Source organism: Balaenoptera musculus, chromosome 9, assembly GCF_009873245.2.
Source record: "Balaenoptera musculus isolate JJ_BM4_2016_0621 chromosome 9, mBalMus1.pri.v3, whole genome shotgun sequence".
NCBI classification, from domain to species: domain Eukaryota; kingdom Metazoa; phylum Chordata; class Mammalia; order Artiodactyla; family Balaenopteridae; genus Balaenoptera; species Balaenoptera musculus.
In genome coordinates this window covers 37,340,663-37,484,841 of record NC_045793.1, presented here as the reverse complement: position 1 = coordinate 37,484,841, position 144,179 = coordinate 37,340,663, and the positions used below count along the sequence as shown (strand labels likewise).

The 144,179-nt window shown below is 35.8% G+C and overlaps 2 protein-coding genes and 1 pseudogene across 2 annotated transcripts in view; 1 reads left to right on the top strand and 2 right to left on the bottom strand.

Annotated features, from left to right (window-relative positions):
* TMEM168 (transmembrane protein 168) overlaps positions 1–9,166 on the bottom strand; it is a 61,351-nt gene extending 52,185 nt beyond the window's left edge. Inside the window, exons 1-2 of the mRNA XM_036863752.1 lie at positions 8,927–9,166; positions 3,137–4,390 (exon numbers count right to left, since the gene is read on the bottom strand). Coding sequence (XP_036719647.1) covers positions 3,137–4,264 — 1,128 coding nt within the window. The 5' untranslated portion in view covers positions 4,265–4,390; positions 8,927–9,166. The remainder of the gene's footprint in view (positions 1–3,136; positions 4,391–8,926) is intronic.
* Positions 9,167–28,533: 19,367 nt separating this feature from the next.
* BMT2 (base methyltransferase of 25S rRNA 2 homolog) lies at positions 28,534–117,977 on the bottom strand. The gene is made up of 5 exons (XM_036863689.1): positions 117,312–117,977; positions 99,654–99,795; positions 82,919–83,089; positions 47,134–47,248; positions 28,534–31,713 (listed from the first exon to the last, which is right to left on the bottom strand). The coding sequence occupies exons 1-5, from the start codon at positions 117,910–117,912 to the stop codon at positions 31,084–31,086; spliced, it is 1,659 nt and encodes a 552-aa protein (XP_036719584.1). The 5' UTR covers positions 117,913–117,977; the 3' UTR covers positions 28,534–31,083.
* Positions 32,260–33,745, top strand: LOC118900866 (annotated as a pseudogene).
* Positions 117,978–144,179: the final 26,202 nt, after the last annotated feature.

Sequence of the window (144,179 nt, the reverse complement as noted above, 5' to 3'; positions counted from 1 at the left end):
CTGGCACAAAAACAGAAATATAGATCAATGGAACAAGATAGAAAGCCCAGAGATAAACTCACGCACATATGGTCACCTTATCTTTGATAAAGGAGGCAAGAATATACAATGAAGAAAAGACAGCCTCTTCAATAAGTGGTGCGGGGAAAACTGGACAGCTACATGTAAAACAATGAAATTAGAACACTCCCTGACACCATACACAAAAATAAACTCAAAATGGATTAAACACCTAAATGTAAGGCCAGACACTATAAAACTCTTGGAGGAAAACATAGGCAGAACACTCTATGACATCAATCACAGCAAGATCCTTTTTGACCCACCTCCTAGACAAATGGAAATAAAAACAAAAACAAATGGGATCTAATGAAACTTAAAAGCTTTTGCACAGCAAAGTAAAACATAAACAAGACGCAAAGACAACCCTCAGAATGGGAGAAAATATTTGCAAACAAAGCAACTGACAAAGGATTAACCTCCAAAATGTACAAGCAGCTCATGCAGCTCAATATCAAAAAAACAGACAACCCAATCCAAAAATGGGCACAAGATCTAAATAGACATTTCTCCAAAGAAGATATACAGATTGCCAACAAACACATGAAAGGATGCTCAACATCACTAATCATTAGAGAAATGCAAATCAAAACTACAATGAGGTATCACCTCACACCAGTCAGAATGGCCATCATTAAAAAATCTACAAACAACAAATGCTGGAGAGGGTGTGGAGAAATGGGAACCCTCTTGCACTGTTGGTGGAATGTAAATTGATACAGCCACTATGGAGAACAGTATTGAGGTTCCTTAAAAAACTAAAAATAGGACTACCATACGACCCACTACTGGGCATATACCCTGAGAAAAGCATAATTCAGGAAGAGTCATGTACCACAATGTTCATTGCAACTCTATTTACAATAGCCAGGACATGGAAGCAACCTAAGTGTCCATCGACAGATGAATGGATAAAGAAGATGTGGCACATAAATACAATGGAATATTACTCAGCCATAAAAAGAAATGAAATTGAGTTATTTGTAGTGAGGTGGATGGACCTAGAGTCTGTCACACAGAGTGAAGTAAGTCAGAAAGAGAAAAGCAAATACTGTATGTTAACACATATATATGGAATCTAAGAAAAAAAAAAAAGGTTCTGATGAACGTAGGAACAGGACAGGAATAAAGACGCAGGCGTAGAGAATGGACTTGAGGACACAGGGAGGGGGAAGAGTAAGCTGAGGCGAAGTGAGAGAGTAGCACTGACATATATACACTACCAAATGTAAAATAGATAGTGGGAAGCAGCTGCATTGCACGGGGAGATCAGCTGGGTGCTTTGTGACCACCTAGAGGGGTGGGATAGGCAGGGTGGGAGGGAGACGCAAGAGGGAGGAGATATGGGGCTATATGTATATGTATAGCTGATTCACTTCGTTATACAGCAGAAACTAAGACACCATTGTAAAGCAGTTATACTCCAATAAAGATGTTAAAAAAAAATTCAATCATAAGAAGACAACCCAATGTAGATCAAAAAAAGATATGAATAGATACTTCAGCAAAGGTAAGTGAATGACTAATGCACACATTAAAACATGCTCAACATCATTAGTCATTAGAGACACGCAAATTAAAATCACAATAAGATACCACTCCACACCTACATTAAGGGCCATTCTCAAGTAGATAAACTTTAAGAGTTGACTGGAAGGTGAGAATCTGGAAACTGTCTTAAAATTATCTTTGTTGACAGACTCATTGGAAAGCTTCTGTGTATCTCCAGTAGTACACACACCATGTTTAAGACCACTTGTATGAGAAAACAAAAATTTGGTGACTTACAAAATATTTGGCTTCAGGATTTGATGATCAGAAAGGTGTCAAGCATGAATGAGGCTGATTTGGAAATGAAAAAAAGTCAGGCTGGGAAAGGAGCTAACAGGAAGGAGAGAAGAGAGGAAGAGGAAGTAGAACTCTTGGTAGAGTTCTCATCCATCATCATCGTTCTGATAGTCCCTAGCACTGGCAAATAGAGTAAGATATCCTCAGGCAACACCCATGATGTTTTTTTTTTAAATCATCTTGTTGACTCCCACACAGGCTCCATGCCCTAGCCCACAATGACTAAAATGTACCATTCCCAGGCAAGTCTCCACATCTCCTCTTCAGACACTCACATCGACAAATCACTCTGCTGCAACTGGTGCAAAGCAGAGAACTGCACCAAGCAAAATTCACCTTCATTTTTGCCCTACATCACAACCTGATGTACCCAAATTATAGTGTTTGTCACACTGTAATAATAATTATTGGTTTACGTGCCTTGCCTCTTCCGCCTCCCATTAGAGATTGTGCCTTCTTTAATGACAGAGACGTTTTTTACTCATCTCGAGATCTTCAGCACCAGTACAGTACCTGATATACAGTACAGTCAATAAATGTTCAGAGAATGGAAGACTGATATAAACTACAGATATAAACTCTAGCCATATAGTTTGAATGTCTTTGTCTACAAAAGACCTTTTTTTAAAAAAAAAAAAAAATATTGTGGGCAGCAAATGTATTGTAAAACTAGTTTTTTCTTTCTTAGGAGAGGCTCTAATCTGTAATTAAGAATCTGATATGTTATTATATAACTAATCACCTTTTACATAAAATCTTAGGGAAATGACTATATAAAAGAAATGTAGTGAGGAGACCAATGTACTAGACAGAAGCTAGGTAACCTAGTTCTGGCTAGTACCAGTGACTCTGGATATGTTTTCTGGCTTTCAGTTTCCTCATGTGTAAAGTGAAAAAATTAAAGAACAATCTCTAAGCACCCTTCAAATGTTAATATTCTAAGGATCTTTAATCCATGAGTGTTTCATTAATGAACAATCAGAAGGTAGGAGGCATGTCACATGCTGAGTATTCCTAATATTTTGGTTCCTCTTGCTAGAAAGCAAATGAAATTATCCTGTCAATATTCATTCAGTACTTCAATTCCAGGAACAAAATTAAGTAAGTGCCCCGCCATCTACTTCTGAAATCAGGAACTTGATCTTTCAATTCTAATAATTCAACTCTTGAAGCAAGCATTTAATCACATATCGTAGGCACTGACGTAATAAACAAACTGTAAGCTTACCTGCCAGGAAACTGCTCCCAAAATTGCTGTTGCAAGAAGACTAAAAAAAACTAACTGCTCTGAAATTAAACAAAAGTGGCGCATCCCTTTGGATGCCATGATTCTATCTAGGTTATTGTTATCTACCCTGTGAGTAAAATATACTTTATGGCAGTCATTTAATTTGGAATGGAATCCCCAAAGAGTTAAAAGAAAAATAATATGGCAAATCATCCAGAATATTCCAAAAATGGAAAAGCCTGGTATTACAAAATACCAGAGATGAGTGTCTCTAAGTTTAAATGCTGAAAGAATGAAAAATGTAAGCTCAATCATCCCAGTGAAAACAACAGAAAGTCTTCTGCAAATTCTTCCACGGTACAAATAGGGTTTCCACCTTTCAGTCACTGAAAGTCCACTAAAATAAATGTCAAGGAAAGGATCAGTTATCAGGCAAATAAAAAAACATGCAAAAGCAACTGGATTTTGGGGAGTTTCCAATGCGGAGAAAAACAGCAAGACTGCAAAAATAACTAAGTTTGGAATAGCTAGAAAAGACTTCATTCTCAAGTCAATAATCAGCATGGCCAAAGCTACAACAAGTAAAATGACACTCAGAGACTTTTCTACCAACATAGTTGTGCTGGCAATGGCAAATCCAACAAGTTCCAGAAATTCAACTGTGGTTAGTAAGGTGGGTCGATGACGGACATAACCAGAAATTCTCTCCACCAAAGAGCATAGTATCCTTAATACTATGGAAGTCAGAAGCAAATATTTGGTTGATTCTTCTTTCACATCATTTTTAAAGGATGAATTATCAAGAAAACACAGGAGGCCAAGCAAGAATCCAAACCAAAGATTGGATAGACTTAAACTTGCTGCTTCCATTGAAAAATAATAATAGAGTATGCTGGCAATTCCAAGAACAAAAAGACCAAGAATAAAAATTACCAAAATTAAGGAATTTGCTGTTTTTTCCCATCTTACATAAAGACCTAAGCATATAGCAACCAGTAGATTAATTCTGGCTAAATAGCCAAGATAACGCACTGAAGAATGCATGTTCACTTCTCTGTTTACTTCTTCCAGTCTTGTCATTGCTAAATAGAGACAATGACTAAAGCAATAACGCAGTGATTTACACATTAATCTGTCAATCTGGGCTTTCTCCCCACGTTACAAAAATTAACTGCTTGTATTTCATCCAGCAAATCCAATGTTTCTGTAACTCCTATTTCAGCATTTTCTCTGGTAGAATTTGTTTGTAGTGATCTAAAAAGAAGAAAAAATATTTCGTTGTTAATTTTATGTAATTTGCCTTTCACATGTATCTTCCTTATACAAAATAACAAATAAGTGAGAAATAAAGTTTGTTCTGAAACCCAGCTTAAAATGTGACTTGCATGTATCTTAATGGTAATTGTCTCTGGCTAAAAACCTCTGCAGTTTATCCAAACAAAAATGGAGATTTTTTTCTACTCATCCTATGCTAGGATTGTATGACTAAGTCACCATCAATGAAACTGTTTTCCAGAGGTGGTGAGGAATTCACCTAATTCATTTTTACTCCGATATCTGGTTTTTCAACAACATGCAAAGATGAGATATTCAACTTAGATGTAGCAGATGCGTCTGGCACAATGGAAAGCTACTCAACTCTTAAATGAAACAAGGGACCTCATCATTACCTCTAACTTGAAAAGCATCAGTATCCAATAATAGCAACCATTACTACCTGCCTAAAATCATCTACATCTTTTTACCAGTCACCTCTAAAATGAGATGAAATCTTAGTTTAATAGTGTTTAACTAATAAACTTATTAGAAGTTTAACTGTATTAAAGTTACTCAGTCACTAAAGTTGATCCATAATTCTCCCTGTACTTTTTCCTCTACTAAATTACTTTGATTATCAAACCTACAATCTTTGTAGCAAACCAATTCTGGACTTTCTAGTCAAAACTGTAAAGTTGGAATGCTAACCAATATTTATTGTAAGGTAAATTTTAAAAACTATAATTTTACTTTTAAAAAGTTACCACAACAATTATTTGTTAAAGGACCCAGATAATTATTTCAATCTTAAGTGCCCCTTCAAGTTGCACTTCAAACATGATGTAGTCAAAAAATGATTTAACTATCTACTACATAATTCTTCAAATTTTCTAGTATGCTATTTCAGAAGAAATGATCCATGCAATGGCTCATGGTCACACTGAATATCCATAGAGAACTCAATCAATAAAAACTCAAAAAGTAACTAGTTTGTGATAAGCTTATTTATACTTTCTAATAGCAGGACACTAAAAGAAAGACCCAAGAGAAATATGATAACTTGGAATTAACTCTTAATTACCCATTTGGCTGGAAAAGAATGTCACCGGGTGACAGCTTTAGGGTCTCTGGGAGGTTCCAAGTATTATTACTAATTTACATGTTCAACATGTATATTTTTTACAGCTAAGTTTATTTAATTAACTAAGAATGCTTATTTTTCCTCAATTACATTTTCATTCAATCATTTCTTAAGAAACCACACACCACTAAAGAAAATATCTTCCTTGGTATATTTAGGTTTTATCTTTTTACTTAAGAAACTGATGGTATCTAGAGTGCATTGCATTTTTTAAAACATTACTTCTATGTGTTATATAATCATTCAACAAATATGTTGGAAGATATGTCCTTTTTCAAAAGGTCGATGGTACAGTCTGGGCTCAGATGACGGAACACTGTTGGAGGAAAAAAAAAATCACACACCAGACTAAAGGGTTGCCACTCAACTCATGAGACATACTTCTGTGTTTCTCTGGTCAACACACTCTCATTCTCTGTGATTATGCAAACCTCTTTTCCCTATCCTCAAATCTCTGACATCCACTTCCTGCCAAATTCTCACCAGATGCCTTTGCCTCCAATGAAGTCATCAGAAGGGAGCTCACTTGAGTTTCCAACACCACAAACTCACCTCTATCTACATTTCCTGATTCAAGAAAAGAAGGCTGTCCCTTCCCTATCTAAGGCTACATCTTTTAGCCACACACGTATCTCTTCCCCTCTGCCTCTTCCAGAACTTCACACTCTCTCCTCTCTCGTTAAACTCCAACTCTTCTCTTATCCATTGGCATTTAACCATTTGCAAAGCTCTTTTTAAAAAATGATACCAAAAAAAAAAAATACAGAAACAGAAACAACAAACAAAACTAAAACAATCCTCACTAATCCTCATCTCTTCTTCCAAGTCCAATCTTTGGTCCTCTTGACAGCCAATATTTGACTGCTTTACTTCTCACACCAACTAAACCGTGGTTTCCACCACACAACACCAAACTGATCTGCCAAGTTCTAATATAACCTGCAAATTCCTAAATCCCATAGGTACTTTTCACTCATTATCTTGCACATTCTTCAAACAACCTTTGACGTTTTTGACTCCTTTCACCTTCTGAAACCTGCCCTTCCTTTAGCTTCCAAAGACCAGTCTCCAGATTTTCTTCCTAACTCATTGATCTCTCCTCTCTGTCTCCTTCTTGCAGGGTCTTCATTCTGAATCTATCCTTTGGATGTTCAATCCCAAGCCTAGGCTCTTCTCTCACTATACAATTAAACACATATATATTAACCTACCTGACAGAAATAAAAGCACTAGCTCGGTTCTGCACTGAGGTAAAAGCTTAGAAAAAGGTAAAGGAAAACACGTAAATAATGAAGTACAGCACACTCATAGCATGGAATATATGCAGCCACCCTGTTATACGCCAAAACCAACATGACAGAATATTATCTTTAAATAGCTAATTTACAAAAGTCTTTCCCCATTCCGACCTTCTTCAAAAGACAAACAGCCTGAATCAGAGTAAAACAACAAAGCACTGCAATCCTTTCAGTGGGGCTGCCATCACTAATGATTCAGTGGGAAATTACTTGAGAGGCAGATAAAAAAGGAGCACAGGGGGCTTCCCTGGTGGCGCAGTGGTTGAGAATCTGCCTGCTAATGCAGGGGACACGGGTTCGAGCCCTGGCCTGGGAAGATCCCACATGCCATGGAGCAACTAGGCCCATGAGCCACAACTACTGAGCCTGTGCATCTGGAGCCTGTGCTCCGCAACAAGAGAGGCCACGATAGTGAGAGGCCCGGGCAACGCGATGAAGAGTGGCCCCCGCTTGCTGCAACTAGAGAAAGCTCTCGCACAGAAACGAAGACCCAACACAGCCAAAAATAAATTAATTAATTAATTTTTTTAAAAAAATTAACATATGCCAAAAAAAAAAAAAAAGAGCACAGAAGAGTCAATCTGAATACTAGAAAAGTTAACTAACAACTGCCAGAGTCTGTTTTATAAAATCCTATATACTACTCTAAACCCTCTTCTCCTTCACCACCTGTATGTAATCGTCACCAAGTCTTCTCCACTCTTTTTCCTGCACACCTCTTAGATGTTTCTACTTCTTTTCATCCTCAAGGTTACAATCCCAATTCTGGCCATCATCTCATGGTTGAATGTCTTCTTGCATCCACTCTTGCCCTTCTCCAAGAAGTATCTTCTTTAAAGCCAAAATTTGTCACATCATTCTGTTAAGTAAAGGCCCCCAGCGGCTTCCCATCACTCTAAGCAACAAAGTCTAAACTCCTTAAAATGCCTTATAACACTCTCTTCACTGGATGTGCATAACTCTCCTGCCTCATCTCTTACCATTCTTCCTCTTGAACTTGTATTCTAGCCATGCGGACCTTTCAGTTCTGAACTGTACTAATGCTATTCCCTCTGCAGGTGCACTCCTTTCCCTCCTCTTGGCCCCATCCCAGTCCTCACACCTGGCTCACTCCTATTCTTTACTCTTTACGCCTCAGCTTAAATGATTTTCTTAGGGCAATCACCTTGACTCATTTATATGATCCATGTACTTCCTCTGTAACAGCAAAATATTGATCATCAACTGTTTAAAATCTGCATTCCCCATTAGATCACAAGGTCTCTGAAAGTTTGTCTTCAATACTGTACACCAGTATTGAAGACAATACTGTTTCGCAGAAAGTACTTTCTGTTTAGCAGAAAGTTCGGCACCAAGTAGGTATTCAACACATACTTGTTGAAGAAATAAAGACTGATGCAGAAATAACTATATTTAACAACAATGCCAATCAGTCATAGGACACGTATTAATATACAAAGAGTAAACAAGTTGTCTAATTGGTTTGCTTCTCTCTCGGCTTTATGCCAACCTTCACTTAATTCATCCAAATTCCTCCAAATCAACAAGTTCTTTTTCATGTCCTACCTCTAGGGAATCCAAGACACACTATATCACGTGCAACGTCTTTTGACTCAGAAGCTATTTCCGTCCCATCTAGGGGAAGTGTCAAAAGCTGAAAGTACATACTGAGCACCCAGGGTCGGGGAATTCCAGTGCTTCGGTTCTGTGAATTCATGATAATAACTCTTTGGACCCATCTCATACAAGGAGAATGGCACCTCGAATACTAAATCCCTCAGCAATAGGGCAGCAATAACAATTTTTCTTCCATTCTGCCTCCTCCTGGCAAGATGTGGGAGGCCCAAGAAGAAGCCTCGCTGTTGTCGACCATAACCGGGCACCCAGCTGAGTGGGGGAACTGCTGGGGGATACGGAGAGGCGCCCCGCCTTCCATCCTTCACCCCACACCATCAACTTCTCTCCGGGCAGGTATCCCTACCCCCGCCCCGGGAGGCCGGCTGGGCGGAGCTTGGGGCCCGCACCACTCTGAGCCCTGGGTGGTGACTGTGCCCACGTCTCACCGCCTCGCCAGTGACCCCCTGGCCCACCTACCTGACTCGGCCGCTGCCACCAACGCTCTCTCAACCCTCGGAGTCGGCTCTGGGGCCAGCACGGTAAAGGGAGGGCCCTTGCGGCTGAGCCTGCGACTCGGAGCGGGGAAGCGGGACGCCAGGGGAGTCGAGGGCCAGAGGCCGCACGCTCTAGCACAGGCCAGTCTCGTCGGAAACTTTCTCCGTTACTAGCGCGGCCACGGCCGCCATATTCCCGCCGCCGGATCCGCGACGGTACGGAACGCCGCCGGGGTCAAGCCGCACGACGCGCTTCCTCCCTGAGAGCCGGCCCAGGCCCTGCCCCCCTCCCCGCCCAAACCCTCCGAGCCGCCGCGGACCCAGGTGCGATCGGCGCTGCGCGAGCGCAAACGGCCCCACCTGGGGCACAAGCTGTCGCCTTCCTGGACCTGGAATGGGCGGCGAACAGGGAGCTGGAAGACCACGAAGGATCAGGCCGACCGTGACCATTAAGCCTCTAGGCCGCCACCTCGGGCTTGACCGAGACTGGGGCAAAGCGGCCGGGCCGGCCGGCCATACAAGAACAGTAAATACTGCAGGAGGCGTTGCTGCTCCTTAATACCTATCGCATAATATATAGCTTTGTGTCCACTGACCAGCTAAAAGCTCAAGCTCCTTAGGCTCGCCTTCAAAGCCCTTCTCGCCTCCTTTTCTAATTAAGACTCCCTTTCATAAACCGCCTGGGTCTTTACTCCGCTGACAACGCTAAGCTCCCCCAGTCCTGACCCATTCCATTACCCCTCTCCCCCGGTCCCTTACACGTTCACCGGCCCCGCATCCTGAGGGTCCTTCACATTCCAGGGCTAATTCTTCTTTGTATCTGAACGCACTGGATAAACATAAGGGGATATTACTCGGCAGTGTTTCACAACAGCTGTGGAGCTGATGATTTTGGGGTTTGAATTCTGGTTTCTCCCCTTCCTATGTGCCACCTAGGTTTCTCCATCTAAGAAATGGTAACAAAACCTTCCTTGCAAAGGAAGGAAACTTTGCTTCCATGTTGTGAATATTCAGTAAAACATTTTTTTTTTTCTGGCATCATAAGGTAGGCCCTCAAAAAGTATGAATCCCCCCTCCCTCTCCAAGAAGCCCTTCCTGCCTGCCAGCCTTCTGTCCCTACCATCATTTTCTACTGTTCATAGCACTTAGCGAGGTCAGTCTCTATGAACCCCAGTTCCCTCATATGTAAGTAGAATGCTAATAATACCTACCTTACAGGGTTGCTATAGGGATTAAATGAGATGATGTATGTAAAAATTACCTTAAAACCTTTACATGGTTTATCCCCTTTGGGATAAAGTGCAACAACAGACTATACAGCAGCTTGACCTCCAACTGAAACAGTAGGAAAGGGGGGCAGGGCACAACCTTTAAAAGAATGACATAGCCATAGGACATGACAAAAACTGGTTAGAACCAACTAGGTCCAAGATGGCGGAAGATTTGACTTCCAGTGGACCTTGAGCCTCATTATATGCTCATTGTAATACATTAGCGGGCTAAATGACACACCCACAGGTGCCATGACAGTTCTAAGGTCAACCATAAAAGGTCAAAAAGTGGGCCATGGCCCAATTCCTGGAAATCTCCACCCCTTCCCCAAAATAACTGGAATAATTCTCCCACTAATTAGCCTTTGAAATTACCCAGCCCATAAAAACTAACCACCGCATATTTCGGAGCCTCTCGCCTTCTGAGATGGCACACACTATGTCTGTGGAGAGTGTTTCTCTCTAAATAAATCCACTTCTTACCTATCACTTTGTCTCTCACTGAATTCTTTCTGCAAGGAGACATCAAGAACCTGAGCTTCTTTAAGTCCTGAGACCAGGTGTGTGATCTCAATTAAAAGACCATAGGTTCAAGTCCCAATCTGAGTTGCACGATTTCACCACCACACTCCCCCAACTCTGCACCCTAGCCTGCTTCCATTTCCTCAAATGCAGGGACATGTCCAGTTTTGCTCACCATTAAATAGGCCTACATGGTGCCTGATATATAGTTGGTACTTAAATATTTGTTAAATGAAATAATAGAACAGAGTAGGTCCTCTCCTCCCACTTATTTTCTATTAGTGTCTTCTATATTCTTGTCCTATTTCCCCTAAGAGAGTATGAATTTCTTCATTTTCATTTCATAGATGGTGAGGGGTTGGAGTGGACAGCACTTCTATAAGTGATGAAGCACCCTCAGACTCAGATTCCTCATTTGTAAATGAAAATTTTGTGTTTGATTCTCTCCAGACTCCTGTCTAACTCTAAATTCAATCAGTACCCAGCTCCCAAATCTGTAACTCTGTCTCTCTGGGGAATACAGTGTCACATTTCCAACTACCTGCTAGATGTTTCTACGTGAATATATTGTCCTCACTTCTAATTCAACTTGCCTTTAATGGATTCCTACCACCTGAACCCTGTTTCCGTGTGTGGGGAATTCTCCCCTGTTGACTGAAAAAAATGCACAACCTAAAAGTTGATAATTATGTTTTATTTGGCAGACAAAACAGAGGACTTAAGCCCAGGACACAGTCTCAGATTGCTCTGAGAGACTGCTCCAAAGAGGTAAGGGAGGAGCCTTGATATATAGGAGTTTTCGCAACAAAGACCAAGTAATCGGAATTTCAAAAGATTAGTGTTAATTACAGAAAACCAGACATCTCAAGTTAATGAATTTAACACTTTCCTATGTATGGGAAGATGCAATAGTCTGGGCTTACTGAAATCATTTCTTTGGTATGTACATCAGCTACCTTGGGCCAGTATCCTGTGTTTTCCCATCCTGAGTCTCCTCAGGGCTCACCTTCGGAGGGTGGGGAGGGACCTGTAATTTGATGGCTGCAACATTCTTTGTTTACTAACATGGCAGCCAACATTTTTCACTCACACCCCCCAACTTTACGAGTCTAGTAGCTGAAACTGAAATGCCAAGTACTTATTCAACCAATCATGAGCACCAGCTGGAAGCTATTGACTCAAAAAAGCAGGCACAGAAAGCTGTGCTCCCTGGATAACTGCAGGAATGCAGCAAGGTAAGCTCCTGGCGCAGTAGTGAGAGTGGTTCTAGTCGTGACATCCAGTATTAGCAGTGTCATTGATTCAAGGTGCCTGTGCATGGTGACGGCAACTCCAGAGCTTTCTCTCATCAGTTCTGTGGTCTTTTATTATTGATTGTAGTCTCTGGCCATGCAAGTTCAAGCCTCGCGCTCCAGCAATTCTCTGAGCTACCCAATATCCTCTAATAAATTTCTTTCCTGTATAAATCAGCCACAGCTATTTTCTGTTCCTTAGGACTAAGACCCCTCATTAAAACAGAGCTTTTCATCTTCCTCAAACATGATCCTTTGCCTTGTGACCTTGCAACCATTTTTGATGCTTGTTATCTTTGTCAATATACTTTAGAATATTTCAGTGAGCCGTGTATGTGTTTGAGAGTTAACTTCAATCTGCACGCTCCAGGGTAGGTAATTAGCATTTGAAAGCCTAGTCAGGAACCTTCACTACAAAGTTGGATGCACAAGTGCTTCCAATATCACTATGTAAATCTGCACTAGAGGTATATTAATTAGCATAAAAGATTAGAATTTTTCATTGTGGAAATAACTGGTGGTCAGGATATGTGGCTGGTTAGAATATTGTACAGGCACTTCTGTCCTTGCATAAATGTGGTATGTCTGCTGAGTCTAGCAGACTGACACTCATCAGAGTGGCTCCCTAGAGTCTAGACCTCTGTTTCATACTTTGTCACAAAATATTTTTTGTGTACTGTTTTTTCGTGTGTGCCTGCTGTTGATGAATATTCATGTAGTACTATTATGTCCGAGACTTGCTTTCACTGTAGGACACTACCTAGTACCAAGGGAGGAGATGGGTAGCTCTCATCAGTCTTTAGTTGTTGAAGGCTGCCAGCATTTACTAAAAGGACCTGACAATTGTGAAGGTCAAGTGTTGCTTATTTTCATCCACCATATTTTTTGCATTTATCATTTCCTATCAACTTCCATTGCCACTACCCTAGTTGAGGTCCTGACCCTGAATTACTTCAGTAACTTCTATGCTGGTCATCTTGATGTCAGCCTCACCTCAGCCTAACCTACTCTACAGTCCCCCTGACTGATATACCCAGGGTACCACTCTGTGTCAGTCTTGGATTAAAACCAATGATTTATACGAATTTGAGAATAAAGTCCAAACTCCTTAATCTGGCACCTGAGGCCTCTGGTGTTTGATCTACCCATACGCCCCCTTGCCTGGTGCCATTTATCTTGAAATTAGAAGTATCAAGGTCAGTTCTTGGAGATCTGGCACATCAATAGCCAAACACCTAGATATAAAACAGCCGCCTGGGAACCATTTCAGTGACAGATTTCAAGCTGCAGTTATTGATGGCAGTGTAATGATCCTAATAGCTGGACCATCCATTCTTCAACACTTGCTTCTCTGCAGGCAAGGTCTGTGTGCTCCAGGCCAGGAATTTCACCAGAGGAGTTACTTCAGACTAAGAACACCTGTTGAAAATAGAATCATGATTTTTTAAAAAATCAAGGAAAGGAGGAGGGGACAGCACCCATGGCAGGAGAAATGGATGATCCTATCATCCATTTCAATCCTCTGTGGCAAGAGTTCACAGATGACTCCTACATTATTTCTAAGTTCTCTCTTATTTTCCTCCTACTTCTTTCAATCCTTCAATCCTGTTCTAGAGCTAAACCAACTCAGGTTCTCCATAAATGATTTTCTTGGCCTGATTCCTTGTTATTTCTATGTAATACTTTGAGATTACAGACTTATTTCACCTCTATCATGTAATCTAATCTTTACAAAAACATGGTGATATAAATATTTTCATCACCATTTTTTAGATAAAATAACCAAGCTCCAGAGAAACTACACTGTCCCATAGCAGGGACTTAAACCTCGATCTTTGGACTTCAAGTCCTAGGCCACAAGTGCAACTTTCTATCATTTCCCTGTACATGAAACAAAGGTATTTCAGTCTCATTTCTTCTGTTCACAGTAAGTAGGGAAAGGATTAGTGTTAAGTCTTGGTACACTTCTTGTTAATCATCTGGAAGATCTTTAACCTACACACCCATACCCAGGCCCAGCCTAGATTAGTTAAATTAGTTTCCTCTGGAGTGAGTCCCAGGTAGATTGTGTGCTTTTTAAAATGCCCTCCCTTCCCCCTCCCTAGTGATTTTAATGTGGAGCAAGGGTTGAGAACCACTGAGTTATTACTTCCATTAGTGTAGTGATTCTGCAAATGTTAGAAATGCAGATTATCAGGCCCTACCCCCAGATCTACTGAATCAGATACTCAAAGCATAAAGTCCAGATTTTAGGATTATGTTCAGATGCATGTGTCAGAAAACTCAGTAACTGTGGCTTAATAGCAGTTTATTTCTAGAAGAAGGTGTTCCAGAGCATATGTGGTGCTCCTCAGTGTTAAAGATCCTGATTCCTTCTGACTTTTGGTCCTCCACTCAGGGCATGGCTTCCTCCTCATAGTCCAGAATGGCTGCTTAATTTCCAGCTGTCACTTCTGAATTCTAGTCAACAAAAAGGAGGAAGTACAAGAGGCAAAGTTATTCCCCTCACCCCTACTTTAATGACACTTCTTGGAAGCTGTATAAGACACTTCAGCTTATGTCACATTGACCAGTATTTAGCATTTATAGAGTCTGGGAAATGTGCCATGTTTTTGAGTGGCCAAATGCATTACTGTCTTCTTGAAATCTAAAGATGCCAATGAAAAGTTGGATAACAATTTGATTCCCATTCCCTTGAAGGTAATCTGTCTTCTCTCTTACCTTTTAGAAAATTGTCTTTATCCTAAATCTTCTGAAATTTCATTATGTTTAAATTCAGGAAAATGCTATATTTTTATTTAGTAATCTTTTTTTTTTTATTGCAGGATTCTGATCATTCTTAAATTCTGGAAAAATATTCGCCATATTATTTTTTCCAGTATTTCCTTCCTTCCATTTTCTCTATTCTCTTATCTGGAATTCCTGTTTCTAATATATGTTAGAACTGTATCTAGACTTCACGTTTCCTTCATATTTTTTATCTTTTTTTTCTTTGTGCTGTTTTATGGAAGAATTCCTCAGTTTGATCTTACAGGTAGTAATATACTACTCAAGCTATTAAATTTTTTTTTCTAGGCCTCTTTGTTTTCTTTTTTTCTGTGAAATATCTATTATCTTTTTATAATTTATTTCTCATTTTATGGCATTTCCCTCCTTGGAGGATATCGAACATACATGTTTTAAGTCCTGTGCTGAATGCTCATTTTACTGTATTTTATCATCTCTTCTTCCATTTGTTGGATTTGTCATCTATCTTTCATGGCTTTGACTTTCTTCACGTGTTAGGAATTTTTGCTTTTCCACAGTAGCTTTCCTGCTGGGATCCCTGAGCCTTCCTGTTTTAGTCTTTCAGTCTGATAGGGTTTTTTCTTGCTTTCCTTACTTTGAGTGCTCACAGTTCCCTGTTGAGAGTTACCTTCCAGTTTTCAATGTAGCTATATTTATACTATATTATTTAGAACATATTATTATTTTTCTGGACTTGGTGTCGGAAAGGGGTATTTTTGCCTTTGCTGATTTTGCCTTCTTGAATTTTGTTTTATACCTTCTAACTGAGTATTACTTTATTAAAAATATATTGCATTTTAAAAATGTGGCCATCTCACTTAATTTTTTAATATTATATATAGCAATTTTTTTCTAAAAATAATGAACATTTATTTTCTCTCTACTTGTTATACCTCTTATTCTTCAATCAAAATTTAAAGCATTGTTTAATAATTTTGGTTGAACTTTAAATATGTAGTAAAAATAGGCCTTCTTGTCATGTTCCTGACATTATTGGAAAAGCTTTTAGTATTTTCACCATTGAGCATATTCTTGATGGATAATTTAAGTAGAATGTTTAAAGAATATGTTCTTTCATTCTCAGTTAACTCCAAGAAATTTTTCATTGTATGTTTTATCTTAGAAATTGGTTTTGAAGTCAATCAAGTTCTTTTTAAGGATCTTTTGAGGTGTTTATATGATTTTCCCTCATTGACAAACTGATATATCAGTCTACCATATTAAGTACAAATATTAATCTATCCTTGCAATTCTGGAATAAATCCTCATTGGTCTTTTAACTAACTATTGAATTCAATACCCAATATTTTATTTTTGATATAATTTTAAGTTAGATTTGTACATGATTTTATTTTCTTAGTATTATCTTTTTAGGTTTTGGTATAGTGGTATATTTGTTCTATTTAAAAAATTGGGTAGGCTTCCTTATTTTTTTCTATTTGTGCATCAGATTATTTGGTATGGAAATCATCTTTGAAGTTTGAAGGAACTCAATCCTCAAGCATTCAGAACTAGAGGTTTTTTTTTTTTTTTTGGAGTTTTGTGGGGTTTTTGTGTTTTTTTCTTTTTGAGAGGTAATTCCTTATTAAAACATATTCTATGCTCATTGGTCTTTCAAGTTTTTACTCCTCTTTGAGTTTATTTTAGTAACTAATATGTTTTCATAATACTGACCACTTAATCAAGATTTTCTAATTTTTGAGATAGTTTAAAAAGTGTGTCCTATCACTTTATATTTTAAAATTTAATTTCTGAGAACTAACTTGATATCTTCTATTTACTTGTTCCCCATATACTCTCCAAAATATCTGTGTTCCACTAGTTTATTTTCCTCTCTACCTCATTCCTTGACTCGGCCGCTTGCTATTTATTTTGAGAAGCAGTATAGGGTAGTGGTTAAGATGCAGAGATCTGGAGTGAGACTGACTTTGAATTCTATCTGGAATATTTATTAGCTCTGAGTTTCCCCATGTGTAAAATGGAAATAGTATTTATTCATATGGTTGTTAGAATTAAATGAATTAACATAGGTAAAGTATTTAAAATAGTACCCGACACTTAGTAAGTTCTCAATTGTTAGCCATTTTCATTTTTATATAGATCAGTATAGCGTCTCAGGGCTTCTTTCCATTTTTTCCTTCCCTCATTTTTCAGATCAGCTCCTTAATACCCAGAGCTCAGCAAGAAGGCCAGAAACCTTTTTAGGAAACAGGGGGAGGGGTGAAGGCTACAAATACTCTTAATATCCTTTTATCTTTGTCACATCTAATTATAAAATAGACAAAACAATAACCTTTGACTTTCACATGTAGAGGGATTCAACCCAACTTTGCTTCATCTTTATCCTCTCACATATCCATTTATTACTTTACCATATATCCTAAGAAATTAATAGCTTTCTTTCAACTTTGCAACAATTTTTATGAAAGTTATTTATGTTTTATTTATATGTGTTTATTTGATTTCAGTGTTCACTACCTTTCCTTTCATACTATGCCTCAAATTATATCTGGCTTAGTGGCCCCCAAACTGTAAGGAAACTATTGGAATACACAGATTTAGAAGCTCCACATAAAACCTACTGAATTATAAGTTCTAGGGTTGCTGCCTCCATACCTATAATCTTTAAAATCCTCATTCCCAGGTGATTCCAATTAAATGCCATGTTTGGGAACCACTGTTGTAGCCAATAGAGAAATGAAATTAAAAACTCAAGATGGGTGAGAGTAGTGGGGGAGAGGTGGTGGTTTGGTTGACCAAGATCCCTTCTCCATTAGCTTGGAAGGCCAATATTCTCCTTGTTCTCATCCTACAGCTCTGACTACTTTTTCTTTGCTTTATTTGTTTGAATTGCTTCAAACACTGGTCCCACTTCCTCCTGAATAGATTTTTTCCTAAAGTCCAGTTTGGTTCTCTTTTCCTTTTTTGCTCCCTTAGCTAGATATTGATGTTAATTTCACTTCTGTACAGCTGATTCCCAAGCCCATATACCTCAAGCTCTCCACACCATGTTGTAAACTTGCCCAAATGCTATTTCTCCCAAACTGAGCTCTTCCCCTCGTCTCTTTCTTTATATGTTTTCTACTCATAGCCCTGGCTCTATGTTCCTCTGTATCTACTGTCTCTACCATAATTCATGCTCATTTTTTTGGAAAGGACTGTGGCCCCCCACTTCTAGCTTCTGCTTCTTCAATGCATCCTGGTATCCAATTAACCTTCTTAAAATATCATTCTACTCTTACAAGATTTTTTTTTTAAGTCTTTATTGAATTTGTTATAATATTGCTTCTGTTTTATGTTTTGGTTGTTTGGCTGTGAGTCATGTGGGACCCTAGCTCCCCGACCAGGGATCGAACCTGCACCCTCTGCATTGGAAGACAACGTCTCAACCACTGGACCACCAGGGAAGTCCCTACTCGTGCAAGATTCTTAAGTTCGATATCTTTCAATTGTTTTACATTTTCACTGTTTATAGTGTTCAAATACTTTAGCCCGATAACCAAGACCCTCCAAAAATATTGCCTTAACTATTATTATCTCTTAATTCCAAATAATTTCTCTTCAGTGTCATTAGCTCTATCAAATGGCAATATTCCCTAATTGAGAGCCCTCATTTCCCCCCTCTGTGCTCTCATCTCATTCCTCTACCTAGGATACTTTTTTTCTCAGTTTTACTTGTCCTAACCTTAGCTTTTCCTTCAAAGCTCATTTCAAATGTGACTTCCTCTAGGAAGTTTTCCCTGATTGCCCCAGATGAAAATATTTTCTTCCTTTGATTTCTCATAGATTTTTCTGTTAGGTGACTGAAGACACTTCATCTTTTTTGTATTTTCCTTCTCTGTTGTTGCTTAATTGCTTTTAAAATGTACAAACTACACTAATTCACACAATTCAAACAAGTTAAACTACACAGAGTAAAAAGTGGAAGTTCCTCTTCAGCACTTTGCCAAAGCCACTCGCATACATAGAGGAAAACAGTATTACTCTCAACATGTTGGCTGGAGACTCTACTTCAAATCATGGCAGGTGGGGAGTTGGGGGGAGGGTTGTTACAGATCCTGACCTCCTGAATCAGAGTGGCATGGAAGTGGGACCTAGGAAGTTGCACTTTGATGATTCTTAATCATACTAAAATTTTGTGAGTCATTGATCTTATCCTCTTTCCATGTGTTAATAAGAATTCTTTTTTTTTTAATTAATAGCTACTCTATTTATTTATTTATTTATTTATTTTTAGCTGTGTTGTGTCTTCGTTTCGTGCGAGGGCTTTCTCTAGTTGCGGCAAGCGGGGGCCACTCTTCATCGTGGTGCGGGGGCCACTCTTTATTGCGGTGCGCGGGCCTCTCACTATCGCGGCCCCTCCCGTTGCGGGGCACAGGCTCCAGACGCGCAAGCTCAGCAGCCGTGGCTCACGGGCCCAGCTGCTCCGCGGCATGTGGGATCTTCCCAGACCAGGGCTCGAACCCGTGTCCCCTGCATTAGCAGGCAGATTCTCAACCACTGCGCCACCAGGGAAGCCCCAATAAGAATTCTTATACAAACATATAATTCTGTTCTTTGGTTGTTATATTCCTACTACTGTTGTTTGACTTGCTTTTTTTAAAAATTTATGTATTTTTAATTTATTTTTGGCTGCATTGGGTCTTCGTTGCGGTGCACGGGCTTCTCATTGCAGTGGCTTACTCTTGTTGCAGAGCACGGCTCTAGGCATGCAGGCTTCAGTAGTTGTGGCGCACGGGCTCAGTTGCTCTGCGGCATGTGGGATCTTCCTGGACCAGGGATTGAACCCGTGTCCCCTGCTATTGGTAGGTGGATTCTTAACCACTGTGCCACGAGGGAAGTCCTTGACTTGCTTTTTTATTTTTAGCAATTTATCTTGGAGATGTTCTCAAGATAGCACACAGAGATCCCTTAGGGGTTTTGGTTTTTTAAAAAATTTTTAGACAACTGTATAAGATGATTGTACTATGATTCAGATTAACTATTTTTCTATTGATGGACATTTAGACTTCCCATTTTTTTTGTTGTTAAGAACTGTGCTTCAGTGAATATATGAAATTTGCAGACACAGTGACATGTTTATGAATTAGAAATTGCTGGATTAAGTGCATATTCAATTGTTCACCAAAAATCCTTTTTGAATTTATACTAAATTTCTACCAATAAGGAAAGGTAATATTCTTATTCCCCCCACACCCATATCAGTAGTGCAAATTCTCATTTTTCATTTCTGTCTGGCTGATGGGTGAAATACAGTATCTCTCTGTTGTTTTAATTTGCTCTTTTTCTCTTTACTAGTGAGTTGAGCCCTTTGTCATTTTTTTTTCTATTTGTATTTTTCTTGTGTGAACTGTCAGTTCCTAGTTTTCGTTCATATTTATTACGATTTATTCAGTTGTCTACCACCAACACTATTGTCTATATTTTTTCTACTGATTTAGGATGTCATGTTGTCTTATACTAAATTCCTATATGTACATTGGACACTTTCTGGACTTTTTATTCTGTTCTATTAATCCTTTTGCACCTATACCTTACAATTTATATTATTAAAGCTTGTATGTTTTATACCAGCATCTTCTTTATTCTTTTAAAAATATTTTCTTGGTTTTCCTTGCCCATTTTCTTTTTCATATGAAATTTTAATCTGGTAATAAAATTGATACAAAAATATTATTTGGATTTTGCTTGAGATGGGAAGATCTGACATTTTCCAAATCTTGATATCTCCCCAAATCACAGACTTATCTCTGATATTTAGTCTTCCCATGAGGAACTTGACAGTGTCTGCAGCTATTCACACTTATGTTCTTTGGTAAAGTGGTAGTATTTTCTTTACATAAGTCTCAATACTCTTTATTTTATTCTATTTTATTTATTTATTTATTTATTTATTTATTTATTTATTTATGGCTGTGTTGGGTCTTCATTGCTGGGCGTGGGCTTTCTCTACTTGTGGTGAGCAGGGGCTACTCTCTTCATTGTGGTGTGCGGGCTTCTCATTGCGGTGGCTTCTCTTGTTGTGGAGCACAGGCTCTAGGTGTGCGGACCTCAGTAGTCGTGGCACGTGGGCTCAGTAGTTGTGGCTTATGGGCTTAGTTGCTCTGCAGCATGTGGGATCTTCCCAGACCATGGCTCGAACCTGTGTCCCCTGCATTGGCAGGTGGATTCTTAACAACTGCACCACCAGGGAAGTCCAACTTTTTAATATTTAGTTTATTGCTAAGTATTTTTATAGTTTTTGTTCTTTATTTTTGCAATCATGAATGGGATATTTTTCTACTATATTTGATAATTGGTTTTTGATGATATATAGGAAAGCTAACCTACTAAACTTTCTTATTAATTCTAATAGTTTTTTGGTCATTTCTCTTATACATTTTAGTCAATGATATCACCTATAATGAGCTTTATCTCTTCCTTTCCACTATTGTACCTCATTAATTTATCTCATTTTAGAGCTTTATCTCTTCCTTTCTACTATTGTACCTCATTAATTTATCTCATTTTACTAAATTAAGTCTGTTTGTACATTGAATAGACCTGGCGCAATTGAGCATCACTGTTCATCAAATCTTCTAGTGTTTGTTCATTAATTATGAGGTTTGTCTATAGGTTTCTGGTAGATACTTTTTGTCATGTTATGGAGGCTTTCTTCTATTAATCTGACTAAGAGCTTATTCATGAATGGGTGTTGGATTTAATAAATGCTTTTCTCAGCATCCAGATGAGTATATGGTTTTTCTCTTTAAATTGGTGCATATAGTGACTTACATTATTATTTACCTGGATTAGAGCTTGGAAGAAAAAGAACCCTTGATGGTGATAATGAATTGTGTCGATATATTACTTTTACTTTATTTTTATAGTATTTTATTTATTAGTTTTGCATTAATATTTATAAGTAAAATTGTCTGTGAGGTAGGCAGAATAATAGTATTCCAATGATGTCCTAATTCATGGAACCTGTGAATAGACTGCTTTACTTGGTAAAAGGGACTTTGCACATGTGATTTAGGTTAAAGACATTTTGCTAAAGTGATTTTCCTGAATTATTCTCATTGGCCTAATCTAATCACGAGTCCTGAAAAGGGGAAAACCTTTACTAGCTGCAATTAGAGAGAGATGGAGAGAGATGCAAAGATAAGGAGGTTCAAAGTTGTGATGGGAGACGGACTTGATCTGCATGGTTGGTTCTAAAGATGGAATAAGAGAGCTATGTGCCAAGGACTGCAGGTGGTTTCCAGCTGGAAAAGGCAAGGAAATGGATTCTTCCCTAGAGTTTCCAGAAAGGAATGCAACTTTGTCCAACACCTTGATTTTAGCTTAGTGAGACCCATGTTGGACATCTGACCTACAGAACTGTAACATGATAAATATGTATTTTTTATTTATTTTATTTACTTTTTTTTAAACTTTTTTATTATTTTTATTTATTTATTTTTGGCTACCTTGGGTCTTTGTTGCTGCGCGCAGGCTTTCTCTAGTTGCGACGAGTGGGGGCTACTCTTCATTGCGGTGCGCAGGGTGTGCGGGCTTCTGACTGTGGTGGCTTCTCTTGAGAAGCATGGGCTCTAGACGTGCGGGGTCAGTAGTTGTGGCTCGTGGGCTCTAGAGTGCAGGCTCAGTAGTTGTGGCACACGGGCTTTGTTGTTCCGCGGCATGTGGAATCTTCCCAGACCAGGGCTCAAACTCGTGTCCCCTGCATTGGCAGGCGGATTCTTAATCATTGCGCCACCAGGGAAGCCCAAAATATGTAGTTTTTAAAGCCACTAATTTTATAGCAATTTGTTACAGCAGCAATAGACAATTAATACAGCTTGTAATTGTATCTGTGTGCTCTCCAAGTTTGAATTAACTATAACTGAAAGTTTCCTCTTTCTTTTTGAACTCTTGAGTTCTTTTTGAATGCTTTGGAACAGATTTTAGAAAAAATCATTCATAGATGTTTGATAAAACTCACCTGTAAAACTGCCTGGTTTAAAGGTTTCTCCTTTTTAAAGGAGAAAATATTTGACTCAGTTTTCAATTTCTTTTGTGGCATCCCATTTTCTACCTTGTATTATAATTTTCATGTACATATTTTGTCTTTCCTACTAGACTGGAAGTTTCTTGAAGGCATAATCTGTCTGATTTATCTTGGTATCAGAACTCAGAATGTAAAAGAATGCTTTGCACAATGTAATGCAAACACTTTATGCATATCTTATTCAACTTTGCATCCTCACAGCACCATATACAGTGCCCAATCCTTATGAAACTAGTTTCAAAAATATATAGTCAGTCAGACAACCACATTTATTAAGCACCTCAGGTAATGTGATGAATGAACATAAGATATGAAGTTAGGCAGACCCAAGTTACATTCTGGCTGAGCCGCTTTTCTATCTATGTAACTTGAGACAATTGCTTAATATTTCAAAGATTATTTCCTCACTAGTACAATAATAATAATAATAGTACTTTGTAGGCTTGTTGAGAGGATGAAAGGCTTGTTGAGGCAATGTTTGTTTGTGGAATGCTTACTTAGCATAATACCCGATATGCAGTAGTTTCAATCATACTTGTTATTGTTATAATGACTATTGAAAGGATTTTATTTAGAACTGAATGGTATTTTTTAAAAATGTGTCTTTTTTGTTGCTCCTGTTGTAATTTTCTAGGCTGTTGTCATGTCAAAAGTGGGTACCAAGTCTCCAATTTGTTCTTGTGTACAAGGCCTTTGCGGTTCCAGAGCTTTAGTTGGTTTTCAGACAAGTACTCTCCATGGATGAGGTTACACTCATAACTTGGGATGTGATAGAAGCAACAGTAGGTGTGCTTTTGTAGAGCTAGAGAAGTCGGTACTTTAGCAACTGAACTATGTTTCAAAGGTTTTTTTCCCATTTAATGCTGTAATATCCCTAATCCCTTCCTACTCTTAAATAAATTGGTGATTCTCCTAGTTCATATTAACTGCCATCGTTTATATTTATGGAAACTCCTTCGTGCTTAATGATTAGACAGTTGAATCAAACATACTGAAGTGGTTACCCATCTTTATGAAATCATATTTTAAAAAGACAAGACAATCTTGTGTTGAGATTTGTTTTGTGGTTTCCATTGAAACCTTGCAGGGTAGGTGTAACGAACTGGGTATCTTCTATGTCATTTGCTGGGAATTCATAGGGGAGAAAATCCAAGATGAAATTAACACTATTTAACTTGCTCAGTTGGTTCTAAGGAGTGGATATCAAGATCTTGAATCGAGTGGTGATGGTGGCTGTGAAATGGTTAATGTGTGTGGAAGGCACAGAACAGGCAAGACTAAGAGAAAGTAACAGGGCTATTAAAGCCTATTTGCGGGCTTCCCTGGTGGCACAGTGGTTGAGAATCTGCCTGCCAATGCAGGGGACACGGGTTCGAGCCCTGGTCTGGGAGGATCCCACATGCCGCAGAGCAATTGGGCCCATGAGCCACAACTACTGAGCCTGCGCGTCTGGAGCCTGTGCTCCGCAGCAGGAGAGGCCCCGATAGTGAGAGGCCCGCGCACCGCGATGAAGAGTGGCCCCCGCTCACCGCAACTGTAGAAAGCCCTCGCACAGAAACGAAGACCCAACACAGCCAAAAATAAATAAATAAATAAATAAATTTATTAAAAAAAAAAAAAGCCTATTTGCTAAAACAAATAATACTCACTATGTGTTATATCCCTACTATGTGACAAGATTGTGTTACTTGCTTTATATAAATTGTTTTTAAACCTATCTTCAACACAGCAAAATGTGTGGATTAAGAAATAAGTCCTGAGGAAATTTGCCCAAGATGTCATAGTATTTAATGGTGGAAACCTATCTGGATATAAAGTCATTGGGCAGTAGTTGGAATAATGTATCCCTTACACAAATTAAGAAACTGCTGGAGTACCACTTCTCTTGTGGAGTTGAAGACATCAATTAGCTAAATCTTCCTTTTTAGTATGTAGTAAAGGTAATGATGGCTTACAAACTTAAATTATTTTATTGGCAATGAGAGAGAGGTGGGGATTGGATGTCACAGAGACATGGTGAGAAAGGATCTGAGATTAAGAAACAAGAAATCTAAATAGGTAGGAGTAAGCAAGCGGGGTGAGGGGAGAAATTACTTAGTATTGATCTAAGCTACATTTTATACAAACCAATTCAGACTTTTCTGAAATATAAATTGAGCTATATCCTGATTCTGAGAATACATTAAGTAATAAACAATATAAAACAGACCTAGACCTTCTCCCCTCCCCCGAAAAAAAATTCATAAACTAAGTATTGGTAGTGAAGCTGTGTCATCGCTTGCATTCTATAAAGTAAAATGAATTCATCTGCAAATATTTACTGATCACCTGTTTGTGCAAGGCACTTTTCTCAGCTGAAGATACAGAATAGGATGGAAGAGGGCCTTGCCCATATATATAGACGAAAAAGGAAAAGGATAAACCAGGTGAGTGATGCAGAGACTACTTTAGATTATGTGGACTAGGGAGGTCCTCCTGAGGAGGTGACATGCAAGCTAAGATCTGATTAGCAAAAATCAACTAGCCATGCAAATCCAATATAAGAGGGAGAAATTCTAGGCAGAGGGACTAGCTGTTGCAAAGGTGAGCACAGGCTTGGTTCTCCCCTGCCCCCACCCCCAGGAGGTTAACATAGAAGGTGAAGGAGAGAGTGTAGGAGGTTGAGTTGGGAGAGGCAGGGAGGGGCATCATTTATATCTGGTACTTCCATGATGAGAGATACCCATATTTAATTGCATCTAGATTGGTTATGGACAGTGTGCCATAATCACATGAACAGATTTCACTGATATGTATCAACAAATGCAGCAGTGCCAGAATATACTATTCTTCAATTTTAAAGTTTTTCTTGCTTCATATTAATGCAAATGTATTTCTCTTTTTTTTCTTAAGTTACATTGTTAGCTCTGAAGAGCACAACAGACACCTATTCCTTACAGTACCTAGTCTAGTGTAATAGTGTAGTAATGAAGCCTCAAATGATGAATCAAGCAGGACTAAGGAGATGGTTTGTGACATTCTAACTCCCATTCTATAGCTCATTCCAATTGGCATCATTCTCCAGGCCACTGGGGTCTCTCCTACCTTGATAATACTTCTGGTCACACAAGATCCAGACCTTTTCCTCTCTATCAAAATATTATCTTACCTTTTAAATTCCCAGGTCTCTATTTTTCCACAGTAACCTGCACTCTGGTACTTTAATCTGTGCTAATATTTCAATGGGGTTGAAAAACATAAAAGCTCCTTTTTACAGTCAAGCTATTACACCCTCTTTCTGTCTCAGGTCTGTTTCCTAAGCATCTTTCTACTTGCAGGCAGGCTCCAGGGATTTAGCCTGCTTACCTCTCTTCTTTCCAGTAATCATGCATCTACTTTACTTCTAGGCCTGGCTTTGGGAATGTTATCTCTTAGATTCCTAGTGAAAAGGCCTGTGGCGATTTAAAAACTATAATTGTTTCTGGATGACTTTATCTTTCCTACATATTTTAGCCTGTCTCAGCACTCTCCAAACAGGGGATGTGTTACAGGACAAGAATTTGAGGGAGAACTAAATTAATACTGGCCATGGCCATGTTTGTATTCTTTTTTCCTTGGTAGAAGGCAATGGGAATAGCTAGTGGCATTAGTTAACTCTAGGAAAGATTTGTAGGTCTAGGGAATAAATGTAAATGACTTACATGTGGTTTCCATAATAGCCTCATATAGACTGTATCTGTGACAAGTCATATTCTTCTAGATATCTGATTCCCCCACCAGCTCAAAGGTATGTGGAAAGAATGTTGTCATTAGGAGATTACTGATTTACTTGGTTGTGTCTGCCTTCAATAGATAAGACATACAAGCAATAAAAATGCATGTACATTCTCCTGGCTATTTTCTGTAAAGAGGTGCAAATAGGCCCAGTGCCAGAAAATGCTACCAGGCATTGTTTTGTCTTTTGAGTAATGCTTCCTACTACTTTTATTGTTTACATGGGTATTCCAATCCAACAATATTAACAAATTTGTTTTACAGTCTTATTATTGATGACAAATTCAAGAAACAATCCTGCAGTCAACGCCTATTACCTAATTTTTTGTATCTTCCTGTAAGTTAAAAAACATAGGTACCATCTTTGGTACTACAGATGGGCCCAATCTTAGAAATTGTTAAAATCTATAGTGTAAAAGAGCTATCAATATATTCAATTACTAAAGACAAGCAGTGACATGAATAACAAGTGCTTTATATTATTGCAAAAAGTGGAATAGCTTTCTATTAATTGAGCAAAGGTGTTCTGTTTAAAAATAAAATTCACAGTTGAACACTGCTTATGTAGACTCAAAGTTACCACTTAGTAGTGCCATCTGTAACAAATTCTTATCTGAAAAATACACACTAAACTACCGAGCTCATTCTGAAACAAATTTGGGATAAAACATACATTCAAACTTGAGTTTAAAATAAATTAAGAGATTCCAATTGTTAAGGTTTGAATATCTCTAAGACAAATAGGGTTTAGAAAACCTAATACTTCTCTCCTTTTATAACATTTAGAGGTCTTGATTTGTTAGCTATTGTAGCATGCTTGTTTATTGGGTATTATGTAATATAGGCCACCATTAATAATTTTGGGGAGTTTTGTGTTCAATTGATCATGGACATGAATTTTTTATTGTGAACTATCATGCAAGTTACTGCAAATCAAGTTTTTGGAACGAATAAAATAATTATAATACAAACATTCTTTGTAATAAACGTTTGTATTATGTTTTTTGGGACTAGTAATTTAGAGGTATTTGTTTTTCGCCTTTGCTGTCTAACAATTTCCAACACCAAGAAGGAGCCAGATCTTAAGTCTACATTCTACTTACCTAGTATGTGGACTCTTGAAGAGGAACACCATTGCAGCACTGTGCTCAGAAAGTGTGGGAAAATGGAGCAAAAGCTTAATTCCATTTTTTCCCTGCCTTTAACAATCAGAATTTATTTTCAGTTTGCACTTTTCTGGAGGGATGAACAATACATCCCTCTTATCTACAATGTGTATGTGATTTGCTAAACAGTTTTTGTTGTGTTTTTTGCCTCCTGTTCTATTTAGGAAACAAATTAAGGAAGTTAAGCAGGAGCAAATGTGTAGGATCAGTAGACAATCATTCCTAGATACAGATGTTAACTCCATGTAGAATGCTTGTCATCTTCATTAGATCCTAAGTTCCAATGAAAGCAGGGGACTGTGAACACACCAAGCCCTGCTGTTTCCGCAGCATATTGCACTTGGTAGAATTCAAATATCTGTTTAATGAATAAAGAACTCTTTCACATCATGAGAAAGCCATCTGCTGCCCTAAAATAACTGATATACTTAGGTAAATTATCTTGGATGTAATTAACTTTCAAGGAAAGCAGGGTATGATATAGTTGACATATAATGAACTAGAATTTGTTGTTTGTTGTCCTTGTTCGTCAGTAAATAGCATGATAATGGGGAAATCACTTGAGCTCTCTGGATCTCAGTGAATGAATTTATGAAATTAAGGGACTAGACTAGATGAAACCAGATAGAAAATTCTAAGTCATTTAAGTTTTAAATTGCTTCCCAATTCTGAAATCACTTAGTGAGATTAGGTCAAGACCACAAAACTTTCAGTTCGTAAATAATAGACAAGGAATATTAGAAAATTTAAAATTTTTAATAAATGTGCTTTGTTCACAAAATGTGAAAAAATACAACACAAACATACATTTTCAGATAAGCCACCTCCCACCACTTGGCAACTATCATATAAACCACTTGATCTAGTCATAATCCTGAAGAAACCAAGCAAATGATCATTTGTTTTTGAAACATCAAATTATTTTGGAGAATACTGTTGTGAATGTGACAGGAGGCCCCTTAACTTCTTCATATCCAAACAAAATCATTCTCAAGAGTACCCATACAGTATTAAAGGCTCTAATAACTTCTTGTGTCATTACATATATAATCTGGCACCAAGCCACATGACTGCTTATATTTTAACATTTATATGTTGAATTGGCTTTGGTGGAATACGTGTTAGTTTAAATCCTGCGCCAACCTAATTTTGAAGATGAATTTACAGTAACAAATGAGATTTATAAATCCAAACAAATTTATACTAAGTGAGAGTATAGGTTTTTATAAAGAGATTTTTCTTTAAAGTACTACTTAAAACACATCATGCACACTTTGGAGCATAAGCAGAATCAACATCTGTAAACAATCAGAAGAATTTATAGCACCAACATTTTAGCTGTAACACATGGGCTAACTCCAAGGTCATATATCAATACTTACACCAGCCTCTCAAAAGCACTGTTTTCATTTACTTTCAAAGCACTTTTGTTTGGTATGTTGCTTTTCTTTGCCTTTAAGATAGCATTTAGCCAAATCACAGAAAACGGACCGTATGGTAAAGGAGGTACTAACAACACACATTTCTATGTTACCCTAAACAGTGTTTTTTTTCTTCTTTTGGGCGAGTTACAAGACTTGACCTGTAGTGCTTAATTGGAAAGAAAGTCCTAATTATTCCTTATTATTAAGTAATCTTATGCTATTGAAAGTAAACGAAAAACTTCAAGTTACTTCTGGCATACTTGAGCAACCAATATTTATTGCATTTACTCAACTGACTTTTAGGTTAATTACAATCTTGTTACTTTCATTAATTTAGAATGTGAAATTTAATCTGAAATATTGGGTATACACACTCAACCATTTATATCTTAAAGGGTAAATTTTTTATTTCTAAATAAAGTTTGACATTCAGAGTTAACTACAGCAATTCACAATAAGCACAAAAACACTTTTATCAGAGTAAAGAAGTTCAGTTTATGAATTTAGGATCAACTATTGAAAATGCAAATTTCCTTTAAAAACGCACACACACAACATTAACCATGAAATCTGAAACTGTGATATTTCAGTGCAAAAACCTCAGTATGAGGTAATTTTAATGTAATAACCACTTGAAAAAAAATCCACACAGTGGCACTCTTAAAAATGATAGTTTACATGACAATTGCTGGCTGACAAGACAATGTGGACTAAATGTTCTTAGCCATTTAAACTAATCTTGTCTTGTTGGACATATATTTCTCCTTAATCATTTGCTTCTGATTCAGAAACACAGAAAGGCATTTATCAATGTGGAAAGGGAAAATTCCCACAGCCAACTAATGGTTTATATATTCAAAGAAAAATTTCTGCTAGGATTTAGATAGAAATTAGAATACCAAAACGTCAAAACCATTTTATGAGATTACCAGGAGAGGGTTAATTTAAAATTTTTCTATGTAATTCCAGACTTGTAGTGCAGCACCTCCTTAATGGAAAGGTGAGGACCCTATTAAGGTTGGTCTAGGTAGAACATAAGCTCTCTTACAAGTGCAAACCCTTTAACAAATGTGTTTCGGGTCAGTATTGAGTATTATATTGTTCCTTGCTTAAATAGAAAATTTTGTAAATGAAATCTAAATGTAAAAAAGTAAAAGTGAATTCTCACCGTTAAATATACTTAACACCAAGGCCCAAATCAACAAGAAAGATATGAAAACTCTATTTTGGCAATGGTGTTTACTGTACTATGCTAATCAAATTAGAATACATACTTCGGGGGAAATATCTCCCCAATGTCTGATGCTGCCAAATGAGCAAGCAAGAAAGAATAAGAATTATCAATTCCAAAAAGTTTGGGGAATGTTCAATCATCAGACAAAACTGAGCCAAAATGGCTTTCTATAACAGGTAACAATTTAGTTAGAAAAAAGAATAAGTGCATCACAAAACTACTAAACCAATCTATCTCTGTCACATTTAACTTGTGAGTCATCAAAGTGCAATCTACAGCTTTCTACATATCTTAGTTTCTCATTGCAATGGTTTAAAGTCAACACTGAAAAGATGAAAACAAGAAAAATACATAGCAAATTATGCTTCATTTTTCACAATAGCACTAAAGAGAAAAAGGTACCTTTCTATAATATCTTAGTGCTAAATGCTAAAATAACAGTGGTTTCTGCTATGACAGGAGTCACTCTGCGTGAAACTTTAAGCTTTCTATATAAGAATAAATTTTAAAATCCAGAAGTAGAAAAAAATAGCAAACTCTGTAAACCTTTGCATTTCTTCTATGCAAAGCAGGTTTTAAGTACTGAGTTCATGTTAGTATTTCTGATTAGTGTAAGCAATTAAGTTTAGGAGTCTGGACTGAAAGGGCCTTTTGCTTTTATATTAACTTAAAAGTAATATGGGATCTTCTAGCTCATAGAAAGGAATAGAGCTGGATTGACTTTCTCCAGAATCTGAGTCGTATGGAGCATCAGGGAGCTCTGTGAAACCATATGCTAGCTGTTCATCTTCTATATCTGATCGAACGTAGCAGGAAGGATTAGAATATTCCTCATCTTCTATACTGTTGAAATCTTGAGGAATATATAACATCCCTGGGTAGTTCCTACTAACCAAGTCACTTGTGGTTTTTAGGGAGGTTTTTCTAAATGCCATCAGATGCATATGTGAAAATTTTGAATACTTGAAACGTTTAAAGCCCAGGGACTCTATAGCAATCTTCCAGCTTTTCATCATCATAGCGTGACGGTTCTGATGGGAGGAATCAGGTGTGATGATAAGCAATAAACCATTTAACACTAACAGTTCATGGGCTTTCTTGCAGCAAATCCATCGCTGGTAAGGTGATGGAAAATAGGAAAGAAGGAGAGAGAAAACAACCACATGGAAAAGTTCTCCAGGAAGAGAATCAATAGGGTTTTTTAGCTGCTTCAAAAAGGCATCTATAGCATCCTGTGCAAGCTGGAGTGGTTGCTGAAGCTGCAAATTCAGGAAGTCACATTTATACACACTCTGCAGAAAGGGAAAAACAAGGCATGTTAAGAATTTTAAGATCACCTCCACCTAATTACATAAATTTTAAACCAAACTATTTCACAGCATTTCTACATAATTCAAGCTTTAATTATGTACCTTTCCTTTATAAATATTCCACTTGCACACACTTATTCAACCAAAACTTTTACTCAGAAAAATCTCAGAGTAATTAAGCCCAAAGAATTTCTAGTCATCATTTAAAAAAAAATATTTCTGAGTAACAATTAATGAAAAATTAGAAGTAATGTTTAAGTATATATTTTTAAAAAATAATAAGGGTTTATTTGAAATTTAATTTGGATAAGAGCTTACAGGGATGATTTATTTCTAAACTTAGTCATATTTATATTCACTTAAACATTTATAGTTACCAAAAAACAGGTTAATATAAAAATAACTTTAAACAAGAAATACCATGAAATAAAGATGAATCAAAGAAGTCAAAGAGGATAATGAAAGCAGTTATAAATGTGTAAAAGCAAAATACCTTAAACTTTTTTAAGGTCATGAAAAACATCTTTTCAACCATTAACTTTAACCATCTCAGAAGTAATTTTAATAATATATTGATTCTATTAAAAAGCTAATCTCCGGCTTGAAACAAACTATGTATTAAATTTAATTAACTGAGTCAAATGACCATGAGATACACTACAAGTAAAAAAATAAACAGCACTGTATCATTTGCTGAATATTAAAACTCTATGGAGACCCTCCGCCTCTGCCCTGAAGCAGCTGGATGGGCGAGTTCGGCGCGATGGCTCGATCCTGGGCGTTAGCGGCGGCGGCGGCTGGAGGCAGCAGCGCGTCCTCCTCCTTGCCCTGGCACCGGCGGTGATCGGAGCGAGTGGCCGCGGCCCCTGATGCGACTGCTCGCGGTCTGGCTGTGTCTGAGCCTGGCGTCCGTGTGGCTGGCGCGGAGAATGTGGACCCTGCGGAGCCCGCTCACCCGCTCCCTGTACATGAACATGACGAGCGGACTGGGGTGGGCCGGCGGCGGCCGCAGGCGGCAGGAAGAACCACCAGTGGTTTGTGTGCAACAGAGAGAAACTTTGCGAATCACTCCAGGCTGTCTTTGTATCCAATTATATCACTCTTTTGTGTCACCTGTTCTTAGCCAGTTTATGTCTAGAACGTCTATCAATGGGTTGCTAGGAAGAGGCTCAATGTTTGTGTTTTCACCAGATCAGTTTCAGAGACTGCTTAAAATTAATCCAGACTGGAAAACCCACAGACTTCTTGATTTAGGTGCTGGAGATGGAGAAGTCACAAAAATCATGAGCCCTCATTTTGAAGAAATTTATGCCACTGAGCTGTATGAAACTATGATATGGCAGCTTCAGAAGAAGAAATAGAGTGCTTGGTAAAAATGAATGGCAGAATACAGGGTTCCAGTACGGTATCATCAGCTGCTTGAATCTGCTGGACCGCTGTGATCAGCCCCTGACTTTGTTAAAAGATATCAGAAGTGTCTTGGAGCCAACTAGAGGCAGGGTCATCCTTGCTCTGGTCTTACCTTTTCATCCCTATGTGGAAAACATAGATGGCAAGTGGGATAAACCATCAGAAACTTTGGAAATCAAGGGATAGAACTGGGAAGAACAAGTGAATAGTCTCTGCCTGAAGTTTTCAGAAAAGCTGGTTTTGTTATCGAAGCTTTCACCAGACTGCCATACCTGTGTGAAGGTGACATGTATAGACTACTACATTCTGGATGACGCTTTGTTCTCAAACCAGTATAAACACGTGGAGGTTGAAGTCTTCAGAGTCCACCCCAAGAATGTATGCTCCGGAAGAGGGTCTGTGTTCTCAATTTTGTGAAGGGAGGACCTTTGGGGACTGCCATTCTAAATATCATGCAGGAATTTTAAAAGCCAAAATACTAATTATTTCTTTGTAGTGTGTAAAAAATGTTTTTGAAAAACAAAACCCCAACTCTTTGAGGATTTTTATTAACTCTTTACTCAGTCATGCAGGTCACACTCCGATTATGGGAGATATATACTTTTTGAATTTTATTTTATTTATTTTTTTATACAGTAGGTTCTCATTAGTCATCCATTTTATACACATCAGTGTATACCTGTCAATCCCAATCGCCCAATTCATCACAGCACTCCCCCACCACCCCCGCTTTCCCCTCTTGGTGTCCATATGTTTGTTCTCTACATCTGTGTCTCTATTTCTGCCCTGCAAACTGGTTCATCTGGGAGATATTTTTTTTATACTTAATTGCAGTAGGGACTCATTCTCAGGCAAAGCAACAGTCATGACTTCACATGGAACCAATAAATATGGATTGTCTTTAATAAAATGAAGACTGGCAATAAAGCTGTCCATCCAGTTGCAAATACTGGTTATAGGATATAGCCACTGATACTCTTTTATGTTTAGAAATTCTATCATTATTCAAAAAATGTTTTTAATCATGCTAATAAACTTTTTTGGAGATGGAAAAAAAAAACTCTGTGGAAATAATCCAGAATAAGAAAGCAGTTTTAAAATTAGATAAAAATTAGTTACCCTTATATATAACAATAGTTAATTAATTATCAAAGATATGAGCTAATACCTCAGTCCCTCAATTCTGTTAGTGTGTAGACAAGCTGGTCACATAAGCATCTGGAGTATCTATTAGGAAATGCGACACATAAAGTTCTACCACATGGAACTATGTGGAAAAAAGATTGTTTTTCTTCTTCCTTTTGCTCCTTTTGGGGCAGGGGCATAGCTTTACTGAAGTATAACTGATGTACAACCTGCAGTATAACTGACACACAAACATTTAAAGTGTACACTTCGGTAAGTTTTAACATTTATACATTCATGAAACCACTACTACAATCAAATTGATGAATAGATCCAACACCTGCCAAAGTTTTCCTGTGCCCCTTATATAATCCCTTCCTTGTACCCTCCCTGCTCTTCCCCTGCCACTAGGCAATCATTGATGTGATTTCTATCTCTATAGATCAGTGGATATTTTCTAGAATTTTACATAAGTGGAATAATACAGAATAATGTACTCTTATTTTGCCTGGCTTCTTTCATACAGCACAATTATTTTCAGATTAATCCATTTTTTTTGCATGTATTGATAGTTTATTCCTTTTTAATTGCTGAGGTAGGCTACTATATTAAGATATACCATGCTTTGTTTATCCATATACCTTTCATAGATAACTTGGTTGTTTCTAGTTTTTGGCTATTACAACTAGAGCTGCTATGAACATTCCTGTTTGTCTTTGAATGGACATGTTTCATTTGTCTTGGGCAAATACCGAGGAAAGGGGTGGCTGGATCATACAGTACGTGCGTGTTTAACTTTTAAAGAAACTTCAAAACTATTTTCAAAAGCACTTATACTGAGTTTTACATTTCTACCAGGAGTTTATTGGAGTTCTAGTTCCTCCAAATCCTCATCAACACTTGGAATGGCTAGCCTTTTAAATTTTAATCATAGTCACAGGTGTGTAGTAGTATACTGAAGTTTTAATTTGGATTTTCCTAATGAGTAGTGATGTTTACCTGGGTATCTTCTTTGGTGAAGTGTTTGTTCAATTTTTTTGCATAGTGAAAAATGATTGGGTTGTTTTAAATTTTAAAAACCTATTTTCTTATTGAATTTTGAGAGTTCTTTATTCTTCATCCAAGTTCATAATCTGATATATAACTTGAAAATACTTCTCTCAGATTATGGCTTGTCTTTTCATTCTTTTAACAATGTCTTCTTTTTTTATTGAAATATGGTTAATTTATAATATTAGTTTCAGGTGTATAGCACAGTGATTCAGTATTTTTAGAGATTATATGCCATTAAAAGTTATTACGAAATAATGGCTATATTCCAGAGTGCTGTACAATATATCCTTGTTGCTTATCAATTTTATACACAGTAGTTTGTATCTATTAATCACATACTCCTATCTTGTCCTTCTTCCCTTCCCTCTTCCCCACTGGTAACACTAGTTTGTTTTCTATATCTGTGAGTCTGTTTCTGTTTTACTATATACATTCATTGTTTTATCTTTTAGATTCCACATATAAGTGATATCATATAGTATTTGTCTTTGACTTATTTTACTAAGCATAATATTCTCTAGTTCCAACCATGTTTTTGCAAATGGCAGAAATTTCATTCTTTTTTATGGCAGAGTAAGGTTCCATTGTGTGTGTATGTGTGTATGTATGTGTATATACCTGTGTGTATGTGTATATATGTGTATGTATTTTCTTTATCCATCCGTTGATGGACACTTAGGTTGCTTTCTTATCTCGGCTATTGTAAATAACGTTGCTATGAAAACAAGGGAGCATGTATCTTTTTGAACTACTGTTTTCATTTTCTTCTAATATATACCCAGGAGTAAAATTGCTGGATCATATGGTTGTCAATTTTTAGTTTATTGAAGAACCTCTATATTATTTTCCTTAGTAGGTGCACCAATTTACATTCTCACCAACAGTGTACAAGGGTTCCCTTTTCTCCACATCCTCTCCAACATTTGTTATTTGCAGACTTTGAGGACAGCCATTCTGAGGTATGAGGTGATATCTCATTGTTGTTTTGATTTGCATTTCTCTAACAATTAGCAGTGTTGAGCATCCTTTCATGTTCCTATTAGCCATCTGTATGTCTTCTTTGGAAAAATGTCTATTCATGTGTTCAGCCCATTTTTCGACTGGGCTGTTTGTTCTGTTGATATTGAATTGTATGAATTGTTTATATATTTTGATATTAACCCCTTGTCAGTCATATCATTTGCAAATATTTCCTCCCATTCTGTGGGTTGTCTTTTTGTATTGTCGATGGTTTCCTTAGCTGTGCAAAAGATTTTAAGTTTAATTAGGTCCCATTTGTTTATTATTGCTTTTATTTCTTTTGCCCTAGGAGACAGATCTGAAAAAATATTGTTACAATTTATGTCAAAGAGTGTTCTGCCTATGTTCTCTTCCAGGAGTTTTATGGTATCATGTCTTATGTTTAAGTCTTTAAGCCATTTTGAGTTTATTTTTGTGCATGGTGTGAGGGTGTGTTCTAACTTCATTGGCTTACATTCAGCTGTCCAACTTTCCCAGCACCACTTGCTGAAGAGACTGTCTTTTCCCCATTTTATATTCTTGCCTCCTTTGTCATAGATTAATTGACCATAGGTGTGTGGATTTATTTCTGGGCTATTTTGTTCCATTGATCTATGTGTCTGTTTTTGTGCCAGTACCATGCTGTTTTGAATACTGTAGCTTTGTAGTATAAAGCCAGGGAGCGTGATATCTCCAGTTTTGTTGTTTTTGTTTTTTCAAGATTGCTTTGGCAACTTGGGGTCTTTTGTGATTCTATATGAATTTTAGGATTGTTTTAGTTCTGTGAAAAATGTCATGGGTATTTTGATATGGATTGCATTAAATCTGTAGTTTGCTTTGGGTAGTATGGCCCTTTTAACAACCTTAATTATTCCAATACAAGAGCACAGGATATACTTCCATGTTTATGCATCATCTTCAATTTCCTTCATCAGTTTTTTATAGTTTTCGAAGTATAGGTCTTTCACCTCCTTGGTTGAGTATATTCCTAGGTATTTTATTCCTTTTGATGTGGTTTTAAATGAGACTTCTTTTTTGTTACTTTCACTTTCCAACAGTTCATTACTAGTGTATGGAAAAGCATAAGATTTCTGTATATTAAACTTATATCCTGCAACTTTACTAAATTCATTTATTAGTTCTAATAGTTTTTTGGTGGAGACTTCAGAGTTTTCTATATAAACTATCATGTCATCTGCAAGTAATGACAATTTTACTTCTTCCCTTTCAACTTGGATGCATTTTATTTCCTTTTCTTGCCTGATTGCTGTGGCTAGGACTTCCAATACTATGATAAATAGAAGTGTGAGAGTGGGCGTCCTTGTCTAGTTACTGAATTTAGAGGAAAGGCTTTTAGCTATTCACAGTTGAGTATGAAGTTAGCTGTGGGTTTGTCATAAATGGTCTTTATTATGTTGAGAAATGTTCCCTCTATACCAACTATGATGACAGTTTTTATCACGAATGGATGTTAAATTTTGTTAGATGCTTTTTGTGTCTACTAAGATGATCATGTGACTTTTATCCTTTTGTTAATGTGGTGTATCACATTAATTTGCAAATACTGAAACATCTTTGCATCCCTGGACTATATCCCACTTGATGATAGTGTATGATCTTTTTAATGTATTGCTGGATTTGGTTAGTTAATATTTTGTTGAGGATTTTTGCATCTATTTTCATCAAAGATATTGGCCTGCAATTTTCTTTTTTGTAGTGTCTTTGCTGTTTTGGGTATCAAGGTAATGGTGGCCTTGTAGAATGAATTTCGGAGTGTTCTGTCCTTTTCAATATTATGGACTAGTTTGAAGAGGAAAGGTGTTAGCTCTTCTTTGTATGTTTGGCAGAATTCCTCTGTGAAGCTATCCAGTCCTGGACTTTTGTTTGCTGGGCGTTCTTTTAAATTACAAATTCAGTTAAACTACCAGTGATCAGTCTGTTCAAATTGTGTTTATTCTTGATTCAGTCTTGGCAGGTTGTAGGTTTCTAGAAATTTATCCATTTTTTCTAGATTGTCCAATTTGTTGGCATATAACTGTTCATAGTATTCTTTTATTTTTATTTTTTTTGGTATCTCTGTGGTATCAGTTGCTATTTCTCCTCTTTCATTTCTTATTTTGTTAATTTGGGTTCTCTTTTTTTCTTGGGTGACCCTGGCTAAAAGTTTATCAATTTTGTTTGTCTTCTCAAAAACCAGCTCTTGGTTTCACTTATCTTTTCCATTATTTTTTTGGGTCTCTATTTCATTTTTTTCCTCTCTGATCTTTATTATTTCCTTCCTCCTGCTGACTTTGGGCTTTGTTCTTCCTTTTCTAATTCCTTTAGGTGGTCCACGATTAGGTTGTTTGAGATTTTTTTTCTTGAGGAAGGCCTGTATTGTGATAAACTTCCCTCTTAGAATTGCTTTTGCATCCAATAGATTTTGGAAAGTTGTGTTTCCATTTCCATTTGTCTTGAGGTATTTTCTGATTTCCTCTTAGATTTCTTAATTGAACCGTTGGTTTTTTTAGTAGCATGTTGTTTTAGCCTCCCCATTTGTTCTTTTCCCATTTTTCTTCCTGTAACTGATTTCTAGTGTCATACTGTTGTGGCTGGAAAAAATGCTTGATATAATTTCTATTCTCTTAAATTTGTTGAGACTCGTTTTGTGGCCTTGCACGTGATCAATCCTAGAGAACATTACACATGCACTTGAAAAGAATGTATATTTTGCTGTTTCGTGATGGAATGTCCTGTAGATATCTATTAAGTCCAACTGGTCCATTCTGTCATTTAAGAGCACTGTTGCCTTACTGATTTCCTATCTGGGTGATCTGTCCATTGATGCCAGTAAGGTGTTAAAGTCCCCTACTATTATTGTATTCTTGTCAATTTCTCCCTTTATGTCTGTTAGTTATTTGCTTTATATATTTAGGTGCTCTTGTGTTGGATGTATATATGTTAATGAGTGTAAAACTTCTTGTAGTGATCCCTTTATCATTATATAATGCCTTTGTCTTTTGTTATATACTCCGTTAAATTCTATTTTGTCTAATATGAGTATTGCTACCCCCACTTTCTTGTCATTGTATGAAATATCTTTTCCATCCCCTCACTTTCATTCTGTGTGTATCTTTAGCTCTGAAGTGAGTCTCTTATAGGTAGTATATAAATGGGTCTTGTTTTTTAGGCCAATCAACCACTCTCTGTCTTTTGATAGGAACATTTAGTCTATTGGCATTAAACTGATTATTGATAGGTATGTACTTATTGCCATTTTATTACTTGTTTTCTGGCTGTTTTTGTAGTTCTGTTCTTTTCTTCTTTTGTTTCTTCCCTTGTGGTTTGATGAACTTTCTTTAGTAGTAAGCTGTGTTCCTTTCTTTTTAATTTTTGTATATCTATTGTAAGTTTTTTTATTGTGGTACCACAGTGTTCATATGTATTGACCTATAATATATCTACTTATTTTAAACTTACAGTCATTTAAGTTCAAACACATTCTAAAAGATCTACATTTTTAATTCCCCTCCCATTTGTGTTTTGACGTCATATTTTACATTTTCATGATTCTCCCTTAACTGTTTATTGCAGTTACAGTTGCTTTCACAATCGATTCTCTGTCTTTACTATATATTTGCCTTTCCTAGTGGGATTTTCCCTTTCCTGTAGATCCTTACTTCTTTCCACTTAGAGAAGACGCTTTAACATTTATTTTAGGGTAGGCTTAGTACTGATAAACTATTTTTTGCTTGTCTGGGAAGTTCTTTATCTCGCTATCTATTCTTTTTCTTTTTCTTTTCTTTTTTTAATTTTTTTATACAGCAGGCTCTTATCGCTTTCTATTCTAAATAATCGTTTTGCTGGGTATCCTAGTTTGCAGGTTTCCCCTTTCAGCATTTTGAATATATCATGCCACTCCCTTCTGGCCTGCAAAATTTCTGCAGAGAAATCAGCTGATAGCCTTACAGGAATTCCCTTGTATATGACTCTTTGTTCTTCTCTTGCTGTCTTTAAATTCTCTCTTTAAATTTGCCATTTCTATTATGATATGTCTTGATATGGGTCTGTTTGGGTTCATCTTTTGGGGACCCTCTGTGCTTCCTGTACCTGGATATGAGTATTTTCTCTTTCAGGTTTGGGAAGTTTCCAGCCATAATTTTCTCAAATACATTTTTGATCCTCTTCTCTCTTCTCCCTCTGGGACGCCTATAAGGGGCTTAGCCCTATTTGTGGACTCTCTGTTATATTTCATTAATAATCCTGACACTAATACCACACTGTTTTCATTACTGTAACTTTAAAATAAATTTTGAAACTCTCCAACACTGTCCTTTTAAAAAGTTGCTATTCTAGGACCTTTGGATTTCCACACAAATTTTAGAATACATTTTTCAATTTCTACAAAAACACCTGCTAGAATTTTGATCAGGATTGCACTGAATCTATAGATCAATTTTGGGAAAATGGATGTGTTAAAGATATTGAGTTTTTCCACCAATAAACACAGTATATATCTCTACTCATTTAGGTCTTCTTTACTTTCTCTTGATAATTTATAGTTTTCAATATACAGTTTTGCTATATATTTGTCAGCTTTATATTTCATGTAAGTATATGTTCATATATTAAATACTTCATATTTCTGATGCTATTATAAATGGTACTATTTTTAATTTCTAATTGATTGTGGCTAGTATATATGAATTGATTTTTATATGTTAATCTTACATCTTGCAACCTTGTTAAACTCACTTACTGGTTCTAGTAGCTTCTCTGTAGATTCCACAGAATAATGTAATAGATGATCAATGTCATCTGTGAACAAAGACAGTTTTACATCTTATTTTCCAATGTGGATGCCTATCATTGCTTTTTCTTGCTTTCCTGCACTGGTTAAAACCTCTAGAGAATGCTGAATAGAGGTGGTGAGAGTAAATAACCTTATCTTGTTCTTTTTTCAGTTTTTATTGGAAAAACATTTTTCTTTCACTATTAAGTATGATGTTAGCTGTAGGTTTCTTTTTTAGTGTATTACAGTGATGAAAAGAATAAGTGGGTTTTTTTTTATGGTATATGTAATTTTATTTTTAACCATTTTTAAACTGAAGTATAGTTAATTTACAATGTTGTGTTAGTTTCAGGTTTACAGCAAAGTGATTCATTTATATATATATTCTTCTTCAGATTCTTTTCCATTATAGATTATTGTAAGATACTGAGTAGAGTTCCTTGTGCTATACAGTAGGTCTTTGTTGTTTATCTATTTTCTATATAGTAATGTGTATATGTTAATCCCAAACTCCTAACTTATCTCCCCCCCAGACCCGTCCCCCACTATCCCCTTTGGCAACCATAAGTTTGTATTCTATGTCTGTGAATCTGTTTCTGTTGTGTAAATAAGTTCACTTGTATCATTATTTTTTAAGATTCTACATATAAGTGATATCATATGCTATTTATCTTTCTCTGTCTGACTTCATTTAATATGACAATCTCTAGGTCTATCCATTTTGCCTCAAATGGCATTATTTCATTCTTTGTTCTGGCCGAGTAATATTCCATTGTGTATATATACCACATCTTTTTTATCCATTCATCTGTTGATGGACACTTAGGTTGCTTCCATGTCTTGGCTATTGTAAATAGTGCTGCTATGAACACTGGGGTGCATGTATCTTTTCAAATTGGAGTTTTCTCCAGATATATGCCCAGGAGTGGGATTGCAGGATCATATGGTAACTCTATTTTTAGTTTTTTAAGGAACCTCCATACTGTTCTCCATAGTGGCTGCACCAATTTACATTCCCACCAACAGTGTAGGTGGGTTCCTTTTTCTCCGCACCCTCTCCAATATTTATTATTTGTAGACTTTTTAATCATGGCCATTCTGACTGGTGTGAGGTGATGCCTCACTGTAGTTTTGATTTGCATTTCTCTAATAACTAGTGATACTGATCATCTTTTCATGTGCCTGTTGGCCATTCGTATGTCTTCTTTGGAGAAATGTGTATATAGGTCTCCTGTCCATTTTTTGATTGGGTTGTTTTTTTGAAACTAAGCTGTATGAAATGTTTGTATATTTTGGAGATTAATCCCTTATTGGTAGCATTGTCTGCAAATATTTCCTCCCAGTCTGTAGGTTGTCTTTTTGTTTTGTTGATGGTTTCCTTTGCTGTGCAGAAGCTTTTAAGTTTAATTAGGTCCCATTTGTTTATTTTTGTTTTTATTTCCATTACTCTAGGACACAGATCAAAAAAATATATATTGTTGCGATTTATGTCAGAGTGTTCTGCCTGTGTTTTCCTCTAGGAGTTTTATATTATCTGGTCTTATATTTAGGTCTTTAATCCATTTTGAGTAGATTTTTGTATAGGTGTTAGAGATTGAGTATTTTTTTTAACATTAAACCAACCTTACACTCCTAGAATAAATCAAACTTAGCCATGATGTATTATCCCTTTTGAAATACTGCTGGGTTCAATACGTTAGAATTTTGTAGACAACTTTTCTGTCTATGTTCATGATGGACGTGGTCTGTAAGTTTTTGTTGTTGTTGTTCTATAATGTCTCTGGTTTTGGTATTGGGGTAATGGCCTCATAGAATAAGTTGGGAAGTGAAGCCATTTGAGCCTGGAATTTTCTTTGTGGGAAAGTTTTTAACTGCCAATTCAAATTTCTTTACATTTAGGGCTACTGAGGTTATGTATTTCTTCATGAGTGAGCTTTGGCAGTATGTGTCTTCCAAGGAGTTTGACCATTTCACTTAAGTTGTGGAATTTATTGGCATAAAATTTTTTGTAATATTTATTTTCCTTTCTTTTAATATTGGTAAAATATACATGATGTCACACCTTTCTCTTTATTTCCTAATCAGTATGGCTAGTGATTTATAAATTTTATTGATCTTCTCAAAGAGGTAGTGTTTGCTTTCATCAGTTTTTCCCTACTATTTTTCTGAAGGTTTTCTATTTCATTGATTTCTGCTGTAATCTTTATTATTTTCTTTCTTGTATTTTGGATTTAATGTGGCCTTGTTTTTTTTCCTAGTTGGAAAGTTGATGTCATTGCTTTGAGACCTTTCTTATTTTTCTAATGAAGGTGTTTAGTATTGTAAAATTTCCTCTAAGTACTACTGTAGTGATTTTAGTGGCATCCTATGCATATCTTATGTTTTTGATATCTTATGTTTTTATTTATCTTCATTCCAAAATATGGTCTAACTTTCCTTGTGAGTTCTTCTTTGACCAATGTTCTAATTGTTCCATCAATTATTGAGAGAGGGGTAATGAAATCTTCAACTATAATTTTATAAATGTCTATTTGTAATTGCTACCTTATCAGTTTTTGGTTTACGTATTTTGAAGCTCTGTTATTAGATGCGTATATATTGAGGATTGTTTTGTACTCTTGATGAATTGACCTTTTTATCATTATGAAATGGCCATCTTTATTGCTGGTAATATTGCTCTGACATCTACTTTGTCTGACTGTAATAGTGCCACAGTGCCTTTCTTTTACACATCCTATTTGTGTGTTTATAATTGAAGTGCATTTCTTGTAGGCAACATATATTTGAGTCTTGCTTTTTTTTATCCAATCTGACAATTTCCACATTTTAATTGGTATATTTAGGCCATATCTATTTAATGTGATTATTGGTAAACTTAAGTTTAAATGTATGATCTTGCTATTTATTTTCTATGTTTCCCATTGGTTCATTGTTTCCTTCTCTTTTCTGCCATCTTTTGGATTAAAGAAATTTCTTTGTAATTCTATTTTATCTCCTTTGCTGGCTTATTAGCTGTAACTCTTTATTTTACTGGTTGCTTTAGAATTTATAGTCTACCTATTTAATTTATCATAGTCTACCTTCAAATAGTATTTTACCACTTCATATATAGTATAAAAACCTATTACTATACATATAGTATATTTCCCTTTCTCCCCTCTTGTGCTATTGTTATCATACATTTTATTTTTATATAGATTATAAACTCTACATTACAACTGACTCTTGAACAACACGAGTTTGAACTGCATAGGTCCAATTATACATGGAGTTTTCCAAGAAATATACAATTAGTCCTCTGTATCTGTGGACATGGAACCCAGGGATATGAAGAGCTGACTCTAAGGACCTGAGCACCCACAGACTTTGATATCTGTGGTGGTGGTGGGGTGTCCTGGAACAATTCCCCTGGGTGCTAAGGGTCAGCTCTACTATTAGTTAGCTTTTATCAAGTTCAGAAAAATTCTGACCATTACTTCTTTCATTCCTTTCTGGGGGGACTCCAATTATGCTTATATTTGGCCATTTGAAATTAACTCACTGCTTGCTGATGCTTTTCCATTAAAAAAAAAAAACTCGTTTAATTTTGGGTAGTTTCTATTGCCATGTCCTCAGTTTAACTTTTCTTCTTCAATATCTAATGTACCATTAATCCCATCTAGTACATGTTTCATATAATAGATCATAGTATCCATCTCCAGAAGTTAGATTTGGGTATTTTTAATTATCTTCCACGTCTCTACTTTACTTTTTGTTCATACAGAATACAGTCATAATGTCCCTATCTTAATGTCCTTGTTTCCAAATTTTAACATCTGTGTTAGTTCACAGTTGGTCTCTGATGGATGATGGATCTCCTCATTGTGGGTCCTATTTTCTTGCTTCTTTACTTGACTGATTACTTTTTTATTGGATGCTAGGCATGGTGAATTTTACTTTGCTGGGTCCTGGATGACTTGGTATTGCTATAAATAGTCTAACTTGCTCTAGGATATAGTTAAATTATTTGGAGACAGTTTGATCTTTTTGGTTTTTGTTTCAAGATTTGTTAGGTGGGACTAGAGCAGCCTTCAGTCTAAGGCTAATTACTCTCCACTACTGATGCAAGGCTTTTCTGTGTACTCTACCCAAGATACTGTGATTCTTGAGGTTTCCAGTGTGGCTGGTGGGAACAGGTGCTACTTCCAGCCTGTGTGAGTGTGCTGGGCACTATAACCTCTAGATCTTTGAGGTGGTACTTCCTCCAGTCTCATGTAGTTTTCTCACAGACATGTACTGATAAGTACTCAGCTGAGTACTCAGGGAGGATTCTTTGCAGACCCCTGGAGTTTTCTCTCTGTGCGGCTCTCATATCTTTGGTACTTTGTCCATGAGCCCCAGCTGTCTTGGTCTCTCAGGACTCTCACCTCTGCCTCTACAACTCAGTATCAGCTGGACTCTGCTTGGGATCCCCTGTTTGTGCCACACATTGGAAACTCTCTGAAGGCTATGTGCTGGTGCAACCATATGGCTCATCTCATTTTTTTTCCATCTCTTGGGGATCACTGTCCTTCATTACCTGATGTCCAGTGTCTTGTATATTATTTTGAATATTTTGTCCACTTTTTAGTTGCTGCAGGCAGGGGGAAAGAGGATCAGTCTGGTCCCTGTCACTCCATCTTGACTGGAAGTATAAGTTTCTTCCCTTTGTTTTAAAATTAGTTATAGGGTTCTGGAACTATCAAAGTCTGATTCTACTACTGAACTCATGTATAGTAGTTCTTTTGCCTTCTCTAATGGCTTTACAGTTGAAAATTTATAGCCCTATCTATAAATAAGCTTAATATTTTAATATTTGAACCTTAGGTTTAGATCAAATGGCCATCATGTCTTACCAGTCCCTGAAGGACATCTCTAATGTGTGTCTTGAGGAAGGAAGGGGAGAGAATCCATGTACAAATCCACCTGCACTTTAAAACTATAGCTTCTAATGGCCCAGGAAGTCTCTGCAGTGGTAAGCTAAGAACAGCTGTTTTACCATAAAGCAAGTATCTGTCTACATTTAGGAGATGATAGTAATGCTTTTAGCATTTTCTTATTTGTCATTGTTAGTCATATAGATTCAATATAGACAGTCAAGCTCATAAAAATTAAAGAATAAATTCATATGAAAGTTGACTCTTCATGCAGGAACTTTTCAATATAACAGTAAACATTTCTTTAGCACTCACTATATAACAGGTGCTTTGTTAGGTGCTTTAAATACTTTTTCTCAAGTAAACATGACAACAATCTTATAAGGTATGGTCCACTACAAACCCCACTGCACAGACGAGAAAACTGAGGCTCAGAGAGTCAAATCAAGGTTGAAAATAAGATTTCATTCTTTTATTCAAGAAATATTTAATGAGTACTTAATATGCCAGGCACTCTTCTAGGTGCTGGGAATATAGGAGTGGAGGAAAAAAAATCTCTGCGCCTGAGTTTATACTCTACCACAATCTCTTTATAGCAATAAAAATTTGTAAAAAAATTTTTGTGCCTGGTGCCATATCAAAAGTAAAATGGCAAATGTTATAAACTTATGTCATTGAGGGAAAAAAAATCTAATTTTAAAAGCAGAGGAAACATTCTTTGTAAAGTTAAGTAGTTTTATCTACTAAGTACAAATAGCTGGGATTTAATAAAGTTTTGGCTGTCTCCAAAGCCCCTGCTCTTTCCACTATTCCATAATAGCTCTACATCAGAGTACATTTCAGAAAGAGATGCATTAAAAAATAAAATAAGGAATCTTTGCAACTTACTGAAGTTTCTTGATTGAAATGATAGGTGATAAACAGGGAACAAAACAAAATGAAGACAAATATGGTGTTGGTCAAATTAATATTAGTTAACTAAATGCTCAAATTTTCACAGAATATACATTTAGTTTTGAATAGAAATAGTCTCTTATCAACTTGTACACAAGAAATATATTTGCTATTTCAGGAATGTAAAGACAGTGCTTTCCTTTGTAATATATACATGTAAAATATTCATCTCAAAACAAACAGAACTATGCATACCTCTACAGCAGGTACGATGTCTATGCCAACAGTTAGAAATTCTTCAAACTTCAGAAATGGGTTAAAGCAGCTGCCAACATCAAGTAATCTGATCTTTCCTGAGGTTTGTAGCAACCTAAAAATAGATTATTTTCAGTATGCCTTTTATAAGATGAAATAAAATATAAGAAAAATTCAAAAATTTGAGAATAAAAAAGATCATATAGATTATTGGCTCTCTTTTTGGTCTCATGATCCCTTTACATGTTTAAAAATTACTGAAGCCTAAAAGCTCTTTTGTTTATGTAGGTTCTATCAATAATACCATATTTGAAATTAAAACTGAATGGTTTAAAAACATCAATTCATTTATAAAACAATAACACTATAGTATATGCTAATGTAAATTATACTTTCTAATGAAAATCTAGATTAGAAAGATAGTAAAAGTGAGTTACTGTTTTACATTTTTTCAAGTCTCTCTAATGTCTGGCTTAATAGAAGACAGATGGATTCGCATGTCTGCTTTGCATTCAAGCTGTTGCAACATCACATGCCATGAAGTTTCTAGAAAACTCAACCCTACACTCAAGAGAGGATGAGAGTAGAAAAGGCAAACAATATTTTAGTATTATTATGAAAATAATTTTCCCCCCACAGAGACCCTAGAAGGGTCTCAGATCCCCAGACCATACTTTGAAAACTGTCTTTGTAGATGAAAGAATCCATTCACAGATTAATTCTCAGTAGTCAATATAATGATGTCTTTGGACTTAACTTTAATTTGTCTCAATGATTTAAAAGGACCAAAGAGCAAAGCAATGATAGAATAGTATTTCTTAAGTTATGAAAAATTTTATTTTGTGCAGGAGCGTTCCTTGTGTCCAAAAGTAGTAGGAAAAAAGAAGGTAAACAAAACCGGACATGACCACTAAAGTTAGTCAAATGCAACTATTGATAATATGGATCTACATAGCAGCAAATAAGGATGAAGGAAAACAGTGGATTTTTGTTGGTCTGAAGCCTATAGTCCTAGTGTCCAGACAGTAAAGCAATAATAAAAACCAACTTAAGACATATGCCATTTTATTGATATTAAGACAATTTTGCTGAAAAAAATTATGAGTAGATACTGCAAACATAAAGGAAAGAAATATAGTGAAATAACTGGGTAAAAACAGAATCTTGGTTCTTTAAAGCCTATAGGGCAGAGAAAATCTGCCCAGCTTCTGTTCCTTATACCTCAGCTAGCATACTGCCATAGTGTCCATTAGAGAGGTGTTAAACTACAGACTGTAGTTAAGCTCCTGGAAAAGGCACTGTTAAGTCAAAATAAAATAATATAAAGTTTTTTTTTTCATAAAAGGAATGCAGTAAATAGGGGTTACATTTTTTACCAAGAGCCTGATGTCCTAACATTTTACAGAAATGACCATAATCACCATTTGATTATAAATAAACTGTATACAGAACCTGTTTAATACAGTACATGGCATTTTATAGTACCATAAAAACAATATGAACCAATTAAAAGATTTCTGTCAACAAAATTTTATTTAAGAACTCATCCAAAGAAGGGGTTATGAGGGTATAACATAAGGGTATATATAAGGAAATAAAAGGAATAGCTAGAAACTCCCTCAGCAACAAGAGCTGATCCTAGGGCTCAAAAGGTAATTTTCTGTACTGCAGCCAAATCAGGAAGCAGATTATTATGTAGTTTGGGTGATGTGTATAACAAATAATCATCTGTAAAGTTGAATTAAGTTTAGCGATACTTGAAATATCACAATACACTAGCTCTAAGGAAGAAGGAGGCCAGCAAACTACTGTGGTATAGGTTCCAACTTGCTAAACAGAGCAAAAGATCCAGTAGATAGGTACCTTGAAATGCCTGGCATATAGCTGACATTTACTGCTGAATTAACAAATTTGAATACTCAAATCATAACCAGTTTGAATAAATGAATCTATAAAAATATGTAACACTAAGTACACTACTAGATTGCCATTCTAATCCTTATGTGGGGCTATGGTTAAGAACAAGAGTTCTGGAATCAGAGAGACTAAAATCAAAACCTGATTCTGTCCTTTACCTGTGTGATATGGGGACAACAATGGTACCCACACTTAAGAGTCGTTTCTAGGATTAAATGAGATAATGCGTTTATAATTCTTGCCCTAGTATGTGGTACATGGTAAACGCTCAAAAAGCGGTAGATATCATTGTTAGCTATTAATATCATGTTATATACAAAATCTTTTGTGGTTTGTCCACTAATGATCTTCCTGAACATAGTAAAAGCAGAATTTGACTCACACTAAATTCTATACTGGTAGACTCTAGTAAATTGGGTAACAAAAAGTTTCTGATAGTCTTTAAAAAAGTGCTTCTTAGAAATTAACCTTTCTACCTGGATGGAGTATTCCAAATCATTCAACTTAATTCAACTTTAAAATATAATTACCAATAACTTAATATCATGGATTAACTTAATAACATTAACTCTCAGTAATACACTTAATCCATTTCAAATTCTTTGGTTGAGCTCTGTAATTTTTTTTGCATCAAACATATATTTAGTTTAAAGACTATCACAAAGTGAACAGAACATCCAAGTAATTATCACCCAGGTCAAGAAATAACACATTGCCTGCACCATAGAAACAGGATCCTCCCTGACGACATCTCCTACCCCTTTCTGTAATGGTAACCACTATCTTGTTTTTAGTGATAATCATTCCCTTGATTTCCTTTTATAGTCTTGCTACCTATGACTGAATGTCTTCTGAATAACATAGTTTAGTTTTACACTACACATTTGCTTTTGTGACTTTCTTCTTTCATTTAAGTTTGTGAGTGTCATTTGTGTTTCTGTAGTTAATTCATGTACATTGCTGTGTGATAGTACCTTTATACAACACATCCCATTGTGATTTTGATTAGAGTGGCACTGAGTCCAAAGTTCATTTGGGAGAATTAACGTCTTTACAATATGGACTCTTTTAATCCATGGACATGGCATAGTTCTCCATCTATTTAGTTCCTCATTGTCTCTCAATAGCTTTAACAATTTCTCTTAAAAGGTCCCATGTATATTTTGTTGGATTTATACTTCTTGTTAACTCATATTTTTTGGTGCTGTTATTGCTTTTCCCCTATGGATAGACCTTGTTATTTTTTAAAATTTAATTTTTCTTTGTTGGTTACAGAAATGCAATTCATTTTTGTACAATGATTTGTATCCAGCATCATTACTAAATTCCTGTTATCTCAACTGCTTATCTGTATATTATTTTGGGTATTCTAGTCTAGGTATGTAGTTACATAATCTGTGAAAAATAATATTATTTCTTCTTTCTTATCTATCCATGCACCCACCCATCCATCTATTTTTTGCCTCACTGCTTTGCCCAGGACTTCTAACACAATATTAAACAGGACTAATACAAGCAGGTACTATTTTGTTTCCAGTCTCAGAGGGAACATTAAGTATAATGTTCACCATTAATGTATAACTCACCATTAAATATAATGACTGTTGTAGGTTTTATATAGAATCCTTGACAAAGCTGATGAAGCTACTTTTATATTTTGCTAGTTCCTTTTAAAAAAAAATTTCACACAAATCTATGTTGGATTTTATCAAATGCACTCAGCTACTGAGATATGACTTTTCTTTAATCTGTTTATGTGATTAAATCTGTTTAAGTACACTCATTAATTCTGTAGCATTAAATCAATCTTGCCTTATTGGGAAGAATCTAATTTGGTTTTGATAAATTATTCTCTTCATAATTTAAAGGATTTGTTTTATATATGTATATATAGTTGGTTCTATTTGTGATGGGTCTGGTCTATAAAGTCACCACAAACACCGAACCATGCTCCTAAGGGAAATACAAGACTAGGCCTCTGGTTACAATACTTTCAACACCAGAGCAACACATAACTTGGATTTATGTGTATTTCTGTTTAAAGTTACCTTATTTAATATGTATTATGATGCATCAACACTGAACTCACAGCCAACACCATTACAACTCATGTCTAAGGGAAGCATATCTAATACACTATTTTCTCTGTTAAGGCATAATACAGCATTCCTGTGCTTAGATAGGCTCAAGATAGAACTTTAACATTATGCTTAGGGGCCATTTTTAAAGCAAAATAGGGCTTCCCTGGTGGCGCAGTGGTTAAGAATCCGCCTGCCAATGCAGGGGACACAGGTTCAAGCCCTGGTCTGGGAAGATCCCACATGCCGCAGAGCAACTAAGCCCATGTGCCACAACTACTGAGCCTGCGCTCTAGAGCCCACGAGCCACAACTACTGAAGCCAGCCCGTCTAAAGCCCGTGCTCTGCAACAAGAGAAGCCACCGCAATGAGAAGCCCGCGCATCGCAAGGAAGAGTAGTCCCCGTTTGCCAAAACTAAAGGAAGCCCGTGTGCAGCAATGAAGACCCAATGCAGCCGAAAATAAAATTTTAAAAATAAAAGTAAAATCAATAAAGCACAAAAAATGTGATATTAAATAGACTGAAAAAGGGGCATTTTTATACTTGAGAGCTGAAACAATAAGGCAGAGCTTGCATTGTTTGACTTCAGCTGGGAAGGTGTGTGTCAGATGACAAATTTTTCGCCACCCTCAGCATGCCCACAAATGAGTCTGAAACTGCCATGAGTACTGACCTTGGAGTTGAATTTTAGTGAGTAGTGAATTTGCAGATGTGGAATTTTTGAATAATTAGGATAAACTGTGTGTGTGTGTGTGTGTGTGTGTGTGTGTGTGTGTGTGTATGGATTTTTGCATCTATGTTGATAAGTGAGACCAGACTATAATTTTCTGTGCTAGTACTGTCCATGATGGGTTTTAATATCAAGGTTATGCTAGACTCTTAAGATGAGTGTGGGATAATTCCTTTCATTCTATTTTTAAAGAGTATGTGTAAGAACAGAATTCATTTTTCCTTAAATGTTTACTAGAACTTGCTGGTAAAGCCATTTAGGCCTGGAGTTTTATTTCTGAGATTTTTAACCACTGATTTAATTTCTTTAATATTATTACAAAATTCCAACTTTTATCTCTGACTTTTTCTATCTTCCTGCTCTTTACTATTTCTTTTTCATTTTTTTTGGAGGGGGAGAGGGCCTTATTTGCTGAGTTATCTTTAATTTCTTGAGACATATTCTTAGTTCACTAGTTTCAGCTTTTCTTTATAATATATGCATTTAAGCTATAAATTTTCCTTTAAGTGATGCTTTAGTTATATCCACAAGTTTTAATAAAAAGCATATTTGTAACATTTTTTGACAAAAAATTTCTTCACAAAAAGTATCATTATTATTTAGTTGAAAATATTTTCTAATTTTTATTATAAATTTTCATTTCATGGATTTTTTTTTTTTTGGAAGGTTATTTACTAATTTCTAAACCTTTGGGTATTTCCTTATTGCCGTTTGGTACCAATTTTTAGCTTAATAGCATTGTCTACATAATTCAACCCTTTGAATCTTACTAACATTTGACTTATAAATTTTTATAAATTAAATAATATTTTAAATATTTAATATAATTTTTAAAATTTATTAATTTTTAAGAAACATTTTTATAAATGTTACCTGTATGGTTGAAATAAATATTACTTTGTAGTTTTGGGGTACACTATTCTATATATGGCTATTAGATTGTTAATTATGTTGTTCAAATCCTCAACAGTCTTACTCACTGTGAATGCTTGCTCTCTGTTATTGAGAAGGTGTGTTAAAAATCTTCCAACTTTTTTTTAAAGAAGCAGATAAAGATCTCTATAAATTGATTTGAAATGATAGTTACTGAAATTCAATAACTCTGAACACAGTATTCTGATTATAATAATCTCAATGGGTGAAATTGTAAGGACAAAAAACTGCAAAGAAATCCTGAATTTTACTTAGTATGTTGTTGTTGTGGTACTAGTGCAGCCATTTAAAAATTATTTTGTGTGTACTGAAGGGCTGAGCAAATAGGGAAATAAACTAAAGTTGCTTGGAGATACAAATTCAGAATGAGGGAAAGGAGAGAAAGAATCCTTCGGTGATAGACTAGAATTAGAGGTTTCATATGAAAGGGTGTAGATGCAATGACACCCCAGTAGCAGTGAGGATACCTAATGCCAGAATTTGGTCCCTTGCTAAAAGTAACCTGCACTTCTTACAGAAGGCTTATTCCAGGGTTGAAGCAGGGAAAGTACAAGGTGAGCTTCGACTATCTTGTTGTACAAGAAAGTAAGGTAACGCTCAAAAACTAATAGGAATATATCAAAAGGTCAAAGGAGCTAGCTTACAGGAGTTTCCACTGGCCTAATGTGAGATGATTTCAGCATCATAATAATGATAGGAATGAATTATAACACACTGAATTTTTAAAAAAATCTATCAGTGTACAGAACTTTAAAAAAGAGGAGGAAAAGGGAAAGTTCTCCTTTATAGAAGAATACCAACCAATGAATGTGTAAGCGAGCTAGAAATAGAAAAATCACCATTTTCCAACTATTATAGTAAAAAAAAAAAAACCAAAACAAAACTTGATTCAGGCAAGACCATGTTAAAGTTACAGTGAAAATTGTCAAGGAAGAGGAAATTGTCTCGGTCTTCACGTATAACCCAACAGATTAGAGATTAAAGGTACCTTTACAGTGAAGAAATCTGGTGGATACCAATTTAGTCAAGTGATGAAACTTAACATGAATGATAATGGGACAAACTGACATATGCCCTCTTAGTGATATACTGAGAACACAGTATCATCTATACCTATCAAAAATGTTTAACATGGATCTAATCATGGGGAATTTTCTAGATTAATCAAGCCTAAGAGATATTCAACTAAATACAATATATAATATTTGATTGGCTCTTGGATCAAACTACCAACCCACAGTTATAAAGAACATTATTAGAACAATCTGGAAAATTCAAATGTGAACTATGTAAACATGTAACTGTATCAATGTTAAATTTCCTGAATGTGATGACAACTATATTGTGGTTACTAGGAAAATGTCCTCAATCTTTGGTGATACATGATAACGTATTTAAGGCTGAAGTAACTCAAATGGTTCAGAAAAGAAACAAAAAGAAAAATGTGTCTATATATACACACATAGATTTATGGAGTAAATGTAGCAAAATATTAACTGCTAATGAATCTTGGTAACAAACATAAATGAGGGTATTGGTTGTACTACCCTTAAAATCTCAGAGTTTTGAAACTTATCAAACTTTAATGCTGGGGGAAAAAAAAACAAACCTCCTCAAAACAACTGTAGGTCTGTCAATTTTTGCTTTATGTATATTGAAGCTATACTATTAGGCACATACAAATTAAACACATATTCTTCTGTTAAATCACACCTTTTATTATTATGAGAAATATACTTTATCTCTAGAAATTATATTTATTCTACCATCTTATATTTTGGATATGTCTCTCATAAGCAACATAAACTGGATTTTTATGACAATAAAAATTTTCTTTTAACTAGAGTATTTAGATCATTTACTTTTAAAGTGATTTACTAACATATTTTGATTTATATATAGTATCTTACCTTGCACCTTCTATCTGCTCTATCTGTTCTCTGTTTCTTTTCCTCTGCTCCTTGCTTTCCGTAGAATCACCCTGGGAGCTTCAAAATTACTTAAAGACTCTGATTTAATTGGTTTAGGATGGAGCCTGGGCATTAGGGTTTTTAAAAGCTCCCCAAGTGAATGTATTGTGTAAGCCAAGGTTGAGAATTGGTTTTAGAATTTTCCTTTTAAATTTTAATAATTCCATATTGTTTGATTTTACGGATTTCAAAATTTATAGTTTGTTCTTTTAGAAAAATGTATACTTAACTATTGAATAATCTTAGCCTTCTCTCAAATCATACAAATGCTTGAGACCACAATTCTGTTGTGTGGTTATGTTAGTCATTCTGTGTATTCTGTTTTATAAATGTTTGTCCATATTTACCTTTTTTGGTTGTTGTTGTTGTTGTTCATTCTTTCTTTCACTTCAGTCTTTCCATCTGGGATCATTTTCTTTCTGCTTGAAATACATCTCCAGAATTTCTTTTAGTAAGAGATTTCTCTCTCCCATTCTTTCCTCTCCTTCTGCAACTCCATTAAGAAGTTAAACCTATTTTATCTTCTATGTCTTTAACCATTTTAATTTATTATTTTTTTTTCTTGTCCGTATGTGGCATTCTGGATAATTTCATTTACTCTGTCTCACTCAGTTCAATAATTTCCTCTTTAATTCATGTCATACACTGAGTTATTTTAATTATTTTATTTTTTATCTCTAGAAGTTTTCTTTTTAATTTTGGCTTTCCAAATGGCTTGTAGGTTCTTTAAAGTTTCTAGTCCCTGCAGAAACTTTCAAGCATTCTTTTATTTTTAAAATATTATTTTATAAACAGTGACTCATAATTCTAGTGTCTGAGGCCGTTAAATATCTATTCTTGATGCCTGCTGATTTTAGATCATGGTTCCTTGTTTCCATACATGCTTCATAATTACTTCTTACTGTGAGCTGTTTTTCTTCAAAAATTATTTACGAAGTTTCTTTGAGCAGAAGTATTCATTTTTGCTCTGTCAGGCAATCTGGGATACCACCAGTGCCGGACCACTTTCAACCAAATAAATTCAGGGTTTAAAGTTTGTTTTTTTTTTTCACACACACACACTGTATTTTATTTTTACAAGAGATAAATAGACTGACACCAAGCATTGTACATGGATGACCACAACAAAAGCAACAATGATTGCAATTACCATACATGAAACACACTCATACTATGTCATAATATTGACATTCAGTCCAGTAATCCTCCACTGTAACAGCTCCTTTACTTTGCAGTGAAAATTTATTTGTATATTCTTTGCCTCTGAGTCCTTGTTGGATTTTTTTTTTTTAATTCAGACAGAAAGTCACAAAAATTATACTCATCCTCATCAGTTCACTCAGTCCCATGTAATTAATTTTTTTTTTCATCTTGATCTTTTGTTAGCACTTTTATGAGTTCATCAGTTTTTCATTAGAGTTCTGAAAATGCTTATTCATTCAGTTCAGCAGTACAGTCAGTTACCAGAAACCTGTACTTGTCAGAGTCTTTTCCATGAATTTCTTAAAGATGAAACCCTTTTATAGGAACATATTTGCAAAAGCATCAGAGTACACACAGAACTGTCTGTAAATGACAAAAGACTTAAAAATGACCACAGTTAAAAATTTGATGAAAGTTCATAACAAGGCAGTTGACAAGAAAATTAGTTATTTCTGAGATATACATTTTAAGGTAATAACTAGGATTATGACTTACAACATTATACCAGAACATATAAGATTTTTAGAAATTTCATGTAATGTCTGAAACATTTATATTAACATATTTCCATACAAATAACCCAATGAAAGTTTAGTATTAGTTGTTTTGTTTGTTTTTTTATACTGCAGGTTCTTACTAGGCATCAATTTTATATACATCAGTGTATACATGTCAATCCCAATCGCCCAATTCAGCACACCACCATCCCCACCCCACCGCAGTTTTCCCCCCTTGGTGTCCATATGTCCATTCTCTACATCTGTGTCTCAACCTCTGCCCTGCAAACTGGCTCATCTGTACCATTTTTCTAGGTTCCACATACATGCATTAATATACGATATTTGTTTTTCTCTTTCTGACTTACTTCACTCTGTATGACAGTCTCTAGATCCATCCACTTCTCAACAAATGACTCAATTTCGTTCCCTTTTATGGCTGAGTAATATTCCATTGTATATATGTACCACAACTTCTTTATCCATTCGTCTGTTGATGGGCATTTAGGTTGCTTCCATGACCTGGCTATTGTAAATAGTGTTGCAATGAACATTCGGGTGCATGTGTCTTTTTGAATTACGGTTTTCTCTGCGTATATGCCCAGTAGTGGGATTGCTGGGTCATATGGTAATTCTATTTTTAGTTTTTTAAGGAACCTCCATATTGTTCTCCATAGTGGCTGTATCAATTTACATTCCCACCAACAGTGCAAGAGGGTTCCCTTTTCTCCACACCCTCTCCAGCATTTGTTGTTTGTAGATTTTCTGATGATGCCCATTCTAACTGGTGTGAGGTGATACCTCATTGTAGTTTTGATTTGCATTTCTCTAATAATTAGTGATGTTGAGCATCTTTTCATGTGCTTCGTGGCCATCTGTATGTCTTCTTTGGAGAAATGTCTATTTAGGTCTTCTGCCCATTTTTGGATTGGGGTGTTTGTTTCTTTAATATTGAGCTGAATGAGCTGTTTATATATTTTGGAGATTAATCCTTTGTCCGTTGATTCGTTTGCAAATATTTTCTCCCATTCTGAGGGTTGTCTTTTCGTCTTGTTTATGGTTTCCTTTGCTGTGCAAAAGCTTTGAAGTTTCATTAGGTCCCATTTGTTTATTTTTGTTTTTATTTCCATTACTCTAGGAGGTGGATCAAAAAAGATCTTGCTGTGATTTATGTCAAAGAGTGTTCTTCCTATGTTTTCCTCTAAGAGTTTTTTAGTGTCCAGTCTTACATTTAGGTCTCGAATCCATTTTGAGTTTATTTTTGTGTATGCTGTTAGGGAGTATTCTAATTTCATTCTTTTACATGTAGCTGTCCAGTTTTCCCAGCACCACTTATTGAAGAGACTGTCTTTTCTCCATTGTATATCTTTGCCTCCTTTGTCATAGATTAGTTGACCATAGGTGCGTGGGTTTATCTCTGGGCTTTCTATCTTGTTCCATTGATCTATGTTTCTGTTTTTGTGCCAGTACCATATTGTCTTGATTACTGTAGCTTTGTAGTATAGTCTGAAGTCAGGGAGTCTGATTCCTCCAGCTCCGTTTTTTTCCCTCAACACTGCTTTGGCTATTCGGGGTCTTTTGTGTCTCCATACAAATTTTAAGATGATTTGTTCTAGTTCCGTAAAAAAATGCCATTGGTAATTTGATAGGGATTGCATTGAATCTGTAGATTGCTTTGGGTAGTATAGTCATTTTCACAATGTTGATTCTTCCAATCTAAGAACATGGTATATCTCTCCATCTGTTGGTATCATCTTTAATTTCTCTCATCAGTGTCTTATAGTTTTCTGCATACAGGTCTTTTGTCTCCCTAGGTAGGTTTATTCCTAGGTATTTTATTCTTTTTGTTGCAATGGTAAATGGGAGTGTTTCCATAATTTCTCTTTCAGATTTTTCATCATTAGTGTATAGGAATGCAAGAGATTTCTGTGCGTTAATTTTGTATCCTGCAACTTTACCATACTCATTAATTAGCTCTAGCAGTTTTCTGGTGGCAGTTTTAGGATTCTCTATGTATAATATCATGTCATCCGCAAACAGTGACAGTTTTACTTCTTCTTTTCCAATTTGTATTCCTTTTATTTCTTTTTCTTCTCTGATTGCCGTGGCTAAGACTTCCAGAACTATGTTGAATAATAGTGGTGAGAGTGGACGTCCTTGTCTCGTTCCTGATCTTAGAGGAAATGCTTTCAGTTTTTCACCATTGAGAATGATGTTTGCTGTGGGTTTGTCATATATGGCCTTTATTATGTTGAGGTAGGTTCCCTCTATGCCCACTTTCTGGAGAGTTTTTATCATAAATGGGTATTGAATTTTGTCAAAAGCTTTTTCTGCATCTATTGAGATGACCATATGGTTTTTCTTCTTAAATTTGTTAATGTGGTGTATCACATTGATTGATTTGCATATATTGAAGAATCCTTGCATCCCTGGGATAAATCCCACTTGATCGTAGTGTATGATCCTTTTAATGTGTTGTTGGATTCTGTTTGCTAGTATTTTGTTGAGGATTTTTGCATCTATATTCATCAGTGATATCGGTCTGTAATTTTCTTTCTTTGTAGTGTCTTTGTCTGGTTTTGGTATCAGGGTGATGGTGGCCTCATAGAATGAGTTTGGGAGTGTTCCTTCCTCTGCAATTTTTTGGAAGAGTTTGAGAAGGATAGGTGTTAGCTCTTCTCTAAATGTTTAATAGAATTCACCTGTGAAGCCATCTGGTCCTGGACTTTTGTTTGTTGGAAGATTTTTAATCACAGTTTCAATTTCATTGCTTGTGATTGGCCTGTTCATATTTTCTGTTTCTTCCTGGTTCAGTCTTGGAAGGTTATACCTTTCTAAGAATTTGTCCATTTCTTCCAGGTTGTCCATTTTATTGGCATACAGTTGCTTGTAGTAGTCTCTTAGGATGCTTTGTATTTCTGCAGTGTCTGTTGTAACTTCTCCTTTTTCATTTCTGATTTTATTGATTTGAGTCCTCTCCCTCTTTTTCTTGATGAGTCTGGCTAATGGCTTATCAATTTTGTTTATCTTCTCAAAGAACCAGCTTTTAGTTTTATTGATCTTTGCTATTGTTTTCTTTGTTTCTATTTCATTTATTTCTGTTCTGATCTTTATGATTTCTTTCCTTCTGCTAACTTTGGGTTTTGTTTGTTCTTCTTTCTCTAGTTTCTTTAGGTGTAAGGTTAGATTTTTTTATTTGAGATTTTTCTTGTTTCTTTAGGTAGGCTTGTATAGCAATAAACTTCCCTCTTAGAACTGCTTTTGCTGCATCCCATAGGTTTTGGGTCGTCGTGTTTTCATTGTCATTTGTCTCTAGGTATTTTTTGATTTCTTCTTTGATTTCTTTAGTGATCTCTTGGTTATTTAGTAACGTATTGTTTAGCCTCCATGTGTTTGTCTTTTTTACGTTTTTTTCCCTGTAATTCACTTCTAATCTCATAGCATTGTGGTCAGAAAAGATGCTTGATATGATTTCAATTTTCTTAAATTTACTGAGGCTTGATTTGTGACCCAAGATGTGATCTATCCTGGAGAATGTTCCGTGCGCACTTGAGAAGAACGTGTAATCTGCTGTTTTTGGATGGAATGTCCTATAAATATCAATTAAATCTATCTGGTCTATTGTGTCATTTAAAGCTTCTGTTTCCTTATTTATTTTCATTTTGGATGATCTGTCCATTGGTGTAAGTGAGGTGTTAAAGTCCCCCACTATTATTGTGTTACTGTCAATTTCCTCTTTTATGGCTGTTAGCAGTTGCCTTATGTATTGAGGTGCTCCTATGTTGGGTGCATATATATTTATAATTGTTATATCTTCTTCTTGGATTGATCCCTTGATCATTATGTAGTGTCCTTCCTTGTCTCTTGTAACATTCTTTACTTTAAAGTCTATTTTATCTGATATGAGTATAGCTACTCCAGCTTTCTTTTGATTTCCATTTGCATGGAATATCTTTTTCCATCCCCTCACTTTCAGTCTGTATGTGTCCCTAGGTCTATAGTGGGTCTCTTGTAGACAGCATATATATGGGTCTTGTTTTTGTATCCATTCAGCAAGCCTGTGTCTTTTGGTTGGAGCATTTAATCCATTCACGTTTAAGGTAATTATCGATATGTATGTTCCTATGACCATTTTCTTAATTGTTTTGGGTTTGTTTTTGTAGGTCCTTTTCTTCTCTTGTGTTTCCCACTTAGAGAAGTTCCTTTAGCATTTGTTGTAGAGCTGGTTTGGTGGTGCTGAATTCTCTTAGCTTTTGCTTGTCTGTAAAGCTTTTGATTTCTCCATCAAATCTAAATGAGATCCTTGCCGGGTAGAGTAATCTTGGTTGTAGGTTCTTCCCTTTCATCACTTTAAGTATATCATGCCACTCCCTTCTGGCTTGCAGAGTTTCTGCTGAGAAATCAGCTGTTAACCTTATGGGAGTTCCCTTGTATGTTATTTGTCGTTTTTCCCTTGCTGCTTTCAATAATTTTTCTTTGTCTTTAATTTTTGCCACTTTGATTACTATGTGTCTCGGCGTGTTTCTCCTTGGGTTTATCCTGTATGGGACTCTCTGCGCTTCCTGGACTTGGGTGGCTATTTCCTTTCCCATGTTAGGGAAGTTTTCGACTATAATCTCTTCAAATATTTTCTCTGGTCCTTTCTCTCTCTCTTCTCCTTCTGGGACCCCTATAATGCGAATATTGTTGCGTTTAATGTTGTCCCAGAGGTCTCTTAGGCTGTCTTCATTTCTTTTCATTCTTTTTTCTTTATTCTGTTCCGCAGCAGTGAATTCCACCATTCTGTCTTCCAGGTCACTTATCCGTTCTTCTGCCTCAGTTATTCTGCTATTGATTCCTTCTAGTGTAGTTTTCATTTCAGTTATTGTATTGGTCATCTCTGTTTGTTTGTTCTTTAATTCTTCTAGGTCTTTGTTAATCATTTCTTGCATCTTCTCAATCTTTGCCTCCATTCTTATTCCGAGGTCCTGGATCATCTTCACTATCATTATTCTGAATTCTTTTTCTGGAAGGTTGCCTATCTCCACTTCATTTAGTTGTTTTTCTGGGGTTTTTTCTTGTTCCTTCATCTGATATATAGCCCTCTGCCTTTTCATCTTGTCTATCTTTCTGTAACTGTGGGTTTTGGTCCACAGGCTGCAGGACTGTAGTTTTTCTTGCTTCTGCTGTCCGCCCTCTGGTGGTTGAGGCTATCTAAGAGGCTTGATGGGAGGCTCTGGTGGTGGGTAGAGCTGACTGTTGCTGTGGCGGATAGAGCTCTTTAATCCACTTGACTGTTGATGGGTGGGGCTGGGTTCCCTCCCTGTTGGTTGTTTTGCCTGAGGCAACCCAACACTGGAGCCTACCTGGGCTCTTTGATGGGGTTAATGGCAGACTCTGGGAGGGCTCACGCCAAGGAGCACTTCCCAGAACCTCCGCTGCCAGTGTCCTTGTCCCCACGGTGAAACAGAGCCACCTCCCGCCTCTGCAGGAGAACCCCCAACACCAGCAGGTAGGTCTGGTTCGGTCTCCCCCAGGGTCACTGTTCCTTCCTCTGGGTCCCGATGCGCACACTACTTTGTGTGTGCCCTCCAAGAGTGGGGTCTCTGTTTCCCCCAGTCCTGTAGAAGTCCTGCAATCAATTCCCACTAGGCTTCAAAGTCTGATTCTCTAGGAATTCCTCCTCCCGTTGCCGGACCCCCAGGTTGGGAAGCCTGACGTGGGGCTCAGAACCTTCACTCCAGTGGGTGGACTTCTGTGGTATAAGTGTTCGCCAGTCTGTGAGTCACCCACCCAGCAGTTATGGGATTTGATTTTACTCTGAATGCGCCCCTCCTACCGTCTCACTGTGGCTTCTCCTCTGTCCTTGGACGTGGGGTATCCTCCTTGGTGAGTTCCAGTGTCTTCCTGTCGATGATTGTCCAGCAGCCAGTTGTGATTCTGGTGCTCTCGCAAGAGGGAGTGAGAGCACGTCCTTCTACTCCACCATCTTGTTTAATCAGCCAGGGTTTAAAGTTTTTTGGACCACCCTCGTGATGTGAATTTAGGAGTTTATGCTTGGGATGTCCTGTAGTTTCAACTTGTCAGAGTCTCTCATGCTGTGGGTGAACGGGGTAGATTTATTCTGGTTCACCCTTAAACTGAGACAGTAATTTTCAGAGTTGAAGCTCCAATCAGTGGAGTATAAAAACTAAAGTTGAAGTCTGCAGTTTGGAAAAATGCTCTCAAGGCAAAAGAAGCTTTGTGCTCTGCCTCCCTTTCTGGGTTCCTGCCAGCATTTGCATTTGGCCCTACCAGTTCTTTGGTGTTTTTAAGATTTATCCAACATTTTAAAAAAATTATTCTTTTCAAGTTTGAGAGATTAGTTAGAATATTCTGCTAGCATATTCTAGTTAACATTCAAAGTAAATACATAAACAGATAAAATTAATTTAGTCTAGCTGGTCAGCATAAAATCAGTCTGTGACAAAAAGAGTCAATAATTATAAAAGGAGGGGCTTCCCTGGTGGCGCAGTGCTTAAGAATCCGCCTGCCAATGCAGGGGACATGGGTTCGAGCCCTGGTCCGGGAGGATACCACGTGCCGCGGAGCAACTAGGCCCGTGCGCCACAACCACTGAGCCTGCACTCTAGAGTCCATGAGCCACAACTACTGAGCGCACATGCCACAACTACTGAAGCCCGTGCGCCTAGAGCCCATGCTCTGCGACAAGAGAGGCCACCGCAGTGAGAAGCCCGTGCACTGCAATGAGGAGTGGCCCCTGCTTGCCACAACTGGAGAGAGCCCGCGCGCAGCAATGAAGACCCAACGCAGCCAAAAATAAATAAATTAATTAATTAATTTAAAAAAATTATAAAAGAAGTAGAACAAGTATTTCATTATTGTTCACAGATATGAAAATACTTATTATGTGAATACATTAGGTGTGCTAAGAGCAAAAATAGCCTCTGAATAATCTATCAAATGACTTTGAAGCTTCTTAATCAAAAAAGGCCAGAGAGCCAACCTTAAGTGACCTTAAATGACAGACTTCATAGTTAAAATGCCAAATACAGATATGACTAAAATTACATTGAATTACTCAATTTTCTCATTTTAATCACTATTTCAAATTTTTCTGCAAGAGAAATAAGCAAGTCTTTTATGTTAATACTATGTAAAAGCTATCCTGGTCTCTCTCAGGTTTACCCTTAATAAATTCTTATGGGATTTGTAATCCCATAGTCCAAAATAAATAAAATTTATAAGGACTACTGTCACATCAAGATGATTTTTATTGATAATGACTAAATCCTGGCACCTATATTTCTGTATTTGAAGCACCAATACTTCAAAATTAAGCAACAAACATTACTACTTATGCAAATTCTCATATTATAAATTTACTTGGGGGAAAAGCCCCTTTTGTTTGCAAGTTAAATGATGGGTAAGGTGGTGGTTAGGTATCTGGAATTCAAAACATTGGCCTCAGCAAAGTAAGAATAATTCATTTAACAAAAGAAATACTTAAACAGTATAATAGGGTGTTTTTTTTTTTTCTCAATAGTACCAACAAACTACTCTTCCTCACTGAAGCTGAAAGATCTTGAAATTCCTGTATCTTGGCATCCAAATTATATTTCAGAATACCTTTCACTCACAGAATACAAAAACAAAACAAAATCTTTGTCAGATCGTATGCTCTAATTTTTTATGTGGAAATGGAAATGTGAAGCCTCAAGGTTCTAAAATCAGAAATAAGATTAGAGTTTGGAAGGAAATTTTCAAGTTTATACTAAATAGCTATAATCATAAATATATAGTTAAGACTGTTTAATCTTAGTTTAGAAGTTATTTTAATTTGAAATTATTCATCGAAACAGTATTTCAAATCTTCTACAAAAAACCCGAATACCTTTAGTATCATTTTAAAAAATACTTTAAATGTATACATAACTATAACTTGACAAATACTTATTGAATACTTATTGTACCTGTCTACCTCTGTTTAGGAGCTTGAGATTCCCAAGTAATTCAGTTCAGTAAAGAAGACACACATGCAAATACAACATGAAAACAATGCAATGATTGTATAGTAAAGGAGTGTATAAAATGTTATAGGAGTAGAAGAACACTGGTAGAAGAGAAGGGAAATCCATAGCTGGGACCTGCAGGATAAGCAGGCTTCTCCCAGGAGAAAATGAGAAATGGGGGGTGAAGAATAAAGGGAAGGACTGTTGAGGTAGGTGACTGTCATTCCAGTTAGAAACCATAGTAAGTGCAAAGGTACATGTTTCCAAGTAGGTGTGGACTTTCCATAAAATCTGTGAAACTCATAAAGTGCCTTTTGAAATGTCCAGCAACTGATTTCACTGTATTGTAGTTTTTAAGTCCAGAGTGACAATTTTTTGTTCTTTCTGCCCTTAACATTTTTAAAACTTTGAATTTTAAAAACAAGCAAAAAAACAAAAAAGCCTCTAAACACATTTCCTATAAAACAGAGAAGAATATTATCTGAAATGGCTCTTTCGCTGATTTATCCAAGACTTGAAATCTAATTCCACTACCATGAATAAGTACATATATGTATATGGCATTATTTTTCAAACTGACTTACATATTTTAATACAACATTCACAATGTAATTTCCCCAAGAAAATTTCCCCAGAAGAAATAGTTACTAAAATGCCAGTAATAGCACCTTCTTCATAGTGTTGTATAAACATTAAATGAGTTGCCTACACATCATAGATGGGGACAAGGAGTAGAGAAGTAATAATTATCAAAAGTTTGGTACAGTAAAAAAAAAAAAAAAGGCTCTGGAGACAGTCAACAGAACTCTATCTTCACTTGTGCTTTACTACCAAGTGACCTTAGAAATTTTACTTACCTTTTTTTGCGTCTCAGTTTCCTCATCTGTAAAATGAAAGGCCACTCTAATTCTAAAATTCTAGATCAGTTCTTGATAGAATAAAATACCACCTTCTTGCAGATGTGAAACCTGTCTCTATCAATGTCCCATTGAAAATAATCAAATAAACAAAAACTAACACTTCTTAAAAAAATTACTACCTAGTGAATTTTCCTGAGGTCCAAATTTCATGAAAATCTATTCTGTCAGATTGTTAATAGACATCTAACAGCAGCAAAGCTCTAAGGGGCACTTTTTTCAACGTTCCATATATAGGATAAAAACTGGCGTAATTATGGCACTGTCAAATGCAACAATAATGAACCAAAGTCTTTCACTGCCTCAACATGGAGGCAAAATGGAAAGGGACTCTGTCACTTAGGATGCCTCTGCATGAGGCTCTCTACCAATAGTTCTTAATCTTTTTGGGTAACAAACTTCTTTGAGTATTTGATGAAATCTATGGCCTTTTCCCCCTAGACAACAATACACATATGATACACAAATCACATTTTTATATAATTCAGGGTGGTTCACAGACTCTGCTTGGATTATCTGAGTTTCCATGTATAGGCAGTGATGATGAAGCTAAGGTTTTATAGAATCATTGTCTTGGTCTGGTATAGTTTTGTTGCAAGGAACAGAAAACCACTTAAACTAGCTTAAGTAAAGGCAAATTTATTTTAAATATGAAAAGATATCTCATGGAATTCAACTTTAAGAAGCACAGTTGGTCTTCATGGGAACAGAAAAGTTACCAAGGAGATAGTCTTCTGTCTCCTTCTTCTTTCCAGAAAGCTGCCTCAGTTGCCTACAAAAAATTTCTGGACTTTGATGACAAAAATAGACATGGTCCTATATCCCTGAACTATACTATTAAAGTATAATTATTTTTCACTTCAGTTTAGAGTAGTTAGTATTTACATACACAGTCAGGATATGAGCTAGATTAATAAAGTAATATTTGTGAACTCCTCTCTGAGTTAATGTTTAGCATTCTTCGTTAGGATGTGCTCTTTAAATCCCTTCCAAGACACTTGTAACTCTCAGATAGCCCTTCTCAGATTATACTTTTCATGCTTTATCCCTCTTCCCATAGCAACCTAGGACTTATTACAGCTATATCATTTTCTACTGAAACATCTCTCCAAAAATTAACATCAAACTCAACCGCAATAGACAATTTGCCACCATTAAGAATGTTTAAAAGAAATGCGATGTAGGAGTTGTAACTTCATTAAACAGTTGTAATAAATTTTGTGGTCTACGGCAGCACTGTTGGAACATGTTAGTGTTCTCTGGAGACTACTCTGGGGCATTTGAACACATTTTTCTAAATGTGCACTAGGCCGTATGTAAGCCTTAGATTTTAAACCCTTTTTTTGACACGTAAAATGTGATTCCAAAGAGATCAAGGGAAAGAAAAAAAAAAAAGTCATTATACCTTATGAGAAACAAAACAAAAAGGAATGGCTGAATTTACTAATGTTGGTAAGGCAAATACTTGGAAAAAATTAGTTTTTCTAGGGCTTCTCTGGTGGTGCAGTGGTTGAGAATCTGCCTGCTAATGCAGGGGACACGGGTTCGAGCCCTGGTCTGGGAAGATCCCACATGCCGCGGAGCAACTAAGCCCGTGCACCACAACTACTGAGCCTGCGCGTCTGGAGCCTGTGCTCCGCAACAAGAGAGGCCGCCATAGTGAGAGGCCCGCGCACCGCGATGAAGAGTGGCCCCCGCTTGCCACAACTAGAGAAAGCCCTCGCACAGAAACCAAGACCCAACACAGCCAAAAAAAATAATAAATTAAAAAAAAATTAGTTTTTCTAATCAGGAAAATATAACAGGTCAACAGTCTGACTAGTCAGGAAACAAACGGTTTTCTAAAGGACAGCTAATTGAAATACAGTTAGACTGGTTCCTAATTTCAGCATATACGCACTCTCTTCATTTACATTCTGTAAAGTGATAAAACATACTGATTAGAAAACAAAGTTTAGCTAGAAAGTTTGTAATGCTTCCTCTACATTTTAATGTCTCTTTCAAATGTTCATTTACATTCCTCAGTAAATTTTCATTTTGCTTCTTTAGGCGGATTTAAGCAGAGAATCTTAAAATTGTATTATTTAAAAACATTTTTAAAACTTAAGAATTCAGTCTTCTAACTTCATTTGCAGTTTTTCAAAAGTGTTAAGAAAAAAATCTTATATGTAAAAATGTATAGGCTGGTCAAATGATAACTTTCTATTTAAATTTCCCATGTTGGTGTTTACTCAATATTGTCTTTGTTCTCTTTTCCAAAACAGTTATAGTAAAACATCACATTTCTTTACTCTCTCCCCCTCAATTCCCATCCATTGGTTAAGGAGTTTAGTAAGGAAATGCAGGATTTTATTTCCTACAAAATTTTCTGTCTGGCATACTGCCAGTGTCAACAACAGCATCTTGAACTCCTCAAGACATATTAAGAGGGAGCTGTAAACTCTAAGTAAAATTTTTTGCTCATTACATAAGAAAATCTGGCAATATTTACCCAAGTATGCAGTTTACAACAGTTTTTCAAAGTGCTCTCTACAAAGCTGTAGGTATTTTCCAGAGTCCATTCAAGGGCCAACAAAGGCAGGTATGGGAGATATCTGGAGGCTACAACTTCTATACCCTTTGACCGTACCATAAAATGTTTCCTCTGAAGAAAAGGTTCTATGGTTAAAATGGTTGAAATCAATGATCTAGGCCTTACTAATTATCCCTGCTGGTTTGACGTAGAGGAAGGGGGAAATTAGATTTCCATATCTTATCTTTTTGAGAAGAAAAAACAAGAAGAAAATGCATTTTTGAGAGTCAGTATGTAAAACAGCACTGTCACTCTGACTCTGAATTCATGACAGTCATATATATGGAAATTTTTCTAAAGCCAACTTTTGGGGCTGATAGATGACAAATAAGTGGGGAAAATTTATTACTAGATACCTTGGATCATATAAAAATCCTTAGTTCCACCTATCCTCTTGTCTCAATCATTCCTTCAAGGAACAGCAGAAAAAACAGTTAAAATAGAAAACTTCTGATTCTGATGACTTGGTTTATTATCATTTACTTAGCAACTCGTTCTTAGCGTTGTACATAATCCACTTCATTTCTATATGTATCACAAATCCCTGAAATGACTGCTAACGATTATTGATTTTGATGGCAATGTGTAAAGCCAGACAACAGCTTCCCCTCCATATTTTGGTAGTAAAGAACAAAAAATATATTGGAGGGAGATTAAGTGTGTGAGTAAAGGTTGTTTATAGACTAAATAATCTGCACTAAGTAGATGAAGTCAGGCTTTAACAAGGAAAAGAGAAAACAAGAGTTAGCTCATGGAGTTGATTTATATCTGGAGGGCCAGTTTTTCCCAAAGTGCATTTCACGAAATAGTCTTGCAAGTCGCTTCTTTGTCAATAGGTCAATGAATGTGGAAAATATAATCTCTGTTTGAAGAGCTACAGGCATGTAACCATATAATAGCTCTATAATTAAGAAACTCAATTTTAATGTCCAAATTTATTTTGTTGACAAACTCCCTTTTAAATTATGTATTACTTATTTTACAGAACTTCTCTGGGAAACTTTTGAGACGAGATAGGGATTCATGAGAAAGGCATGGATATCTAGTTTTTAAGCAAAACATCTGAAAAAAACTGAAAGGATAACCCAGAAAATCCATATACAGAGATCAGAGAAGGGTATAAAGAATTAAGTGAAAAGATCTCAGCATGGTTTCACATGAATGCCCAGATTCCCGCTCTTATTGACAACATTCTTTGTGTTGCCATCATGGTGATCGTTGTAATCATATACAATGGTCACTATATCGGCAATGTAAAATTCTTATGAGTAGGTACTACTACTCTCATTTTATAGATGAGGGGAATGAGGCTTAGAGAAGTTAAATAACACATGGAAGGTCATATGCTAGTAAGTGATTTCAGGTGGAATTAAAATCTGTCTGACTCAGCAGCCTGAGCTTTTAACAATTATGTTCACTACGTTTAGCATAGAAGGAAGTAGCAGTTTGGATACAAATTAACAGTTGTCCATGCATAAAATAAAGATGCTATGGAAATATATACTATAAATGTAGTTCTTCATTTTGAATACAACCTAATCATATGTATTAGTTTTCTATTACTATGTAATAAACTACCACAAAGTTAACTTTAAAATACAACCTAATTCTATAGGTTAGAAGTGCAGGTATGCTTGGCTGGTACTCTGCTCCGGGTGTAATAAAGCTGAAATCAAGGTTTCAGCAGGCCTAGGCTCTTATTTAAGAGTTTTGTGAGGGAAGAATCCACTTCTAGGCTCATTCAGGCTGTTGGCAGAAACCAGTTCCATGTGGATGTAGGACTGAGAGCCCTGTTTTCTTGCTGGCTGTCTGCTCAGCTTCTAGAGGCCACCTGTATACCATGGCTCATGGCCCACACCATTTTCAAAGCCAACAACAGCATACTGAATCCTTCTTATGCTTCAAATCTCCCTGATACCCTCTTTTCCCCTCCTCTTCTGTTGCATTTGGAAAAAGTTCTGTGTTTTTAAGGGCTCATGTGATTAGATTAGGCCTACCCAGATAATCTTCCCATCTTAATCAATGGATTAGTAACCTTACCAGAAAAAAGACTAAGGTCACATGAGGAAGAGGGAATTCTGCCTCCAGACTACTTTTAGACTCAAAATGCAACATTACCGCTTTCCTGGGTCTCTAGCCCACTTTCCTGCCCTGCAATTTTGGACCTGCCAGTCCCTACAATCATGTGAGCCAATTCCTTGAATCTCTGATCCTCTACACACACCCACATACTATATTGGTTCTATTCCTCTGGAGAACATGACTAATACACACTCCCCAAAAGAATCCCTGTATCTGGTGGTCAAGCTTCCTGTTTTTGTGTAGGGTTACCTGAGAGATGAGAGGGAGCTCCAAAACACGGAGGAATATCAGTGGCATATCCCTGCTATTTGTTCCCTAGCAGCATACCACAACATATTGAGTTTCCTTGCTCCCAGGTAAGTCAATAGATAGACTGAATTATTGGTTTTAATTAAACTAGGCCTCATGAAAGAGTAGCTTATCAAGATGCCTGGCAAAAAAGCTTAAAGGTTGAAGATAATCTAAAAATGCAAACGCAAGGGAGTTACAAATAAAACAAAACAGATCTGACACTTCGATTCCTAGTAAAAACATTTATTAGCTAGACTGAAGCAAGCAAAAAAAAAAGACTAAATCAGATCTGGCAAGAAATTGGAAAAATTGAAAATTATAAAGTTAATTGAAATGCAGATTTATATTCACTCATGACCTTGTCCTAAGTGGTATTTTAAAATACTGTTTAGGGCTTCCCTGGTGGCGCAGTGGTTAAGAATCCGCCTGCCAATGCAAGGGACACGGGTTCGAGCCCTGGTCTGGGAAGATCCCACATGCCTCAGAGCAACTAAGCCCATGCAACTACTGAGCCTGCGCTCTAGAGTCCGCAAGCCACAACTACTCAGCCCGCGCGCCTAGAGCCTGTGCTCTGCAACAAGAGAAGCCACCGTGATGAGAAATCCGTGTTCCACAACGAAGAGTAGCCCCCGCTCACCGCAACTAGAGAAAGCCCGCGCGCAGCAACAAAGACTCAATGCAGCCAAAAATAAATAAATCAAATAAATTAAAAAAATAAAATAAAATACTGTTTATTTCAACTTTCTCACCTGTTATTTATGAAATAAACAATTTGTTGGTAACCTACACTTCAGTATTTTTTAACAACTCAAAATTTTGTGATAGGGCATGATTCTTTAAAGGCAAGGATCTAGTGCTTGAGTGACAATATATTTTATATGTAATGGAAATCTTTTAAGAGTTAACATAGTCTTACCTGTCTTCTTAAAAATGACTTGAACATTATCTTTTCTGGACATCAGAGGTATTCATCATGACCATTAATCATTTTTATAGATATATAGGACTCTGCTCCTTCAAAAAATTTGCCTGTTTCTAGAATTATTTGTTGCTTTTCTTTAAGATAGTTGGTGTTTTCTCTGTCACATTTTGTTATTATGTAAACTGACTCTTCTGTTTTCTTAAGGTTTCTAATCTATTATGCTTTGGAAAACTCTCCTTTATTTTCTCTCCTTCATTTTTGTGTATGAAGGCTTAATTCCATGGCAATTACTTGAACTGATCTCATCTTTATTCAGGGTGGTTAAATATAAATCGGCTAAAACTAGATATACTGTCTTTTATTAACCAGGGTAAGAAGCCAAATAGTAGAGATATTAGATTACCAATGTTTTCTGAAGATATAAAGTGTCACACACAACACCCCCCAACACCTGCACCCCCTTTTTAAAACCTTTTCTTAGTCTACTTCTAACATTTTAATCCTTTGTTTTTTCCCCTTGGGATCACCCATAATCTGTTGTATTTATGGCTCCATCCTACTCTAAATACTTTGGGCCAACATCACCGTACTCAGTGGTATACAGAACTGAAAAGATATTCTAGGGATAAAAAGAAAATAAAGGAAACAGAGTACTACTAATTTTCCCTGTTTCTAACCTCGATTAAGTCATCTTTGTTCTAAAGTCACAGTTAACTTAATCATGAGATTGGCACTCTTTGGGGTTTTGGTTAAAATTCATTTTATAGTCCCTTCTAACAGAATTCATTCATTCACTGATTTACTGTGTTCCTTTATGTGCAAGGTTACTGTGTTAAGCCCCCAAATTATAGCAGAGAATAACAGAGTTTGAACATCTGTCCTCATGATGCTTTATACACTAGTACATGGTTTGGAAAATTATAATGGTTAGTAAGATTATAATGCCCTTTGGGCCAGTTACTAAAGTGAATAACTTAATTCTTTTAGAATTTTCTAACCCTTTTTTAAAGTTCTCAACTACTATTAAAGCCTAAAGAAAACCTGGCCTTTAGACACAGACACAAGTTCTCTTGTGATTTTACGATAGAGTAGATTATTTTACTTAGATTAATTTACTGTGAATTCTGTCAAACATACAGACTTTCCCAGGTTTTTTAAATTGTTTCTACCTTTGAGAATATGTATTCAATCTAGAGTTAATCCATAACAGTACAGAGATCTTGGGAGGAATAAGCTTTTCCTCTTAAACAGTTCTTAAAGCAAATAAACATTGCCTAAAGGCTTAGAGATTGAGTGAGGTAGACAATGTCATTCCGAAATACTTTACTACTCTATACTCATATTTATAGTTTAAGTTCTAGGCTGTGACCTCTATCACTGTTGGCTTAGATAAAAATTAACACAGGTAACATTGTTTCTATGAAGGCTAAAAACCACTGCTTAGGAAAACTGAGGTAGAAAAGAATCCAGCTGGCTAAGGTTCTTTAACAACTTACATATTTCACAGAAGGCTTCCACCTCAGATTCACATTTCATCTCTGGTCATGTTCTTAAGGCCACATTCTTAATTTTAAAATATTCTCCAGAAGTAAAGCAATTACGCTCATACTTTCTATATTAGATTACTCAATTGTTTCCATTTTTCCTTCATTTATTCAAATATATACTGAGTACTTATTGTATGCCAGGTATTCTGTAGGTACTGATGATACAGTGGTAAGGCAAACTTACTGTCCTTAAACTTACACAGCAGGAATCTAATTTAGGTAAGTGCTGTATAAATAAAACATCATCAATTATTTTCATATGGCTTTCTATAAGTAGAGCTGAACTGAGAATGGGAAATACACACAATATAATAAATATATAGTACTACATGAGGACCACCACTTCAAAAAAGAGTCATAAATAATATATGATTTGGGAACTGAAGTGTCTATTCACTCCTCCATATACAGTTCCTCAGTATCACTAATTTGGCTATTATCAGTATAGTAAGAATAAACTTAGTAACAATGTGTTATTAAATTTGGTGCAGGGAAACACTTCAGAATTCTGTGCAACACTGTTACTAATCTAAAGACCCCAGCTCTGACTTAGGCAGATCCGCAGGTAGGCAGTCTCCATGGGCCAAGTGAAGCACGGAGAATGGGCGAGAATCAGGGAAGGAAAGCTGTGAGCTACTTGCTGCTGCCTGATGAAACAGAAGAGGTCAGGAGGGAGTGGGCTGAAACCCAGGAAGGCGGCTGTTTATTGTTTACAGAGTTTCAGTTCCTATTTTATCTCTAAATAGCAGCTTTCCCACAAGCTTCATGGTTGAAGGTTTAGAAAGCCAAAGACACTAACTCTATTCTTCACTATAGATCTCAAACTATAGATCCTGTCTAGGCCTAAGTACTAGATCTCAGAAGAGCTTTATAAAATCTGTAGGGTACTATCCTTAACCATGACAGTTATCACAGCAATATTTTGACACTTTCATATCAAAATGCTGTGACAAAGATTGAGTTATATTTATCAAAAGGCAAGTGACTGAAGAAAAAAAATGTCAAAGAAAACATAAGTACCATCACTCTCAAACACTCCATATAAAACTAGTGAATGTTTTCTAAGGTTCAATACCAAAAAACCAAGTTATACTAGTTAACTAGGAAAGATAGCACTAACTAATGGAAAATCCATTCTCTGAGTGTAATGAGTGATTTTAAAAATTATGGACCAGAAAGACTTACCTACAAATGGGGGGTGGGGGATAAAAACAAAGCTTTCAAGTAAAGCATTTCTTTTGGAGAAGTACTAAACAGGAGATTTTTATTAAGAAAGTGATTCTCCTATGGATAAGAAGGAGGTGATGATTTAAAGTTGCAGCACAAACAACACAATTTACTCTTCAACCCACTCAATTTTATACATATACATACATCTTCTGTTCCTTGACTTTAGCCAACTGCTTGTATATCTCCATCCTCTAATTTAGTTAATGCTGTTGTATTAGCATTAAAACTAAATCCAGTTAAATTCTTATTTAGATGATTCAAGATAATAAAAAAATTTACTCTATAGACTTACAAGTACAAAATAATATGTGTGTTGTAGTCACTTGGGGAGAACTCCTGAATTTCCCTAAAGACATTATCCTATCTTAACCTTTTCACTTGCTATCATGCTTCTCTTTAGAGTATCATTACTCTTTAAACCCCCTGAAGAACAACATCCTCTCAATCTGTATCCAATTAATGATTATCCTCCTAACTCTTATATTCATTATACCTTCCTTTTCATCCCTGTTATACATAAGCATTCCCTAAAGTTCCATAATTAAGGTTAATCTCTTTCCTTCTCTCCTTCTACTTTACAATTTTTCTCCAGACTGTTTCAGGTGATACTCTCAGATGATATCAGGTACTTCCAAAAATCAAAATAATCCCCAAATGCAGATGATACTTCTATATCTACTTTCTGATTTTTAAAATTTGTTTCTTAGCTCTAGACTCACATTTCAACAATATGCAGGATAATAATAAACACATGCTGTTGAATTCATTAATTTAACAAGTATCTATTGGGGACCTTGTATGTGTTGGCACTATGCTAGGAGCTGAGTTACCCACAAGGCAGAAGTGGGTGGACCTTATCTTCACAGGGTTTACAATGTGGTCTAAGAGGAAAGACAAACCATAAACAGAATAAGGAAAATATGATGAGTTAGAGCAGGGGTTTTCAAACTTTTTGGTTTCAGAATACCTTTCTACTCTTAAAAGTTACTGAAGACATCAAAGAACTTTTGTTTATATGGGTTATATCAATTGATATTTACTGTATAAAAATTATAGCTGAGTAAATTTTTAAAAATTTATTCATAAAAATGGCAATAATAAAATCATCACAGGCTAACTTTATAAATAGCATTTTTGGAAAAAATTATATTTTCCAAAACAAAAAATTAATGAGAAAAGTGACACTGTTTTATATTTTTTTTGCAAATCTCTGTTGTCTAGCTAAACAGATAATAGCTGGATAATCATGCCATCATGCTTTAGTGTGCTTTTTGTGTATTTCCCATTTCATCACATGACATATTAAAAAGACAATTACTCAATAGTTAAGTTTAATACAATTTATAATTTTTATTGCTTCATCGCCAACAATCAAGTTGAAACTGGAGTTTTTTTTTTTTTAAATTGTGGGTGCATGGTGAAGAATACGACTATTAATATAATTTGGTTTCACTGCCTTGATTTGTGCTAAGATGTCAGCAACTTTATCCACCATTGCTTCTGAACTATCAGTACAAATAGCAACATGGTAAAAAAGGCAAACAATATTTTAATATTAACATGGAAATACTTTGAACTCACAGACCTCCCCAAAAAGGCCTCAGAGACTCCTAGAGATCCATGGATCACACTTTGAAATCTGCTATGTTAGAGGATTCTGTAGCCTTGTTGATGATACCAAATCTAGGAGTAAAGGAAGTTCCTCCTCAGAGTGTTGAATGTTTAAGACTATATGTAAGGATTAACAGGAAATTATCCAGGGGAAGGGGTTGAATGATGGGTTGTGAGAGGATGCTCTAGGCAGAAGGAAAAACACCAGGCCGAAGCTGGAGTTCTACATGAATAAAAGAAAGATCAGTATTATTAAGTCATATAGTTAAAAAGAAAAGGTACTGAGGAAATGAGGGATGCTGAGGTCAATAATGAAGGATTTTCTATGTTATGTTAAGGAGCCTGCATTTTATCTGAAGAGCAAAAGAAAATCCCTGAACAGTTTTAGGTAAGAGAGTTGGCATTATCAGGTTTACGTTTCAGAAAAAAATTCTCAGGTTGAACTGTGGAGAATGAATTGCAATAAAACTGGAAATAGAAGTCTACTGTAATTGCCCTGGTGGGAGAAGAGGACAGAGAGATGTAGACTGACTGAAGTGATACTGAGAACTTAGAAATGATAATAGGACTTGGTGATTAACTGGATGTGGGAAGTGAGATAGGGAAGGAGTCAAGGTAAAATCTTTAAGTTTCTAGCTTGGGCATGTGGGCTCAGTAGTTGTGGCTCGTGGGTTCTAGAGCGCAGGCTCAGTAGTTGTGGCGCACGGGCTTAGCTGCTCCATGGCATGCGGGATCTTCCCGGACCAGGGCTTGAACCCGTGTCCCCTGCATTGGCAGGCAGACTCTTATCCACTGTGCCACCAGGGAAGTGGGACTTAGTATCTTAATATTTCTAAAACTCCATATTTGATATTTGTAATCACAATTTTATCCATTTAGTGTTTCAGTGAAATAAATGAAGAATTTTACTCTCAGGTTCAAATTTATATTTGTATATATGCTTTGATTAATATGTAATGCATTTCAAACTAAAAGGAAAACACTTGAAAAGCACTACTGAAACAAATTTTTCATTTATATACTGCATTATGTTCAAAAGACATTTAACTTCCTCCTTTACTACTGTAATATCTTTTACTTACTAGGATAACCTTCAACGTTAAAAGCCAAAGAAAATATGAAGAATGCTAAAAACTGAATAAAAATCAACTGCTAACTAAAACTCTGAAAAAAAAAGAACATTAAAATGGTATTCAAAACCACTATTTAATTATTATAAACCGAACTCTCAAAACCAGCATTAGTATGTCGAATTAGGTCCTCTTTATTAGATATTACCTATCATCATGTATTGTATTCTCTCTCTGTCACAAGCCTTTTAAGAATCTGTCCAATATCTTACATCCTCAGGCAGTATGGAGGTAAGGTCCCTAAGACTCTTGGATTGGCAATGACCATCTAATAAATAGTCTTTCCTTTTGCTCAGGGCCACCTCTTCCTTCTCCCCTTCTCTATCAGTTAACTAAATGTCAAGTAGATGATTAAAAAAACCTGATTCTACTGTCCTAAATATGTCCTTCTTTCTTTCATTTCCTTCCATCCATCCGTCCACCTGTCTGTCTGTTCTTTTACCCATGAAGCATGTGTTAAGCCCCCATTCAAATCACTATAAATGTCCAGTAATATCCTGAGTACTAAAGAGCTCATACAAATTGATAGACTTAAGATCATAAAACTTAAGTGAGCAAATGACATGAACAGACAATCCTTAAAAAAAAGAAATAATGAAATGATCCTATTCGAAGCCTTGGCTTAGATGCTAAGAAACTTAGAGTCAAAACTGTGTGTTCGGGCTTCCCTGGTGGCGCAGTGGTTGAGAATCTGCCTGCTAATGCAGGGGACACGGGTTCAAGCCCTGGTCTGGGAAGATCCCACATACCGCGGAGCAACTAGGCCCGTGAGCCACAACTACTGAGCCTGCGCGTCTGGAGCTTGTGCTCCGCAACAAGAGAGGCTGCGACAATGAGAGGCCCGCGCACCGCGATGAAGAGTGGCCCCCGCTTGCCGCAACTAGAGAAAGCTCTCGCACAGAAACGAAGACCCAACACAGCCAAAATTAAATAGATAAATTAACTAAAAAAAACAAAAACAAAAAAAAACAAAAAAAAAAACTGTGTGTTCTATTTGTAACAACAGTAATGGACATAAATTGCAGATGAGTTTCTTCTCTTATATTGACTGATTAATTGGTAACAGCTTCTTAGAGTACTGTGTAAAAGGGATTCTGAGGCCAAGTCCAGGCTCTGTAGGAAAGATCCAATGACCAACTACCTACATTTATCATGGATTTTGGAAAGTATTATGAAAGCATGTATGCCATGTTTCTACCATGGCAAGTACTAGAACATCACAGAATGAATTTTATTTTTCTGATTTCATATGATTTTTTCTTTTATTTAAAAATTTTCTTTTTTACTTTAGATTGGGAAATGGGAACACTGGTTTAACATCTTAAATTACATTCTGCTGGCCTCACAGAATGAATTCAGAAGTGTTCCCTCTGATTCTATATTCTGGAACAGATTGTAGAGAATTGGTCTTTTTTTTCCTTAAATGGTAGATATCACCAGCGCAACCAACTAGGCCTGATGCTTTCTGTTTTGGAAGACTATTCATTATTGCTTTAACTTCTTTAATTAGTAAAAACCTATTCAGATGATCTATTTCTCTTTGTGTGAATTTTGGTAGATTGTGTCTTTCAAGGAATTTCATCTAAGTTATCGAATTTGTGGGCATACAGTTATTCCTAATATGCCTATATTATCCTTTTATTGTCAATGTGATCAGTAGTGATGGCCCTGCTTTCATTTCTAATATTAGTAATTTGTCTTTTTTTTTGGTTAGCTTGACCAGAGGATTATCAATTTTATTGACCTTCAAAGAACCAGCTTTTAGTTTCACTGGTTTTCTCTATGGTTTTCCTGTTTTCAATTTCATTAATTTCTGCTCTAATTTTTACTATTTCTTTTTCTCTGCTTATTTTGGATCTAATTTGCTCTTGTTTTTCTAGTTTCCTAAGGTAGAAGTTTAGATTACTGATTTTACATTTTTCTTCTTTTCTAATATATTCATTCAATGTTAAAAATTTCCCTCTAAGCATGCTTTCACTACATCTCTTCAATTTTGATAAGATGCATTTTCATTTAGTGCAATTAGTGCAAAGTATTTTAAAATTTCTCCTGAGACTTCTTGTTTGACCCATGTGCTAATTAGATAATCTATAAATATTTTGGGATTTTCCAGTTCTCTCTGTTATTGATTTATACTTTAATTCTATTGTGGTCTGAGAGAATACTTTATATAACTCAAATCTTTCTAAATTTGTTAAGGTGTGTTTTATGGCCCAGAATATGGCCTATTTTGTAAATGTTTTGAAAAAATAATACTTTTAAAAAGAAAGCAAAGTACTTATTTTGTATCATTTACAAGTATATATGTACAACATGAAGGAGGGTCGGGACACAGCGATCTTAGTATCACAAGGAATGGTAGTAATTGGGGCTTGGGATAAAATTTCCAGCTATCACATTATATACAGATTCAAAAAGTGTCACGTCTCAATTCTGAGCCATAGATGACTTTAAAAAGTGACTCTAGTAGTAATAAATTTTTGGTTTTCGTAAAATGTAAGTGAAAAAACCCAAGGTATTTTTGCTATGTGAGCCCTCACTATCTGAACCCGGAAATCAAAATGACTTGATTTTGTGATAAGACCGGGAAAAAGATAACCCTTGCTAGCTACACTTGCTACCCAAAGTTGGAAGTCAAACAGATTTAGATAGTAACAAATACATATCTTCCTACATAATAATATCTATAAATAAAGAGAGTAAACATCTGACCTTTGACTATTTCATCTACCTCTCTAAAAATGTGTATGTGTAAGAGAGCGAGAAATTCTCTTTGGAAAAATTGATTATTATTTTATATGAGGATCACTTTATATTTAGACACATAAAGTGGTAGATATTTATGATAAAATATAATGCAGAATGAGTGTTTTAATAGCACAGAAAGAGCAGTTTACACAAAATTTTTTATACTGCATGGTCTCTATTGTGTAAGAAAACAGTGCCTATTAAAAAGACTGGAAAGAAATATACCTAAATGTAACCAGGATTGAGTAATAATGTTTCTACACCTATAATCTTCTCTACATGCAAATTTTTCATACTGTTATCGTATTTCATTTGCAGTCAGGAAAATATACAATACTGATTTTAATACATGATAAGTACTGTAATAGAGTATTAAAAGGTTTGATATTGGTACCAGAGTACCAATTCTTTTGAGAAGTTCAAGTTAAGTTCTGGAAGGGAAGATGCTTCAAATATAGCCTAATATAATACAGCAATAGTTGATCAGAAAGAGGATATATCGTACTTGCAAATGCCAGAAAGTGAGAACATGCGTGTGCCACTAGGGGAATTTAAACAGTTCCATAAGACTAGAATATGGGCTGCAATAATGGTAGGAGGAGCGGAAGGGATAAGTCTACAAACACATGTTGGGGCCAGATGCTATACAAAGTAGTTTCTAGAATGAAGGAAATCTAAACCTAGCCATCCTAGGCTAAGACGTTTCAATGCTTAATTTCAATACTAAGTAAGTCCTGACCTATAACAATCATATTTCCTTTAAATACTTAAAACTACTTTTTCTCCTTTACAATTAAATCAGAGACTGAAATTTCTTGACTATGGCAGGGGAGAGGCTGGCAAATCCACTCCTCAGTAAACAACTATAACAAAGAACACAATCACCAAACACAACCATTTCAGGGCTCAAACACAGGCAAACACATTGCAAAGTGTTTATTCATGAAAACCAGCGAAATCTTAGCTAACAACAGTGGGGATCTGCGGTGTCTTTGCCTGAAGCCACTCCCATCATCCCCACCCTTTGCTCCGTTGGTATGGAAGTTCTTTGAGGACAGGGCTGGCTGTGAAAAACAGCAACTACATTGCTAGAAGGGGTTAATGGGATTTGGAGCAGAGGGTGAAAAACCCACAGAACAATGTCAGTAAAAGTAACAAACATGGTAAGAAACAAACAGGGTTAAGTCAGCAGCTATGCTAGCTTCAGGCTGCAGTTTTGGTTGGCCAGAGCTGTAGACTGGAAGACTGGGCAGAAATTTAGAAATTCCAGAAATATCCTAGAAATGAGAGAGGCACAGAAGCACTAGATAAACTTTCCACATAGCCTTGGCTGATTGGGAGGCTAAATGAACATGCACGGGAGACCCACAAGGGCCTGATGGAAAGCAAAAAGTGAGGCAGACTTGGAGACTGCCTGAATTTTAAATGTACTCCCAAATCAACACACATCCACTGGCAGAGGGTGGGAGCCCTACAGGCTGGAGAGGTGTTTGAGCACAACCTCTGACCTATCATTGACCCCTAATCTGTGCAGACACAGGTACAAACCGTAGGAAACCAGCCTAAAAAAATAAAAATAATAGTAATGTACAAACTACCAGGGAAACAGACCCCACAGATTAAGTGCAGGGAGATTACTAAAAACCACCACCACCACCACCCTCCTTGGGGAAAAGTCCAAAACAAGAGACAGTTTGGACAGTTTTCAACAAAAAATTATGAGACATGCAGAGAAAAACAGGAAAGTGTAATCCATATTCAAGAAAAAGTAAATAGATTCTGAGTGAGCCCAAATGTTGTATTTAGCAAAGACCTCAAATCAGCTATTATAAAAATGTTCAAAGAATTCAAAGAAACTACGTTCAAAAGAGGAAAAGGAAAATATGACAATGACTTAACAAACAAGGTAATCTCAACAATGAAACAGAGACTATAAAAAAGAACGATATAGAAATTCTAGGGTTCACATTTTCCATATGTACCTGTTTTCGATAGCACTGTTAACTATATAATTTCTTATGCTGGTCAATATTTTAAAAATATTTAAGAATGTTCATAACACCTGAGTTATAAGATGTTTAGTAACTCATTATGCTTTGTAAGCTTTGTAGTAACCTTTGAATAAAGGTAAAGATCTTTACCTATAGAACTAATCAAAGGTATATTAATTTTTGAATGAAACTGCTTATACCTAACTAGATAGTATTTCAACATGGTATAAAATCAAAGTAACCAAAGGTAATGTTATGTTGATATCTACAGGTTTGGAAATGTTTTAAGAGGTTAATTTAATTTTATTTCCATGGTTAGCCTGCAGTGTCTATTAGGAATGTTTCTAGAATTATTCGAGCTTAACATTTTCAAGAGAGTAATACAATATTACTTGATTCCACAAATTTATTCTGGTACTATGGTATATAAATAATTTTAATACTGTTAATAATTAATTGGATTATAATACATACACAATGAAATATTATTTAGCCATAAAAAAATGGGAAATCCTGCCATTTGCAACAACACGGATGGACCTTGAGGTCACTGCACTAAGTGAAGTAAGTCAGACATGAAAAGACAAATACTGTATGATCTTACTTCTATGTAGAGTCAAAAAAAAAAAAGCCAAACGCATAGAAACAAAATCAGATTTGTGACTGTCAGATCACAAATTTAGGGATTGGGTGAAAGGTACTTCCAATTATAAGATAAATAAGTTCTGGAGATGTAATGTTCAGCATGGTAACTATAGTTAACAATACTGTATTGTATATTTGAAAATTGCTAAAAATTCTCATAAGGAAAAAAAATGGTAATTAGGTGAGGTGAGGGATGGTTAACTAAACTTACTGTGGTAATCATTTCACAACATATACATATATTAAATCACTTTGTTGTATGTGTTAAACAGTGTTACATGTCAATTATATCTCAAAACTGGGAAAATACTCATGTACTTATTAAATAAAATTTATGCCTATATGCATATATATATATATTACCAGCAGGCAGATTTTTATATTGAAAATAAAATAATGGCAATTGGTTCTATTAATAATCTTCCATTAATTCCTTATTTGTGATTTGTCAGTGGGTAGCCACTTTAAATTTAATTTAATCGGATTTCACTGTTTTGATTCTTTGTATTACCATAAAATGTAACATTTAATGAATGATTCTTTCTCATTTTTAGTGAGAACAATCGATGTTATGGAACTACTAGTTTCCCAGATATCCCTTAAAATTTTATGCTACTTTCCTACCTAATAATACTACAAATTTACATTTCTCAGACTAACATACTACCAGAGAAGCAAGCAAACTGCCCACTACTTGGCGTAAACCATTACACTATTTTACATTATTAACACAGCTATCCAGGATAATGTTAATAATCTAAGGAGAAAAGTATACTTACTCAGTTATAAATTCAGGGTTTGTAAAGCTGAGGTTGGTTAAATGACCTTCAAGTTTAGAAGATTCATGCGTATTTAAGGCTGGAGTGGTCTTAGTGGCGAGTACAGCTCTTTTTTCATCTTTTTCAAGTGCTTTTCTCTTCCCACCATTTTGGAAATATTCTCTGCATACACTACAAGGCAAAATAAAGTTATATTTTAAAACAATAGGTATGAATATAATATAAAATGGGAAAATATTAACCTTTATTAATCAAAATGGGAAATTTTCAAATTATAGTGTCCTATTTTTAAAATGTCAGAGGTAAATTTGAGCACCTGTAGCATTTTCAAATTTTGAAAATTACCATACAACAAAGCATGATCATAGATTATGTTTAAAAGTGTTTTTTCAGAAGTACAATGTGCCTGTATGTTTTGCTGAACTTTATTCTTAGCTAAAACATAAGTTCCTCCAGAAAAGCTTAGATAACTCTGTTATTCAGTGACAGAATCCAAAAAGAATAGTAGTCACAGTTAATTCTGAGCCAGCTCTGCTGGTAGTAGACAGTTGTTTTTCAGATCCCTCCTGGTTTATAAAAACAAAGTCACACATATATACACTAATATGTATAAAATAGATAACTAATAACCTGCTGTATAGCACAGGGAACTCTACTTAGTGCTCTGTGTTGACCTAAATGGGAAGGAAATCCAAAAAAGCAAGATATATGTATACATATGGCTGGTTCACTTCGCTGTACAGTAGAAACTACCACAACATTGTAAAACAACTATACCCCAATAAAAAAAAATATATATGTATAGTTATCACACAAAAGAGAAGCTCCATTAAACTATACCTAATTGCTGTTAAAAAAAAAAGTCACAAAATCAGGTTGCCAACATATTAAGAATCATGCTATTTGCTCTGAAAGAAGAGCGTAAAAATCTGGTTAAGGTAAAAATGGTATCATATTATAAAGGTATACATTCAGAGAGAACAAAGGTTTGAACATAATAGTGATTTTTATAACACTTGCAAATTATTCCTGTCCATCAAGAGACCACTACCACTTGTCTCAATTCTTATAATATAAATGGATATTAAAATGCAGATTTTTCGAGATGTATTATCTCAAGCTCATTTAGTTTAGCCCATATCAGTTGTTATCCGTAATCAGAAACTGATGACTGGCATTAAGATTAAACAATTTTCTTCATACCTAATACAATTTTAGGGTGAAAATAGTAGGGTACCATGCCTGGGTATGTAACAGGACAATAAACATGAACCACAGAATCAACTCAAAACACTTACTAGCTATTAAAGACAAGAAACTTAAAGGAAGAAAGACTGGTATGATCTGCCTCTGGCCCTTGAGCTTACAATATGACAGGAGATACGTACTTAGACAATTAACTGATATACTTATCAAAGCTTAAAGTGAATGTAAATGGAAACTAAACAAATTTTCTTTCTTTTTAGATTCTTAAACCACGTTATATTATTCCATATAGCTCATACTCTGAACAAGCTAGACTATTTTTCTCCATAGACACGGCTTGGTGCAGTTTCAAAAACACATGGCTAGAGAAGAACTGAAAAATTAATTTAAAACTGATTTCTGCAAGTAGAACTATGGTGTCTAACGAAACAATGCCCATTTCTCCTCACACTTAAAGGATGCTATTAGTTCAATTTCAGTTTGTCTAAGTATCTATTAAAGACTTCTTTAACTTATCCTATGGAGATTTAATTTTAACTCAAATTATATACAGGAGTTGAAACTCATTTATCATTAATCAAACATTTATTAAGTACCTATCATGTGCCAGGCACATAGGTGATGGAAAAACAAATTGAAGAAGGCATTGCTGCCCTCAAGGAGCTCAGACTAGTGAAGGAGACAAATAATTATATATTGGGTTGGCCAAAAAGTTTGTTCGGGTTTCCAAAAGAAATTTTTGGCCAACCCAATAGTAAAGAAAATATAATTGATAAATACCTAACGCCCAATCTAAAATCAGTAGTATAAGCTGATTTTAGGAAGGTAAGTAGGAATAAATCAGGCTAGGAAGAATGTTAGTTAAGGAGGAAAGTGCTTTCCTGGCAGAGAGAACAGCATGAGCAAAGGCATGGAAGAGAAAAGCAACATGGATCCCGCAGAGATAGACATCAGTTCAAGGCATGTGAAATTTAAACTGCCAGGCAGAAAATGGATGGATGGACTCATAAGTGAAAAGGTCCTAAGGCCAACACACATATAGAGAGGAATGACAGCCACATGACACTGGAGAGGTAAGCAAACTTCAGATAATGCAAGACTGACAGGCCAATTTAGGAATGTGGCCTTTTTTAGAAATCTCATATAATGACAGAAATGGTTTAGTGGTTTCTTGGAGTGGGGGGTGGGCTGACTACAGAGGTGTACACTAGAGCTTTTTAGAGTCATGGAAAAGTTCTGTATCTAGACAGTGGTGATGGTTACACAAGTGTAAACAACTGTCATTACTCACTGAACTGTACACTAGAATGGGTATATTTTATGGTATATTAATTAAACCTCAGTAAGGTTGATTGAAAAATATAGCCTGAATCACCTTGGAATTAATACTAAAAATAATACCTTTGTCATATAATATTTCACTAAGGCATGAAACACAAGGGTAAAGAGATTGCTTACCTTTCTATTAGGTGGAACCACAAAGAACTGCTGATATTCAATAGTTCTTGACCCACAAAAATTGCAATTTTATGTGGTTCAATCTCAATGTTACCTAGAGACTTGACTGCAAAATACTTAAAGGGCTAGAATTCCAGATACTCATAGGATAATAACTGCCATCTAAACCCCAATCTCCCTACAAAACTTCCAAAAAATATACAAATCATTAGGAAGAGCAAATAAAAGCACACACAGTTCACACCTATGGCATAACTAGGAAACAGGAATAGCACCTTATTTTACATGTAATTGGGGAAATAAAAATCTGAGGCCAACTGAGTTGGCTTTGGAGTTACCCAAAGTACAGAGTCAGATGAGGACTGTGTAAGAGAGGAAGGTATGATGGGGTCTTAGAGGTGGCACAGAAAAATAGATAATACCAGCTAAGGTTCACCACAGAGAGAGTCCAACTCTGAATGGAGAGATCTTAAGACTTATGGGACGTGGTAAAACAAAGCATTAGGCACAGGAAGACCAAAAGGAAAAAGTTTGGAAAGTATATGGGAAGGGCTGTCACCAAAGGTGAGAGCCCTGTGAAGATATTATTTCTGAGGGAGAAAGGAAGCACCTTGAAAAAAGGGGGTATCTCTGGAGGTGTGTTGATAAAGGGAAAGAATGAAGCAATTAAGAATAAGGAGCAAACTGACATAAGTTAAACCTGTTAAAAATTCATAAATCAGCCAAAAGAGGACAATATTTATTAAAGGAACTCCACTTTCATATTTGTAGCAATCAAGCAAGGATCTTTGGAATTAAGAAACAAAGCAAGCACCCAAACCTCTACCTATACCTCTAGAGACAGTCCAACATAAAAGACAAAACACATAAAAGAAATGTCCAATGAATCCAGCAATCATACAAGTTTCTATTAGAAGGGGAGAGAAAGATATCAAAATTTTTCAGTGGATGAAAATTCTCAAAAACGCAGAAAATAACAGCTATAAAAGAGAAAAAAATTGTAACATAACACTTCAATATTAATTATATATAATTAAGCAATGCAGATATGAAAAAACATTTCAAATTTGAAATTAAATAGAAAACTGAGGATAAAGAAGAACTACATAAATAGATATTCCATGAATATGGATAGGAAGACTCAATACTGTCACTATGTTAGCTCTTCCCAAATTGATTTATACATTCAACACAATCCCAATCAAAAGCAGAGCAAAATATCTTATAGATAAAACAAATGGATTCTAAAGTTTACATGGATAAGCAAAGGACCCAGAATAGCCAACACAATATTGAGGGAGATGAACAAAGTTGGAGGACTGACACCATCTGATTTTAAGACTTAATATAAAGCTATAACTATACTATTACTATTAGTAATCAAGGACAGTATGTTGTAGGCAGAACAATAGACAAACAGATCAATGGAACAGAAATACATTCAACTGATCTTTGACAAAGGAGCAAAGGCAATACAGTGGAGTAAAGACAGTCTTTTCAACAAATAGTGCTGGAACAACTGGATATCGACATGCCAAAAAATGAACCCTGACACAGACATGACACTCTTCACAAAAATTAACTCCAAATGGATCACAGAGCTAAATGTAAAACACAAAACTCTAAAACTCTTATGAGAGTTTTATAAATTTTTAGGAGAAAATCTAGATGACCTTGGGTGTTATATCTAAAAAGTCATTGCCAAATCTAAGTCACAATCCTTAAAAGAAAAAATTGAGAAGCTAGACTTAATTAAAATAAAAAACTTCTGCTGTGCAAAAGACAATGTCAATAGAATGAGAAAACAAGCCATAGACTAGGAGAAAATATTTTCAAAAGATATATCGAATAAAAGACTGTTATCCAAAATATATGAAGGACCCTCGAAACTCAACATTATGAAAACAAACAACCTGATTAAAAAATGGGCAAAAGACCTAACAGACATGTCACTAAAGAAGGTACAGATATCAAATAAGCATAAGAAAAAGACGCTCCATATCACATGCCATCAGGGAAATGCAAATTAAAATAGCAATGAGATACTACTACACATTATTAGAATGACAGAAAACCAGAACACCAGCACCACCAAACGCTGGCGAAGATGTGGAGCAACAAGGACTCTCATTCACTGCTAGTGGGAATGCAAAATGGTATAGTCACTTTGGAAGACAGGTAATTTCCCACAAAACTAAATATACTCTTCCCATATAATCTAGCAATCAACTTTCATGGTATTTACCAAAAAGAGTTGAACACTTACTTCCACACAACAACCTGCACATGGATGTTTACAACAGTTTTTTTTAAAAGATTTATTTATTATTTATTTATTATTTATTTATTTATTTTTGACTGCTTCGGGTCTTAGTTGCAGCACGCGGGATCTTCGTTGAGGCATGTGGGATCTTTCATTGTGGCACACAGGTTTCTCCCTAGTTGTGGCGTTTGGGTTTCTTCTCTCTAGTTGTAGTGCACGGGCTCCAGAGAGCATGGGCTCTGTTGTTCGTGGCACGCAGGCTCTCTAGTTGAGGCACTCGAGCTCAATAGTTGTGGTGCACAGGTTCAGTTGCCCCGTGGCATGTGGGATCTTAGTTCCCTGGCCAGGGATCGAATCTGCGTCCCCTGCATTGTAAGGTAGATTCTTTATCACTGGACCACCAGGGAAGTCTCTACAGCAGTTTTGTTCATAACTGCCAAAATGTGGAAGCAACCAAGATATCCTTCAGTAGCTGAAAGGATAAACAAGCTGTGGTCCATCTAGACGATGGAATATTATTTACCACTAAAGAGAAATAAGCTATCAAGCCAAGAAAGACATGGTGGAACCTTAAATGCACATTATTAAGTGAAAGATGTCAATATGAAATGGTTAAATACCATAATTCCACCTATATACATTCTAGAAAAGGCAGAACTATGGAGACGGTAAAAAAGTCAGTGGTTGCTGGGTGCGGGGGGAAGTTGGGGGGAGAAGGAATTAACAGTTGGAGCACAGAGGATTTTTAGAGCAGTGAAACTGTTCTGTATGATACTATAATGGTGGATACTTGTCATTATATATTTGTGAAAACCCATAAAATATATAATACCAAAAGTGAACCCTAATGTAAACTATAGACTTTGGATTCTAATGATGTGTCAGTGTGGGTTCATCAACTGTAACAAAGGTAGCACTATAGATGGATGTTGATAGTGATGTGACTGCCCATGTGGGGGGTCAGGGTGTATGGGAACTACCTGTATTTTCTGCTTAATTTTGCTGTGAACCTAAAACTGCTCTAAAAAAATAATGATTATTTGAAAGAAAAAACAAAAACACAGAATAGACATCATGTGCCTCCTGATGTAGTACCCTGAGAAGGATACAATATCACCTATGTGATATTCTTGCTAATAATATGCTTAACTTGAACCTAATCACAAAGAAACAACCATACAAATCCAAACTGAGACAGTCTGTAAAACTTTGACTTTACAAAATGTCCATGTCATAAAAGACCGAGAATTTTCCTAGATTAAAGAAGACCAAAGAGGAATAACAACTAAGTGCAATGATACACACTGAAGTATTCAGGAGCAAAAGTCTTGTGATTTCTGCAACTGACTTTCAAATGGTTCAATAGAGAGTGAAGGGAAAAGGCGAGGGGGGTGTGGGGGGGTGGAGAAAAAGGGGAAACGATACAAAATGAGACTAAAATAGAGCAACATTTTTTTTTTCAAAACTGAAGGAAAGAAAGTGTGAGTCAAGGATTTTATATCTAGCCAAGTTATGCATCTTGTAACAAAACTATAGAAAAATAGCTTTTGGTATGTAAGAACTCATAGAATATCACAGTTGCAAGATTATTAAAGCATGAACTTCATCTATGAGATGACTGGGAAATGTTGACAAAGAGGCTGGTAGAGAATAAAAAGCATTAAATGAATTAAAAAAGGATACTTTATCATGCTGAAGACCACAATTCCCAGTGAAGCCATGTACTACGTATCATTGCAGCCATCCTCACAAAGCAGAAACTCCATGAGATGCATGGAGAAACAGGCAAAACTAAAAACAGGGAACTTTAACATACCACTCTCAATCAAGTAAATGAACAATAAGTAAGGTTACAGAAGCCCTAAAGAGCATAATAAGGTTTATCTTATCACTACATAACAAACTTCACTCTCTCTATTCTTTTTCAAGTGCACATGGAATATTCACAAAAATTACCATATACATGTATTAGGCCACAAATAAAACTACAGTAAGAGCCATAGGAAAAATAATACAGACAAAATCAATCTCAATGCAATAAGGCTAGAACTAATAATAAAACAAAAAATTCATTTCACCTGCAAATTGTTTTAAAATTTAAATAACTCTGGAGTCAAAGGCAGAGTACTAATAAAAATCACAGAACTTCTAAAAAACAATAACAAAACCACCACAGGTCAGAATCTAAGAAATGCACTAAAACAGTGACCTGAGGAAAATTCAGACCTTTAATATTTATACCAATACAAATGAAAGAATCAAAATAAATAAAATAAATATCCAACTCAAAGGATTAGGGGAAAAAAGAAAACAAACCAAAAAAAGGGAGTAAGATATTAATGTTAGGAAAAAACAGAACCAACAAATAAATACATAAACTGGTTCTTTAATTTGCATAACTTTATACAAATAAAGCTGAAAACTTAGATGAAACATGATTTTTCTAGGTAAGTATACTAAATATAGGATATAGGAATTAGGAAAATTTATTAAACTTGACTCTTGATTACTGGTAGAATTAATAAACTGCAGTTAATTTTGCAGTTAAATTGCAAAATTTAAACAAAACCAAAATTCATAGATGAAATAAGAGAAAGTTATCAAAGAGTTGCTTCACCAAAAAGCATCAGTATCCACTGAGGAATTCTACCAAGACTTCAAAAACCAGATAACCCCTGTATTTATCAAGCTTTTAATTTTCTGTAACTTAGGATGTTTTGATATCTGGGAGGGCCTTACAGACCCAGGGAGAAACTGCCTCTCCCAAGGCTAGCTAATTCCTAAAGATAATAAACAACTTACTTGGGAGCACGCCTCTCATGTGCAACCCAACCATTTCCTTTATTTAACTCTCACACAAGTCCATGTTTCCCATACCCTAAATTAACCCAGGTCCAGGTACCAGACAGTTAGGGACAGCTCCTATGTTCCAAAGCCCACCAAAATTATTCAAACTAGCCAGTCCTATACTGTTTACCCTGCTTTGCCTTTCCCATGTAAACCCTATAAAGGATCAGGTCTATTTTTTCCCCTCACTCCTGCTTCTGCCTCCTGACCAAATGTGGTGCTTCCCTGTGTGACATGGCATACCCCCTTCTCTCAGGACATGTAAGTAATAAATTCTTTCAATGGCAATGACCTCTCCATGCCATCACTCAGTCACCTCTATAAATAAAACACACAAGTACAAATTAGGCAACGCCAAAACTATTTAAACAGTTCCAGACCATACAAACAAAGGAAAATTTTCTAAAGTCATTTTTTATGGAGCAAATACAATGATAATTAGGTGTGAAAATGTCTACAAAAAATACAGAAATATAAAATACAAAATACAAAAATAAATATCAATGTAAAATATGAAATAAAATTTTAACAAACAGAATCAAACATGACCAAGGAGTATGTATCTCAGGAATATGAGGATTATTCAATATAAAAAATCCTTCCATATAATTCACTATATTCACAAACCAAGGAGAAAACTTATTCATTTCCATAGATGCTGAAAGGACATTCAACAATATCCAACAGCTATTCCTAATAAAATCAATCAATCAATCAGAGCTTGGTGAATACTTCCTAACAGTTAAATTGTATCTATATATCAGCCAAAAAAGCCAGCAACTTATATAATGGGGATATACCACACACATCACTGAATGAGTAAAACATAGCTAATGCAATAGACAACAGAAAAATAATTAGTCAAATGAATTGGAGAGAAAGAAATAAAACTCTATGTATACACAGATATGATAATATACCTAGAGAACCCAAAAGAATCAATCACAAAGTAATCCAAACAGTAAGAGAATTCAGTAAAACAGGATGTAAAACATACAAAAATCAAAAGCCTCCACATGTATACAAACAATAGCCTGTTAGGATATACAACGGAAGGAAAGATTTCATTTATAATAGCAACAAATGATAAAGTACCTAGGAATCAACATAATAAGAAATGTGTATAATCACTATACAGAAAACCTTAAAACACGACTGAAAATTCAAAAGTGGACTAGAACAAATGGAAGGATATGTAACTTTTTCATGGATACAATGATTCAACATTATAAAAATTCCACTTCTCTCCAGTTATTAAAAAATTTAATGTAATCCCAATAACAATACAAACTTTAAAAAATTTAGTTAGACCAGTTGATTCTAAAGTACATATGGAAAAAAAAAACAAGACTAACCAAGAAAATCCTGAGAAAGAAGAATGGTGGTGGGGAGGGGGAAGAATGTTATAGAATAGCATGGATTAAATGATATAGACAAGGAATCATTACAGGAAGTCCTAAAACAGAACCAATTATGTGGGGAAACTTGGTATATCACGTGAGTATATGTCAAATCACTGTAGAAAAGGTAGACCTTTTCATAAATGATGCTGGAGAAATAAATAACTATTGGGGGGGGTTAGATCTATACTTTGCAACAAACACTGGAATGAATTCCAAGGAGGTCAGAGATCTAAATGTAAAAAAAAAAATGATTACCATAAAAGTACTACAAGAAAACATGAGTGAATTTCTAATAGGAATTCCTACAGTCTGGGAATCAGAAAAGCTTTTCTAAGACAACTGGAATCTGGAAGCAATAAAAGAAGAGACAGATATATCTGATTACGTGAAAACAAAAACCTTCTGCATGGCAAAACAAAAACTTGCATGGCAAAAGATACAAACTCAAAGAAAAAGGGCACATATCTCTAAATTATATAAAGAGCTCTAAAAAAAATCAAGAAAAAAGGGACCAAAAACCATTAGGAAAAAAAGCATCAAAAACACAAACACATAATTCACAGAAAAAAAAGGCAAATATTTCCTAAGTATATGAAAACATACTCAACATCATTCATAACAGACACGTAAACTAAAATCACACAGAGATATCAATTCCCATCTATCAGACTGGCAAAAATTCAACAGGTAGGCAACATACTCTGTTGGTAAGATTTTGGAGAAACAGGTATTGTCATTTTTGCTGGTGGAATTAAATGATATAACATCTATGGAGGGTGATGTGACAATATCCAACAAAATCACATATGCATTTACTCTTCTACTCTGCAATTCCACGTCTACAAATCTACAAAGATACAATGCCAAAAATACAAAATGAATATGCACAAGGTTATTCATTACAGCACTATTTGCAACAGAAAAAGCTTGTATGTAACTTAACAAAATGAGGAAGACATCTATATACTTGTGATGGTCACTTTATGTGTCAACTTGACTGGGCTACGGGGTGCCTAAATATCTGGTCAAACATTCTGAGTATTTTTGTCAGGACGTTTCTGGATGAGACTAACATTTAAATGGGTAGACTGAGTAAAGCAGATTGTCCTTCTTAATGAGGGTAGGCTGTATCCCACCACTTGAAGGTCTGCATAAAACAAAAAAGCTGACCCTCCCCAGAGTATGCAAGATTCTTCTTGCCTGACTGCCTTTGAACTGGAACACTGAATTTTTCCTGCCTTCAGACTCAAACTGAAACAGCAGCTCTTCCTGGGTCTCGAGCCTGCTGGCCTCAGGATAGGAATTACACCATTGGTTTGGTTCTCCTGGGTCTCTGGCGTGTCAACTCATCCTGCAGATGTTGGGACTTGTCAGCCTTCACAAACACATGAGCCAATTCTCTGGAGAACCCTGATTAATACAATATCAAATAGAATGATCTCCATGACATAATATTAAGTAAAAATGAAATGTACAAAAGAGAGTATATGACATGTACCACTTGAAGAGATAAGACAGGATGGATACATGTATATACATTGTATGAATTTGCTTATTTCTGCAAAAAGGAGAAACAAGAAACAAATGAAGAAAATGGAAGGGGGCCTATTCTGAGTATACCTTTTTGTAAAGTTTTGACTTTTTTTTTTAATAGCTACTTTATTTATTTATTTATTTTTAGCTGTGTTGGGTCTTCGTTTCGTGCGAGGGCTTTCTCTAGTTGCAGCAAGCGGGGGCCACTCTTCATTGTGGTGCGGGGGCCACTCTTCATCGCGGTGCGCGGGCCTCTCACTATCGCGGCCCCTCCCGTTGCGGGGCACAGGCTGCAGACACGCAGGCTCAGCAGTTGTGGCTCACGGGCCCAGTTGCTCCGCGGCATGTGGGATCTTCCCAGACCAGGGCTTGAACCCGTGTTCCCTGCATTAGCAGCAGGCAGATTCTCAACCACTGCGCCACCAGGGAAGCCCCAAGTTTTGACTTTTGAACCATGTAAATGCCTTATATTCCCTCAGATTAAAAGAAAATAAGAAAAAAGTCCATAAAACAAAGTAAAGTGAAACTAACTGCAAAGTAAATTGGTAACATAACCATACACAAAAGAATTGTTTCAAGTAACTTTTAAACACAGTATTGTGACCCTTAGTGAGATATGTTCTAAAGACGAAAGAACTAACTGCAAAAAATCTTAAACTTCACTCAGTTTATTGTTAGAAGTAGAACTGGTACTGTAATTTTGAAACCATTTTATGTTAACTATAGAACAAAGCAAATATGTTGATGTTATTCCAAACTAAGTCCTTCAGAGTAACAGAAGAGATAATATACAAATATAAAACAAAGAAGTTAGGCAAAAAACCTGTAATGTTACATTTGAATAGTAAATATCAATTATGAATTTAAGACTATATATATTTCTGTTCAGTGAAAAATTCTAGAAGGAAGGACACCCCAGAAGCATATCTAGTGCCCAGATCTTAATTTCTATTTCTCACTACAAGAAACTAAGGCTCCTTGATTATAGGTCTTGACTTGGAAGGTAAAGCTTATCTTGTAGTAGATAGCAAGAAGTGCTCAAAGGTGATGTCAGAACCAAGAAGCCAGCTTTGAAGAGGCTCCCACTGGCTAAATACGGATTAATTTGAAGACAAACACACACACACAAATCAAAGACTGATGGAAAAAGTGAATCCAGGAGCCTACAGTGATATTCCAAAAACAAACAGACAAACCCCACCAAAACCAAACAACAACAACACCACAACTCATTTGTCACAATCGGAATTGACTATTACACCAACTCCTTACTCTGAAAATTGCTAATTAAACAGAAAGAATTACATGTATATGTTTATTTTTACCTAGCCTTTCCAGAAAACATGTAATCATTCCCTGTTCATAAGGGAAAGTTTTTATTTACAGAAGAATGACCGCTAATAAATGCAACGAATGATACAATTAAAAAAATCATTTTACCACCCCAAATTTATTTAATAAATGGAGTAAACCTGTTAGTTGAAAGATTGTTGGGAGACAGGATTGATCCACAAGCCAAAAATGTCACTCTACGTATGACTTGCTAATTACAAAGGGAAAACATAAGTTTACAATGGAAGGATCTAGTAGTTACCACCTTAACCAAATGGCAAAATTTAGCATCTCTAATAGTGGAATAACCTGACAATAAGAACTTGCTAATGTGTTGCAATGTGAAGTATGCAGTTTCACCTAATAAATATTTTGGCAAAAATCTGGGACCTGAATCAACACTTTAGACTCAACGTTCAGTTTATAAGAAATAAAGGAGACTGAGGAAGTAGTTAAATGGCACCACGATAAAACAATCAAATAAATCCAAAACAAAGACACAAAGCTAGTTTTGGATTAGGATACAGATAATCACAACAGACCCCTGGTTGTGCTATAACTAGGAAAAAAGAAAAAAACCTACACAATCTAAAAAATAATGTATTAAAAAGAAATCAAGAGAACTGAGTATGCAAAGAGGTCTAATGGAAGGGACCACAGGCACTTTGTGCATTTGCTGAAAAGGAGCATGAGTGGTGAAGGATCAAGCCTCCCAAGGTAGAGGAATTTTGTTCGATTAAAGGAAAAGCAGCAGAGCTTTCAATGGCTGCTTAGAATGGAGTGACACACTGGAAACTTTAAGAAATCCAAATGCAGAGATTGTTCACCCCATTCTCCTGCCTTCCCCCCATAGGTCTTTTTTCAAGTAAGAAAAAGGTGGGGGAGGGGGGAGCACTGGAGACTTGGGAGTGGGACTAAAAAAGCAAAGAAAATTCTCTGCACTCTTCCATGGGCTTAGGTCCCAGAGTCCTGCTACAGGTTGGTACCTGTAATATACACAGAACAGGACTCACTCTCAAGGCATTTGAAGCCAGATGCAAACTGAAACTATCTAAAGTGGTAATCCAGCTTCAACCCAGCCTAACTCCTGATGAGATCAAAGTGTTCAATCTCTTATCCCAGCTGCCTATCAGAGAAAAAACCATGCCCTCTCTGGGAAAATAACATTTACCCCAGTCTCTTCTAAACATAATGCCAGTATATATGAGTTGGCCAAAAAGTTCGTTCGGGTTTTTCTGTAAGCTGTTATGGAAAAACCCGAACAAACTTTTTTGGCCAACCCAGTGTATTTTTAAAAATTACCAGACATACAATGCAGCAGAAAAAAATGATCCATAACCAAAAGAAAAAACAGCCAAAAGAAACAGAACCACAGATTAATTTTATGTTGGAATAAGCTGAAAGGACTTAAAATAACTATTATAAATTTTTTTAATAGAGAAAAATATTAACTGAATAGATGAAAATATGGAGAACTTCAATAGAAAAATGAAATCTTTAAAGAAGAGCCAAATTATTATAGAAAAATTAAGTAAAATGATATCTTGGAAACATCTCTTTTGGTAACTGATAGAAGGCCAAAAAGAAAAATCAGTAAGGATATATAGAATATTTGAACAATGCTACTAATCACCTCGAACCAACAATCACAAAATACAGAATGTGGTATATTTTACAAATCAACTGACATTTCTCTAAAAACAATGTTAGGGAAAACAAAAACAATAACCTAAAAAATTTAACCACCAAAGCACAAGCCTTGATTTAGGAGAAACAAATTATAAAGTATGTTATGGGGACAATAACAAAAATCTGAATTTTATGCACTAGATATTTTAGGAAATTACTGTTAATCATCTTAATGTGTTTATAGTATTGTGGTTATGTAGGAGATGGAGATGAAATGTCATGTCATCTGCAATTTACTTTCAAATGGTTCAGGAAATGGTGTGTTTATATGTTCCTCTGTGTGGAGAGTTAGAAAAGGCAAATTCTTTTATTAAACATACAACTATAACTTTATATTGTGTTTTGTTTCTAATTTAAATACTTCATATTACAAATATAATTTTACTAATTTTTAGAAGGAAATCTTATGTATAATTCTTCAAGCTAAACAGTCAACAAAATCTCAGCAAGGTAATGTCAGTAAGACTTATTTCACACATCAAATTCCTCTGAAGTTTTTAGTATAACTACTGGAAGCGAACTTTTGTCAAACCCCTTTTAAAGCTGATTTTAGCTTTTCAGAGTGACACTGCTCTCTTAGAACTGTCAACAGGGAAAGGAAATACATATAACCCAAGTTAGAACTACAGATAACTCATTTCAAAATTCAATATTGCTTTGAAGCCTTTTTTCCCAACCTAGTTTTAAGTTTAAAGTAAAGACACTATAAAACTTCTCTTGGGATTACTTTCCATAGTAAAATCTTTTTACCGTATTTTGCCACTGTTCTTTTTCAGCAGTTTGACCTAAATTCTTATTAATGTTCTTTTTCAGCAGTTTGACCTAAAAATGACCTCTTTCAGAACACATGTAGATACAAAAACTATTGATAAAAACACAAATCTGAGGAAAAAGAAAGAAGAGTGAAGTGTGAGGCATATTCATTATTCAAGTGGAAGGTACAAGCAAATGCTCCTATGAGAATACCACATATCAAAGTGGTATTTGAAATAAAGTCTGAGAGCTTGCCTGATGTATTGGAATACTAATTTAAAAGCAGTGCTGCTAAGAGCAAAGAATGCTTGTCTTAAATAGCGATGGTACTGACTTCCTGATTGGATTACAGTATTACTTTGTATCACAAGGGAAATATTTGGCTCAGTAGTATGCCTCAATTTGCGTTTCTTAGCTTGAAGGAGAAATGTATACTTTGTAGAATAGTCACATTTATAACCATTTTTCCTCTAGAAAAAGCAAAAAAAAAAAAAAACAAAAAAAAAAAACCCAAACATTTTAATCCCAAGCATCTCATTTCTTATTATTCTGGCTCCTTCCTTTAGTTCAACTCCACAATTCTTTGGCTCCACAATCCATTGATAATAACAATCTTTTCATTGTTCCTCACCTACCTCACATTTTCAGCTCACTTCTTACATATCATCATAATCACCACCATGTATACATCACCATCTCCCCTGCTCCTCTCTTAAGTCATTATACTCATTTGAGCATTAATCCTACCACAACGTCTGTCCATTCACTCTCTCCTTCTCCAAGAGAACTGTTTCACTATAACTTTGTGCCTTGATTACTGTAGCAGCTTCCTAACTGGTTTCCTTACTAACATCCTTGCCTTTTCTATAGTCTATCTTAACACTACAATTAGTTCTTAAAAATCACTGACACATTTCAAAAGATTAATAAGATCCTGTTACTTCTTCTTCTTAAAACACTTAATGACTTCGCATCTCATGCAGAATAAAGGCCAATGTCTTTACCATGGTCCACAAGATCCTACAAAATCTAGCTGTTTGTTATCTTATTTTCTATCACTCTCCCCTTCTCATTCTGTTCTAGCCACACTGGTCTCCTTGCTGTTTCTGAAACATGCCAGCAAGCTCCTGTCTCAAGGCCTCTGGACTTGTTAAGGCTTGCTCTCTTACTTCCTTCATGTCTTTTACACATCACTTTAGTGAGGCCTTCTCTGTCTACCCTATTTAAAATTGTTTTATTTCTCCTTGCTTTATTTTTCTCACAGCACGTACCATTATCTGACCTAGTGTATATTTGACTTATGTATTGTTTCTTGCTTCTAACCTTCACTAGCATGTAAGTTCAGTGAGAGCAAGGATTTTATCTGTTTGGTTGAGTGCTATACTCACAGTGCCTATGATGTGACTGGTACACAGTAGACAATCATTTAAATTTATTTATTAAATGAATAAATAAAAGAATGAGGTAAAATACATATTTTTCTCTGGATTATTTGTTGAATAAATGAAATAGGCACTATTACATAACTTTTAAATGAAATCAAAACAGAAACTTTGAATAAAAAATAATTGAAATGAAATATAAACCTAAAGTTACCATAAACTTATTGTCCAAGCAGAAAGATAATGTTTTGTTTTCTGGGAAGTGATTTTTAAATTCAGTCAATATACAAATTCATTCTTATTATTTTACCACTTGAGAGAAATGATCAGCAGTATTCCATTTTCTGATGTTTTTAAAATTAGAAGCTCTGCTATGAGAAAATAAACATTATCCAAAGTCAATATAAGTGCTGGAATACCCTGAATCACATATAAAAATTCAGGATTTGGAAACTTTTAAGATGTTTTCAGCTTTAAAGAATTGGAAGTATTCATTTTTACTTGAATCCAAATATAATTGTCTAAAGAAATTTCTATACTATAACTTATTAATGATGAGTCAAGTGCTAAATCTCATATTTTAAATGTACCAGTGCTTAATTAAACATATTAAATGTATTTAAAGTTATACGTTTAAAAAGTTGAAACAAAGAAATTTAAGTTATATCAAAGAAAAACATTTTGATTAAAAAAAGGTGAATGAAATAAACAGAGAGAAAGTGAGGCAATGGGGAGAAGCTATTTAAAAGACATCATCTGTTTTAAACCATTTCTATTTTGGTACAATGAATCATATACGGCATTATTTAGACTTAAGAATTTAAATAATACATTAGAAACCAAAAATGTTAGTTCATAAAAACACTCACCTACAACACCATTCAATACGACCTTCGCCCTCACAAGTTTTTGCCCAATGATTATCTGCCAAATTTTTCATTGCAACAGCATATTCACAAAGTGTTTCCTCATCCTCACAATGTTCTCGCCAGATCTTATCAAAATCTCCCACTAAAAACAAGGAAAAAAATAAATTAAGTTGACTTAAAATACGTCAGGCTCTTAAAAGCTTCAGCATAATCTACAATTATTTAAAGATGAATAAAAGCAAACTCATGAAGTAAAATTCCATGAAGTTTAAACTTCATAATTTTCGAAGTTCCTTTATGCAAATAGATTCATCATTTTAACCATGATGATTTGATAACCAAATAAATTTTACCATTTTAAACAGATGGATTTGTGAAGCTGAATAAAACTAATAAATATAAGTAGACATATACAAGTTATCAATTTATAAACCAAAAACATCCTGGTAGGGGACAAGTATGGCTGGGCATTCAAACATTAATTGTCCTGCTACCATTGGGCAATATGACCTTGCAGCAACAGAGAAGCCACTTAATCCTTCTTCTTGTATGTTATTTTCTTGGATCTCTACAAATTTATCAGTTTTCTATATTAAAAGGGGTTGATAGGTGAGATGGCAACATAAATTAGCATGCAAGTTAAATGGCTGTGTATTGATACACTTGGACTTGCTGTAGGCATACACTTAAAAAATTATAATCCTAGTGCAAAAACGTTGCTAGAGAAATTACCTTGGAAACCTCTCCAAAGTTTTGAGTCTTTATAAGATGAATAAAAATTATAAGCTGACTACATTATCTGGCCACAGCATTACTTCCAGCTACTACCTTTTTTCTTTTTAAATTAGATCAGTCATCATATTTAATTTGAAAAATCAATGTGAGTTCTGATAAAGAAAGGTATGAATATGCCACAGCCAAATAAATAACATTTCCATAATTGTAAAGGTAAAAGAGTAAACAAAAATTATCAAGTTGGCTTCAATCAATGTTCTTAAACATAATTTAGGTTCTCTTGCCACATGTTCAAATATAGGCAATTGTTTAGTGACAGAATAAACTTAAAAACATAAACACAACAACCAAATTTGGGGATGGTAATTATAGTCAAGTTCTTTCCCCAGGTGAGACAATTAGATTCCAGTATTTAAGAGTTGGGTTTTTTTTTAACAGAAAAGGAATTATAATAGTTCAAAGTTAACAACACTTATCTATTCAAAATTTGAAAAACTTTACTGATTATTTTAAGCACTTAGCCCAGCACGTACTGAGTTTAAAACCAAACTATTAGCCTTCTAGTTTGACCAATACCAGAAAGAGCAAAAAGGGTACAAACATGCCCTCACACACACATTGCTCAGTTAAGATGAATATGTATCAGTCTCAGCCTTGGTCTGAATATTGACTTTAAACCCCAAAAGGATGAAAAGCTTTCTCTTTTTTCATGGTTATGTTCTTATACAATAATGTTTTCATTAATCACTAATCTTTGTGTAGTGACAGGGCTCTCAATTTGTTATACAGCAGGTTGGCAATAACTGTCCACTGAAAACAAGCAGGCAAACAAATTTTTCTACATTCTCAAAGGAAAACCCCTCAGTTTTGGTAACATCTTTCAGATGTAGTTATTTATCAAGTATCTAAGTAGGACTACAGGAAGTAAAGTCTTTGAAACAAATATTTTGATTAATGATACTTTAATAAACCTATGATGTTCATAAGACTATTCCTGACTTTACTCATCAGACTTGATGTCAAATGATTCATTAAGGTACAGTATTATTTTAAAGGTGCTTTATCTTTTTTTTGAGATGGATATCATCAACTCTAAAAGGTCCATTGTTTGAATATGTAAGTTTCACTGTCTTATGTAATGTACATATTATAAATACATAAATTTACTATATTTTCTGGTAATAGAAGTCATTCAAACAAAAGTTCTATGATCAAATACGTTTGGGAAGGGCTTCCCTGGTGGTGCAGTGGCTGAGAATCTGCCTGCCAATGCAGGGGACACGGGTTCGAGCCCTGGTCTGGGAAGATCCCACATGCCGCGGAGCAACTAGGCCCGTGAGCCACAACTACTGAGCCTGCGCGTCTGGAGCCTGTGCTCCGCAACAAGAGAGGCCGCGATATTGAGAGGCCCGCGCACCGCGATGAAGAGTGGCCCCCACTTGCCGCAACTAGAGAAAGCCCTCGCACAGAAACGAAGACCCAACAGAGCCAAAAATAAATATAAAAATAAATAAATAAAATAAATAAATAAAAATGCAATAAAATTTTTAAAAAAAATACGTTTGGGAAAAGCTATGTTTAACATACTTAAACAGATTTCCTTTTTTTAAGACTTCTTAGTTTAGATTCTACAGAAGGTACAACTTAAGACAAGGACCTGGGTTCAAGTAGTCTATTTAGGAGGGAACCCTATGAAACAGGAGTGAGGGAGTGGGAGAACAAGTTAAGGGAGGAGAAAATGCTAATACAAGGGTGCATTATTGAGGCTGCTGCTGTGGGCAACACAAAAGCATACAGAAAGCCTCTGGAATTGTATACCGAAAGGATGGGAGGCTGGACCATTTATCTATCAGTTACTATCCCCTGTTAACTGAAGGTTGTTAACAACCTGTACCTCTAGTCTACACTTAGGCACTGAAAAAGGGGATGCCCTCAGTGGGCTCCATCAGTGTTGGAAAAAGGTGAAAAGTAGAAAAGAAAGCAACACACATTTAAAATGGGACTCTGTCAGGGCCGAGTGCCTCTGGGCTCACAGTGTTTGTCCACCATACCCCAGGACCAATGGTATGCTATGTGAGCCGCCAAAGGCATCTACTATAAATTCTCAGAGTCCTTACTATGACATGTATACTGTGAAACTCAATTTACTCTAGAATTATTCTACTAGTTATGAGATACAAAGATGAGTTTATATATATATGGAAACCTACTGCCCTTCAGCTTTTTAGATGACCTCTAGTTTCTCACACTCAAAATTCTCTTTAACTATTTTAACTATTTAACTAAATTCTAAACTAAATTTAGAATTAAGCTAAATTCTAAACTAAATTTAACTAAATTCTCTTTAAATACTTCAATTTTTTATGTAGTTTTAAGGCTTACTATCTGCTCTACTAAAGTTTTGAGGAAGGATTCACATTTTGTCTGTAAGCCTATCAAACTGATTGCAAACTTCAATTTAATGTTTTCACTAACATTTAAGAGTCTCCAGACCCTCTAAATATGCTGATACTGAGATTAATGTGATTAATAAAGTCAGTACACTTAATATATAATTGAAACTAAATGCAATTGTACATACTTTTCATTCCTTCAACAGATTTGCTGAAAAAATACTCTAGGTCAAACACTATAGAGAATAATAAAGTTAACGAGCAAGCACTGGCATCAAAGGAAGGTGAGAAGATGTATTAAAATGTGGTATCTGCTCTGATAGAGATATGAACCTGACATATTCACTATGGTCCATGTAAGCCACTCTGGACCCAGAACTTTTAAATCATGTATTTATTCAACAAAAAGTATCAAACCCCAACTACTAGGTATATACTATGTTACATGTCTGGTGGTTACAAAGTTGAACAAAAAATATAGTTAGCCTTCAGAAATTCCACTTTCCAGAATACCCTTGAAAGGTTATTTTAAAAATAAATAAATTTATTAAAAACAGAATGGGAAAATTCAGGTTTTTTTCATAACAGCCCATTATTTGTTTTTACAGTATTCAAAATAATGCTATTTACCTTTTAATCACTGTATTTTCAAAATAATTTATGATTTGGGTTCTAAAAGTCAAAAAAAGTTAAAGTTCACCAGTGCCCAGTATACAAATTCAAAACTCTGCCGCTAACTTGGTCAAACTGCATATGCAAAAAAAAATGTTAAAACTCAATTCTGAGGACTTTTTGGTTGTTGTTATATTTTAGTTATTAGGTCACCCAATATTTAAAAGATTGTCTTATTTAAAAGGGAATACTTTTTCATTATTGAAAGGTAAATCAAGAACTAAGAACTTCCTGAGGTCTGCATCAAAAATCTACTCAACAGAACAAGAAATGCTTAAGTATTAAAGTTCAATCAATCGGAGGTCTCAATGAATTAATAATTAGCTTTATAATGATTTCTATATATTGGTATTTGTGATGACTCAAAATCATTGTGATTAATAATCTATTTTCTTATTTCTTACAGGCATCCTATAAAAATACGAATGTATCTTAGTTAAAGAGAGAGAGAGAGAGAGAAAAGGGGGGAGGGGGGAGGAGAAGAGAAGGGAATGGAGAGAAGGAGAGGAAAACCTCTAATTAATGCATACATTTGACTTTGCCTTAACACAGAGAAATCTGGGTAATTAAAAAATTATATTTAGAAAGCACAATTAAATATATATATGTCCTGCAGCCTAACTTGAAATTAATAGTTAATAAACATTTTATAGTCAGACTAAAATAATAAATCTAGAGAAGAAATCAGTATTCATTTGTTCAAATACATCATTTTAAGATCAACTTAAAGCTCTTCCAGACCAGAGCCTCCCATCAAGCCTCTTAGATAGCCTCAACCACCAGAGGGCAGACAGCAGAAGCAAGAAAAACTACAATCCTGCAGCCTGTGGACCAAAAACCACAGTTACAGAAAGATAGACAAGATGAAAAGGCAGAGGGCTATGTACCAGATGAAGGAACAAGAAAAAACCCCAAAAAAACAACTAAATGAAGTGGAGATAGGCAACCTTCCAGAAAAAGAATTCAGAATAATGATAGTGAAGATGATCCAGGACCTCGGAATAAGAATGGAGGCAAAGATTGAGAAGATGCAAGAAATGATTAACAAAGACCTAGAAGAATTAAAGAACAAACAAACAGAGATGACCAATACAATAACTGAAATGAAAACTACACTAGAAGGAATCAATAGCAGAATAACTGAGGCAGAAGAACGGATAAGTGACCTGGAAGACAGAATGGTGGAATTCACTGCTGCGGAACAGAATAAAGGAAAAAGAATGAAAAGAAATGAAGACAGCCTAAGAGACCTCTGGGACAACATTAAACGCAACAATATTCGCATTATAGAGGTCCCAGAAGGAGAAGAGAGAGAGAAAGGACCAGAGAAAATATTTCAAGAGATTATAGTCGAAAACTTCCCTAACATGGGAAAGGAAATAGCCACCCAAGTCCAGGAAGCGCAGAGAGTCCCATACAGGATAAACCCAAGGAGAAACACGCCGAGACACATAGTAATCAAAGTGGCAAAAATTAAAGACAAAGAAAAATTATTGAATGCAGCAAGGGAAAAATGACAAATAACATACAAGGGAACTCCCATAAGGTTAACAGCTGATTTCTCAGCAGAAACTCTGCAAGCCAGAAGGGAGTGGCATGATATACTTAAAGTGATGAAAGGGAAGAACCTACAACCAAGATTACTCTACCCGGCAAGGATCTCATTTAGATTTGATGGAGAAATCAAAAGCTTTACAGACAAGCAAAAGCTAAGAGAATTCAGCACCACCAAACCAGCTCTACAACAAACGCTAAAGGAACTTCTCTAAGTGGGAAACACAAGAGAAGAAAAGGACCTACAAAAACAAACCCAAAACAATTAAGAAAATGGTCATAGGAACATACATATCGATAATTACCTTAAACGTGAATGGATTAAATGCCCCAACCAAAAGACATAGACTGGCTGAATGGATACAAAAACAAGACCCATATATATGCTGTCTACAAGAGACCCACTTTAGACCTAGGGACACATACAGACTGAAAGTGAGGGGATGGAAAAAGATATTCCATGCAAATGGAAATCAAAAGAAAGCTGGAGTAGCTATACTCATATCAGATAAAATAGACTTTAAAATAAAGAATGTTAACTTAAAGAGACAAGGAAGGACACTACATAATGATCAAGGGATCAATCCAAGAAGAAGATATAACAATTATAAATATATATGCACCCAACATAGGAGCACCTCAATACATAAGGCAACTGCTAACAGCTATAAAAGAGGAAATTGACAGTAACACAATCATAGTGGGGGACTTTAACACCTCACTTACACCAATGGACAGATCATCCAAACTGAAAATAAATAAGGAAACAGAAGCTTTAAATGACACAATAGACCAGATAGATTTAATTGATATATATAGGACATTCCATCCAAACACAGCAGATTACACGTTCTTCTCAAGTGCTCACGGAACATTCTCCAGGATAGATCACATCTTGGGTCACAAATCAAGCCTCAGTAAATTTAAGAAAATTGAAATCATATCAAGCATCTTTTCTGACCACAACGCTATGAGATTAGAAATGAATTACAGGGAAAAAAACGTAAAAAAGACAAACACATGGAGGCTAAACAATACGTTACTAAATAACCAAGAGATCACTGAAGAAATCAAAGAGGAAATAAAAAAATACCTAGAGACAAATGACAATGAAAACACGACGACCCAAAACCTATGGGATGCAGCAAAAGCAGTTCTAAGAGGGAAGTTTATAGCTATACAAGCCTACCTCAAGAAACAAGAAAAATCTCAAATAAAAAATCTAACCTTACACCTAAAGAAACTAGAGAAAGAAGAACAAACAAAACCCAAAGTTAGCAGAAGGAAAGAAATCATAAAGATCAGAGCAGAAATAAATGAAATAGAAACAAAGAAAACAATAGCAAAGATCAATACAACTAAAAGTTGGTTCACTGAGAAGATAAACAAAATTGATAAGCCATTAGCCAGACTCATCAAGAAAAAGAGGGAGAGGACTCAAATCAATAAAATTAGAAATGAAAAAGGAGAAGTTACAACAGACACTGCAGAAATACAAAGCATCCTAAGAGACTACTACAAGCAACTGTATGCCAATAAAATGGACAACCTGGAAGAAATGGACAAATTCTTAGAAAGGTATAACCTTCCAAGACTGAACCAGGAAGAAACAGAAAATATGAACAGGCCAATCACAAGCAATGAAATTGAAACTGTGATTAAAAATCTTCCAACAAACAAAAGTCCAGGACCAGATGGCTTCACAGGTGAATTCTATGAAACATTTAGAGAAGAGCTAACACCTATCCTTCTCAAACTCTTCCAAAAAATTGCAGAGGAAGGAACACTCCCAAACTCATTCTATGAGGCCACCATCACCCTGATACCAAAACCAGACAAAGACACTACAAAAAAAGAAAATTACAGACCAATATCACTGATGAATATAGATGCAAAAATCCTCAACAAAATACTAGCAAACAGAATCCAACAACACATTAAAAGGATCATACACCACGATCAAGTGGGATTTATCCCAGGGATGCAAGGATTCTTCAATATACGCAAATCAATCAATGTGATACACCATATTAACAAATTGAAGAATAAAAACCATATAAAAAAAAAAAAAAAAAAAAAAAAAAAAGCTCTTCCAGGTCTTAAAGATAAAGTCACCTGATGGTCTCATAAAATTCTAGAATGAAGGTCACATTAACATGACTTCTATTCATTATATTCTCTTTACATTTAAATTTTTAAAAACACTAATTTAAAAATTAATTAATAATTCAAAACACAAGTGATGTCAACTTAAAGTTGCCAAACGAAATTCAGTATGGAAATCGGATGAACCAAATTATTCTGACGCATGGTCCTACTGTCAGGATAATACCATAATTATTGACTAAACTCACCTTCACAAACATATGCAACAACTGAAGAATAAATATAAGTTACTTCCTATGAAAAGACAATAACTAGGAAAAAATAGAACATTCATTAGTTGATTAAAAAGACAAAGTTCTATGAAATCTAAGAAGGCAAAAAGGAAAACCAAACAGCAAGCTCATAGATACAGAGAACAGACTGGTAGTTGCCAAAGGCAGAGAGTAGGGGAGTGGGCAAAATAGGTGAAGAGGGTCAAAGGGTACAAACTTCCAGTTATAAAATAAATACGTCATAGAGCTGTTAAAAAAAAAAAAAGAGTTCCATTTTTAAGAATTTTGTGATTAGTGAAGATATTATTACTTTGACTGCAGCTGTCTTTGTAAGAACCAAGTATAATAAGTTAAGGAGTTATTTATTGTTGCTCAAGAACAGCGGTATTACAGGTCCAAACTCAGGTGAACCAATGGAATCTCTAAACTGTCTCTTTAGAATGGATACTATTCTTCCTTTTTGAATTAACCTCTCTAATGCCATCTGGTATACCAAATTTCTTTCCTTCAAAACATAACTGAATTCCCATATTCTTCAAGAGGATTTACCTGCCTCCCATTTGATCATCTTACAATTCCCCCCTATATGCATTTGCCATCCTTATAGTACTCTGTCACTTGTTTATATAGAGAGTTTTCTATTAAAACCAGGTGTGATTTTTTCCATTAGAAAGTATAAACTGAAAGGCAAAGACTACTTTTGATTTATAACTTATATAAGCTATAGAAGTTAATCATGGTGCCCCATTAATGGGGGAGAAAATATTTAAATTTTCACCGTGCTCAAAAATTATAAGAAACACCAAAAATTACAAATTAAATAGTTGCTAGAGTAAAATTCAAATTACAGTTCATAACTGTCAGTAGATAATAGTGATGAATAAGCAGTAAAATTTGAATACTTCAAACAGTGTTCTCAAAATATTAGTTACAAGACGTTTAGGAAACCAATAGGTTCAAAGTCAATTTTCTGAAGACTCTCCACTGTTTTAAGCTAATTTATCATTTTTTTTTTTCACTTCACAGTATTGTCAAAAAAAACAAACAAACTTGCAAGTGGAAATGCAATCACATTTATTAAATTCTTTGATTATAGTACATGGGTCTTTTTGGAAAATCTATAAGATTAAGAAGAAATTATTGGTAACACATTACATAGATAAAGAATTACTTGTAAATGAATAAAATGAATAAGAGGTGCTAAGGTTCATGCATTTTTACATGCTGGGACCATTTGATGTTTAGAAGTACATTAGAAATAACATTATTTTTTCAATAACTCCATTCTAATTCTCAGTATAAAAAGACAGAATATAAAGCACAGAAGATAAGACATTTAGCAAGTGTAAATCTGAGGCCAATTTAAGATAAGAAAAGCATGTCATTCTTGTCAGTTTAGCCTTGTGAGTCACGATACCAAAGATTAACATTGCACTATTGTGGTCCTTAAATGGCATACAATGCAATGGAGAAGGTATCACATGATTCCATGTATATAAAATTCTAAAATATGAAAACATATCTACAGGGACAAGAGATCAGTGGGACCAAGAGTAGAGTAAGAGAATGACGCAAAGGAGCACGAGGAAATTTGGGGGGCAACAGAAATGTTCTGTGTCTTGATTGTGGTAAAAGATGTATAGGGTGTATACATCTGCCAAACCCAGTGAATTATATACTTTAACTGTGTGTAGTTTATTGTATATAAACTGTACCTCAATAAATTTCATTTTAAAATATAACGTGCTGTGAACACAGCATAAGTTACAAAATAAAACCTATATTTCATTAAATTTGAGGGTCATCAAATACTCTGAAAACAAAAACAAGGAGTTACCTTGAGTATCACAAACAAGTCTTAAACTTTTAGAAATTCAGAAAATTTTCACTTTTACTTAGGTATATTACCAAATAGATGACCAGATTACCAAATTCAAGTTCAAAGAACATTTAAAGGTCATTTTCTCTAATATGAAGTAAGCAGAGAAACTCATGACCAAGTGGAAACAAGTTCAGCAGCCATTCCAAGACATTAAAACAAAGTGATCAGGACAAGATTGTCTCACGAACATAGTTAAACCACACACAGACCAGCTTTCTCAGTATTCTTGAGCATCTGATATAGTGACACACATAGAGGTGGGACAAAAACATCCAAGATGTTTGGTGTTGAAGCAGCTCCTGAGAATCAAACAAACGAACCACCTGCAAATCTGCATCTTACACCTAACGTGTTGCGACTAGTCATTTCTCTGATAAGGGGAAAAACCTAGTATTCTAATGTGCTAAAAAAGTTGGACCTTTCACATAAAAAGTTAGAAATACAAAAAGCAAAGGGGGTCAAGAAAAAAAAGAAAAGAAAAGAAAAAACACTACAACCATCCTAATACTGAAGAAAGACACTATAGAACAGTCTAGATAGAAATTCCAGAAACCATTCAATCTTCAATGCCCTTAATGCATCCAGGTGGTAGCTACAAATACACCTTTTATTTTTAAAATTATGTATTTAACACAAGTAATGCTTCCTATGTACCAGATACTGTTTTAAGTACTTTACAAATATTAATTCATTTAATTCTAATACCAGCCCATTGAGGCAGATATTTTACTTTACAGATAAGGAAATTGAAGTATAGAGAGATTAAGTAACCTTCTCAAGGGTACACATCAAACCTGGCAGTCAAGGGCCAAAGTCCACGCTCATAACCGCTATACCACCTTGCCTCTCTTTATGAGTTTTTAATTTATGAACTTTCATGGATATGAGCAAAGCTTTGCACTAAAGCAAAGTACACTGACTCTACTAGCCACAAACAAATGGTCTTTTGTCAGTCAAATGCAGTTATTTAGTCTCTGCAACTGCATTATTTGTCAGATTTCTGGCAGTGATTTCAACTCTGGCTGCACACTGGAATCACCTAGAAGTTTCATTTAATTGGTCTGAAGTGGGAACTGGTCGTTTATTTCACTGCTCCCCAAATGAATCCACTGTGCAGCCATGGCTTAAAGCCATGGGTCTATGGCAAGACTGTAAACTCAAAAGTCTGGTGAAATAATACACAGAGCAATTGAGACTTGGGGCAAACTGAAGAGTCAAATTTAATTAAAAAACAAAACACTGCATAGATAAAAGTTCACATTTATAAACACAGTTTGGCCCATGGTGCATCTTCTGTGCATGGAGCACTCTCTTATTATAAACATATTTATGATAAAAACAGTTAATTGAAATGTAAAACTTTGAACACACCCTGTACAAGAGATAGAAAAGAATCAAGAAAAGTTAGAATCAATGGCATCAGTATCTGTTATTCCCCTGTGAAACAACTTTACCGTAATGTGTACCACCACACAGATCTCTTGTTTAGTGTAAGCAAAGGACTTATGGAGAAACTTCTGGGACTTAAATTTTTATATAAATGGGAATAGGAATTTCTATATAAGTAGAGCAATTTCTGTATAAATGAGAATAGGGGATACTCAGATGTCTCTCTAAAGGCATGGGGTTCTAAAATAACCCTTGCAATGAGCATCAATATATCTACACTTAAAGCACAATAAATTAGTACAGTTTAGATCAGTGGTTCTCAGATGTTTGGATTTTACAACTAGTACAAATTTCACCTCCAAAATTTAGGCAATTGATATTGGGGTTGCAAAATTTTGTGTGTGAAGTTAGAGTATATAATATATATACACATACACAAAATTATCATCTTAATACCAACACACACAAAGACACATTATACCACACACAATATCCTTATTAGTTCTCATTTTCTGAAAACAAAAACTTTTTTTATCTATATTTGCCACTATTTACAGTTTTTTTAATAAAAAAATGGAATGATACTAATAATGATAATTTGGACCATTTTCAAAAGGTTAATCTAATATACTCACTTAAAAAGATATGACCATAAATTCATTACAAAAAATTTGTATCCAAAGTTAAAATGTAAAAGTTCCGAATACAAAAAGATTAGACTCAAACTATAAGGAAATATGTATATCAGCTTTTCTTTTGTGTGTGTGTGCCTTAAATCTACAAGGCAAGGTGCTAGGTACTAGGGATACAAAGATAAAAGGCAGAGTCCTACTCAAGTAACTAAATTCAGTGAGAAAGACAAGTGAACTGGTAAGTGATAACTATGATAAAAGCAAGGCAATTGTGCCATGGGAGCATATGGTAGAATGGGCAGTACTTATGTAAAATTGGACACTACTGGTATCTTCCAAGGATCTGTCCTCAGTTATACATTATCATCACTCCACTGGGTCATTCATCTGCCCTCAAAGCTGCAACTTCAAGAGAGAGTTTCCAATCCTTCACTTCCAAGGGATACCTTCCAAACTAAATCATTACCACTATCCCTATGACAAGCCAACCTGCCTGTCTACTCTTTTCTCCCTGCTCCCACCTCAACACAGACATTTCCAAACTGGATGGAAATGGCTATTTATATTTTTCCAGGCAAGAAATCTTGGCATCATTATTGACTCTTTTCCCCTTTACTTTCACTAAAACTGCTCACTCTGACTTTGACTTATGTTTGACTATTTGACTTATCTTTCTCTATTTTCATGATCACCACTGTTATTTATGCTATTATTCACCTTTAAAAAATAGATTAGTGTAAGAGTCTCCTAGCTGATCTACTTTCTTCTAGATTCCTTCCTACTCCAATCTATAGTACTTTAGCTAGGTGTTCCTCAACCCTTTTGTCCACTGTATAATCTATGGAGCTTTTAAATAATACAGATGCCTGTGTCCCACAAAGTTCCAGAGATGATACTGATGTGGAATCAAGGCTAATATCCACTACATTTGTTGTTATATTTTTTCCCACAAAACAATCAAAGGATCTATACCAATACTTTTTAGTTTTACCGTATCTTTTGAAATACAAAAAATTCCTAAAAAGATACAAAGATGACTAGAAATAACAAAATCAAATAGTTAATATACTATGTGTAACTCACTGAGCTGACTGTTTATCAATGTTCCTTTTATCTTTTAGTGTTACTAATTATTAAACTCTTTTCATTTTTTTTCCCCTGCTAGAATGGCAGTTCAAACTCTCCTAGGGCAAAGTTAACAAGCATTTCTGTGGACATTTTTCACCTATTTTGTTGATTGAGCAAAGATTCTACCACAAAAAACAGCACTTTCAGATTCTATATCAGAATCAGAAAAGACCACGTAAGGAAAAAAGAGTAAAACTTCACTTGATAAAAAAGTAAAACAAGGAGAACCTGTGAAAAGTGTCTTGGGGTCATGGAGTTGGTCTGTATTTTGAAACAGTTTTGAAAGCCACCGAAGGAAAAAAAATTAGAAAATTTCAATTAAAAACACATAGTCTGTTATCCTAATTTTAAAAACAATTTCAAAACTTTGTTTCAGGAAAAACTCTAACGATACATTTATTCTTTCATTTTTAGACCTTTTGGTTTTAGTTTAAAATTATTTCTAATTCAAAGGTTTTTTTCCTTCCCCCCTACAATTCTCATTTTAGATGTATGCTAAAGAAAACTCAATCACAAATGTATTTTTCAGCTTATCCTAAACTGCTATTCTAGCTCACCCTTTGTCTCAAACAAGGAAGAATAATTTCAATAATAAATAAGAATTAAACATCTAAACTAGGCTATTTAGTAGTTGACTCTTAAAATGCTGCTCACAGCTGTTAACCTTTGTAACACAGTGTTTTCCAGACTTAGTCTACAGAACCAACCTACTCTGTGTTCTCCTTTTCTGTTTCAGTATCAGTAATCTGTCTTACTTACTCTAACTACTTTTATAATATTATCATTGCTACTAATAAGATTGACTTTTTTAAATGTAGAAAAGTATAATAAAGATCTCCCATTAAACCATGACTTTGAGAATATCACTGTTAACAGGTTAACGTGCATTTTTATTTTTGTCTGATTGATAACCTACACGGGTTTATGTGACAAACTTGTTTAACCTGTTTTGGCATATAGAATAAGTAAATTCAGAGACTTAATTAAGTTGATGAAAATTGCTGAAGTAAAGACATTCACAAGATAAGTTAAAAAATCAAAACTAAATGGAATGGGGATCATACTTTTATTCCTAACAGCTGTAGCCTTTACATTTTCTTGTAGTTTTTACACGGATACTTTCAATTTAAAAAGAGATGCCAAGCATAATAACAATCATTACAGGAATAAGATTATGTGACTAGGATTATGGAAAAAATCATACAAAGTCAACTGAAAATACACACGGCTCTACTTCAGTTCTCAATTAGACATGTACTTATCAGCCAGATTTGATTAAACAATGACTCCCTGTTCCAAACTCCCTGTTTGGAAAGAAAAACTAGCTGTTTCTTATTTAAAAGCTGTTTCCAATCCTATGATATATTTTAAAATATTTTTGTCTTATATCAAGGCCATTATTTTGAAAATTCTGTATAGCAAAGACAGAAAACACCTACATCTACAAGCATATTTCCATTTGTATAAACTCAGTCTAAAAGACTGTCCCTTATCTATAAATGGCTGATACCAGAAACACCCCTTCTCATCACCATTGCTAAACATTTCCCTACCATTTCCTTCTGGTAACTACTTCAGATATCAGCACTGCCGGGAACACTGACGTTTATCTCCAGTTCTCACTTTACTCTTATACAAATAGGGAAAGGATCTCTAAGTGGTGACACAGGACAGGCAGTAAAATGGAGCAGAGAGGGGAAAAGTGGTAAAAGAGTGCATTAAACTTACCTGCTAGTCTTTACAATCCTATCCACTACCCCCTACCCCAAGCCTGCTCACTGCCACAACAAGCATCAGTTTGGACAAATGGACTGGGAATGATGGAGAGAAACCTTTTTTTACCACATCAGAAAAATCTTATTTTCAATCTTATTCCTGCTTCATGTTCAATTCCACTACCAGAGATAAGGAAAGGGAAAACTATATTATCCAACCCTACACTCATTATCCAGGTCTCACTCCTGTCTTTACTATCCAGTGAATGTTTTGCCTCCTTCTTTACTCTACCCCAACTTATTTCCTTCTTTGCCATAACTCCCTAAGAAACCCACACCTCACATAGCCCTAACTCAGCGAACCATACCTGTCCCAGGGATTGCCCCATTCCCGTCAGTTTACATCCTCTTACCCAACACAAATTCTAAGGCTACTTCCTGCTTCCCATTTTCCCTCCCACTCCAACAACATTTGGAGACACCATTAGGCTTTGAATTGGAAAGAAAAACACATTATTCCCATAAAATATGTTCTGTGCTAATGATAAACTATCCAAACTTCAAGCAAGTTATTTTACTATTTTTAGGATGCAGCTCACTCATGTGTAAAAAGGAAGGAAGTAGTTTAGATTATCAGTCCCAAATCTGGCTGACCAATTTCCAAGCACCAGATAGGGATTCTGAAACTGTACATCTGAGGTGGAATGGAGTAATTTTCTAAAAGGCACCCATATGAGTCTACTGTTTATCCATGTTTGGGAATCACTGATAAATGCTGAAGTTCCTTCTAGTTTAACATTCCAAGATTCTAAGCTGGAATTTTCACTGCATTTTCTGATAGGAATATTGTTATAAAAGGAGTAAAGTTTCCATAGTTATTGGTGTTACAGTGCAGGCATATTACTGATCAAATAGGCCTTTGTAACCTGACCTAGAACCTAAGCACCATTTATATTATTATTTTATAACCAGAGATGACTTTGCAAATGATATTATAACGATACTAAGACCTCAAAGGAAAGCACTAAAAATTACTTCTTTGGTATTATTATGTGCATAACCAGACTTTTTCATAGATGGCTTTTTCATGGATTTTTGTCAAATCACAACTAAGATTTGACCTACAGGTCAGAAATAAAGGTAGAAAGGCCATGCTCTTAAGGATCTTTTACTTTGCTAGTTCACTGATGGGGCTTTGTATATCATTAGAGTAAAGCCTAGAGAAGTCTAGATCATTGGTGGAATTCAGGGCATTAAAACGCCTAAAGAACAGTCTCATTCATAAGTTTACAGACTGCCAGGGCTTTACTTGTCCTAAAGCACACTAGATCATTCACTTATGCACTACATGTATCTATTCTAGCTCTCATAACTTCCAAATACTAATTCTCATTATAAACAAGTGTTCCCTTGGTTAATATTCAGGCTTAAAGACATGTTTCAACATGTGAGAACTAAGCAAATATAAACAGCTCTTGAAGACATGATGACACATTAGTAGTATATTAAGTGGAATCTATTCATTTATGAATAAGTTAATAATGAATAATAATTATAAAAAGGTAAAAATGGAAATTGAATTATATGTTACCCATTTTTCTTTAAAAAGATGTACTTGCTTAAGTTTATACAAAATAGCATGATAAAGTGTGTCCGTTTATTTGCTCATTTCTCCAAACAACACAAGAACCTACACTGAATGCCATTATGTAAGTGCACTCTCTGAATATCAAGAATGATGCAACGATTGCTATGGTAACTACTCATTTTATTGAATAAATTGTGGGTTGGGGTTTAAAGCATTCTTTTAAAAAACAAATTTCAACATCTCAGTATGCCCGATAAGCCTCTTTCTATTGCTACCTATTAAACAATAACTATAGGTTAGCTTTGAGGACGACTATTTAAGCAGCTATTTAAAAAATCGAGGCTTGAGTTGCCAAAGGGAAAAAACTCTGAATTTAAAGTTTGAAAAATGAAACACATCACCTACACTCAAGACAACAAAAGACACTTAGTTTTAATCTTCCAGAGTAATTGAAAAGTGTTTGTAACTCGAAAGTAACATGATCTTACCTATCTGTTCCTTCACTGTCATAATTTTGCTTCTAATCCTAACTTAACTAAGTATAAGACTGCCGACTTTTGTTTGCAATTAAGCTAAAGACAGAAGAAAAAAGTTATCCCTCGTTTTGATCTTTAGAAGAAATGTCTCCTGAGCACATGAAAAAACTGGGAATTTTCACTGTTAGTTTCTTATAAAATAGCTCTGTAAAAGAGCCTATATTTTAAAATACCAAGGATAACTGTAGATCCCAACTATAAACCTTCCTCAGGACCAAGTAAAAGCTACTATGGCTTCTTCCTTTGCTCAAGACCTTCCATAAGAAGGGTTCCCAGCGACGGTCGGCTTCACCGGGATCTGTATCCTTAGGAGGCTTGGTAGTTACGGATTAGTCAAATCTAAACAGTATTTTTTGAGAACCTGCCCCACATCTCTTCCTCTCCCGCCTAAGTAAACCCTAAGATGCAGCATTTGAAGAATGGGGGGTGGTGGTGGCAAGGATGGAACCCCTCCCCCTTTTAACAAGGTGAAGTCTAGTCAGCTCTAAGGCCTGCTGACTTCGCAGCCCTGGAAGCCAATGCGAGGAAGCTCCGGCCCGGGCTAAAGCCGCAGGAATTAGGTACTAGGAAGGGGGTCTGACGGGGCAGCAAATCAAACAGGCTGATCAGGCGCGAGGCAGCGAAGGGTAACTCGGGCTTCTTTCAGTTCGTCTTTCTCGAATGGATTCTACCTGCCTTCGTGTTTTAGCTTCATGTCTCTCGCAGCGAGCGACCTCCACCTCCTGTGTGAGGATCTACGTGCTTGTGTGTGTGGTGACAACAATCTCAGCACCCCGACTGGGGACAGGGGATGGGGGAGGTGGGCACTCGGCTCCTCCACAGGCCTGGAACTCTCCTGAAGGGCCCTCGAAGAAAAGGGGGCGGGAGGAGCACGCCTGACGCCAACCGAGTACTCGACCGAGAAGGGGGCGTCCGGACCTGGGAGAGCGGCCCTAGCAGGGGCTGACGTGCAGCTCCTTCAGGTTGTAATGGTGGCCCCTTGGGGGGAGGGGAGCGGTTGACAAGGGGCTGGGGGCGACGAGGCCTCCCCTTCCCCCCGCTCAGCTCGCTGTTTACCTTCCCGGTACTTCTTGCGGAGCCGCCGGTGGACGCTCTTTACCACCCCGGAGAGCTTCTCCTGCTCCAGCTTCCGCTCCTGCTCCCTGGGCAGCGGAATGCTCGGGGGCCTGGCCCCGTGCCCGCGAGCAGCGCTTCGGCCGCCGGCCCCCGGCTCCATATCGCTGCCGCCGCCGCCGCCGCCGCCGCCCCTCAGGCCCCCGCAGCCACCCGCCTGACGGAGGAGGTGGGGAAGGAGGAGGCAGCAGCGGAGGCAGCAGCGGGAGGAGGCAGAGGACCTGGAGCGACGGCCTAGGAGGTGGCCACTTACCCAAACGCACAAGCTGATTGGTCGACTCTGGAGGGCTGGGCGGAAACGGAAAAGGCCAAGGGCCAATGGACGGAGAGCGCCTGGGACGCACCCGCTTGTTTGGGAAGGCGAGCAGCTGAAGGAGGCGGAGCTTGCAGGCTGGAGTTGCTGAGGCGGTAGGAGCGCCAGGCCCGACTGCTCCTCTCCTCTCCCCGCCGCTCCGGGGATCCTGTGCGCAGGCGCTGTGGTGAGGCCACGGAGACGCGCCGTGAGCCACGCGCTTGCGCGTCTGAGCTTGCTTAGGTTGGGCATCTTTCTACCGCCCAGTATTCTTTCGTCTTCTAGCTCTTTCCCCCTTTGCGAGTTATATTCTGGTGTGTTGCAGCCAGGGTCCTCTACCTGAGCCCCCGCTGCACCTTGTCGGTTGTAGGTTCCCTTTAGCTGCGTAGGCCTGAGAAGCGCTTTAGAGGTGACTGGGCAGCACTAGAATTTTACACTTTAAGGGACCCAGGCGTGGATGCTTTGGTGGGCGCAAGGAGAGGTCTGGCTGCCAAGTACTGGCTTAATTCACGGGCCAACAATGGTTAATGCCTCTAGTGCTAGTGCTGAGCGAAAAACACAGAACTTGGGGAGAGGAGCGGGCCAATAAAAACAATATAAGATGGAAGAGGGGAAAGAAAAGATGGGGAATCCACAACAGATGCCCTCAAGAACTTTTGTGGTGGCCCGGGTGTCAGAGAAAGCCTGCCTTGGTCTAATTTGCGTCAGAACTCTGAGCGCTTTTAAAGTTGGCTTGGGTGACCTCCCGCCTTTTAATTGGTAGGTTAATCTATGCGAACGCCTAAGTGGGTTTGGCAACCTGTTCTACCTCCCTCCTCTTCTGTCTTCTCATGGGAAGCTTATGGGGAATATGGTTACTGACTTCTGCCCCAGAAAGGTGGAACGCTGCTTTCCAGAGAGAGAGAGAGCGAGAGAGAGGGACTCCGCATTAGCTTCGAAAGTGGTACTGAGACTGCTGGAGTGTCAGAGAGTCAACCAGCTGAGAGCCCTTAATGAATTGTGTTAGGTTGTAGCCCCCGCACTCCACCCACCGCACTGCAGTTGTCGGTTACGTGATGTTGTTTGGAAATTGTTGCAATAACTATCTGATCAGTAATTTTATAAATATGAATGAAGCCTGCGTTATGTAACCGTTTTGTATGGCACCTTCTGAATAAAGAAGACCCTGAAGAACGTAGCATACACTCTCCAGAACATAGGAGGAGCAAGAGGGAGGAAGTGAAGGGAGAAGACTGGTGAAATTTAAGATGGAAGATTATGTCCCTACCCGCACAGAGAAGAAGCAGATGAAACACAAGATAAACTTCATAAGAACTAATTGTAATTATGAGGAGAAATTACATGGACATGCCTAATAAAATGAGGATATGCCTCATGAGAATATGGGGTCTTATTTGGGGGGATTTCATTTGGGAAAAAAGGGAGCTTGAAAAGACATAACCTCGTTTGGCTCTTACATATTTTAATATTTATCGGAGGCAGAAAGAGGTGCAAATATTTGGAAGTTATAATCATAGTAAAGAGAACATTAAATTTCATTTGTACTGAATTGTAGTTAAAAAATTTTTTTCCCTCCATGCGACTACTAGCATATAAATTTTAAAGTCCTTTTAAAAAGTAAAGATTACACTGAAGGACACCTGGAAAATACAGAAAGGAGTAAAGAAAGTAAAAGTGCTAAGAGAGTAGATCTTAAATGTTTGCATCACAAAAAAAGAAGTGGTAACTATGTGATGGGATGGAGGTGGTAGCTAATACTATGGTGGTAATCATTTTGCAGTTTATAAAAGTTTCAAGTCAATTGAATGCCTTAAATTTAAACTTACACAATGTTATGTGTCAATTACATCTCAATAAAGCTGGTGGAAAAAAAGTAAAAGTCACCTGGAAACCCAGCATTGAAAGATAACAGTGATTTTTTTTTCCTTTGCTTGTACATACTTATTTCAAATGAGATATTTCTTATGGCTATGTGATAATCTATTATATGAATAGCCTATTGTTTTAGTAACCAATTCCCAGCTATTGTATATTTAGGTTTTTTCCAGTTTTTCTGTATTCCAAGTAATGCTTTGATGAACACCCTTGTACACAAATGCTTGTCCATTTCTTTAATTATACATTTCACTAGACTAAATTTCCAGAAGTTGAATTCCTGAATCAAAGGATCAAACATGTTAAGGTTTTTTATGTATATTGTCAAATTGTCTTTTCTGAAAAGTGGTAGTAGTTTATGTCACCTCCAGCAGTAACTGTGAGTGTCTATTTGATTGCACCCTTACCAACTATAGGTAGTACAATTTACAAAGTCATTAATGAGATTTTTTTTAAAGGTCTCTATTTTTAAGAAACATGTGGGAATTTTCTGCTGTTTCTTAACTGGCTATTCTGGTTGGCATAATTTTTAACACTAAATACTAATATAAGAGCAAGTAAAAGGAACTTATTTAAGACTATCTAGTTGTCATTTTTCAAGCAAATTGAAGAGCTCCACATTTTTAATTTGTTTTTTGATTTCATACTTTCTCGAGAAGCAACTCAAGATTAGAAACTAAACAGCTAGATTTTATTCTAAATTTGAATGAATTCACATAGGGCAAAGGCCAACATGTCCTGAGATACATCAATACTGAATTTTCTTTGGAGGGCTATGGCAACCAGCCATAGACCACAGTATAAAAAGGGGTTTATAATCTTCCTCCAGTGTGATTAGTAATATTGGGAAAAGCTTTCTGGCTGTTAAGGTAGCAGAAGAATGGTAACAAGATTTTCCATTTAAGTAAAATAATTGTCCCAATTGCTGGTAAGAAGAATTCACTGCAGAAAGTAGGTTTAGTGCCATATTCAAAGAGCATATCCTATGCTCAGGAAAATATCAGCATCTTCCCCCTACTCTCTCCATGTGTGACAAAATTTCATTTACTGTAAATATCTTTAAAATTTTTTTCTCATTATTTTAAATGGCTGTTGGGAAAAGGGATGTTGGAATAAAACAGTATTCACTGAACGGGACAAAACAGTCTGGGAGGAAGAGACATTTCTAACGACTGCACTAAACTAAAGCCCTGATAACTAAATTTCTCATCCTCATTCTTTACCTTACCTGATGGACTTTTGCACCCTTTCCCATGCACATTTGGTATGTCATAGTAAGCTTCCTATGTCAAAGAACCACTCAGTATAGGAAAATATCCTTGGCAAGAAAAATACCGTGTCTTCTTTGTTTGCAACTATATTCTTTGTAAGGAAAACAAGTTCCCACAGGCAACGAGAAGAGTCAACATGTAAAAATAAAGTGCATTCTATTTTCAGTATGAGTTGAAAACATATTAACTGGTGATGAAAAGTAAACTTGTAGAATCCATATCAAAATCTGGGTGGTGGCGCTGAGTTAGCAAATAGAAAGATTCTGGGTGCACTTTGCAAAAGTGTACTTTTCGTTGCTACATTTATTGAGTTTTCCTGTGGGAGGGAGAAGCCTACACAATGGGAATTGGGGTTCTTTGATTATCTAAAGCATTAATCATTGGTATTTTTTACTCCTCTTTGACCCTCTTTATCATCAAAATCTTAAAAGCAATTAGGTTTTAATGTGTAATAGAAGTATTTATATTAAATTTCTGTTTATAAAATACACAGTGGTGTACAATAGTGCAAAAAGACTTGATGAACCTCTTTATTATTGAAGATAGAGATATTGCAAGCTGGCTAAATCTTTGGCTCATGGCTATTTAGAAATAGAATTTTTAGAAATTCAGTTAAAATGAGGACCGGAAAAGTAAAATCTGTATTATTTTTTAAAATATTTATATATTATTTGTATAACTCTTACCCATTAATATAAAAATATCCATGAAGTTTAAGTACTTTGTTTCTAGTAATTCAAATTTTTAAAGTGTAGATGTATCATTAATTGGGCACATTTAGAGAAACTGTTGAAAAGCTTTTGTTTTTCAAATTTTATTTCAAATCATAGGAACTTTTTTTGGAATATGTATTTAATGTTTGGATAGAAACAAACATAGCAGAGAACTAGCAAGAAAAGAAATATTTTCATTGATATGTTTTCATTCAGTATGGCAGATTACAACTTTAAAATTCCTTCTATTTATTGAAAATAAAATTATTTTCTTTAAAAATTTGTTTATAGTTACTAGTACAATGTGTCACCTGCAATTCTTAACATATCTGCCAACATAAAAATCTTTAAAATAACAGAGGTTAGCTGTCTTTCCAGAGTTAATATGCAGAATGGTGTTAAGACTAGTATTAACTACAGCAAGTGGTAACAATTAACTACTGCCTCACTCCAAATGCAACTATAAAATTTACAATATTTTTGTGATTTACTAATTATGAAATACATTTAATTACCACAACAAGGCTAATGTAGGAGAAGATCTACATAGGAAATGGGAAGTATTCTAGGTGATAGATAATGTCCTTATAATGCAGAGTAGGACTGAGAGATTTTCTGCATCTTGATTCCAGCTTTATGCTAACTGCCAGAGCAAGGTACTTGATTTCTCTGAGCCTTATTTTTTCTCCTTTAAATGTAAAATGAAGAGATTGGATTAGACTAGCATTTTTCAATTTTTTATATTCACCACGACTCACAGTAAAAAATACATTTTGCATTGGAGCTTGGTATGTACATCCCAAGCCCCAATGTAAGATGTATATATATATATGCACTATATATATACAAATATAAATATATATTATACATATGTATGAATACATATATATTGTACATATACATACATATATATAGACATGTAGACACACATATACAATTAGGACAAAAGTTTCACCAGACGGTACTTACCTTCCCTAAGTGCAATCCATGGTGGTATTTTCAATTCTATTTTAATTTTTAAAACTATGGAGCACACTACATTGATTTTTATGGTGTTCTAATGAGTCATGGCTTAAAATTTGGAAAATACTGGCAATTTAAAAGATCCCTGTCAACCCCCAAACCACTGTCATTCGGTGACTCAACTGATTTTAAGAATGCTTTGTGACATGTACCTTGCCATGTTGAGGCTACTCACTGCCTTTTAAATTTCATTTTTATGTTTGGGGAATTTCCCCCATTATGAATGTAGGCTCAAATAAGTGACTGGACTCTGCTAATCATATTCTCTGGAGTGACCTGTCTGTTCAGAAAAGGGCAGAACAATGAAGCAGAAGCTACAGGGAACCTTTTGGTTCGTTGAGGGAGACTGTGCTGGTGTGGGTCTTTTAGGATCATAGTGACCGAGGTCCTGTCTTCTAGTGTCCAACATTTGCCCTTTAAGCCAAAAAACAAAGGTAGTGAGGTCTGACCTAGCACATTAGTCACTGGGTCTGACTTAGGTGTTGATCTGGGCTGGGTAGTCTGCAAGTCTGCCTCACTGGTCCTTCTGGAGATTAGGGGGACACCTAACATCCTTTAATAAATGCCTTTTCTATTCGAACAGCTAGAGTGAGTTCTATTTTTTGCACAGAAGTGTCTAGTGAAGAAACATCTCAGAAGAGAATTAGGTGACCTGAAAGCAGTTTTCACTAGCTCTCACTGTGACTTTTGGTGATCTGTGATATGCTGAGTTCCTCAATTTCCTCAGCTGCCAATGATGACGACTTGTCATTCTTACTTCACAAAGTTGTATGAATAAAAGAAAATCGTGAACTGAAAGTGTTTTGAAAAGTTAAAAAATTACAAAAGCAAATGAATGGGATAGGTATTATTTGTTTTTAAGGGGCCTGAAAAAGTGAAATTGCCTGGATGCAGGAAGCTATATCTAGACTTTCTTTTATTGAATGTTCATCAGTCTCCCTTTAGATTTTAATAGTTTGTCACCAAATCACCATTTCCTTTTTCTTTTTCTAAAGGTAGAGCATGCTCCAAAGATCTCGTATTAGTTCTGAAATTACAAGGTGTTATATGTCAAAGAATGAAGCAATTACAATACATTTCCTAAAGTTGACCGTTAACACCCCCAAATTTTAAAAGTATAATTAGAATGTTTTTTGAAAAGCCAAATCAAAATTTCCTCCCATATTTTAATAAACATGATATTTCTAATTTACCTAGAGCTTCTGAAAATTCTTTATTCTAAAACTGAACTTCAACAATTCTTCTTTTATCCCTTAAAAATGTATTCAGCCATGGGTCAGAAGACTCAATGTTGTTAGGATGTCGATTCTCCCTAAATTGATGTAAAGATTCAGGGTAATCCCAATCAAAATCCAAGCAAGCCTTTTTGTAGAACTTGACAAGCTGATTCTAAAGTTCATGTGGAAAAAAAAAAAAAACTCAGAAGATTCAAAACAATTTTGAAAATGAAGAACAAAGTTGGAGATCTCAATATGGCCACAATAATCAAGACAGTGTGGCAGTGGCATAAAGAGAAACAAATAGATCAGTGAAACAGGAGAGAACATTCAGAAATAGACCCACACATGTATAGACAACTGGTTTTTCCACAAAGTTGCAAAGCTTATTGGTGGAGAAAGGATAGTGTTTTTGACAAATGTTGCTGGAAAAATTGGACATCCATATGCAAAACAATGTTCTTCAGTCCCTGCTTCATGCCATATATAAAATTAAACTCCAAATAGAACACAGACCTAAATATAAAACCTAACACTGTAAAACTTTTAGATGAAAATCTTTATGACCTTGGGTTGGGCAAATAGTTGGCAAAAAGTGCGTGAAAAAGTGCTCAATATCATTAGTCATTAGGGGCAAGCAAATTAAAATCACAATGAGATACCACTACACATCAGTGCTAATGACTAAAATTTAAAAGTTTGGCCATACCAAGTATTGCCTTGAACATAGAGAAAGGAGAATTCTCACACAATGCAGGTGCAAATGTTAAATGGTGCGACTACTTTGGAAAACAGTTTGACACTCTTAAAAAACTAAAAATACACCTACCATATGATCCAGCCATACCACTCCTAAGTATTTACCCAAGAGAAATCAAAGTGTATATCTATATAAAGACATACATGAATGTTCACAGCAGCTTTATGTGTAACAGCCCCAAATGAAACAACCTAAATGTCCCTCAGCAGATGAATGGATAAACAAACTGTGGTTTAGCCATACAACAGAATACTAGTCAGCAATAAAAAGAAATAAATTATTGATTCACACAACAAAAATTAATCTCAAAATAATTAAGCTGAGTAAAAGAAGCTAGACAGAAAACAAACCATACTTTATTATTTCACTTACATAGAACTCTGGAAAATGAAAACTAATCTATAGTGACAGAAAGTGGGTCAGTAGTCATGATAGGAGGGATTACAAAGGAGCATGAGGAAACTTTTGAGGGCAATGGATATGTTTATTATCCTGAATTTGGTGATAGTCTTATGAGTCTGTACAGATGTAAAAATTTGTCACACTGTACACTTTAAATGCATGTTCTTGGTTGTATATTAATTGTACCTCAATAAATCTGTTAAAAATAATATATTCAGCCCTATTATATGCCAGACATTCTGCTAGGTATTGTGGCTTCAGTGGCAAAAAAAAAAAGAGAGATTGTCTATATTTTCATGAAGTTAGCAGTTACTAGTAAGAGAATGCAAACCAGTGGAATTCTTATTTATGTACTATTTATAAAATAAAGTAAGTGGAAATTTGATACAAACTAGTTATTTATTTTGCTACCTAGATAAATTTAGTGTAAAAATAGCAAGGACTTAGCATATCTGTTAAATGAGAAGATATATAAAAGTGAAAGAGAGATATAAAATAATTCTTGACTATATCTCTTAACAATGTCCAAAACTTTAAAATAGAAAGTGATAGACAAAGTTTTAAATTCTTAATTTGGTTTAATTCCCAAAAGTCGATAGTGATAGAGACTGGATTTTTATGTTGAATTGAAATATGTGCTACTTAATTTTAGGAGAATATGTATTCTTAAATGGAAAAAGAAAATTCCCATTAAAGTATCAGACTAGTTAAAGAGAACTAGTGGCAGACCAGTTGAAGAGAAGTATAATACATTTTTGTTTTACTCTTTGGTTCACTTTACATGTTTTAGAAAAAGCATGAGATGGGGAAAATCTTTTGTTTGTTGATTATTTTAAAATATTTATCTGTCAAGTTGATTTTAGCCTATAATAAATAAGCATATGAGGTTTATAAAGCAATCATAGTTAGTAATTAACTTTTCTCAACTGAAAAAAAAAAACCTATGGAAGTGACATACACTTTTAAGTAGAGAAATCAAGCAAAGAAAAATTGTGATCTAGATAACCTGAAGCAATATAGCTTAAATTGGATGTTTGGGGCTTTTATATGGTGATTTTATACTTTTCCTTTTCTTTCTTTTTCATTACATTCCCACCCTACATCCTTTTCAGCACTTGCATCTTAAAGATATTCCTATCTGGGACTTCCCTGGTGGCTCAGTGGTTAGAATCTGCCTGCCAATGCAGGGCACACAGGTTTGAGCCCTGGTCCGGGAAGATCCCACATGCCATGGAGCAACTAAGCCTGCGAGCCACAACTACTGAGCCTGCACGCCACAACTACTGAAGCCCACGCGCCTAGAGCCTGTGCTCTGCAACAAGAAAAGCCACTGCAATGAGAAGCCCGTGCGCCACACGAAGAGTAGCCCCTGCTCGCTGCAACTAGAGAATGCCCGCATGCAGCAACGAAGACCCAACGCAGCCAAAAATAAATAAATAAATAAAAAGATATTCCTATCTTCCTTTGTTAAAAGATAAATAACATTAGAAGGAACATTTTGTCCATGCCACTCTCTCACTTCGTCCCAGCTTACCCTTCCCCCTCCCCGTGTCTTCAGGTCCATTCTCTACGTCTGCATCTTTATTCCTGTCCTGCCCCTAGTGGCATGGACATATACACACTACCAAATGTAAAATAGATAGCTAGTGGGAAGCAGCCACATAGCACAGGGAGATCAGCTCAGTGCTTTGAGATCACCTAGAGGGGTGGGATAGGGAGGGTGGGAGGGAGATGCAAGAGGGAGGGGATATGGGGATATATGTATATGTATAGCTGACTCACTTTGTTATAAAGCAGAACCTAACACACCATTGTAAAGCAATTATACTCCAATAAAGATGTTAAAAAAAAAAGAAGGAACATTTTGATCTTTTTTAAAACTAAATTAACCAGTCATCATATGATATGGATTTTGAGGATAAAGATTTATGCTACGTGGTAGAGAAGACAAAGTTGGGAAAGTGAATAATACTGAAGCAAGAGATCTTCACCGATAAATTTTGCTTGTTATAATTTTAACCCATATCAAGAAAAGAGGCAGTGATTCATTCCAAAATTTAATGATTTAAAATAGTATCAATCATTTATTTGCTCAAAATTCCAAAATTTAGGCAGGGCTGAGCAATGGTATCCGGTAAGTAGCTCAATTACTCCTAGAAAACCCACTTCCAAGGTGGCCTCACTCATGTTTCTGGCATACTGGTGCTGTCTGTTTCAGCTGGGAGCTCAGGGCCAGTGCCCTCAGGTCTCTATGTGACCTCTCCACATGGGTAGGTGGGGCTTCTCACAGCATGATGATAGGCTCAGGGTAGTTAGACTTTATTCATGGTGGCTAACTTCCTCCAGAGCACAAAAGACACTTGCAGGCCTTCAGGCCTGATTCTTCAGCAATTCTACATCTCCTCTGGATCATTGTTTAAGTTGGGTCCTCTGCCTATAATGTCTTCCCCATACCTTTTTGCTAGCCTACGTCGTATACTTCCTCCAAGATCCAGCACGAGGAGCACTTCCTTCATGAAATCTTTTCTAAATTATTCCATATCGGTATGCTAATACCAATATGGAATCTGACAGCTCTTATAATCTGTAAAATTCATTTGTCACTGAAAATATACTGTCTTATATTATTATTTACTTTCCTATGGATAGCATATTCTTTCTCCTCAACCCACGATATGGTTCTCGAAAACACAAACCAAGGCCCATATCTCTTTATCACAGTGACCACCATGAAATATGTACTAAATAAATGTTTGATAGAAAGGGCAGCTGAATACTGGGGCATCTTAGTTCTTTTTAGGAAACGTTATTCTGCTTGAAGTGATGTATGTCTTGAACTTATCATAGATGCTTTGTAAAAAAATCTATTTGAGGAGACGTTTACCTGTACTACCAAAGAAGATTTTTAACTACTCATTAGGTATAATGAGTTTGGATCATTTATTTTATTACATTTTTTTCAACCTTTTTTTTTTTTCACTTCATGTCTCTTGGTCTTTCTCACTGATCCAAAGTAGCAATGGTTTTTTAGGATGTTCAGCATCAGTGAGGTAAGCCAAAAAAATGCAAAGATAAAACTAGTTAGCATGCAAATAAATGAGGAGAAATGTTTATTAACCTAGTTGTCTTCAACTGGAGAGAGAACTAGAGGAACATTAATAGTATACATTTTCTGAACCACATTAGCTCTATCAACACAGGCAGAGCTGTGATCAACACATTAACTGATTTTTGTCCCCTACTACTCCAGATGTTTGCAACTGTTATGACCTGGAGAGTAATAAATGTACCATTACAGTGAGGAAGGAAAACTGGTGAAAATAGGAACCTGACAAGGAATAAATTGGAGCTGTAAAACAATGAATTCAATCTAAAAAATGTCTTGGCTTACAGATGTGTCAGCATCTTCAAAAGTAGTTTCTTTTCAGGACACTGCAGCGATTTCAGTTTGAAGTTTCTAAACTTTTAACTCAAGGTAATGAGCCAGTTAATAAGAGACTGGGTTTTGTGTAGGAAGAAATTACCCGGATTGATAGGAAACTTGAGAAAATGAGCACAAGCTTTAATGAGATTGGCAAAAAGGTCATGTGTCTGAGAGCTGAGATTGAGTAAAAAGGAATGATGATGGGAGAAATCATTAAAGACCATGGCATGAAAAACAGTAAAAATAAAGATGAGATATAGTATCATTTTATCTACCTCTCTAAGAGGCCACAGAATTAATTTATTTAAAGATAAAGTGATCTCTAGATATTTGGGAGTAAGGAGTCCATGGTTCATTTGGAGCTTTGTCAATGATTTAGTTTTAGTTCAATCCAAAATAGTGAAAAAAATAAGTTTTAATAGAATAAATCATTCTATGCTGGTATATATTCTAGTTTATAGGCGACTTTTGGAAAGAGCAGGTCATAGGCACTGCCTCCACTTCCTCTTCTCTCAGTCACTTCTCAAACCACTGCATTCTGGCTTCCACCCCCACCACTCTACTGAAATTGCTGTGAGAAAGGTTAGCAATCATGTGATTGCCAAATACGTTAGCCTCTTTTCAGCTCTCAGCCTATATTTCCTTCCAGCGGAATTTGATATCGTTGATCTTTTTTTTTTTTCCTGTAAAGCTCTTTCTTGGCTTCTAAGACACAGTTATCTCTTATTCTTCCCTAACATCTCTGACTGCTCTTTACTTTTCTCCTAGTTCCATCTCTTCTGATGGAGTTTCCCAAGGGAGTTACTATCTTTTCTCACTTTACATGATCTTCCTGAATGATCTCATGCAATCCTAACATTTCAACTATTGCCTTTGTGTCTCTTAAATACTGATTTTTCAACTCTTTCTTGAGCTTTGGATCTGTCATTGGATTTACTGTAACTCTTCAGTCTCGATATTGCCCCTCAAACCTTGGTGGGTTTTTTTTGTTTGTCTTGTTTGTTTTCCATGTCTCAGTTATCAGCAATCATATTTACCCTGTTGCCCAAGCTAGAAATCTTGGAGTAATCTTTTCTTTTTCACCATTCCTCACTGCTTATATTAAAGTCTGGTCCTTTTTCACCTTTCCTCACTGCTTATATTAAAGTCTGGTCCATCCAACCTCTGAAATGTGTCTGATATCCATCCACGACTTTCCATTGCTACTACTACTGTCCCAAACCGAGTTCGTTTTACTTTTTTGCTTGGCATTTTTCTTAGTGGTTTCCTAACTGGACTTACCTTTCTGAATCTAGTTTGTCTCTGTATCTATGTATTCTTTATATTGCTGCCAGAGTTATCTTTTTTTTTTTTTTTTTAATTTATTTTTGGCTGTGTTGGGTCTTCGTTTCTGTGCGAGGGCTTTCTCTAGTTGCGGCAAGCGGGGGCCACTCTTCATCGCGGTGCGCGGGCCTCTCACTGTCGCGGCCTCTCCCGTTGCGGAGCACAGGCTCCAGACGTGCAGGCTCAGTAGTTGTGGCTCACGGGCTTAGTTGCTCTGCGGCATGTGGGATCTTCCCAGACCAGGGCTCGAACCCGTGTCCCCTGCATTGGCAGGCAGATTCTTAACCACTGCGCCACCAGGGAAGCCCCCAGAGTTATATTTTTAAATGTTGGGTTTGATCATGTTACTTCCGTATTAAAAAAAAAAAAAATCCTCCCATGTCTTGATGATTTGAGGGTTGCCTGCTTAACTTCTAAAAATATTATCTTCTATGAGCTCAGCTACTGATCCACAGGAATGGGCTTCCAGAAACCATATTTATTCAGTGACAACCCACTCTCCAGCCATAGTTGATTGAAACAGATGTAGATACCTGAACTGGCTCAATCTCTCTCCCTCCTGTAAAAACTTATGAGCAATGGGGTCACCATATTCTAATATATGAAATGGAGAAGAAGTAAACAGACTGGAAAAGAAGAGAAAAGGAGAAATGAGTGACAATAAACACACTATATTCCAGTGCTTCCCAGGCCGTTACTTCTTTTTCATTCTTGAATTCTGTAGGACACCTATATCCTTATTTTAAATATCCCCTTTCATTGTAGATACCACCCAAGTAGATATCTGTTATTTGCAACTCAAAGAGTCTTAATAATTATGGTTGTTAACAAATTAAGTTCAAATTCTTTGGCAGGCATGCAGTATCCTTCAAAAACTAGCTTTCAAGTTTCATCTCTTTTCACTGCCTCCATTCTCCATAATAGCCTCAGAAGACAATACAACATTTGCTCAACCTTATGTCTCCATGGGGTCGTCCTTCAAAAACTAGCTTTCAAGTTTCATCTCTTTTCACTGCCTCCATTCTCCATAATAGCCTCAGAAGACAATACAACATTTGCTCAACCTTATGTCTCCATGGGGTCGTCCTCTTCCTTTTCCAAGCATGCTTCCTTCTCAGAAGGTCAAGTATTCATTGCTCTTTCTAGCTTTCTTTATTTTTTAATTTTTATTTATTTATTTATTTATTTATTTTTAGCTTTCTTTATTCATAGCTTTGTTTAGCTTTCATACCCTCTCCTCTCCTTGTCCAGCTTAGATTCCACAGGTCATCATTCTCTCAAGGACATCCTCAATTACCATGCTCCTTCCTCAGACTTCTTTATTAATACTCCCTCTTTCCCTGAACCATCAGTCTCTTTGTACTAGAGCATCCCCATCAATGTACAAATATGTTCTGGTATCTCCTCTTGATTCAATACCAACTCTCATTCCATTTTTCTGCTTCCCTTTGAAACTAAACTTCTTGAAACTGTTGTCTACTCCTGCTTCCTCCATTGCCTTCCTTCCCATTTACTCTTCAGTCCTCTTTCATCTGAATTTTGTTCCAATAATTCTACTGAAATTGCTTTAATCAAGATTGCAAACAACCTTCACTTTTCCATATCCAGTGGATACTTCTCTGCCCTTAGCCCCAATGAACATATTTGATCACTTCTTCCTTCTTGAAATACTCTCCTCTTTTAGGGAGATTTTTAGATTCTGAGATACCTTATGCTCTGGAGTTCTCTGCTCCCTCTCTGGTTATTCTTTATTCTTCCTTGGTTCCTTTTCTATCCAAACTTTAAATGTTGGAGTTGACTTATTCTTCCCCGTCTATGTACATATTTACTTGATCCTCCCATTCTTGTAAATCAGAAACCTACGGGTCATTATTGATTCTTCTCTCTCCCTCACTCACATTCAATTCCTCACCAAGTCCTATCAAATCTCTCTTCCAATATATTCAGAGCAGCTCACTTTTCTCCATCTGCACTGGAACCTCTGTAATTCACTGCCTCTGTCATCGCTCACCTGGACTTCTGTAAAAGCTTCCTAACTAATATTCACACCTCCATTTTGTCCACCTTCTAATCTATTTTACATTTGGAAAAAGAAATCTTTTTAATCTTTTAAATATATAAATTGTATCATGCCATTTTATTGTTTAAAACCATTTAATAGATTCATATTGCCCTTAGAATAAAATCCAAACTTTCTACCATGGCCTACAAGGCTGTGAATTTAATAACCCCATCTATTATTCCACTTTCAACTTGTTCTACTTTCTATTTATGCTCTAGCTATTGGATTCTTTCAGGTCCTTGAACATGCTAAGTTCTTTCCAACCTCCAGTATTTTTAACATATTTCTTCTTCTAGAAACTCTCTATGCACTTTGCATTCTTGGCTTCTTCTCATCATTAAAGTTTCTCCCTAGAGAGATATTTCCTGACCATCCAATACAAAACAGTGCCTTTTACCTGACCCAAATTCTCCATCACAACATTATAATCATTTCCTTCATAATATTTATCACAAATTGTAATTCTTTCTTTTTCTTGTTTATTATCTTTCTCCTTCACTAGACAGGAGGAGAGTTATCATATTTGCCTTGTTTACCACAGCATATACTGGCACATATGTCCATGACGCATAGTAAATGCTTAATAAATAAGTGTTGAATGAATGAATAAATAGATGTATGTTTTTGTGCTAGACTTTCTCTTTACCACTAATCCCTAACAGACTGGAAGCTTCTCAAATGCAGAACTATGCCTTATTAACATTTGTATACCTTACTCTGAGCATAATTCCTGATACATAGGATATACTCAATAAATGCTTAGTATAATAATTTTCAGCTAAAATGAATACACATGAACCCCAATGTTCATTGCAGCACTATTTACAATAGCCAGGTCATGAAAGCAACCTAAATGCCCATCGACAGATGAATAGATAAAGAAGATGTGGTACATGTATGTACACATGTATGTTCAATGGAATATTACTCAGCCATGAAAAGGAACAAAATTGGGTCATTTGTAGAGACATGGATGGACCTAGAGACTGTCATACAGAGTGAAGTAAGTCAGAAAGAGAAAAACAGATACCATGTATTAACGGATATATGTGGAATCTAGAAAAATGGTACAGATGTACTGGTTTGCAAGGCAGAAATAGAGACACAGATGTAGAGAACAAACGTATGGACACCAAACGTATGGACGTATGTGTGTGGGGGGGTGGGGGTGGTGGGATGAATTGGGAGATTGGGATTGACATATATACACTAATATGTATAAAATAGATAACTAATAAGAACCTGCTGTATAAAATATAAACAAATAAAATAAAATGAATACAAATTATGAGACATTTTTGTAAAATAACTTCTTCACACTACTGTATTCTTTATTATCTAGAAGAATTCTGCCATTTTGAACAAGACCAAGATTGTCCTTGGCTTGTAATAACTTGTTTACTCCTCACCGGTTCATCAAATATCGAGAGCATACTAGTGCCAGGAACTGTTCTAAGCTGTGGGGATATAAGAATGAACAAAAGAGAAAAAAATCAAAAAACAACTCTTCCCTCATGAAGTTTTTATTTCAGTGAGAATAATAACTCAAGGATTCTGCTGTAATTAGTGAGGCTTAAGACTTAGTATTTATTATTTTACAATCTGCCTAGGTTATTCTAATGTACAGCTGGAGTTGAGAACCATTGCTTTAGGATGACATACTCCTTTATTGCCTTTTGTTTGTTTGTTTTTTGACCATGCACCACTAGTGACAACTTTTTCTATCAGAGTGTGAGTTCGCTTTCAATATGTCACTATTTTTTTAACTTAAAATATTTTAGGATAAGATAAATATGCAAGATAAAATGCCATGTCATAAAGAATTATTCTCTTTAGCTGGACACAGCATCCATTCCAGAGGAGTGGAACAATTTGAATTCTCTCCCTCTTAGAATGTAAATTTGAATCCTGAAGGCAAAAAGGGTCTTAACAAGGAACAGAAAATATCTTTGCTGTTTCCCTTTCCCAAGTAAGCACTGTTTTGTAAGTTTGAAAAATTTCTTGTTCCTTTTTTTTTTTTCTCATTGCTTTCTATATTTAGAATTTATATTTGCATGGAAAACTATATATAGTGATAACTATTCATGGAGGATAATTATATGCAATAGGTCCATATTCTCTAATGGTATTGAGGAATTTAAATTTTATAAATGAATATATAGTCTACAGATACCTTCTGATACCATTTTTATTGAGAAAAATTTACATACAGTTTGGTGAGTTACAACAGTTGAATATGATCATGTAAGCATCAATTCAAATAAGATTTGGAATGTTTTTATCACTCCAGGAAATTATACTGTGCACCTTGCATTCAGTCTCCACTCCCCATATACAACTGATGTTCTGATTGTGTCACCATAGGAATGTTTTTCCTGTTCTTCAGCTTCTTATAAAAGGAATCATACAGTAAATGTGCCTTTGTGTCTGGCTTCTTTCAAATCAAGCCTCCACAAGTTCATGAATATCAGCCAGTAACAATTGCCTAGTCACACTAAAATCAACACTTCTCAGAGAAATATAATGAAACCTGGAGTTTTACAATACATCATCCATAATATTCAGTGTGCAATCAAAAAGTAATAGACATACCAAGAAACAAAGAGTATAATCCCTAGTCAAGAGAAAAAAGAATCAATAGGAAGAAATCCCAAGTTGACCTAGATGTTAAAATTATCAGGCAAGTACTTTAAAGAAATAATTATTAAGATGTTCATGACTTAGGAAAAAGATGATCAAAATGAGTGAACAGATAGGCAAATCTCAGCAGAGAAATGAAACTATATAAGAGAACCAAATGGAAATTCTAGAATTAAAAAGTACAATAAGCGTATGAAAAAGTGATCAATTTCATTAGTCATCAGGAAAATGTAAATTAAAAACACAATGAAATACCATTTCATACCCTTAAAATAGCTAAAATTTAAAAGTTGACAATACCAAATGTCAACAAGGATGTAGAGCAACTGCAACCTTCATACATTGCTGGTGAGAGTGTTAAATGATAGAGCCACTCTGGAAAAATTTTGGGCAGTTTCTTATAAAGTAAAATATATATGTCCTATGACCTAACATTTCTATTTCTAGGTAATTAATCAAGAGAAATGAAAACATAAGTCCACACAAATACTTGCAAACAAATGTTAATAGCAGAAACAATTCAAAACCAACAACAGTTTAATAAACTAATTATGATCTATTTATACAATGGAATACTACTCAGCAATAGGAAAAAATGTCTTAAAATGTATTTCCTCTAGATTGTGTTATAATGCCTCTGTATTCTTCTCCTGGGGGTAAAGGCTAAAATCATAATATGAGAATACTGAGATGTTCCTGCTAATTGAGAATAAATTTCTTGCAATTGTCACAATTAATAAATATCTTATGCCAGTTATTGCTAGCTTGACCTAAAGTAGAGAGAGAAATATTTTGAGGGATTTCCAATGGATACCAAATATTATAAACTGAATCATGTTCCTACAAAATTCTTATGTTAAAAGCCTAACCCTCGGGGACTTCCCTGGCTGTCCAGTGGTTAAGACTCCGTGCTTCCACTGCAGGGGGCGCAGGTTCAGGAAACTAAGATGCCACATGCCGCATGGCCTAAGATACCACAAGCTGTATGGCACAGCACAAAAGAAAGGAAAAAAAAAGCCTAACCTTCAATGTGACTGTACTTGGACATAAGGCCTTTAAGGAAGTAATTGAAGGTAAATGAGGTCATAAGGGTGAGGCTCTAGTCCAACAGAACAGATGTCTTTACGGGAAGAGGAAGAGACACCACAGCTTGCTCACTCTCTCTGCACATACACGCACAGAGGAAAGGCCATGCGAGGATACACTGAGAAGGTGATTCTCTGCAAGTCAGGAAGGGAGGTCTCACCAGAAACCAAAAATTGCCAGTGCCTTGCTCCTGGACTTCTGTGAGAAAATGAATTTTTGTTGTTTAAGCCACCCAGTGTGTGATACTTTGTTATAGTAGCCCAAGAAGTATAATACATCAAGATTGAAATCTTCTTGACTATTCATTATTAAACTCATGATGTTAATTACTAGGGGTTCTAACTGAAAGCTATTTAGATTTCTTTGACCAGGTAATACTATTATTTTCCTTAAATTTTCTCTTCCTCTCCCTATGCTTTACATTTTGAAATAATTCATATTCACAAATAAGAAGATAGGACCTGATTCTTAAGATTTCTTGCACGATTCTGAAATTCTCTAGAAACATGGAAACTGACATTGAAATGCAGTATCTCATTGTATTTGAAAATGTGGCATCAAACTTACTTTAGATTCATATAATGTCAAATGTGCCACTCAAGATTATCTTCAGAGGTAGGCATCACTGAAATCCAAACATTAAACAAACAGAATAAGGAATCTTTCATCATTCCTGTGTGTACTCTTGCCAAAGTGGTGAGGGGGATTTTTAGTTTTTCCAGTTTAGTTCATTTTACTATATTGCTAGTATTGCTAAACAAAATAAATATTTTATCATAAGAATCTATAACCCAATACCATAATTGATTTTTTATAATTTTATAATAGTAATGTATGATGTTTTACTTACTAAGTGTTCCAATATATGGTATAATGCTGATTTATTGTCAGTTTTTTTTTCCAGTTCTAACCACACAAAGGAAATAGTTCAAACTTTAAGTGGGAAAAAAGAGCAATTACATGGATTAGACAGTTGCAACTTCATAGAATGTCCACGTATGTCATCTTTAAAATTCTGAATACTTTATAGCAAGCTGATTAGGCTTACCATAATGTCTCTCATATTGCATGTGTTATAATTTTATAATCAGAGACTATCACTTCATTCTTCTGTAGACCTGCCACCATAATGGGAAAATCTCATAATTATACCTTTATGGACCTTTCGGAAATGAATGTTTATTAAAAACCTGAATTTAGTAAAGCAGCATGAAAGGGGAGATGCATTTGCTGGCTAACAAATTGCTGGACCATATTATTATCTGATTATATTACCTTGATATATCATGGGATAGACATTGAAGTGGCTATTTTAATTTCCTATAATTAGATTTTAGGTTATATAGTTTAGCATCCCTGTTATACAGATGAGGAAAGAAAGTTCACAGAAGCTGATCACTGAGATTCCTTAAGGAAGTGAAAAAACATTTTAAAATTGACATCTTTCGGCTTCCCTGGTGGCGCAGTGGTTGAGAATCTGCCTGCCAATGCAGGGGACACGGGTTCGAGCCCTGATCCGGGAAGATCCCACATGCCGCGGAGCAACTAGGCCCGTGAGCCACAATTACTGAGCCTGCGCGTCTGGAGCCTGTGCTCCGCAACAAGAGAGGCTGTGATAGTGAGAGGCCCGCGCACCGCGATGAAGAGTGGCTCCCACTTGCCGCAACTAGAGAAAGCCCTCGCACAGAAATGAAGACACAACACAGCCAAAAAATAATAATAATAAATAAATAAATAAATAAATAAATAAAAATTTTAAAAAAAAATTGACATCTTTCATTCTCCCATATCTGAATTCAGTTGATAATCATTTCTCCAAGTGTATCATGTCTCATGCATGTAGAAACACAGAGTTTTCTGTTTGCAAATGTTAAATGTTTATTTCTGGTACTTGAAAAGAAAAAAGAGCTACACTACAAGAGTGAGAAATGGGATTGCATTGACAGTGCAGATTAGATAGCAAAAATAACAGAGTTTTTAAGAGAGGGATACTTAAAAGCTCAATACAACATATATGATCAAATAAAAGAAGAAAATGTGAAACTAAATCTTTAAAAATTTAATCAGCAACAACTTAACAATATTTAGACATTTCTAAGTTATTGTATATGTTAACTCACTAAGTTATTTTGCACCTTGAATGGCTCTAGCAGATGTTAGATTGCGTACATAATTTGGTAGATGTCAACCTTGCTTTTTCCGGGTAGCATACCCCATATTATCACCATCATTTCTGATGCTATGGAGTCAGTCAGTCATTTGGATACAATACCATTCAGGTTCTTTGCCAATTATCAGAAAGCATTAATTGTATATAACTGAATAATTACCTTGGTTTCAGAATGGAAGAACCCATTTTACAGTCTCATTCATTTATTGACCTATTTGTTCATCCTTTGCCAATTCATGTAAAGCTGAAAAAAAAGACAAGGAAAAAAGTTGACAGTTTTAGTGTTAGAAGCAAAATTATTACACAACGAATGGAAGGTAAAAAAGATGCTTCAGGAATGGCTCGATCAGAGCAAGAGCTTAAGGGTTCCTAACTTTACGCGATGGCTACAAAGAGAGGAAAGAGAAATAAGACTACGGTCCTCTCCACCTCCTATAATCTGGGAATATAAAGAAGAAAGTATAAAAGAGATAGTATTTTTGTTGCTGTTTTTAAAGAATGTCAAAGAATTAATGTTGCTATTCCTTAGGGTATTTTTCTACATCTAAACAATAAAGCTTGAAATTTCCATATAGATTTTATTTCAACTTCACCATATTTCCACTGCTGAAATGTTGGCTCTTAGTTATTCAGACAATTGAATAAGGAAGTGGTGTGGTATCCTTGAGGGAAATGGCCTAAGGGAGTATGGAAATTTAGGTTCTAAATAATTCAGCTTTGACCCTAAACTGATGAATAACTGAGAGACTTGCTAAACCTCTCTGGGACACACAGTTTACCTCTAAAATAAGGATGCTGAACCAGATATCTCAGAGACCTTTTACAGATTTTGTTTCCAATAATTGTCAGACATCTGTTTTCACAGATATCAGGTGATCTGAGAGTGTAGTGAGCTCAAGGCAAGAGGTGGAATGAACTGTTTCCAGATGAAAAGATTAAATTTGTTTTGTTAAGGGACATAGGGAAGGATGGTATGAGACTGAAGAAACTCTGATTATAATTTGAATTAATAATGCCAGAGATTGAAACTTGAGATGCCAAGATTGAAACTATCCATCAAATACACAGAAGATTTAGATTTGCAAAGGTAGGGCATTCAAATTTCTGTGAACTATTCTATAGACTACATTAGATTTTAAGAAAAAACTTTTAAAATAGACCTAAATGAAATTCCAAGAGTTGATTAATAAATGTACAAAGGATTAGATAATTTAAATTTTTGTATGGGGAATTAAGAAACAACACATACCTTTAAAGTTAGCAAGAAAATAAACTTTGCCCAAATGTTTATTATTTCAGATAATTCAGGTAGCCTGGCAATTCTAAATGTGGACAAATGGAATGAAAACAGAGAAATTTACATTATGAAGGTTCTATTTTTACTGTTAATTCAGAATTTTTTCAAGTCAGCAGAGTTTGTCAAGGCTTTCAGCAGAATGATTAAAGGCCCTAAACAAGCCCTTGGGTATGCAAATTCAGAAACCAGCAGAATACTTAGCATATCTCCAGAGAATAGTTGGTAATACACCTGGCAAAGAGGCTCATTGGGGTGGAGAATTGGGAATATAATAGTGACATAGAAAAGGGAGGATAGATATCTCTATAAGCTTAATAAAGAGATACAAAGACCCTTATCAAAGCCATGATTAAATCTTAACATTTTGAATTCTATGTCTATATTTCTGGAGACTAATTATGATAACTGGGAGGGAGGATACCATGCTGAGATTGTTTCCAAGCTTTCTCCTTCTCAGAGCTGCCACCTCTAAGACCCCTATTATAAATGTGTTGTAAATTGACCTAAGGTAATTTGTCATTCATAATAATTAAGCTTCTGAGGTAGATAAGTGGAGTGACGTCCCTTTAAAGTTAGGTGAGACTGTAGGTCTTCTCCCACATAGCTTCCCCGTAAGGTGAAATGTCATAATGAAAGCAAGCCCAAATTTGCCACACATACAAACATTACATAGCAATGTTTATTGGGGAAAGTCATCATGCTCTATAAACTGTATCATTTTAGGCACTCTGACAGAATCTTGCATACAAGTTTCAATATAGATGAATGTGATTATATTTTAATGTCAAATATAACTAACGTTTTAGAGTCAGTTGAGAAAATCTGCCATTAGGCAGCCAAACAATTTATTTATAATCCTAAATCAGTGCTTTATTCTAAAAGGTGTAGGGTATTGGATTGCTTAGATATTAGGTTATTCATTCAAAGGTATGAAAATCTGTAAAATATTTCTAGCCAATGCATATATCTTAAACACTATTCATTTCACGGTGAAAAATTACTTCTAACATATATCAAAGCCTCTTGTGCTGATTGGAGATGAAGATATTTGAAAGACTGGTGTAGATGTTTCTGGATTGTTTTAGTTAGAGCTATTCAAAGCCAGTTAACCACCCATGAAGTGTATGTTCCTGATTAGGACACTTCAATGATAATTACCTGCTCCTACGGTAAAATTAAATCGAAACTCATATATATCTCTCCATTTACACTGTAGTATTCTAAAGTAAATTTTAGACAATATAGAGCAATTTCCTTAAAATGTTAAAACTAACAATAATATGGGTTTATTTATAAATAAATAAAATAATGAAAATAAATACGGGCCTAAAATCCCATCACCCAGGTAATATGTTGACATGTTAAATGAATATATACTTGAATATAATTAGAAAAATCCATGTTGTAGAGAAAGATACAAACTGAAAGGTATAGCCTCTTTTTCCCATCTCTCTCTAAACAGCTTCACTCACAACCACAGTCTTTTTTGTGTAAAGTAATGATAGGCACCATTTTCTTGCTTTTTTCCAGAAAAAAAAATCAACTCATTCCTCTTATTCTCTCTTACAAAATGACTCTTTCTTTCCTTATTAATTTATATGAGTTCTTTGTAAATTAATCCTTTTTTAACATGTTACAAATATTTTTCCTTATGTGTTCATTAACTTTGTTTACAGTTATAATTTTAGTTTTAGCCATACAGATGTTTTTCCACATCGATGTGAAACACAATTTTAATATAAAGGACATCTCTGTGCGTCCTGCACACTATTTCTTGACTTTGTTCTGTTTCATTGATCTATTTCTTTTCATGTTCCAATCTGTTTAGTTATGGAAACTACACGATGTCTTAAGAGCTAATAGGGCTAGCCCCATTCACTCTTCCGTTTTAGAATTTTCTTCAACATCTTTGTGTGTTTATTTTTCCAAATGATCTTTAGTATAACTTTGTCCAGGTGCAAAAATTATCCTTTTGGTGTTTTGTGACTGTATTTAACCTATAGAGTAATTTAGAAAGGAAATGACAATATTGTCTCCCTTGTATACAAGTGGATAGTGTGCATAATAATGTATAATATGCATAGTGTGCATAATAATTTTTAAAAATCTTTTTATACACTCCTCAGTGTAGTTTTAAAGTTTTAGGAATAGAGATTCTGTAAAATTCCTGTAAGTTAAGACTTTTAATCTTATTATTGTTCTTGTAAAAGATAATTTCTTCCACTGCAGTTTGTATCGTTGTTGCTTAAATATTGGAAAGCTAACGTTATTTTTAATATTACCTCTGTAACCCATGGACATGAATTTTCTTATTATTTCTAATAGTTTCAGTTACCCTTAAATACACACACATTCCCTGACGTGGAAATTGTCAGTAGAGATATGGACATATGTACGACATTTTTTTTTAAACTATTTTTTATTATAAATTTATTTATTTATTTATTTTTGGCTGCGTTGGGTCTTCACTGCTGCGCATGGACTTCCTCTAGTTGCAGCGAGCGGGGGCTACTCTTTGTTGCGGTGGGCAGGCTTCTCATTGTTGTGGCTTCTCTTGTTGAAGAGCATGGGCTCTAGGCACCCGGTCTTCAGTAGTTGTGGCGCGCAGGCTTCAGTAGTTGTAGCTCGTGGATTCTAGAGCGCAAGCTCAGTAGTTGTGGTGCACGGGCTTAGTTGCTCTGCGGTGTGTGGGATCTTCCCAGACCAGGGCTCGAACCCATATGCCCTGAATTGGCAGGTGGATTCTTAACCACTGCACCACCAGGGAAGCCCCATGTATGACATTTTGAATCTCCACAAAATTCAACGCTAAAAGGGTAAGGTATCCTGTAAAACTTTATTTCCACCTTAAGCAGAATGGACAGACCAGATACGTATATTTTATTTAGGTAATGACTATATTGGATAAAAGAGAAAAAGAATTGTGCCTATTTACAGCATCGTTATTGTGGTTGAACTCTGTCTGAAAGGCCTGGGATTTATAACTATGATTGAAACACTGCAATTCTGTGAACAGTTTGAGGAAAAGGTAATAGGTTAACCAATTCTTCAGACTTTCTGACATATTATTTCAAGATTTAAGTCTGACAACATAACTTAATTTGTCCATTAGCCTTACTCTAGGTTTTTAATTGAAAAAAAATTCTTTGCTTTTATCATGGGAAAAGGGGAAAAAATGAGCAGACGATGCAAACACCCAGGTCATAACTGAAAAGAGGGCAGAAAAAGCTCCTTCCATCTCCACCAAATAGATCTATAATGGGGAGCAGCAATTTTCAGGCCAGAAGTGACTGAGACCGAGGTAGAGGCTTTTGCGTTAGGAGTGCCACCCAGGTAGCCTGGGGTATCCTGGGGTAGAAGTGGGAACCATGAAGTAAGCCCCAGTCCCTGAGAGTCAGGCAGTAGACCTTTGTACGGACCACTCCTCACCAGAATATAGGAACATAGGATTTTTTTCTAATTTTAATTTTTATACAATATTTTTAAAATAAATTTATTTATTTATTTTTGGCTGCATCGGGTCTTTGTTGCTGCATGCGGGCTTTCTCTAGTTGCAGCGAGTGGGGGCTTCTCATTGTGGTGGCTTCTCTTGTTGCAGAGCACAGGCTCTAGGCACGCAGGCTTCAGCAGTTGTGGTGTGCAGGCTCAGTTGTGGCGCACGGGCTTAGTTGCTCTGCGGCATGTGGGATCTTCCCAGACCAGGGATTGAACCTGTGTCCCCTGCATTGGCAGGCAGATTCCCAACCACTACGCCACCAGGAAAGTCCTTATACAATTTTTAAACAATTTTTAAAGGTTACACTCCATTTACAGTTATTACAGATTACTGGCTATATTCCCCATGTTGTACAATACATCCTTGTAGCCTATCTTACACCCAGTGGTTTGTACCTCCCACTCCCCTACCCTTATATTGCCCCTCCCCCTCCTCCCCACTATAATCACTAGTTTGTTCTCTATATCTGTGAGTCCGCTTCTTTTTTGTTATATTCACTAGTTTGTTGTACTTCTTAGATTCCACATATAAGCAATGCCATACAGTGTTCGTCTTTCTCTGACTTATTTCACTTAGCACAATGCCCTCCAAGTCCATCCACGTTGTTGCAAGTGACAAAATTTCATTCTTTTTTTATGACTGAATAGTATTCCATTATATATATATATATATATATATACCACATCTTCTTAATCTATTCATCTGTTGATGGACATTTAGGTTGCTTCCATGCCTTGTAAATAAGTTGCTATAAATGTTGGGGTGCATGTAGTATCTTTTTGAATTAAAGTTTTCACCAGATATATGCCCAGGAGTGGGATTGCTGGGTTATATGGTAGTTCTATTTTTAGTTTTCTGAAGAACTTCCATACTGTTCTCCATAGTGGCTGCACCAACTTACATTTCCACCAACAGTGTAGGAGAGTTCCCTTTTCTCCACACCCTCTCCAGCATTTGTTATTTGTCAACATTTTAATGATGGCCATTCTGACTGGTGTGAGGTGATACCTCATTGTAGTTTTGATTTGCATTTTTCTAGTAATTAGCGATGTTGAGCATCTTTTCATGAAGGCACATAGATCTTGATGTGTATGTATGTCTTCTTTGCATCTTTTCCCAAATTGTATATTCTTTTCTTAGTGAAAATTTCTAAAATAGGTCTTAAAATCAGCCTTTGTTGCCAGAATGCTTGGCAATGCTTGGTCTTTTATTCTTCCACATTCTTGGTAGAAATAGGAGTTCTCTCTTCCCTAAATGAAGGAGAACCCCTCTAAGGTTTTGAGCAGAGGAGAGCAGATTAATGTTTTAATGTCTTTGTTGAAGGCAGACTATAGGAGAGAAAGTATAGAAATAGAGCAGTTGTGAGGCCATTATAGTCCAGTCGTCCCTCAGTAACTGTGGGGAACTGGTCCTAGGGCCCCAGCAGGTACCAAAATCTGAGGGAGCTCAAGTACCTTATATAAAATGTTGTAGTATTTGCATATAATATACATACATCCTTACATACTTTAAATCATCTCTAGGTTACTTATAATACCTAATGCAATGTAAATGCTATGTAAGTAGCTGCTGGCCCACAGCAAATTCGTTTTGCTTTTTGGAACTTTCTGGAATTAAAAAAAATATTTTCAATCTGCAGTTGGTTGAATCTGTGGATGCAAAACTGGTGCACATGGAGGGCAGATTGTAATTCAAGGTGTAGTAACTCGTAGTGGTCTAGAGAGGTGCTGGCACTGCCATGGGAGGGGGAGAGGAGTGAG

Excerpts from the sequence above, each read along its gene's own strand:
- BMT2 (XM_036863689.1), bottom strand. The coding sequence starts at position 117,912 with ATGCCCAACCTAAGCAAGCTCAGACGCGCAAGCGCGTGGCTCACGGCG. Across the intron at positions 47,249-82,918 it reads AACCCTGAATTTATAACTGA|GTTGCTACAAACCTCAGGAA; the intron begins GTAAGTATACTT and ends ATCTATTTTTAG. Across the intron at positions 31,714-47,133 it reads ACATCGTACCTGCTGTAGAG|AGTGTGTATAAATGTGACTT; the intron begins GTATGCATAGTT and ends CCCTTTCTGCAG.